Source organism: Clupea harengus, chromosome 17, assembly GCF_900700415.2.
Source record: "Clupea harengus chromosome 17, Ch_v2.0.2, whole genome shotgun sequence".
NCBI classification, from domain to species: Eukaryota; Metazoa; Chordata; class Actinopteri; order Clupeiformes; family Clupeidae; genus Clupea; species Clupea harengus.
This window is the reverse complement of record NC_045168.1, coordinates 1,310,001-1,440,269: the sequence shown is the minus strand read 5'-3', so window position 1 is coordinate 1,440,269 and position 130,269 is coordinate 1,310,001. Positions and strand designations below refer to the sequence as shown.

General features: G+C 43.3%; 8 protein-coding genes across 17 annotated transcripts in view; 1 reads left to right on the top strand and 7 right to left on the bottom strand.

Annotated features, from left to right (window-relative positions):
* Positions 1-226, bottom strand: part of LOC105890203 (glial cells missing transcription factor 2) — a 3,622-nt gene extending 3,396 nt beyond the window's left edge. The window contains exon 1 of the mRNA XM_031584396.1: positions 220-226. Coding sequence (XP_031440256.1) covers positions 220-226 — 7 coding nt within the window. The remainder of the gene's footprint in view (positions 1-219) is intronic.
* A 952-nt stretch (positions 227-1,178) lies between these two features.
* LOC105890238 (vesicle-associated membrane protein-associated protein A-like) lies at positions 1,179-10,533 on the top strand. The gene is made up of 5 exons (XM_031583757.2): positions 1,179-1,369; positions 4,598-4,701; positions 5,280-5,360; positions 7,489-7,668; positions 9,313-10,533. Exons 1-5 carry the CDS (start codon positions 1,210-1,212, stop codon positions 9,472-9,474), a joined length of 687 nt encoding a protein of 228 aa, XP_031439617.1. The 5' UTR covers positions 1,179-1,209; the 3' UTR covers positions 9,475-10,533.
* Positions 10,534-10,654: 121 nt separating this feature from the next.
* LOC105890143 (protein APCDD1-like) lies at positions 10,655-17,940 on the bottom strand. Its single transcript, XM_012816115.2, has 5 exons — positions 17,210-17,940; positions 16,679-16,835; positions 15,940-16,459; positions 13,776-14,100; positions 10,655-11,643 (listed from the first exon to the last, which is right to left on the bottom strand). The coding sequence occupies exons 1-5, from the start codon at positions 17,268-17,270 to the stop codon at positions 11,195-11,197; spliced, it is 1,512 nt and encodes a 503-aa protein (XP_012671569.1). The 5' UTR covers positions 17,271-17,940; the 3' UTR covers positions 10,655-11,194.
* A 5,232-nt stretch (positions 17,941-23,172) lies between these two features.
* top1mt (DNA topoisomerase I mitochondrial) lies at positions 23,173-32,722 on the bottom strand. Of its 3 annotated transcripts, XM_012816295.3 has the most exons (19): positions 32,364-32,722; positions 31,961-32,038; positions 31,784-31,853; positions 31,549-31,634; positions 31,334-31,406; positions 30,584-30,939; positions 29,698-29,816; positions 29,486-29,607; positions 29,245-29,367; positions 28,914-29,101; positions 28,193-28,337; positions 27,372-27,515; positions 26,612-26,794; positions 25,965-26,033; positions 25,661-25,775; positions 25,145-25,272; positions 24,388-24,482; positions 23,791-23,940; positions 23,173-23,481 (listed from the first exon to the last, which is right to left on the bottom strand). In XM_012816295.3, the coding sequence occupies exons 2-19, from the start codon at positions 32,026-32,028 to the stop codon at positions 23,379-23,381; spliced, it is 2,337 nt and encodes a 778-aa protein (XP_012671749.1). In that variant the 5' UTR covers positions 32,029-32,038; positions 32,364-32,722; the 3' UTR covers positions 23,173-23,378. The 3 variants fall into 3 exon arrangements, with proteins under 3 accessions (XP_012671749.1, XP_031439742.1, XP_031439743.1); XM_031583882.2 differs by lacking the exon at positions 32,364-32,722 and having other exon boundaries at positions 31,961-32,048; XM_031583883.2 differs by lacking the exons at positions 30,584-30,939; positions 31,334-31,406; positions 31,549-31,634; ... (1 more) ...; positions 31,961-32,038; positions 32,364-32,722 and adding an exon at positions 29,964-30,202.
* Positions 32,723-32,807: 85 nt separating this feature from the next.
* Positions 32,808-36,290, bottom strand: zbtb14 (zinc finger and BTB domain containing 14). 3 transcript variants are annotated; one of them, XM_012816259.3, is made up of 2 exons: positions 36,129-36,290; positions 32,808-34,772 (listed from the first exon to the last, which is right to left on the bottom strand). In XM_012816259.3, the coding sequence occupies exon 2, from the start codon at positions 34,756-34,758 to the stop codon at positions 33,427-33,429; it is 1,332 nt and encodes a 443-aa protein (XP_012671713.1). In that variant the 5' UTR covers positions 34,759-34,772; positions 36,129-36,290; the 3' UTR covers positions 32,808-33,426. The 3 variants fall into 3 exon arrangements, with proteins under 3 accessions (XP_012671713.1, XP_012671712.1, XP_031439744.1); XM_012816258.3 differs by lacking the exon at positions 36,129-36,290 and adding an exon at positions 35,899-36,049; XM_031583884.2 differs by lacking the exon at positions 36,129-36,290 and adding an exon at positions 34,990-35,885.
* Positions 36,291-37,878: 1,588 nt separating this feature from the next.
* On the bottom strand, positions 37,879-83,812 carry epb41l3a (erythrocyte membrane protein band 4.1-like 3a). 5 transcript variants are annotated; one of them, XM_031583538.2, is made up of 26 exons: positions 83,535-83,811; positions 69,516-69,679; positions 68,589-68,792; positions 62,790-62,894; positions 62,657-62,699; positions 62,131-62,206; positions 61,504-61,722; positions 60,618-60,705; positions 57,291-57,443; positions 56,995-57,092; positions 56,652-56,827; positions 54,801-54,887; positions 53,002-53,282; positions 50,282-50,329; positions 49,815-49,850; positions 49,569-49,634; positions 48,031-48,219; positions 46,843-46,935; positions 45,754-46,449; positions 44,199-44,318; positions 43,298-43,402; positions 41,037-41,168; positions 40,518-40,616; positions 40,306-40,386; positions 40,007-40,123; positions 37,879-39,014 (listed from the first exon to the last, which is right to left on the bottom strand). In XM_031583538.2, exons 2-25 carry the CDS (start codon positions 69,666-69,668, stop codon positions 40,013-40,015), a joined length of 3,459 nt encoding a protein of 1,152 aa, XP_031439398.1. In that variant the 5' UTR covers positions 69,669-69,679; positions 83,535-83,811; the 3' UTR covers positions 37,879-39,014; positions 40,007-40,012. The 5 variants fall into 5 exon arrangements, with proteins under 5 accessions (XP_031439398.1, XP_031439399.1, XP_031439400.1 ...); XM_031583539.1 differs by lacking the exon at positions 49,569-49,634 and adding an exon at positions 59,311-59,355 and having other exon boundaries at positions 83,535-83,810; XM_031583540.2 differs by lacking the exons at positions 49,569-49,634; positions 50,282-50,329 and adding an exon at positions 59,311-59,355 and having other exon boundaries at positions 83,535-83,812.
* Positions 83,813-104,172: 20,360 nt separating this feature from the next.
* Positions 104,173-118,424, bottom strand: tmem200ca (transmembrane protein 200C, genome duplicate a). Its single transcript, XM_012816116.3, has 2 exons — positions 117,870-118,424; positions 104,173-106,951 (listed from the first exon to the last, which is right to left on the bottom strand). Exon 2 carries the CDS (start codon positions 106,910-106,912, stop codon positions 105,287-105,289), a length of 1,626 nt encoding a protein of 541 aa, XP_012671570.1. The 5' UTR covers positions 106,913-106,951; positions 117,870-118,424; the 3' UTR covers positions 104,173-105,286.
* Positions 118,425-125,691: 7,267 nt separating this feature from the next.
* The window catches only part of LOC105890288 (L3MBTL histone methyl-lysine binding protein 4), a 77,242-nt gene continuing 72,664 nt past the window's right edge, over positions 125,692-130,269 (bottom strand). For both annotated transcript variants that reach the window (XM_031584220.2, XM_031584219.1), the window contains exons 20-21: positions 126,657-126,719; positions 125,692-125,941 (exon numbers count right to left, since the gene is read on the bottom strand). In XM_031584220.2, the coding sequence (XP_031440080.1) occupies positions 125,783-125,941; positions 126,657-126,719 (222 nt within the window). In that variant the 3' untranslated portion in view covers positions 125,692-125,782. The remainder of the gene's footprint in view (positions 125,942-126,656; positions 126,720-130,269) is intronic.

Sequence of the window (130,269 nt, the reverse complement as noted above, 5' to 3'; positions counted from 1 at the left end):
TCAGCAGTTGCTTTTCTCCGAATGTGACCAGTTATGAGTGGAATATGATTTAGCTTGTGGAGTTAAGTTGAATCACCTGCCCCATACTTTAGGTAGTTAAGCAAACTGTGAATTTGTGTTAGGCTTTAGCTGTTACTGTAATCCTATGTGGAGAAGTGGTCATATGGTATGCGTGAGACAAAAGGGGGCTTATAAAGTGGCCTTTGCATAACTTCCAACCTCCCATGTTCCTGCTTTTCACCAAAACTATGAGTCAACATGTTTGAGAAGATGTTGGGTGTAGTACTGAATGCTTCATGCTCTCATTGTGTGAATGTAAGGCCTCTTCCCGTGCTATGATTGGACTAACATTGCCAAATACCAACACAGTTCAAAATCATTTGAATGCCTTGTGAGTGTCTCAAGAGAAGTTTCCTCTTTGTCTCATGGATTTCTTAAAATCTGTGAGGAGTAAATGAAGCTTAAGGATGATGGAAGGGGAAGACATGAAACGCATTCTGGATAAAGGTAGCAGAGATTAAATACAAATCACGGCCACATGTATTAGCTGTTACAGAGGTCAAGCACATAATTAAGCTAGTTTCTGAAAAGTAAGGAGAAAATTTCAAACGCACCAGAACTGTTTTTTGTTGAGTGAGTAAATTGAGAAAAATGTGAATTGTTTTTTTTTAGCTGTTTGACAACAAACAGGACCGCTTTCTCTCTCCTGAAACGTTAATTTTATATGAACTTTACAAGCTTTCTTACACTTCTCAAGGCAGTGTCGCAAGCTCGTTCTTATGCAACCGTTTAGTTTTATGCAAGCATAGTCAAAACACTTTGAGCAGACTCTCACACATACATAGTCCACCCACCTCTAGTCTACAGGCTGCAGGGGCTGGTTAGACTACATGTCTAACAAGATACATGACCCTGCATGATACAAGAGCAAAATGGTTGAGAGAAATTTAGTTCTTTTGAACTTACCAACACATTGGAGGCACGAGGCCTACGTGTACACTGATTATCTGTCAGCGCACTTGTTCACAAACTCCATTTTGGACTCTGTAACAGGCATTCTGTATGCTGGTCATGGGCTGATGCACTGTTCTTAGTTCTTACTCACCTGCCAGCGCCGTGGCAAGTCCCAATCCATCTATTCAGTCATGCCCCTGATGTCCTCATAGATGGCGTGTGTAGACCCACCTTATCTTCTTCTATTTCTTCGCGATGGCAGGTCCCTTCACAGATGTCGTGACTACAAACCTCAAGCTGAGGAACCCCTCAGACAGAAAAGTATGCTTCAAAGTGAAGACCACTGCGCCGCGGCGGTACTGTGTACGGCCGAACAGCGGTATCATTGACCCAGGGGCCGCAGTCACTGTCTCAGGTAAGAGTTGCCTGTGTCTGCCTCATGCTACCACAGGTGGAGGAGTCACTTGTCCAAGTCATCAAAATAGAGTGTATTACTTTACAAGGACAGCAATGTTTTAATGTACGACTGTCCAGCTATCATATCTTATAGTCTCATTTGTAACTGACACCATCACTTGGTTCTGTCAGGCAGAATAGTATTGATCTGGTCAGTCTGAATAGGACTGTGCGAAGGTACTGTGTCATTGACTTAATCAGAGTATGATAAACTGAAGCTGCTATAAATATAGTCCTGGCCATTTGTAAGCTGAAAGCTGTCGGGTCCATGAAGATTGGCTCACTAACAATTTCTTGGCACAATACTGCAACAGATATGGGATACTGAGGGGGCAAAATTATTAGTCAATTCTGGATGATGTTACCTGCTGTTGGTATGTGGATTGAGTGATACCATCACCAAACAATGACATTTGTAACTGTGCTGTCATACATTGACAAATGTTATTCTTCCTCTGTTTGACCCTTTTTAGCTGTGGTCATCAGCATATGACCAACAGATATTCATAACATAACAGATGTTACATGACATACATTCATAACAGATATTCTTTTTATTCAGTTCAAATTGCAACATATTTTGCTCATCCTCAGATTCTTTGCATAGGCCTACTGTGTATCTGTTAAAATAGTTAGTTAAAAAGGCAATTTTGCCAACTTGATGATGTATTGATTCATTGTGTGTATACTCATACGGGGCGGCAGTGGTACAGGAGGTAAAGAAGTCGTTTAGTAATCAGAAGGTTGCTAGTTCGATTCCCTGTCGAAGTGTCCTTGAGCAAGGCACTGAACCCCTAATTGCTCCTGATGTGCAGTGTGCCATCAGTGTAAATGTAAAATGTGTATACATTGTAAGTCGCACATATGTAAGTCGCTTTGGATAAAAGCGTCTGCTAAATGACTAAATGTAAATGTAACTCAGTTTAAGATATTTGGTTTAGGCTACGTTCTCATATTTTGACCCTTTACTAAGATTATAAATGGGAAGTGAGTGGCTGGGCCATAGGGTAGTTGAAGTAAAGTGAACCTGCTACTACAAAAGAATTTGTATTGAATGTTGCACTAAATGAAATGGAGCTGTGGCTGAGTTTGAGTGCAATAGGGCAAGCTGTACTTTGAGGAATGACAGATCATGTGAGATGCTAATGTTACAGCTGAAGCAGGAGACACTGATGTGTAGGTTAGCTTTTCAACAAATGGTAGGGAAATGTGTTAATCGGTCTAAACCAGGGGTTCTCAACCTTTTCTACTCCAACGCCCACCTATTCGTATTTGTAACAGGGTGGGGCCCAACAGACACCCCACTTATTTCAGCTAATCTATATTCCATTCTAATTAATAAGCGATTGTTATGTGTCACAAAGAGCAACATCAGCACTTGGTACAGGCAGGAGCCTAGAAATGAATACAAGAAAGTGCAATATCTAGATTTAGATTATCAAAATTGCACCAGAAAACAAAAAGCATTTTCAGTCAAAAGGGATTTATTATCCCAAAAAAGATTTGCAGTAGGCCTAGGTCGATTTGTGAACAGCAAACAAACAAGCAAGTAAATGAAAACAGAATAGACCCAAAAGATAGCATGCACTCAAAACAAGTGAGAACATGCAAACGAGACCACTCAGCTCGGCCTGATTAAAATAGGTGTTGCTTCAGACATGCAAATAAATAGGTCAAAATAATGATTCAAATAATGATTTAAATCTGTTGGTGCAATCTTTTATCAACATAAATAGCACCAAGTATTCCTGGGCAATGGTTCGAGTTGGTAGCTCTCCACAGAAAAGCATGTCCTCTTGTAGAATACCGCTCCAACGATAACGCACAAAAACCAGAAGTAATGCAGCGTTACTGACGTCCGTCGACTCGTCTAACTGTATTGAAAAGAACGGGCTACCTTTCATCCTTTCCAGGACCTGGTTCTGTATGTCCAAGGCCATCTCCAAAATCCGGCGACTTACTGTGTCGTTTGAAAGTGGTACTGTCAAGAGTTTCTTCGCAGAATCTTCCCCAATCATCTCGCGGCACATATCCACGCAGCTGGCAGCAACAGTTCCTCTGCGATCGTAAAGGCCCTCTTGGTCTGTGCCACACGTCTAGCTACCAAGTAATTTGACTTCAAAGCACTTGTCGATTGTCAAGCAATGTCAAAATGGGCTTCTTTTGTGTCTGAAGTCCGTTTTCTTTTAAAATATTCCACCGGCTTTTCAGCGAGTGCTGGATGTCGCAACTCCAAATGTCGCTTCAGATTTGAAGGTTTGAGCGCCTCATTAGACAGCGTTAAAGCGCACTTGACACACTGCGCTCTGGGCTCAACGTCGTCACCTCCATTCACAAACCAAATCTAATATAATCAAGGTCGTATTTACGCTGAATTTCAGTAGTCTTTTGCTTGAGAAACTTCTCAAGTTTTCTGCTAATATCGCCACAGAGTAGAACGTTAAGCTTAACTGAGCGCCTCAACTTGATGATGCTGTAAAGTTCAAACAAGATAGGATATTATTTTCATGTTTTGTCTGTTATGCTAATTTATACATTTTATATTGTGTTTAAAACATTGAATTTCAATCATACATTTTATTAATATTGTTCTCAACTAAAAATCAGTTCTTCGTGGAAAATTAGCTTCAACTTGAAACATTTTCAGGGCCCACTAGAAAGCTCTGCATTTACATTTCTTGCCTGGTGTGCATGCTAAGGTTTCATTATTTTAAGAATGAACACATTCAAACGTATGTTCAACATACAATGTGGTCATCCCGCAGATTTCTTTTCTTTTTCTCGTCTGCTTCTGACTGGTTGCCTTCCCACCATGTCTTTTGTAAATTGTTGCATATAGCCTTCATATCATCACCATAGAAGAGACAGGTTGTAGGCGCAACAAAACAAACCACAGGGAGAGAGGAGGTGGCACTACAGTCTTTCATGTCATTATTTCGGTTAAATATAGAATATTGGTTTAATGGTTCAGGAGTAAAAGTAGATTATTATTATCTATTTGAACTTAGTTTTAATGTATTTATTTTATGGTGCGCCTTGTGGCACTTGGTCAATGTACAGCGTGTGACCTGCGTGTACGTGGCAGCGGCCCTGCAAGAAGAGAGAACAGATCAATCCCATGCAGAAAAGGAGAAGCAACAAAAACAAATCTGATGAGTCATTCATAACTCTTTCTTTTCCTCCATAGTAATGCTGCAGCCGTTTGACTATGATCCAAATGAAAAAAGTAAACACAAATTCATGGTGCAGACCATTTTCGCACCACCCAATGTCCCAGACCTGGAAGGAATGGTAAGACCCTCTGTCAGACTCTTTCTGTTGACCACAGCTTGTATCCCTTGGCCATGTTCCAATGAAAAAGTGAAATGTTTACCTTTGATAGCACAGTGGTGTATTGGGCTCCTCAGTTTCGCAACAGATGATCATTAGTTATGTGTTTTCCTGCAATTCATTACATTTGACAGTAGATGGCAGTATATGCACTTCTCATTGACTTCCTCGATTAAATCGCTGTATAATTTTGAGCGCACAAGAAATAGGTTAATAGATGCTCCTTCACTTGGTGTAATTAATCTTTAACATGCACAAAATTGCTTTTTTTTAAAAAATTTTAAATGAAATGTTAATTACTTGAGTTAATTTCGTCGTTATTGCATGCAGAAAGAACAGTCAGTGACATGATGTGTATGTATAAGTTAAAACCCTACTGACAAAAGGCTACTGCAGAGAAGTAACCATCCATCGTAACGCTTGTCAGTTTTACAGAATGAATGCCCTGTGTCTAATTGGGAAAATGAGTAAATCAGTAAGGTATTGTGGTCTCTGTACCAAATACATGGCACAAAACCTTGCATTTCTGTATCTCCCAGTGGAAAGAGGTGAAACCTGACGACCTGATGGACTCCAAGCTGCGATGCGTGTTTGACATGCCTTCTGAAAACGATAAAGTGGTGAGTGGAGTCCTCAGTAACGGCGGTTGCTGCAAGGCGACTGCAAGTATTTAACCTTTTCGCAGTTCCCTGTTCTGCGTGCTTGGTAGATGCTGCTGTTGCTGCTGCTTGTGGTTGCAGGGCTCTTTTATAATGCAACAGGCTCTGTTTCTCACAGAGACTCTCACGCTGCTCTGGCACATCCTACAAGGCCGGTCTGCACACTCTCTCTCTCTCTCTCTCTCTCTCTCTCTCTCTCCTCTCTTGTCCTGGCTGTAGGTGCCTCTTTTACTCTTCACTCACATAGGTACAATCATTAATGGAGGCTATGCGCACATTGCTTTTACCAGTAATGTCCATTAACAACAACCAAAACATCATCATCATTATTATTGCCATCATCATTTGTCTTCTCACTCCATTAACCCTGCACTAAGAGATCAGCATTCCTAATCAATAGCTTAAAGTTAAAGGCTCTCCTAATTGTGCGTGTCCCACTACACTGTATGTTTTGATGCCCTTCTTATGGTTTTCTCATCTCACACCATAATGAAGGGGTGAGTGATTGGTTTTCACAAGGCCATTTGAGTGCTTTGCCTAAACAATACAGTTTTGTGGGGCCTAGGAGCAGCAGTGTGACCCACTGTTGTCCAACCATGAGAGTCAGGGCCTCCGTGGATGTTTGATCTACCTGTCGACCCTGCTTGTGATTGCATGCTACTTGTACCCTCCCCCCCCCCCCCCCTCTTTACCCTCCTCCCTTGTGCCTTGCTGGCACCGCCCCCAGTACCTCAGGAGCAGGCCCGTAGGGCTCAGCACCCCCCAGTACACCCCCAAGGTTCCCAAGTACCTCGGTGACAAGGGCGCCATGACCCCTGGCGACTTCTTCACCCCGCTAGGCCGCAGGGCCGTGTGTGACCCAGAGGAAGTGGGCGACGTCCCAGACATGTCACAGGCCAGTAAAGTGAGGGGCAGGAAGTGGAAGGTTTGTGGCAGGGAGACAGAGGTAGGGTGATGGGTAAGGCACCAGAAGAAAAACTAGGATTTAAGTGGAGTGAAACCAGATTTCTTCTGCCCTTCACCCAGATCGAGTAGGCTGAAGGTATTGTAGAACTCTGAGATTGTGTACAGAATAGGTCATAGTCATAGCATGTCTGACAAATCCCTGATGTCCATATTAAAATATGTAGATGGATTAAAACAGGAACAATAACACAAAGTTGCTGTTAAGAATTTGCCTTATAGGCAGTTTGAAAATGTCAGTGAAGGGGAAAAATTGAGAGGAAGTTCTAAATCCCTTGGATTTGGCGTGAAACGACCAGCTTATTTACTAGTGTTCCCTTATGAACTTTATAAATTAGTGGTTATTCACTTAGGGATGTGAAAAGCCAAGCAGATGCCAGAATTATTGTGCATTCAGGCAGCTGGGAATTGGGAAAATTCCCACTTCGGAACAAACAGGCAATGGTGTTGACAGTTAAGTAGGCTAGCTAGCCGGAAGGTTAACATTACGTTAGTTACACAAAAGCCATCTGTTAAGTATCGTTTAACGCCACAATCACCTGTGCTAATGAGTACAACCTAAATAAACGATGAAGATGAATGATGTGTGTAGAGCAAGTAAAAAAAATTGTTGTCTTTCGCCACAAACGTTGCAATGTCAATTTACGTCAAACCTACTTCTCAGAGCTCTTAAAAACCTCCCACTTTCCTAGTGGGATCTTCTGAGTTTGACAGGCATTCGGGTGTAATTTCCCACTCGGAGGTTGGAACGTTCCCACTTCCCAGTTGCTCGTGAACGCACAATTAGTGTAGTTTAGCTCTTCATTGGAGTGTAATTAGCTCCTGCTGTACTAACAGAAACATCATAACGCTTCCCATACATCAGTGAAACTGATCTTAATTAATCATGAAGGGAGAAAAGAGGGTTTGTCTGCCATGTTTGCCTGTGAATTAGCAGAGCGGATCTGTTGTGGTGTTCCTCAAATCTGGCCCACACATACCAATGTCCATCATAGTGATGTTAATGGTACTTAAGAAATGCACAAAGCCTTGGGACTGGGGTCTTTGATTTGAGGAACCTCACTAGGAGGGCTTGCACATGACCCATTGCACCCCTCTCAAGATTCTCACCTGCTGTTCCTTGCAGAATGACGTTGACGTAACCAAATCCGCCTCCTCCCTCCACGTCTCCAAGTCGGACAGCACGTCGGCCCCCAAGCCCGTCAGCACGTCCCTGGACGACACGGAGAAGAAGAAGCTCCAGGACGAATGCAAGAGGCTGCAGTCTGATATGGCAAGACTGGCAGACGAGAACAGGCAACTTAAGGTAACCTCCAAAATTTCTCAAGGTTTTATGAATATAAATCTCCTGAGAGTAACTGCAGAATGTTGGGGTAGGTAGAAAGGACGTAGAAGTGGCTCCACTCTTGTGCTCAAGGTTGCTTTTAAAACCAGATTGCCTTGGATTTAAGCCGTCCTTTAGTTGTGAAATTACGTTTCTTTTGAGACTCTATTCATCATCTTTATTATTAATGTTTTCACAAAAAAATTAATTACTTGCAAAACCTGCATGGGTAAATCATTTTAGCAAAGGGTCTTAGCAACAAGCTTCTTGAGATCAAAATGTTCCTGGTTGTCATCACATAGGGCAGATCTCTGTTTCCTTGCACATTCACTTGCACTATGAAACATGTTTTTTTCAGCACATCATCCTACTGATGTTCTATTTCGCTTTCATTGGTTCACAAGGGTTGAGCTGCGTCTTAAAAAAACTGTCCTTTGTTAGCCTTCTCTGGTGCGGTAGTCAGGGAGAGTTTCAGTGCAGCGAGGAAGGACTCGCACACAGAGAACAGAAAAGAAATTCAGACTGGGGTTTCAGTATTTCTATTTGTTACATTAAAGGGCTATACAGACAGTGAAAAACAGTCATTGGGCTTTCCTCGGTGCAAAACATTTCTATTTCTCTTTCATGTCTTGCGCACATGGATGTGCTCAGTATTTATGTGAAGGCAAATATTGATTTGGCCACACCGTCTTGCTGCAAGGATTATTAGGCATAACCTTCATTACAAATTATAATCTGTCATTGTATAGGTGGTCAGTTCCCCTCCTGACTATCCTTATGTAAGGCCTGTTGGGTGTAGTCATCAAGATGGCTGTCCTTCATATCTCATATGAAGTGAATATGTCCTATTGTCCAGCCTTACATGTTTATTTGCTCAGTCATCTTTTGGAGACCGTTACTAGATGATTTGTCAGGTGTTGATGATCGGTTGTCATAAGTGTAATAATGGGACTAGACGTTTAAAACTTTCACTGATTTCTAGTGTGTGTGCGCAAGTTGCATAGTCTGTTTTCTTTGGCATACTATTTGTGAAGACAAAATCCTTAAGTGCTACACAGTAGTAAGCACACATTGCCGTTTCCAGCTCTTCAGTTCTTTGGCAGGTAATGTTCAGAGAGAAGGCAGGGCTGGGAGACGGCTGAGGTGAGCAGCACAGAGGTGGAGGAGCACCAGATTTAAGATTCCTCCACAGCAGTATCCTGCACGTCGAGCTCATGTCAAGATGGGCTTTGATGTCTGGAAGGCGGGCTTCTAAAACATAGTCACGATTTGAGATGAATCATACATTTCCAGGTCCCACTTTATGCACGGCAGCCGTGCTCGTCACTGCGTGAGAGCTGAGGGTTTCTGCCGCTTCTTGCCGCTCAGAAGTTTGCTTTTTTTTTTTGGTGTGACGCAGGTGTACAGAGGCACGGCAATTACTAGCTGTCAGATTTTCTCTCAGAGTTCCTTCCTCTTCGTTTTTTAAAGAGACAAAATGCTACCACTAAAGTCAAAGCTTCAACTTCAACGCTCAGTCATTGTTGTCAAAAGGACCAGCGTTGCAGTACTAGTGTACCTTTTAGACACAGATGCTTAAACACTCCAAGTCCTCACACTATCCTCTCCCCTCCTGTTTCTCTAAAGGATGATGGTGTGAGACAGAGAAAGGCCCTGCGACCTGACAACATGGTATCAAACACAGGAGCCATGATGAGCAAGCAACAGAGCTCCAGTTCCCTGCCGTCGCTACTTGTTGTCATCGCCGCCATCTTCATTGGATTCTTCCTAGGGAAGTTCATCTTGTAGATAACAAGAGGCGATTTACGACAGTCTGTCCACCTCCCGCTCCCCCCCCCCCCTAACTCCCTTTCTCCAGTGTTTTCCAAACCTGAAGGGGGGTTACAAAAAAGAAACAAGAAGAAACGACAAAATGCCACGTGTGTTCTCATTCAACCCAAAGTCATCAGTGGTAAGGTGGCCCCCTGTGGTCCACACACACTTGTGTACAAAATCATCGAATGGGCCTCTTTCTCCTCCTCCACGTTACACGGTTATTAAACAGAAGTGCATATACACACACATGCTCAAAAACACACACACACACACACACACGCACGCACGCACACAGGCACACAGGCAAACAAACACATACATGTGTTCTCACAGATGAGCGGAATGAAGTTTATCCTATTTTTTTTGTTTTGTTGTAATTTACAGTTTGTTTTGTGGTGAGGGATTGGGTTTTTCAAGGGCTGGGTGGGATGAGTGAAAAAAGGAGAAAATCTTCCATCTGTCACAGCATCAGTAGCAGGATAAGGGCGAGGTACTGTGTAGAGACCTTGATGGGGAAATTCACAAAAACAATAAATAATAAATTTGAATTGTTCTCTCTTTCTCTCTCTCACTCACTCTCTCTCTCTCTCTCTCTCTCTCTGTCTCTCTGTGGTTTTAATGAGAGTGGCACGGAATGTTTTAAGTGTCTTGCACATGTTATTTTAATCTGTTAAAGAAATAATAAACCAATACTCTAAAGAAATACATATAAAAGACTGCTTCATGTTGCTGTATGGGGTTTAACATCAAAATACTCCAGTAAGTTCTGAAAATGTTTATTTTTCTCAATGAATGTGAAGACCACCTGGAAAAAGGTGCCTCTTCCCCTGGACATTTTATTTTTCTGATACCACAATGAAGCAAAAACAAGCTTCCAAATATTATTTGTTCTCTTTAAGAGTTATCCTTGCATAAATTGACTATCCTGACCTGTGTGAGGCAAATGTTGACTGAAGAACTCCATGCTTTACAATCCTGTCCTATGGTATTTAACATGAAATAAGATTAAATAAAATATCTAACATTCTTTAACATGTCTTAATTTGTCTTTGTGTTGCCCTTGTGTGTTGGGGGCGCGCATTTCAGAGATCGATGTGCCTCGTTTGTATCTGTCTAGGAACGGTTTATTTGCCATCTTAGTGTAAGCATAGAAGACCATAGAATTTATTTAATATCCTTAGTATATACACAAATAACATCTGACACAATTTACTATTTACAAAGAGCTTTGCTTGTACAATAACTTTCAGAACTGAAGATGTTAGTATATTTGGACAGATTTGATGGTTGGCTAGCTTTAGGCAAATGCACTGTTTCGCATACCATAGCATTCTGTACAACATTTGAATGTTTATTTTAGCTTTCTTTTAATCCCTTTTGTAAACATCTTAGACAAATAACACCAACTGCTGAAATCACATAAACTTGGCGCATGTATTCCCAGTCCTGCTCACAACTGTCTCTTGATCATTGAGAGCTAAATGTTTGTTCTCGTACCATCCGCCTTAGATAGAGGACAAAGTCCCTCGCATCCCTTTATTTTCTGAAAGCGCCACTCGAAACAGAAAGTCCAGAACCTTTACTAGAGCAATCTTTTGCAGGGTGAACTTTCCCTTTTTGTGTCCGTCCAACCAAGGCTGTTCTACCCTCTGAATAGTCATAATAGGCGTCAGACCTTGTGGTTTTGTCTGAACTACATGATCTGTAAAATCACAAGAGCCCAGACGAGAGTAGAAAGACAAAACCGACAGTCACAGTAGCAGCCAATGCAGCCATTTCCCAGTCTGAAGTTCTGGTCCCCCTCCCTCCCGGTGTTAAGGCCCCCCTGGTTGCCAGGGGAACACTGCACCAGTGGAGGCTGGTAGGAGGTGGCTCTCTTGTGCGGCTGGTTGGGGCTTGAACCGTTGGTGGGTCGCTGGCCGTTGTAAAGCAGACGTCTGCCGGAGGGGTCACTCTCAATGCGGAACAGCTCGTGCTCGGTGTGGGGGAGGCGGATGCCGAGGGCGGCACAGCCAGCTGTGGGGGTGACATCCTGCTCCACGCCCAGACGCCAGGAGCCCTCAGTGCCACACTCGTCGCCACTGAAAATGTTGAGGAGGGAAGTGGTGGCCAAGTCCATGGGGGTCACCTTCATCTGAGTCACTGGGAGATTAAACAGAAATATCATTCAACTCACTGTTTCAGAGGTCCAGCATGGTAGTAACTGGCATCCCATGTTCAATTGTGATTTCCTCTTTTTCCAAAGGCACACAACTGTACAGACTGGGAACTGAAGTTGTACTTACCCTGGGAAAGGCCCTAAACAGGGCAGACCTACTAAACTCGATGTTGGCACCACTCTTTCACCCAACAAAATTAACTCAGAGGGTTTGTTGAATTGAAATAGTTTAATTTGGTTGAGATGATTGAATTATTTTCTTCTGTGAATGTGGTTACTTTAAGTAAAACCAAATTAAAATAATCAAGACGCTCAATCAACTTAGTTGTTTCATTTTGGCTCAATGCAAATTGAGGTTGGTGTAACTGCACCTTCAAATGAAATTACACAAATGATAAATGCTAAGGTTCAAATTAATTAATTTTCTAAGTCTAATGAAAGCCTAGAGGATTGTCAAATTTGCTAAACTATATTACATTTGAATTACACAAACTACGTTTGGTTCTCTTGAAAACATGATGATGATATTACGTTGGAATAAATAATTCTGACACTGCATTCAACTTCCATTTGAATCATGTAAGCTAAGTGAAAAGAAATAAAGTACGTATTGAACTGGTTCCCATCAGCCATTGCAGGGACTTTGAAATAATCAAGTTTATTACACTTTAAAAATTAATCCTGTAGGGAAGTAGATTTTATTAGAAAAAAATTCAGCAAAAGCACAAAAATGTACCTAATAAAATCATCACTGTTTTGCTGAAAGGTTTGAGGTGATTTTGGTTTTTAGAAATAAACAGAAAAATTTCACTAAAAATGTTTAAATCTTTTTGCATAATATTTCAGGAAATGGTTTACTCTTTTTAATTAATATGTTAGAACATTTCTCTTTTGGTTGTAATTGTGCATATGGCATAAGGAATGTTTTGTCTGAGGTATGTTCTAAACCTAACATTATCAACCACTTGCTCTGTGAATTTGACCATCTTAGGTGATTTGTCATGCCTTTTTTACACTGTAAAACCTAATACTAACTTCAAATTAGTTCACTTGTGCTTAGATTTTGCAAATCAAGTTATCACTATTTCAGCAGAGAAAAATCTAAATGTACTACTTTGGAGCGGCTGAAATAATCTAGTATGGCCATAAACTGAATATGAGCCAACACCTGACCTAACCAGAAACAAATAAGGATGGACATCATTAGTAGAATTCAGTGTTGAAAAATGAAGTTAACCCTAGGTTGATGTTAATTGTAAGGTTAATGTGAAGTTAAATGACTGCATGTTTATGTTAACTTTACAACATATGCTAAGGAGCAATTAATGCCTGTAAATTGCAGTGGTGAGTACATTGATGAATTCCTGGTTCTAGGGATTATGGGTAAATGTCAGTATCTTGTTGTAAAGTTTAATCATTTTAACTGTTTAGTCTGGTTTCTCATGATGTGGACATGGTAGTTTATGGTATTATGTTATGTTATGTTATAACTATATATGTTTAGAGTAGATTTTTGAAGACAGAATTTGTTTTTCTGTGTGCTTAATGACAATTTACTTTGTATGTCAAGCAGCATTGATGAGCTTCTGTGTGAATTTTATCTGATATGGAAGGTAGTGGTGTGTTGGACTTCTATACATCACTACCCTTTATCCTGTGGAGTGAGTGAATCTTAAGTACAAACATTTGTGTAAAGTTGAGATGAATCTCACTTGAATAAGATTCATGTTAGTCTGCCTTGAGATATATATTTTGACATATATTCACATTCATGAATTACGAGAAGGGCTGAATATGTTTTGCAAGGCCCATATGTGGCATGCAGTCAGAGTTTGGATTGTCACGCCTGCCCACATGAATACTGTTGACCATAGTCATCTGCTGGATGGTGTTGTGGCATCATCATTTCATTCAGTATATAAAGGACACAATACCATGACAGCTTTGTATAGCCTATAACATCACTATGGCTTAAATTCTGTTCATTCAACAAAATGCGTGTGGTCCCAATGTGTGAAGTTTACTTCCAAAAGCTACACATTCAAAGCATATAAAAATCCAATATACTGCAGTATACAGCGATATATATAGCAGTCACAGAGGTGATTTAACATACCTGTGAAGACAAACTCAGTGCCACCCATGACCTTGGCCGAGGGTTGACCTTGGCTGTAGTGGCCAATGGCATGCATGCTGAAGGTGGGCAGCCTGCAGACCGGGTCAGCGTAGTGGTAGTACTGTCCCTCCCAGGTGCGGCCATCTTTGTTGAAGACAAAATGGCGGGTGAGGAAGAGGACGCCAGGGCGGACCTCACAGCGCTGGCTCACCCAGTGTCCTTGGACCCTAACTGGGGAGTCGGCCTGCGGAGGTAGGGAGGGGGGCTGCTGGAGACTCCCCCGCGACATGATCCGGCAAATGATGCAGGAGTGATCGTGACTGTGCTGGAGAGAAGAGGACAACAGACCTTTTTGGTTAGTGTGGTGTACAACATGGTTCTGTGAAATCCAGTTCATGACATCCAAACACTATTATTTTCAACCCCTCACCTCTTACTTTATTGTTGATGGTTAAACTGCAAACAATTATAGTGACCAGTCAATTCATTATGCCATTACAACACCAACCACCAGCAATCAGAACCAGAAACATGGCCAAATTTGGATGAGCACTACTAGAGCCAAAGTTTCAAATGATGACTTCCAAGAAAAACTTAATTGAAGCATAACAATCAGCACTCTCTCATTTTTAACAGTCGACAGCTGCTCTTGAATGCAATGCTTTTGTAAGAGTAGTGTTCTCACATCAGCCTCACTCGAAGGAATGTTTGTGGAGACCAAATCACAAAATACCAGCACATGTGTGTCTTGACTATTGACCAAACTCTTGTTCACATTCAAGTTTCAACACTAACATTTCCAAAGAAGGTTGTGGTGGCAGCCATACAAACAAACAATTTATTTTTCCACACAGAAGAGAAACTTTTGTTTAAATGTTAATCAATCACTTGACCCGCCCTCTAGCCCACAAAATAAAGAGGCTGGCATGGACTCTGTTATTTCATACACTGGGAAAATTCTGGCTTAACTACAGATAGACCTCGGGCATTTGCACCGAAACAATCACTATGGGGGGACTGTGGTAAACCCCGCAACAGCACCCGAGGGAATTTGGTCAGAAGCTTCTTTTTTTTTTTTTTACTAAAACAAAGCATGCGGTTTGGCTTCAGGTTCAAAACAGTAGAGGTTCAGAGGGTTCGCACGACTCTCTGATATCATTATGATAGCCCTCACTTCATTAGTGAGCGCGAGTGTAATTACAAGTTATGTTTAATTCATGCGATATCAATCAAATGTGGAGGGGCCAGAGGACTTCTGAGAGAGATGAGGACAGACAAGGTTTTTAATGGGGGGCAGGCAGACCGTTGACAGCCAATGATTTGCCAAGGCTTACTTGAGTCATCCGTCATAAATAATTAAGATTGTACTAGAAACTCATTACCATGGCATTACATATTTCATATACTAGCGCTTCTTTTTAATTTTTTTCTCCTCTAAAACGGGCATCAAAATGAATGCCAGCAAATGTATGGAAGAGGAGTGTGAGCGCACACACGCGCGGGCACGCACACACACACACACACATGAAAGGCATAAATCCTTCAGAAAGCCCCGTTCCATCTCTCTGGTCTGGCTCCAGATTAGCCAAGCCCCTGTGATGGAGCCGGAGGCACGCACAGAATCCGCGCGGAGCATCAGCGCAGCGCCGCGTGCAGAGGCATTTCCCATTCTCTTTGAAGAGCGCGCGCAGAGGATCACTGCTGTGGGCACGCTCTCGCACTACCAAAATCATTACCTTTACAACGTCGGCCGAGAGTGCGGCAGTGAGGCATGCCGCAAACGTGAGTTGACCTACAGCATTGATCAGGCAAGGCATCTCAGACGCCCTATGATCAATGTCTGCATGAGAACCCCTTCAAGAGGGCTTGTACCCCACAGGCGGAACCACACACGACACTTTGGTTTGTCCATACGCATATATCACGTCATGTAACTTTAATTCTATAGGCCTATCAAATCATCTCATTTATCAATAGTACAAAATCTACCGAGTTCATTTTTTGCTTGCTCATCATCACTAAAACCTTGCTGAGAGGTGAATTTATGAGGTTGAGACTGAGGATGGTGAAGGTTGCCCCTGGTGGTTTATCTTTTCCTAAGCCTCTCTATCTCATTTAAAGCCCGATGCTGGATCAGCACCTGGAGGGCCCCTGAGATGCTGACCTTGATGCTTTGCAGCGGGGGCTGGTAGCTTGAGGGCTTGTGGACCCTCCTCCGGGAGACGTCGGTGTGCAAGTCTCCAAGAAGCAGCTCCTTCGTCTGGCTGTCGGGGTCGCCATGGCGATAGTGCCTCTCCACGCGCAGCAGCAGAAGCTCTTGCATGCTGAAACCCAGCGGCCCCGTGCAGTCACGTCCCGTTGCCCGGTCCCACAGCTCGTAGCTCTCTTCCGGCTTCAAAGCTTCATCAAGCCCGCAGTCCCGGCTCAGTTTCGCGCTGAGGTCTCTTGCCGCCTCAGCAGTGTGGCACATCAGCAAGACGCGATGGAGCTGGTAGTCCGCCTCCGTACCTCCGCGGATGGCCCAGGAGGCCTGTTGCACATGTACACTCCCCTGGATGAGAAGAGAGTATGTGGGCTTGGTGCAGTGATTGTCCCGGTAGTAGAACTGCAAAGCATTGAAGCTGTGGTTGTGGTAGAATCGGTAAGACCTGGTGAGAAATTCGGGCCCCGGCCTCACTTCACAGCTGAAGGAATAAAATATGAATACAGAAGTCATTATAGTCTAGTACATGCATTTTCATAATTTTCATCTCTAAGCACTTAGCTGTCCCTCCCACAAACCTACTCCCTGTAGGCTATGATAATTATCATTAGAACAGGAAAACGCACTATCACTCCCAGTCGTTGTCGCATTTTTAAAACAATTAGGCCTACGTGTGAACATTTCAAAAGTGGTGTCTGACCTGGATGAGACCCACTGTGCGGTGATGTTGGGCGGCATGTGCACTGCGACCTGCGCCCCGCTGTAGAGATGTTTCAGCATATGGTGGCATTCGGTGGAGTGCCTCTCAATGTTCCTCCCCGACGCCAGCGGGCTGAGTGATGACCCTGCGGCATTGCCTGTGGGAGGTAAGGTTTGTCAGAGTGGCTACTGGCATACAACGGAGGATGACGGTGTGCATGTTGCACTCCACGGAACGTGATGCAGTACTTGCTGTCATTTCCTCATACATAGACATTTTCAAGTAAAACTATCGTTGAACTATGAAATGTTCCATAGTTAGGCATAATGTCAAACGAGAAAGGCTTCTCGAATGCTCAATTTTTAAGGCTACTGCACCTTAATGCGTTATTTTCAGAGTGAATTATCAAGTATTTCTGAAACCTACTTTCGGCATTGGCATCATAGCATTATGATTTAATGATAATAATTCTGTGGGAACACAATGTGTCTGGGGTGACAAAGGCGCGACTTCAAGAACAAAGTTACTCACCAACATTCAAGCGCATTGCCAGAGGGAAACTTATTAAACTGAACAGCAGAAGTAACTCCATCTCGGGTAGACGCAGACCCAAAATATGATTTACTTTCGATGCAGGGAAGACTCGACAGTAGAGTGCAATGCAAATCTTCGAAATTGCAATGATCAAGAGGAACGCAAGACTCCAAGGTCAATTGTGGAAAAACCTCCAAACTACACAAGTTACTCCAGGTAGTATGTCGTTCCTTTGGCTTCCCTCATCCTCGAGAGTCCTCCAAATACTTAAAATGTTCTTCGTTTAGTCGTAACAGTTGCCATCTGTGCTTAAAGAATCATTCCATGATGTTGAGAGTCGCCGTTGTTGCATTTCTTGAGACGTGTCTAGTAGTCCGGGTTAAAAAGAAAAAATTGGAACTTTTTTGATCGGATATTCGCGTTCTTCCAGAGAGGCAAGAGAGGCGAGCGAAGCCCACTGGAATGCGGCGCGGGAGAAATATCTGATATGTTGTGCGAGACAACTATCTCAGCTTTTATCTCAGTTTCATCATCCACTTATCCCTTTTGAACGCGTCATAACCACCCACTGCCCGCCTTTAAAACACGGAGATCTTAGGGGAGGGCACTGTCACGATATGAACTCTGCGCCTCCCGTCAAACCGTGGAGTCATCCCCGTGTGATCGGTATGAGGACACATTTGCCTCTTTGGACTCTAATCACAAAATGTATCGTTAAAGGTTTTTTTCCTCCCGCTTTGACAAATGTCTCCAAATATCACGAGAAATATGATCGGTTGTCTCAGACTGACGACTGTCAAACATGAATGAGTCATGGCTTTTGAGAATAGCACAAGGCACGTGCGTAATTGTGTGGTCATTCTTATTTTCAAAGACACTTCCATGTTGAACGATACTAACGTAAAGTTTCTTCAGTTTCTTCCTAAATGCCAATTAACTGTGCCAATATATAGTATTTCACCATGTGGCATACAGTCAATTTCAGGAAATGCATAATTCAAATGCTTACTTGCATATTTAATATGATATTTCTTTTCATTATTCATGTGCAATGAATCTACAGAGCATGTGATAGTTCTATAGCTGCGAAATTCCATATTGTGCCTCAATTCATCTTTCCTTCTTATTTTCTTCTCAGCAAACCCCATAGGAATAGAGAGTTATTTGCTCAAGTATAAATGTGAGTCACATTCAGGTGTGGGAAGAATATCTATCAACATGTGGCCAAAAAACCCATCCAACTCGATTCATTCTACAACATTCTGGGGAGAAAACGGTATCTGAAAAAGCTGTAGCATTCATAACTTTTGAATTCTATCCTGGAGGGAGATTAAATATGAACTCATACATATAAAATGAGAAATGCTTCCTTCAGCATGTGGAGTCCAGTTTTTAATCTATGAAATGAAACTATTTAAAGTTTAGTCCCTCTCTGTTTTAAATTCTCCTTCACTCCTAATTCACAAAAATGTGTCTAAAAGTCTGCACAGGGTGACCATACCCCTGTACTTCTAAGAAAAGGAGAGTATTTTTTTTGTCCTGTTCCCTTACATGGTACCTAAGGTGCACTATGTATTTTTTTATTGTCAAAAATGAAAATACTTTGCAATGTACTTCTAGAGTCACAATTCATCCTATTCATTCCCTTCCTTTTTGTCAGGTGTTTTGTTTCCATGGTTCTGGGATAGAAAAGGTGAACAAATGTATTCAAGTTCAGAAGTGAGTAAAAGAAAAAAGCTTTTATAGCCTGAAGCACTGAGAAACATAACCTTTTCATCAAACCTTGACAGATGATGTCATTACTCTAAGTCTATAAGAAACAAAAACGGCATATCACACTTTCGAGAATGCATGTTTTGTATTACTATTATGAGCATGTCAGGCAGCGATTTGACCACCTACACTTTCTTGAATGTCAAGGCGTAATTGAGGGGCAGTGAAAAATGGCTCATGACTTGAGACACTCATATCAGCTCAGGGCTCTCCTAAATAGCCCTTTAGTCGCAGGCTAGCTGTCTCACCTTGCTGTGCTTGTTCGTGGTGAGCAGAGAGTCCTCCTTGTGCTCTCGCTGGCTGTCCGCCAGGCTGCTAGCAAAGCATAGCGTTCGCCCGCTAAACCATCTGGGAGCCTAAGCATATTTAACAAGACCAAAATATACTTGCTGAGGGCATTTGTGTTTCTTAATGAAAACATGCTTGCATTGCATGGGCCTTTGATGCTCAAAGGTGAAAACGTTACTTGCGAAGAGAGCAAAAATAAATATTGGAGCGTGTGAGTAAACATAGCCGCCTATAAGATGGCTTTGGAAGTGCTGTAGATAAGGGAATTGAAATTTCACTTCAGCTTCACCAGGCCAAGAAGTTGCCCAATTTTTATGGCTGGGGAGTAATAAAGTAGACCATTTTTGCTCCAGTATTTCCCTCGACATCACTGAGGGTCCACAAACAGAGCCAAACAGATCTGTCAAGTCACTAAGTGCCAGGGCGGCTATTCCATTAAAAAAAGCCTCTCACATCCCAATTCGGAACTTGCATTATACCTCCAATCTACACATTTTAATAGCCAACGGACGGATAAGTCAGCGATGATGGGATTTAAATTCCCAGTTTCACTAAGTAAGGGCACCATGTGTGAGCGAGGGGGCAAGGAAGGTACCAGTGAAAGAAGTGGAGGAGGAAGAAAGAGAGATAAAAAGAGCAGTCAAAGGTCCACCCATGAATAGAATCTCTCTGTTGCTCACGAGGGTGCCGGCCACTGATTAGGGATGGATTCCTCAAGACCTTTGTCATCAGTAGTGATGGCAACGAAGAGGTCAGAGGTCACTTTGACACACAGCGAGGGCTTAGCTGACCTCCTCTTCACACAGGGCCTTCAGAAGAAAAGGGACAAATGGAATTTTATTACTGGGACTTAAAAAACTGGCACCCCATACTAGCTGACTTAGGAGATAAACTTAAAAAAATCGCCTACTTGATATTGGAGGGGGAAAAAAGAGATGTGGATATGTTTATAATCCTGGCACTTCAAAGACATCCTGTCCAGTGTTATCATCATATATCGAAGTAAGCACCACAGAGTCACGTCATTAGTGTCATGAAACATACAGATGGTAAAATTATGAGCAAAGCCAGTCTTAAAAAAGAGAGCGGTGCTCAGACCAAGTGTGACCGGCCAATGGGAATTCACCGAGAGGGGCCCTTGGGATTTCAGTGCCTCTCTCACATCATCCCTCAAAACTCACCCCATTTACATGAAACAATGCAAACGAATACTGAACCTCCAAAAGGAACAAAAACTGTACAATGTTTACTCGGTTAACTGGCAACGAGAAAGGGTGCCAAAGTTGGATGGTCCTCATTGTGGTGAGCTGTAGGCCAGAGCTTGAATTGGGAGGGCTGATGAGAATGACTCGTGTGTTGTTCAAACACCAAAAATGTGGCAGACATATGTTACGCCGGCGAGGGACTGGATGACATAAACAGCCTCAGACTTTAGTGGTGAAATGTCATTCTCTGGCTACGGTCCTTTGAAAAAGTTCCACATGCAAGCATGTTGGTGCCGCGTCCCAAGGCATTTCAAAGAACTAATGATACCAGTTTTTCATTATGTACTGCTTTCAGAGGAGGCACAGAATGGCCCAGTTGAGGTTTGAGTTGAGCCAAACTCTATGAAACGGCACAATGCCATAAAATGCACGTCTGTCTGTGTGTGTGTGTGTGCGTGCGTGTGTTTGTGTATGCGTGCGCGTCTGTGTGTTTGTGTGTATGCGTTTGAGTGAGTGAGTGTGTATTTCTGTGTGGTGAATTGAGGCTTCCATCCTTCCTGCAGCTCCCAACTTCAATCACAGCTGCAGAACAATGGACATCCAGCCCAGGTTTCCTCTTAGCAGAGGCAAAGAGAAAAGCACTGGCAACAACTGGGATCAAAGTCTGATAGTTGGCTACCTCCTTCGCAACTCGATGTGAGGAATGCCCTCCGAAACAATGCTGCAGGGTTGCAGCACGCTTTGATCAAAAGCCTTTTTATACGGGAAATCCAACCTACAGTCTTCCTCCTGTCTTTGACAAACACACTTCTTTTCTCTCAGAAAGAAAAAAAAACTGAGTAATTGTGAGATGTTTTTTTTTCTTTTTTTAGATTTTAAATCTGTTTTATTTTCCTTCTATACATAAGCCTGTTGTAACAGCCTAACCCTAGTTGCTAATCCCCTGAGCAAACACAAGGGGGAAAAAATTCTTGAAAAAGACCGCCGAACTCCTAAGACTACAGATTAGGATAAAACAGTCCTAGCGGGCAACAGAAACACAAAGTAGGGATGAAGGGCTTACTGGGATGGAGAAGAATTAACATGGTGGAGATCTTGGATAGCGATGCAAGGTGCAAACTGACTACTGAAAAGGTCAGGCTGATCTACCTGCCTCACATATCTGCTGCATCGACACAGTCTGTGATATTTACCATTGCCCTTCAGACAACAAAGAGAGTCAACAGTCCCCCCCTACACACACACACACACTCGCACATACATACACCCCCCCCCCCGTGCTTCCACATTTCATGCAAAACAAGACAGTGAAACTAGATTTTCCATCACCCCATTTGTCTAGTAACCCATTTCTATTGAGGAAAAAAAAGGGGACACATCAAAATGGCTGACAAGTCAGCATTCAAGGATCGGGGACAGCAGAGGCGCTGCTGCTGCAGCAGTCGTTGTCTTTCATAGGCTTCCACTGCTGAGACGCCTGAGCTTGTGTCGCTAAATAACAAAGTGCTGCACTCCTCGCCACATGTGTGGTTGGATTGCAAGGAAGGAGACTTTGTCCCAGATTTCCTCTTTTTCCTTCGCGAGGGGCGGCGGGGCGCTTTGATGTGGCGTCGCTGAGTGCACCAACCACAGCCCGGTGCAGATGGGCCCAGGCCTCACTTGTGGCGGGGGAATATTTATGAATTGAAGGGAAGTCGATGGGAATTCGCAGACACACAACTTTCCGGAGTCAGAGTTCTTCTCCAGTTTACTAACAAAAATAGGGCCTCCCTTCTTTTTTTTCTTCTTGCCCCCATTTAAAGCCTTCAGGGTTGAAGAAGCCTGAAAATATTCACCATCCTGTTTATTTACCATCAACATGACTGAATTCTGGCATATACTAAAACAGTACACGCTACTGTATTCTGGCTCCAACATGTTCTCCAACTCGATATACCCAGTTTCACCTTTAACATTCATTCAAGTGGGTGAAGTGGATTAGTAACGTCACTGTCGCCGCCTCAGCCAATCAACTGATTCGGCAGGGAAAATAAGGTTTCTTGATGACGGAGGAGCCGATGTTGATGTTTGCACTGCGCTAGAACTCACCACGCATGGAAACCCAGGCAGCGCCATGGTAACAACATGTGAAAGGAGAGTTCACAGCAGAGACAAGAGATATGGTGTGCAGAGAACCTAACCAAGTCTACACCTAACTTGCCTTCAAGGAACAGAAATGACCACACAAACTGAATGTTGTGAACATGAATATTGACTAACAAAGACAGGGTCGTCGAGGCAGACATGATCTGAGCCACGGCAGAACCAGACAGAGAGAGGGAGAGAAGAAGAACAAGAGAAAGAGAGAGAGAGACCAGACAAGAAGTTGTGGCAGTGCAGAATTCCTGCAGGACTGCATCCAAAACAACATTATCATTCCCAGATGTTCCTTTCCCATTGCTCCTCGGATACCCAAGTTCCTAACCTCTCCTCAGGGAGCCTAATCCCAGTGAAATCCTGCTGCATTCCTGCTGCCTGCAGCTTGGATCTCTGCACCCGCCGGAGCAACAGAAATATTTCAGATATTTGTTGAGAGCGCCGAGGATGATGTCACATCGCGCAAAAGCCTGGGTGCTTCACTATGGTGTGTGGCGTACTTCCCTTTGTATTACACTGTGCGGTTATCAACAGAATGGGCTTGACAAGACTGACGGGTTTCATTTCATAGACTTCATTTCCATACAGAAAAAGACAATACTTTACAGAAGCATAGCACTGCAGAAATACGTATTAGGATACATTACATTTTGATTTATTTCAAAAATTAGATCTATTCCATAAAGAAAAACAAAACGACACAACACTCCTGATGTAGAACAGAAACAAAGTGCAGTAACAGAAAATCACTTTTGCAATGCTGTCTAGAACTGGAAATCCGCATCAGTCATGTCAATGGCCCAGGCAAACTTCTCCCTCTGGGTTTTGTTATATATCTTCTCAATGGGGACATTGTATTTTTTGCACCTGCAAATGGAAAAGACAAAACACATAAGAATGGTCTGGACATTTTAGCCTGCCTTACGAAAGTACATCAAATCTCTCCCTCCTAGCCATCCTTTCCAATATGTTTCTTAAAGAACAGGCTGCAAATACCACGGCTCTGGCTATTCAATCTGAATTTAGAGGGGCTGAACTCGTTATGAAACATGAAATACCGCCGTACCAACAAAACCTTTTTTCATTTCTAAGACACCCTCAAATCCCCATTCCTACTGGGTCTACCTCCAGCAGAGTCTATGAAAAGAGAAACTTTGTGCGCAGAGCGGTGGTTACCAGGCGACGGAGATCCTGGGGTCAAGGTAGTTGAGCTTGGACGTGCCTAAGGCAATGACCTTGTTCTCCTCTCGGTCCGTCACCTGAAGCTCCAGCTTCTTCAACTGTTCCTCCAGCCTCCGCACAGCATTCTCCTTCTGTTCTACCAGTCTGGAAGGATAGAGAGAGAGAGGGAGGAGGAGGAGGAGGAGGAGGTGGTGCGAACATTAGAAGGGAGCACAAGAAAAGGAGAGAGAGTGAGTGAAATAAAGATCGAAAGAAGAAGAGAGAGAGAGAGAGAGAGAGAGAGAGAGAGAGAGAGAGAGAGAGAGAGAGAGAGAGAGAGAGAGAGAGAGAGAGAAAGTGAAGAGGGAGAGAGGGCACAACAGACAGCCCGAGATAGACAGACAGTGAAAGGAAAGAGAACCAAGACACGCAGGGAGAGAGAAAGAGCCAAGTGAGCAAAAGAGATATATATCGAGAGAGTGAGCGCAAGAGAAAATAAAAGAGAAGGGAAAGAAAAAAAAACACGACTGTCAAGATAAAGCCTTCTCTGAGTCTTTTGGGAGACATTTTGAAGTATTAAAGATGCTGAGAGGCGAGGTAAGGGGTTGTTACTTTTTGGATCTGTCAGAGGGGTGCTCTTTGTGGGCCTTCTTGGCTTTCTTCAACTCCTTCTTGGCTTGCTCTATCTGCTCCTTCTTCTTCTGAATCTAGAGCACAACACCGAAATCGTATTCTGGTAAACACTCGTGTTTAGTTTACTTTGTTTTAAATAATTTTTGTAATACAATTCCACTATGTACTGACTGAGGTTATTGTTGTGTGATACCAGCAACAAATCACAATACTAAACATTTCTATAATGCCAGGTCATCAGCTAATTCACATGAACATGGTCTAATACCCCGCGGGTTAACAATTGTCAATTTGCCAACAATTCAGTCAGTGAAATAGTTGCTGATGAGACCACAAGACACAGCATATTTCACAAATAGAGTGCAATCTGCTCTATTCTATTCTGTACTTCAGCTCATATTTAAATAGTCTTTCTGCTCTCACTATATACAGTATTTGTGATGTTTACAATTGATCAGGCATTATTATGTTATATATATATGTGCATGTATATCATGGGGTTTATGTTCAGCTTTTCCTGTGTTTTTGTAAATGATAAAAGCTCCTTATCCTACATACTTAGAATATATGGACTAACACTGAATGGAAGTTAGAACCAATCTGAAAAAGTGAAGACTGAAGTGATTCACATCACAAGTCATCCTCAACATCACAAACCCTTTAACATTCGCCTGAGCTCTTCGATGCGCAGCATGTGCCCTGTGACTGTCCATCACAGCTTCGTGCTAGTGCCTACCTTCTCTTGTAAGAGCTGCATGGATTTCTCAAAGGTCTTGGGTGCTGCCCTCTGGTGGTTGCACAGGATAGCTACGGCTCTGTTAGCCCTGTTGTAGGACAGGATTTTCTCCTCCACAGTCATGTCCTCTGAGAACATACCAAGAAAAAGAGAGTCGGAGTAAACAAGCGCTGTTCTCCTCCATGGGAGCACAGGTGGTAGAGTATGACACTAGACAACAGCAAGGTGGGGGTTTCGCATGTTTAGCTCTCAAGAGACATGTCAAGTATACAATGGCACGGTCCCTCCACTGCATACACTACCTTCACTTCCAGCTTCTCCCAAAACACAAAAATAGGTTGTCTGGTGTTTTCCCCAAAGGAAAGGGGTGTTATGCAAGAAGTGTCATGAATTATTAGTTCAGTCCTGACCAAAAGATGCAAGTTGTTTTGTTTGTTTGTTTGTTTTTGCTTTGTTGTTCAGCTTGCACTTGGTATTGCTCCAAGTGAACAGTGCAAAGTTGAACTCCGACTTCACCTTTGGTCAGCTTGCTGAGTTGGTCCTGTAGAGTGGTGGAGGCGTTGAAAGTTCGGAAGACTTTGGCCGACAGACCTGTCATGTACTCGTTCAGCTTCTTGTTGAGGTAGGTCGTCTTGGGATAAGAAGTGCCAGCAGACAGCAAGTAGAGGCATGAGTAACAAAATAGAAAGTTTCACAGTAAGATTTTATGCAAACAATGTTTTCAACACATATATGTCTTCAATGTGTGTGTGTGTGTGTGTGTGTGTGTGTGTGTATATTTTTCATAAGGAGCACAGCAGAGAATCGAAGTTACGCTTACAGAGATTCTGTCAAAAAGGTCATCCTCAGGGTCCTTGTTTTCCATAAATATTTTCAAGCTTTTGAAAACCTGTAAAAAAACAAAAAGTCACAATTTGAGTAAAACTATTTTCCACATCCCAAATGCTTATGGAAGTTTACTCATGGTGGTTAAAAAGCAGACTTTGGGAAGGAATTTGTATTCTAAAGACCACACCAGTATAAAGCCTGCTTATGATGTTCCACTCCCAGCAAAATCCATTAAAGCCAGACGCCTACGGTCAAAATGAAATCAGTCCAGAGATGATGCTTTAGGGTTCCCATGATACAGATGCATAGAAAGCCAATAAACCATCAGGCTGTTGAGGCTACACTCTTTAAGAAATGTAAGCTAAAAGTTTAAATCTAAAAAAAATCGAAACTCTCAAAAAGGTCACACACACACACACACACACACACACACACACACACACACACACACACACACACACACACACACACACACACACACACACACACACACACACACACACACACACACACACACACACACACACACACAGCAAGTTTCAGCTACGAAACCCCAACAAAAAACAAGGATTTCAAATGAGGAAAAGGTGATGTACAGAACCCATTAGGAACCCTTTTATTTTTTAAACATGCACGCACTCTCTTCTCCACGGGCACTTTGTTGTAATAGCGGATGGAGTCCTTGCCCAGGAAGTCAAACTCCACCACCCACTCCTGGCCATCCAGGCTCTCGTGCAGGCTGATGTGCTCCACACGCAGGGAGCAGCAGCCCACCGTGTCAGCCGTATCGTCCTCCTTCTCATTCCCAGCTCGCAGGGCCAGCTGAAAGACACAAACACACACACACACACACGCACACACACGCACACACCTAATGAAATATATCTGCACACTCACAAGATGCTCATGGGGTATACACAATCACATGCCTTAAATATATACACATAAAAGAAAATGATAATTCACATGGTGATCACATATTTCCAAGTAGCAGAAATGTACGACAAATCACACAGATGTTTATGCTCACGTGTGGTAGCACACACACTACTCAATATAAACGTGTGCATTGATTTTGTTTTTTCATTCTGATCAGCACACTGAATGCTCAGCAATGCGGAAGAACCTTCATGTGAGGAGATCAGTATTCAGCTCTCCTCAACATCAGTATTCACTCCCAACCCCCTCGCCCAATGGGAGCGCAGCGGAGGCAGCCACAGCCCAGAGGTTAATCGCTCAAACACGGCTCAGAGGTCACCAGGGTGGCAAGCTAATGAGACGACCCGCTGGAGAGCACCAGCACGGGAGCTTTTTTTTTCCAAATCTGATTTTATTTAAAAAAAAAATTCTTCTTCTTCTTCTTCTTCTTCTTCTTCTTCTTCTTCTTCTTGTGCATTACCTTATCTATGAAGTAGAGTGCAACGCCCCTCTGGCGGGTCTTCATCTCTCGAGAGCTCCAGTCCTGCTGGTACTGGTGCCGGATGGAGTCCACCTCCAGCTTCAGGCTCCGGGCCACCTCGTACTTCTGCCAGTCCTTCTCCCCCTGGGTGAGGAACACAGAAGACACACCAGAGAGCAGCGGTGAGCAGGGCCGGGTCATGACACCGTTCATCTCCGCAGAGAAACTATATAAAGTCTAGCTCTCTTTCAAGAGCACTAATTTAGGACTGTAATTTAGGTCCAGCAGGGGTTGGGGGGGGGGGGGACAACAGGCTGGAACTAGTGGGTTTGGTACGAAGGTTAGGAAAAATAAACATTTCTGATGGAAAGGGTCAGAGAAGATAACTGAGACATAAGGCTACATTTTTTTGCATTTAATATACATGTTGTCATTTCATTAGGCATAGAAACTTTACCAAGGGGCGTTGGGGTTTGTTTAAGGCATTATTGTGGAAAAATATTCATTGGTGCAGAAGAAACTACACATTTGGGTACTGCAGGAATACAAGCAGCTCAATGCTTTAGTGAGGCGGAGGAGCTGCCTTTTCCAAAACATAGACAAAAGGTACCATCTACACGTACAAACATGTTCTTCACACTGCACACTTGTTTCTCTCACAGAATAAACAGAACCACTGTATTTTATGTTCTCACTCAGAAACTTCACCCAGACTTCAAAAGGTCCATCATTAATTTAAGGTACACTTCTGCAAAAAAAAACAAAAAAAACAACCAAAGCAGTTTCATTATATTTCATCAGGGTAAGATAAGCCTTCTGACCTTGAGTTTGGAGCTGGGATTCAGCATGATGTACTTGGTGTGCTTCTGAACATTCTCCACCCAGGAGGCCAGCCAGGTGACGGTGTTGTCATGCTGCACTCTCTTCCACTTCTTCCCTGAAGGAGGGGCAGGGATCTTGGAGTCCCTATGAGATGGGTAGGGGTTGAGTGGTGATGGTGGTGGTGGTGGTGGTGGTGGGGGGAGGCGGGGGGCACAATGAAATGCACTTCATCTCTGCCGCTGCAGCTGAAGATTTTCTAAGAACCTCCCTCTGCAGTGGGGCGCTTTGATTTATGCAAACACCAGGCTTGAAAGTCCATTCTTTGCCTGGGGCCTTTTTCCATTTCTTGAACTGCACTAGAACTGATATGACAGCCAAATTTACTCTCGAAATATGAAAAGTGAATTAAGTTGACAGAATGAAAAGTTCTTCTCAATCAGCCTTGGGTGCACTATGCATTTGTATAACAGCTTGGAGAAGTGCTCTTCCTCGTTAATCCCAAATATTAGATTTACTTGGAGCGAAAACGCTGCTATATTCTCCATCTATGCATGTGGTTTGAACATATTCATGCATTCAAATGATGCACTTCATTATCCTGCATGCATTATCCTCTATGCTCTGCTCCTTCTGCTGAGCATGATGTACTCCCTCCGTGTGTGTGTGTGTGTGTGTGTGTGTGTGTGTGTGTGTGTGTGTGTTGTGCTGAATTATGCTCACTTGCTGCAATTGATGATAACGTCTACAGAATGGATCCTCTTTTTCAGCTTGCCCATTTTGGGATGTTCCCCGCGGCCACGGAACAACCCAGGCGGCTCCACGCGGAAGTTCCCAATTTTTTCACGGTGACCATCCAAGAGACAGTACCCATATTCCTCCGTTAGCCTGCTACCTTCCTCTTTCAGTGCCTGGTGTGAGTAGAACAAGCAGTATTGAAGAGACCACAACATAACACATCCTATGGCGCATAAGACAATTTCGATAATTCTAAGAAGCAGTACTTTTTGCAGATCTAGCCATCTTGATTTATTTTTCAAATCCAATACTTCACTTGTTTTTCCTGCTTGCTCATATTCTTTTTCTCCTCTGATTTGTTGACGAAGTATTTGTGGAGCTCACTGAAGTCACACTTGGATAGTTTTTTGATGGTCTTCCTGTCGTCATCTGACATCACCTGTTACAAAAACAAAGAAAACCAAAATGTGGTCTTTGATGTTGCAATACCATTCAAGCTTTATTTTTGACAAGTGGATTTAAAGCTAGAGACATAGCACATATCAATTGAAATAAACCTCTTTCCAGTCAGTAAAGAAGTTCTTCTGAAAAGCTTCCTTTGAAGTATACTCATGTTCCAGCATCTTGGCATAGAAAGTTGCTACCTCCTCTGCAGCCAAACTAAGCTTCATTGGTTCTCCTAAAACAGCCGACATGGAAACACACAGCAGTTTACGATCAACAACCCTGGGTCATACATGAAAACACCACACACTATTTGTACACTTACCTCCATAATAGAAGGACACGTTATTAGGCAATGGCTCATATTCTGGTGGAAATAAAGGTCCTCTATGCTCCAGGGTTTGCCACTTTTGGCCATCATTGGAGTTATTGCCTTCTTCCCACCTGTTCATATGACAAAGTGATGATCACAAGTCTGTGTAGTCTGACTAAGGGGTGTTATTAAACTTAAGACATTTAAAGTTCCAGCATTCAACTGACGCTTTATTGTTGTACTTCTTTATTTGACGTGCGTTTCGCTTCGTGACTAACCTTAGATTTCTGAAGGGACTGTTAGCCACGCGAGCATTGCTTAAATGTGAATCGAGAGAAATGCCTCGACTAAACCTCAGTGACCCGTATACAAATTGGCAGACGGCATAACCAAATCTATTCATTCCACTTTAAACGATCTAATGATAACAATAACTTGCGCTGACTAAATACAGCGGTCATGATCAAGGACCACTGCTATTATTCGCCCGCTACATTGACATGGACTGTGTTACAATCAATTTCTTCCCTCTAGAAACAAATGCCTTTCTAAGGAAAGCAACGTCTAATCTATGCAAAGGCTGACAACTTCAGGCATTTATGTGTCCATGCTTGCAAAGTTTCAGGAGTTTAATTTAATCTAAACATTTTAAGGGTCACTTTTTATGAAAGGATATATCTTGGTGAGCGACAATTTGATCTTAAATCAAAATTATTAAATTTATCAGGCACTCCACAAACACTTAGCTTCTTTTACGGCCTTTGTGAAAGCCATCATGGCATCATTTCTTCCAAAAACACTTCACAGCTTCTTACAAAACCAAAAAGAAGGCAAATTAGGCCAATGCTTGGTGAAAGAATACAGCATCACCAAGTACCCTTACAATACACACACTCACCATTTCCACTTGCTGTTCTCATCTTTCTTTTTCTCCTCCTCCGAATTCTTTCCTGTTCTCCCCTTATCTTCTCTCCCTCCTTTGCTCACCTTCTTCTTTTTTGGTTCCTCATCATCAACCTTATGATGCTTCCTTTTCTCATTGCGAGAAGATTTTTCTTGCAGAGTGCCATTGAGAAGTTTCTCCTTTTTCTTGTCTTTTTTGTCTTTTCCTCTCTCACTTTTGTGATCTTTGTGCCGTTTCTTGTCAGGGTGGCTTGTGTGATGGTGGTCTTTATCCAAGATCTTGTTCCCAACCTCATTCTCTTCTTTCATGGGAATATTCTTCTCTGCACCACTTGAATCCTTAGCCCACTCCTGTAATTACAGATAAGGCAAAAGTTCACATCACTAAATAACAATCATTTGGCACAGTTGAAAGAATACGTTTTTTAAAAAAAAAAAATTTTTTTAGCTTGGCCATCAAGCACAATCTTAATTAAGACTGGCTGTGATGATCTGGTTTTCTGGTGAAGAGACTCTCATAAACTATTGCTAATTCATTCTCTCAGACTCCAACTGAGCCCACAACAAATCAGTCTAAAAAGGATGTTAGGTTTGTACTTAAGGGGTTACCCATTGGCCAAACCACAGCTAAGAACAGTCATTTCAAACAATTAAGTACTGCAGTGGTTTTGCCTTGTGGGTTCACAGCCCCCTTGTTTAACATCATATACACAGTAGTTACAGAGAATGAGTGGTCAAAGTTTACCTCTTTGATACAGTTTTTAACAGATGAGTCAGATAAGCCTTTGATGCTTTTCTTGTAGGATCCATCTTTCTCTCTGTAGGGATAAAATACATTGTTTTAACCAGTTATTTGCAAATTGCTTTGAATGAAAAAAGAGAGAAAACGTGCACCCAATATATTGATTTACTTTAATCTACATTATGTCGAGATGCAAAAATATGGAACAGCATTTTTACTTCTTGATTGTGAACTCCTGCCCTGAGTTGATGCCTTTCTTTTCATTTTTCTTCCAGCCATTGTCTTCTTTATTATTTTTTGATTTCTGTGATTGAAGCATCTGGTTAAACATACATAAGACTGAAAAACATAGGGCCTAAATAAATGCCCCGACTGCAAAAAGATGTCTTTTCATTTTGAATTATGTTGAAAGGAACATGCTCTAGCACCAAAAAGCTCCCCTACAGTGCTTACAGATTCCATGTCATTAGAGCCCCCATTTAATTCAGTAGTTCCATTCAAATGGGATTTCTTTGTCTTCTTCCTGCCAATAAAGCAGCAGTATTACTAGATAGGTAGCATAGAGGCATCAATGCACTGATCTGCCAGTTAGGCCAATTCTGATATGGACCAGATAAGTAGGAATTGCACCTGTCGGTATCCCTCTCTGGATCCGAAGTAGTCCTCTTCAGTCCGTTTCCACTGTCCTCCAGTCGCATCACGCCTAATCTGTATGATAATGCAGAGCTGAAATCCTTTTTACTGAAAAATGGATGTCACCATGAGGTGCTGTTACATTTTAGCAAATCGGTCATTGAAATCTTTATAGGAGATATATTCACGTTTAATTAAGCCACATCTGTTTGCTTTTGAAGTGTGCAGCCGATACAGATCACAGAATTGATGGACAGCAGTGTATGTTATCGACAATGGACACTAGACGGATTTGTATGTTCATTTTGTTCCACTATACGTGCCTCACAATAAACGTACATCAGCAATGGTTTTAAAGAAATGTTTCACTTTATAACGAGGACTTAAGTAGATAACTTACCTCTACAAAAGCTCAACCTGCAAACAGCTTGAGTGGGAGCCACTCGCACTTCTCAAGCGTTTAAAGTAGCTTTCTCCGCACCTGAAAGTTTTAAGTGCCACATGCGTTCAACTGCGCATGATCAACTTGATTGACTCGTGGATAATAGGTGAGTCGCATTACTCCTTCATGTCAGGAAAATTGCTTGAGATTGAGAGCGCGGACACGCACGGGCCTTGGTAAAATCCAATGGTTCAAGGACAATATATCTATTACAACCACACAAACTGGTATCTACGATTTAAAACATTGTTCAATCTCGCCAGCGCTACAAAGAACTGTTCTTAATTGAATCTGAGCACGCTGAAAGTAATCGTCTTCCTCTAACTAGTCTTATCTCTCTAACCTAACGTATAGCCAAGAGATCTGACCAAAGCTGTATAAATAATCATCAAAGACACTGAGTATAGGTTACCCAAAAGGTAATACATTTATTACAGCAAAATATTTTGAGCTGTTATCATACATAATTTATTTGAGGTTTGTACAGCCTGATGGAATAATTACCATCAAAACCTTGTTCATCAGCATATCTCTCATTTAATTTTACTTTATACAAATCATGTATTTAATTTTCAATTATGGCATGAAACTGGCATTGTAGAACAGCAGGTTTATTGACAATTGGGATAAGGCAGAGCAGTAATGTCCATTGGGCTGCCATATATACATCACAACACCTTTCATTTTCACCTGTACAGTGAAGAGAAAAAACAATTCATGTTCATATTACACAATATACATTGTCTTTAAGAAAATCTGAACAATTAGACATTATGTGAATAAACCTATACTCTTTTCGTAAAATTATCACCACAGTCAATAAAGTATAACAATTTTTTGTTAGTTCTGAAACTTCATGACATGACATCTGAAAAAAATTAACTAAATCTCCAAAAACAAAATTATAACACTACATGCCTACATCCCCCCCCAAAAAATAAGACGTAGAAAAAGCTCGATTGTTAGACTCGACTGGTGCCCAGACCATGGGTTGGCGGTACTTGGGAGAGCACGCTGTGTGCTATGAACATGCGATGGATTCCAGTTGTTGCTCGGCCTCTGCAGCCATAGCGGCTGCCTGCAGCTGTTCAGTCTCGCTCTGTAGTGGGTTGGGTGCAAGCTGCTTGCGCTCGCTGTGCATGTTGTTCTCATGCCTCTTCAGGTCCGAGGCCTTGGCGAAGGCCTTGGTGCACGAGCCACAGACGAACGGCTTCTCACCGCGGTGCCGCCGCTCGTGGTCCTTCAGGTGCGACTTGTGCTTGAAGGCCTTCTCGCACATCTGGCAGCCGAAGGGCCGCTCGTTGCTGTGCACGCGCTCGTGCTTCTTCAGGTCTGGTGCCCGGATAAAGGACTTGCCACACACCTCGCAGCGGTACGGCTTGAAGCCGGTGTGGATCTTCAAGTGCTCCTTGAGGTGGGCCTGGGTGGTGAAGGCCTTGGTGCAGATGTCGCAGATGAACGGCCGGTCAGCCGAGTGCAGCTTCTCGTGCTTCCTCAGCCTGTTCTCGTCCATGAAGGTCTTTCCACACACCTGGCAGCCCAGGTGCTCCCTGTGGCCGTACAGCAGGTACTCGAATTTCATGTCGGCGGCTGCCGTGGTCCAGCCCGGTGCTTGTTCGTCTTTCACCTCTCCCATGCTGTCAGCAAAGCCGAGAGTCTGGGCAGCATGGCCTGCCAAGTCTTTGGGTTCCGTGTCCATGGCTTCAACGTCTTGGTCGTAGCAGCTCACTTTGTGGACCTCCTCGTTGGCTAGCTCTTTGAGGATGGCTTCCTGCACTCTCAGAGCGCTGTTGGGTGATTTGTCGAGGTCGTGATTGGCGTGGGTATCGTCGACTATGTCGTCAGCGGCAGCGTCGTCGTGGTCACCTAGCACCTGCACACCACTGTTTGTTGGCAGGTGAGAATCGTCAGTGGGCATTCCAATTTTGACAATGTCATATGGGTATTTGGCATTTCTTTGGTCTGTCTTTTCCTCTGTGGACAAGTCCCGTTTCTGCGAGCAAAGCTTATCCAAAAAGCGGATTCCAAGAATCTGACCTGATGACATCATTAAGTTAACATCTTTCTTTTTCACAGATATCTTCGCAGTGTACATATAATTCAGCACCTCTTCAAAGATGTCAGAGCGGATGAAGTCTATCTCTATTACAGAGGAGTTGTCTACTTCATGCTTCTTGAACAGCTTTTTAAAGTAATTGCTGCAGGCTGCTAAAACACAGCGGTGTGCCCTGAATTTAACATCCTCAACAACCACAGCAATGTCACAATGCTCTCCCTCTAATCTCTGCTCATTTAGTATCTTCAGGAAGATGGTCTTATGTTCATCGTCAATATACTTCACAGTTTCCGACATATTGATGAGAATCCCTGTAGGGTTAAAAAAGAAAGAGAGAAGAGAGAGAGAGAGAGAGAGAGAGGGACATTTCCATATTAGATACACATACAGACGACTGGCTAAACACAAAGTATGAATTATTTTGAATCCTCATGATTCACATTTCTCTGAAGACAACATAAGTTATTCCATAGTGCAGCATGAACCAACTGTACTTTTTCTGTACAGAGCAGGCTGAATATGCATCACCTCATAAGAACACTCAGGACGGCTAACGTTGAAGTGTTCAGCCCTGGTGTGTCCAAATCAAGTTGCGTCAAATATTACAACATTAAAATGGATAGTTGCACGACACTAGTCCAATGTTAACAGAGTCAGGGCATCTTAATCACACAATTAATTTTGTTATGACTGTCAATTCGTACTACTGGCTCATAATTTACTAACAGGGAGCCACCATATTGTTCAAACATGGCTAAAGGCTATGTCAGCTAACCAATCAGTATGCTCAAGCTCAGTAAACTCGCCACTCAAAATAATTTGTACACAGCGTATGGTCACGTTATTAAATGTCGGTGCAGATATTGAAGTATATAGCAAACGAAAGGGGACAGTTGTTGATTATATGCTAATGTGGACCTAACCAAACAACCACCATTTAATGTTAATCTGGGAATCTTGTGGAGAAGTTTACGTCACTTAGCGAGCAAGCTAACGTTCTCAGCTAACAACATAATCGACTTAGCTCGTTAGCCAGCCAGATAGGTTGCTCGTTAACCAACATCCATTTTAATTTCCTATTACAATGCCAAGTCGATGACCTGGTTATATTGAAACATGGCATCTAATAATTCAGTAATCTATTTAGCTGTAATGCATCCCTGTCAACCACTACATTATCTAAAAGGCCTTTCTGATACATTATGTTAGCTAATGTGCTAACAAACTAGCTAGGCTACAACGACATTTCGGATACCATAGTGGATTACTAGCGGTCGTATATGGTAGTTACTAGCTAGGTAGCTAGCTTTCCCCATATCTGCATTGTTAGCGTCAACAAACACGGAAATCCGCCATCTCTGCTATTTCTCATCATGGTCCACGCGAGCAGATTAACAGTCTCGATGCATAAAACAATAATTTTAAGACGAAAATTACATTTTCGCAGCACAGTCTTTCTCCATGCTGGGAGAAATGGACGTTTCCGATTGACGACAGGCGTGCCGAGGGAGCGCCCGTCACCGCTTGGAAAATGCCCGAGCAGCCATGAACACTCCTGAAATGACGAACTCGAGCTTTCACCACGGCCGTGAGCGCGCAGGCATCTTGGCCAAACATTATGCAATAATTCGGGAGATGTTGCAATTGTCTAAAAATGCATGTCTTACCTATTTTGTGCTATTTTGTTCCACTGAGAAAGTCCCCGTTGACTGTCACACAGCCAGTAAAGAATAATATACTTTGTGTTTGTTAGCTTGAGGACGAGCACAGACGGAAGGACGCGCTGCGCCAGCACGGAACTGCAGAGAGCGAGTGACTAAGCGCGTACGTACGTACATCACAAATGGATGTTGTTACGCAAAATGCGCACAAGCCCACACAAAGAACTGCGGCCTGACGAAGGCTGCCATTCTTACGCAAATCACAGAGTAGAAATCTCTGGAGCGCGAACCCTGAAGGTAAACGGGCGCACACTGGGGGCGCGAAAGCCACTGTTACGAGCGGGAAACGAGCACGCTAATACAAATTTAAAATGACACTTGAAGATGCAATTGGGGCAATGTTGTTGTCCTGTCAACAACAGACCATTTGTTGTCCTGTCAACAACAGACAACAATGCCTTTACATTTTTTGCCCTATCCGTGATGATCCACTACTGATGACCTTACACCCAAATGCAAGAAATCAACATTTCCTTTATTTCATCCCAAAGCCTACCTGAATAATATAGGTTTGTGTCTAATAGGGTATTGGTGTGCGTTGTAATAGTTTGTATGAACATTGAATTATGTGGAAAACCATGATGTGGTGATTTTAATAGTATATATATAAAAACAAACACCCCAAAATGCGACAGCCTTGGCCCTACCCATAACCCTTTAATTAAAAGGCTTAGCCATAGGCTAGTAATAAATGTGATGACAAAAACAAAAGCCTGCATACATTCAACAGGAAGCATTGTAATAATTACATTGCCTGAAGAACAGGCAACAAATAATAGTAATAATAGAAAAAGTGTAGGCTACTACAACCACACATGGTTTCCAATTTTGTTTTAATTGCAGTTTCTATAATATCTTGGTTGCTTTTCAAGTTGAATGGCACAGCACTGGCTGCATCAAAGCATTAATGGAAATTCAATAATGATAGGCCTGTAAGCCTACCATACATTCATTTGATATCCAGTAGTGGTGTGGAAAATCTCTGCTCAATAACGGTCCAGCTTAGTATTGGCACTTCATATGCTGTGGCTGTGAGCTAGAAAGACACTGACTACCTAACGCGGGCAATGTACTGACAGCGAGAGACACAAAAGCATGCAGCGACAAACTTGATTCACTGGAGATGTCACTGAGAATATTTCATTTTGAGCTATCATGACACTCTCTCTCACACACACACACACACACACACACACACACACACACACTCACACAAACACGCACCCAGATGATGTGAGCACTGTGCGCAGCTTTCATCGCTCATAAAATATCAAATCTCTTCCTTATATTAGATTTAAACGCTGACCTTGTGGAGTGGGAAGAGTCGCACCTTGTAGTCACACATCTGTGATGTTATTTGAAATAAATCTGCCCTCATATCCTCCCCAGCTTGAAAAAGAAGACCCACACAGCCATCTTGGATACTCATGAGGTTACCAACTCAGCAGTGGCAAGTAAAAACTCATGATCTGAATTCTTTGATCACATGTATTATTATTATTATTTTTAAATAAGACAGCCTTACATTTGTGTAGTAAAGTGAAATTGCAACACAGTGTCTCACTGTGTGTCCTGTATTGCCTGTGTGTAATATTACCTCCTGAGGAAGACATGTGACTTCCTCTTTCTGTTCTTCCTTCCCAAATACTAATTGTCATAACAATCTGCTTGAAGTAAACACACAAAAACATCACGAAAAGTGAATTTATGGTTTTATTTCAGCTTTTGTGGGAAACTCATTCAACGTGGATGGTTTTCAGCTGACACAGAAGGTTTCAGAATGACCAACACATGAAGCTGTTGAAAAAAAAGAAACAAGGACCACATACACACACACACACATGGTTTGAGCTATCTTGGGCAGGATGGGGTTCTATCCACTCTGTACAGTTTAAGGCTTAATGTGCCATCACAGGCTGGGACAATTCTAGGATGGATTTCAGAGCAGGGCAGAGGGGCACAGAGTAGACCATTTCACAGTAAATACACTCTCTCTGCAGCAGTTCAATTCAGCAGCAGCAGCAGCAGCAGCAGCTATCAAACTCACTCGTTTACAGAAATAAAAGTCAAAAGATGCTGCCTCCCTTCAATTTCCACCTCAGTATTTGGGGGAGGGGGTAAATTAACAAAGAAACAAAAAAGAAAAGAAAAAGTAAATTCAAGTAAAAACAAAATAACATTCAAAATAACAAAATAACGTTCTAAGTTAAATGACCTACAAAAGTAGTTCTATGCATTTTACCCCCCACTATCTCTCTGTTTTATAACATTCAGCAGTAAAGAAATCCATAAGACAGAAGAGTTGTAGATGTGGGTGAGGGACGCAGAGCTTGGCAATATGAATGGCACATCTATTGCATGGTTAAATATTGTGCGCTCGTATAGGTACAGCCTATTTGTATCACTTGTGGAGTGAGCTTTACTTTAATAAATAAAATGTAGTCATCTATATCAGTAATATTTTCAAAACACCTCTAACATACATTCTTGTCCCTTTAGACTGAGTGCGCAGGTTGAGTAAAATGTACACAGATTCATTTCTGCTAAAATGTTTCTTTTTTTTTATCACTATTTTTTTCCTCTTTACAAAAATGCTGAATTGTTCCCTTTTCATGCAGAATACATGATCCGATAGTGGACTGGACTGGACTGCCATGTGGGTTTGTAAGCCTGGGTGGGTGACAGTGGGAGAGTGTGATGCTACTCCAGAAGTGCTTAGATGAAGTAGTATCCAATCGTTTATGGTGCTGTTAGCGTGATCGACGTTTCCCCAAGCGCCCGTTTCCGCCGTACAGTGTGAAACACAAGATCCATAAGCATGAGGTGTTAGTCCTGCAAAACACAAGCGAACAGTACAATTACGTTTTTGGATAGTTATGTAACACAACATGAGTAATTAGGTTAGTCACAAACCTAGTACTGGGTATAGTATTGATGCAACCTTACATGTACATTCATTAGGCCAGTACAAAGTAAAGTAATCAAATATAACTCTTAATATGGAACATAATTGACAGCAACAAACAGAACAGCAATTTCTTTACCTACTAACATGGAAAATAGTTCTTAGCAAAGCATAAGACATTGTATAAATGTCATTGCTTTACAATAAAGCAGAAATGAACTAGAGTTAGGACACCAAACATTACGGATTAAGAATACATATATCTATGTATACATGTATGTCACATGCAAAACCAGTCCATATAGAAAACCAAGCAGCCAAGCACAGGTTAGAGAAACATGCTTAACTGATGGCAAAAACAGTGGTTGACAATAAGAAATATGTTCAGATAATGTCACATATAGGCCTGTTCTGAATGGTGGATATTTAGTTTGATAGCTTATGTCAAGACAGTTAAAGTGAAAATATTAGTGTCCTGCAACTAACAAGGATGAAGTACTCAAATTCACCAGCAGAGTGCACTGTATCTATTCACTACAATACCAGAGGCCTTGACTGTATTACTTTTGTTAGCTGACACAAAAAGCAATATATATATTAAGACAAATAAGCGTCCATTATTGCTTATTGTCAATGAATGATGAAGCTGCAAAAAAGGAAAAGAAAGAAAACAAAAGTTAAGTTAGCATCAGATCTGAAAGGCAGCCACCATCCGATGGAAGTAAGTCCTCGAGGCTTAAGCAGTTATGTTGCACAGAAAACAGATGCAAAAGGGGTGTAAGGAGGGGAAGCCCGAAGCAGATCCAGGTTAAGAGGTCGGCCATGGCGCGCGGCGGTCTGGCAGGGCAAGGAGCTCAAAGGCAGCTAGCGGGCTGATGTAAGCGTGAAGCTGCCGCTAGCACCTCTGCCTTCCCCTTACCTGCTGTCATTCTTCACCCTCCTCTGGCGTGATCTCAGTCTCTTTATGGACCACTACTTTGGTCACTGACATGTCGGGATGCTGCTCTTTGGCCTCTTTGATAGCCTGAGCCAGGGCCTAGCTCGAGGGAGTCAAAGGAAAATAGTTGGACACCTTATTTGGCCTCATTTGAGAAGTAGTCTGTTTAACTTAGTCATTATCACTTCAACAGCATACATGCTTGGAGGCGCATTAAGGTAAACAGAAGAAGTACAACAGGTGACAGCAGACACAGTGCTGCAGGGGACTTTTGGTCTCACCTCGTCATGGTCGATGTCTGCATCTCCTGAGATGACGATCCTCTTCTCGATCCTCGTTTCTGAGATGCCGCCCTTCACAGTCTTTTAAGGACAACAAGAACAATAAATAAATAAACAAGACAAACAGGAGATCGAGGTCCATTAAAAATTCCTCTTCAGCACTCTGCCCTCGCCGGCACAGACACATCGATTAATGTCGGTGGAGGCCTGACCTTGGTGATATGCGTGGTGGTGGTGGTGCTTGTTGTTTCCGAGGTGATGGTCTGGGCGCTCAGGAGCACTCCGGGCTCAGCCTCGCTGTCTGTGTCACCCTGAGAGACAGAAACACACTCCCCAGTGTCACTGCAAGGTCACCAGGGCACGGAGGACAAGTCTTCACGTTGACGGCAGATCCAACATTTAATGCAGACTAGTGACGGATCTTTTTACAAGGTATACATACGCTGCTAGCAGTTTACGTTTTACATTTTACATTTAGCAGACGCTTTTATCCAAAGTGACGTACAAAACTATAACATTTTAAAATATGAGCAACGCCAATAGACTACAGTATATTTTGTTTTACTTCTGTACCAGATGTTTTCATCAAACTGTCGGGTAGGATTGTAAATACTACTTTGTAGGGGTAGGATTGTAAATACTTCTGATAACCTTCAAATGAGATATGTTACACAGCTCCAACCGCGCGTGGCAGTATGGAGTATGGGGTTGGTGCAGTCTGAGCTCCATACCTGCAGTGACTCATATGTAATGGTCTTCATTTCGGTTTGTATTACAGGGACTTCCTGGGTCACCAGCTCTTCCGTTTCCCCAGCCATGGAGCTGCTGAAGGTCATGACCTCTGTCTGGAGCACTGAGGAGAGCTGGAGACATAGCAGCAGGAAAAGAAGAGGGTCAGACCACCATGGTAGGGGTTCACACCATTTCTACCTGTATTACATTTATCTCTTCAATGTACTGCCACAAAACAGACACTGAAAACAACTGAAACAGTAACAGACACAAAGAACACAATACAAAGATGTATGCACACTCAACACTCACACACAATATGGGTGCTCTTCGACAGACACAAAGCCACAAAAACCAGGAAGCAACACAGAGGTCATGTTCACAGTCACGGGAATAGCTGGGGAAGATGTGAGACAAAGACCCTGCTGGCTACACTCCACTGGTCACAAGAGCAGTCTCTCCCGGCTCACAATTATTTTGTTTAAACACAGAGGAGCTTAATTTGCGGGTGCTTATGACAATTTATGCACTCATTTACATACAAATGATCTGCAATATCATTGTATGACTCTTCTGTCGAAAAATGCAAATTAAGCTATTCTCCAACTTGTTCACTTGGAAGGTGCTCATTCTGCTAATTCAGTCGCATTGCAGATCACAGAAATGAATACCTAGTCACAAACGTTAGTTCTAGAATTCAACTAAGCCAACGACACAGCAATCTGAACATCATTATATGCAACGGCAGGAAAATAAGAGACTGCAATTACCAGAGACCACCAGACAAAGAAAGTAATTAATGTAAAATTTCAGGTTACGTCAGGTGGGCTAGTAAATTATATGCAGCAGAAATGCCCAAAAGCCATATCATGACATTACTGATGCTGATGTAGACTTTGATCTGCAAGACTTTGTACTGAGGACAACCTTTTCCAAGCCTGATGAATTTTTGAGCCGTAATGTACTATTTAATATACTGCAGGCAACAGCAGGGGATTATCGAAGACACGTCTTTTATGCGTTTCTTCTTTTTTTTGTGGTGAGTTTATTTCTGTTCTTCCTTTTGTTACTTGGGGCAGAGCAGGAATGCAGAGGGATCTGTTCAGGAAGGCAAGGGCAAGACAGTGAGGGGGAAGAAGAGGGGACTGTGTGGATCAGCAGGCAGGTTCTTAGTGTTTACGTTATAGTGCACCAACTGTTGAAGCTCATGCATTCATAGACATACAACACACACACACACACACACACACACACACACACACACACACACACACACACACACACACACACACACACACACACACACACACACACACACACACACACACACACACACACACACGCGTCTCATGCAATTTTAAGGTTTTTGTCCTTTCTACTTGGGAACTGTGTATCAAGCAATTACTTATGAATTTGCCATAACAGGTTCAGTGACCATTCTGTACCAAATTCTAAAATAGGCACACACACACACACACACACACACACACACACACACACACACACACACACACACACACACACACACACACACACACACACACACACACACCCACACACACACACACACACACACACACACACACACAATGCTCATGAATACTCTTTCAGGAAGTGATGTATAGCAATTGTCTGTCGCTTGTAATACCTGCCCTGAATATAAATACACTATTGTGCATGAATGAAGAATACATTCTGCTGAACCTGCTCACTGAACACACACACACACATTCACAGAAGATTCTGGAAACTGGGTGGGGGGAACTACTCGCAGAAGGGAGTATGTTGGATCCCACTTGGAAGGATTTATGGGGGGCTGGACTGGGAATTGTTTGGAGTTTACCTCATAGAGAGGCCTATCTGCTTCTGCCTCCATACTGACACCCATGGCGTGCTCTGCTACCCGCAAAGGGGAAGAAGGGCCCATGTTGGGAGACTGGTCCCCAGAGCGGGGCTCATCGTCACTGGACATTGAGAAACTCTCGCCCCCTGACTCGCTGTCGGTGGATGGCCCTGGACCCAGGCTGGGGCCTGAATCTGGGGCCGGTGTGGGGGGCGGTGGGAACGCGGTGTCGTCGGTCGTGGGGGACAGAGGCCCGTCAAAGTTGCCCGATTCCAGACTCTCGGAATCGCTAGTGGCGCTTTCAGACTCGGGTTCGGACTCGTCTGTGTCATCATGCAAAGGCCCCTGTGGTTCCTGCTCGGGCGGGCCGGCCGTGTCGAGCTCCGCGCCCTCCTCCGGCTCAGATTCAGTGTCTACCTGTGTGGCAGTCTGGTCCAAGTCCGACAGCTGATCCAGAACCTGGGCTCCATCCTCGGAATGACCCTCCTTCGTCACCTGCAGCTTCTCCGGGCTGTCCAAGGGCTGCAAGAGACAACACACTCAAAGAATCAGAAACCCTGCAGTCCGTATCTTCAGCATCTTCAGACCCTCAGAGATACAAGACATGACAGCACTTATATCCGTTCGCTTGCAAGACAAGAATATACTCGTAACATAAAGGACATAAAGAAAAAAGCGTGGGTGAAGGAACACAAATGAAGGTACACAAAGCTTCTATTCACATACTGACTTGAAGCTCTTGATGGTACACGAATCTTTTATTCACATACTGACTTGATGCTCTTGAAGGTACACAAATCTTATATTCAGATACTGACTTGATGCTCTTGAAGGTACACAAATATTATATTCGTGTACTGACTTGATGCTCTTGAAGGTACACAAATATTATATTCACATACTGACTTGATGCTCTTGAAGGTACACAAATATTATATTCACATACTGACTTGATGCTCTTGAAGGTTTACAAAAAAAAAAGGCACAAAGAGACCTTGCACTTCCTCTGTCTATCCATAAACGATTCCTCTCCGTAAATCTGTCGCTTGTTAACGGGCAGAGGAAGGGCATAAGCATGACTGGCTTGGCAGGGCGATGACAAGAGATGCCAGACAGGGGAGGAAGCGCACACACACACACACACACACACACACACACACACACACACACACACACACATGTGCGCCTGTGGTAGACTACTACAACAACAAGGACACAGTGACCTAGGAGAATCAGCATGCACACTGACTGCAGATCAGTAGGCACTGGCCCACAGACTAGCGTCGGAGGGCTAGCACCGAGTGGAATGAGTGGCCACCTTGGTGAAGGCCTGACTATGGGGAGAAGTGGGGGCCCATCCGGGGGTGGTTGGCTGCTCGCGGGCCGACTGCAAGAGAGCCATGAGCTCCGGAGACATCTCCTCAAAGGTGGGCTTAGGCTGAGCAGGACAAGAGAGATGAAGAGTCAACACAAACACACACACACACATACACACACACACACACAGACACATACACACATCCGCACACACAGAAAACACACACTCCTCACACACACATAAGAGTAAAGAGATTTGAAGCTTGAGCACACAAAGAAAGACACAGAAAAACACAGTAAGGAGGAAAGGGGCGTGACAGAGAGACAGTGAGGACAGGACAGACAAACTCAGTGAGCTGGGAGAATGGGGCGGCCAGGGGTTTATTCATAAGAGCATCATTCTCTTAGGAGAATCCAAATTGATGAAGTGGTGCTAGCACGTGCTAGTGTATGTCGGACATGAAAGTCAAGACATTGCACCCAAATGTCCTCCCAAATACCTGAAATGAAGACACAAACCCTAAGTAACTGGAGCTACTGTCGGCTATATTATATGCAAGAATTCTGAAGTGCTTAGAGCAATTACCAGCACATGCTCCTGAATGATGCCTTCAAAAAGCTTCAATATGCTCATCAGATCTCGAGTCTCGCAATCTTCTTTTGAGAATAAAATGATTGTAGAAGGTAAAATGATGTATAATTGCCTTTTTTTTACCCATGCAACAGCTGTCCATGACAAAGAAAATCTGATGCAGTCCGGGTAAGCACCATGACGGCCATCATGCTATTATGATCAGAAAGTACACAACAGGACAACTACTTTGGTGTATTTTACGCATCCACATACCACCAGCATTTGAGGACATCTTCAAGTCAAGGTTTTAGACAGAGATAGGCTCACAGCTAGCTGTTTCAAAGCAACTGCCAATCCAGTAAAACAAGAATATCTAATCCCCAATGGCTACACCTGCTTCTGCTTTCATATCACAGCTTTTGATTTCAAGTTAAAAAAAGGCGGAAGACAACAGAGCCAGAGCGAAAACCTTAGGAGGAGAGTTTCTCTTATGAATAGGGCCCACGTCATTCCACATCAAGCAACATTGACACCAAAGAGCAAAGCATAGAGTCAAAACAGAAGCCATTTTTTTTTTCTAAAATAAAATAAAATAATACTGAAGCCAAAGTGACACATTCCTTTTGCTTATCTTGCAGCTTGGGATGGGAAAACATAAAAGCTGCCCATTTTGCATGTGTTTTTTTAAAGTGACAAAAAAGAAGTTTGTGCCCATGAAGCCAAACAGCAAAACAAAAGGTGTGGGTGACACCAAATACCATGGTAAGGGATTTGGGTCAAACTGAGCAAACCAAAGAGGGAAGTGGCATACCGACAGCATTCATAAACATTTCATCTCAAAAGCAAAAAGCACTGGCTTTAGTTCGGCAGCCATATCTATTTTTTAAAAGCCAGGCTGGGGATAGCGGGGGGAAACTCGAAGGGAAGTGGCTTAGGGGAACCATAGTGAGGAATTGTGGGTAATTTAGTGCTGGCATCATACTACCACTCTGGCGGTGGGGGAGGTTTTGGCTAAATAGGACACAGGGCCGGGACTCAGGTGGGGCATGTCCGGCGCGGGGGACTTGGCCGGGGACTTCAGCGGCGTTCGGATCGGCGATCTCATCATAGGGGACGTCCTGTCTCCAAGGGAAGGGTCCGCCCGCGGCCTCAGCTCCGACTCCTCAGAGTCACCGATCTCCTCGCCGGAGCCGATGACCACTGCCGCCGCTGCCACCGCTGCCACCCTCACTGCTCCGACACCCTGCCCAGGGCTCCAAGATGGTTTGACGGAAACCGGCGGTGGTGCCGCCTTTGCAGGCTTCGTCAGCACCGGGTCAGAGAGCTCGTCCTCCGTGTCCACTGGGATAAATTTCACGGCGGTGGCAGTTTGGTCAGGGATGCTCCTCAGCGGGTAGGAGGGCGACGGCAGGTCCCCGTCTTTGCCCCGGCTCGTCATGGTGACAATCTTCCCCGACGTGGTGTCATAGGACTTGCCCAGGGTGTAGGCCTTCTCACGGACCTCTTCGGTCTTGGCCGTGGCCTCGCCGTGGAGGCTCTCTAAGGTTTTGAACTCGGAGCTGTCACGCTCCCCGTCCTCCACCGTGTTAGTCACTGCCGCTATTTTGTAGTTGAAAACGCTTTTCTTTTCTGCTACCTTAGGGGGGACTTTGCTTACTACTACCCACCCTTCAGAATCCTACATACAAGATACAAAGACTGTCGTTAGCCAGCACTGCATGAAGGCACATGGGTTATTCTCAAAGCCACTAGATCTGCATCTCACATACTCAATGCACTTAGTGAGATGAAAGGACAACAACAGTCATTTCAGTCAATTGGGTTACTGACTTCTGTAGCATATTCTGTTTTATGGAACTGTATCTGAGCTTCGCTACGGGATTATCTCTTAGGCATTTCCATTCTTTATCAGTCCCCACGGCATTTCATGCAGACAAGTGACAAACTGTGTATTGCTGCGACCAAGTAATCTGTTTTATGGTTGACCTGAATGTCGAAAAGTGTTTTTGTTAAAAACTTTGACGACTAGCAACAGAGTTGAGTCGAGTTGATTGATTTATCAAACACCTACCACAGCAGTGCTGGTTTCAAGAAGAGTGTCCTTTGTTTCGGAAGCCCCTTCAGCCATGTCTTTCATGTCCTCGTCTTTCCCGTCTTCTTTAGTCTTTGTGAATGGAAGCGGGACAGGGGGGGGAGAAAATGTGAAATGTGAAAAGCTAATCTCAGTGCGAATCACAAACAATCGAGACCAGTTAGTAGGCAGCAGCACCATGTGGGCTGCGTCAAATTACATATTCCATTTGATATTTCACAGAGAAATGTCATAACTCGCCTAATGAGCAACTTCTGAGACTGCTTTTCAATCCCGCCGCAATCATCCCCACCCAACACATCCCGCATAACCATACCAAACATTTCATATTCACTCCAATATTCATCAACACGCAGCGAGCACCAGTTTCCCCTTCAGGGGAATCAATTCGGTGAGGCTCAGACTTTGATTTATGTGTTGAGTTAGAATAAAATCATAACAGATTAAGCAGTGCTGGTGAAATGTGCTTTTTTGAAAATATATATGGCCTGCTCCTATGTTAGTACAATATAGCATGTTTGCCTGTTTGATCATCACAGCTAGTGTCGCTACAAACGAGAAGGACCCCCCCCCCCCCACACACACACTTGTGTTCCTCTTTTGAAGTAGTTACATTCATATATAATTTATATAACTGGGAGATTTTTTTCCTGTGCTGATGATATGCTTTGCAAAGGCAAATGTTTGTTCCCATCTGACATTTCCACATTTCTATTTCTTCTTGGAGCAGCAGAGGGAAAAATGAGTTATTATGGGCGTTTGCTTGCCATCCTATCCACAGATGAGAGGCAGGAAATCAATGTGGCACTTCCACACCTGCTCCTAATCTGCTCTTTTCACAGTGTCCCATGTGTTACCAAGAACAAGTGACATTCACTGCACGTGTCAAAAGCTCCTCTGTCGATGTACAGAAATGAGTGTTTTAAACACCATATGATCACCATTCTGTGCTGCTCTGGGCCCTCAGAGATGTACAGAGCCTAGAGAAGGCCGGCGCAACGACAGGAAAGGAGAGGTTTTATATTTGTCCTCCTCACCATGAAAACCAAAGAGCAGGGCTTTCTCACGCAAGGACATTTAGATAAAAGATCTGAGAGGGGGAAAAGCTATGTGTTGTTTGTGAAGGTACAAATCAATAAGGACGCCATGCATGCATCAATTGCTTACCTCGTCAGGAAGGAGGGGCTCGATCATGGGCGCGTCGTCCAGCCGCGGTGAGCGCAGAGGGGAGGACGAGAGGCGCTTTTCCCACTCGGTGAGGCCTGGCTTGTCCCCTCCCTGCTCCAGGAAGGTCCTCTTCAGCTCGCTGATGTTGGTCTGGTGTTTCACCAGCACGTCCGGCCCGTCGTCCGTGTCCTGATTGAGACAACAGAGAGAGCTGATGTTGTAAAACCAACACTGGGTTAGGAAAACACTGTGACACAAAGCCAGGTTGCGCATACAAGGCAATTGTAGGACAAACATCTTTTTCACCATTATGACAACATCGGCACACCCCTTAGCACAGTCTCCATGCATATAAATCCGTCATTCTACATGCCCTCTATTGAAAATCAATGGCTTAAAGCAGGTTATCTGCATTCAATGTTATCCCCCTTGACAGCGGTTATACAGCTACAGTACATGTCTTTGAGAACAATATCATTAGGCGGTTTTCCACTGCAGGAACTTGTGGGCCATTGTTGGGGGCCATCACCTTTAGACAGTTTTCCTCTGAGGGAACCGTCCCTGTAGGACCCCTTTCAGGGACGTTTTCGGGGGGCGAAATAGGTACCTACTCTGGGGTAGGTACTTCTGGCACTTATTGGTTAAACACAACGTGAATGGAAGACAACAAGTGCCAGTTTTACCAGAAGTTACGCATGAATACAGCTAAATAAATGATAGTTTACAGAGTTACGTTGTTGAGGTTACAGTCACTGAACGAACACGAGAAACATATAGGCTTTAATTAATCATAGTGGTGCTGGCATATTAATTTATCAAGTTATTAAGCCATTTAATTGAGTGATAGAAACTTTATAGCAAAATCCAACTGTTGACGGTTACCTAACTGTTGAGGTTATCCTAATGTTATCTAGAAAACGGTCTAATGTTGGTGCTGCCGCCGGAGAAATATATCATTATTTTGTCTTACTGGTAATTGATGTCACGATCGAAGAGCAAAGAAAAACGTCACTTATAGGTCTATAGTTCCTGCACTGCAATGGAAACAGAGAGGCTGAAAGGGCCGAATAGGGGGCCGTTCCAGTAAACGTTTGTACCGCCTGGTAAGATACGAGAGCTCCTGCAGTGAAAAAGTCAGGGATTGAAAGAAAAAGAAGACAAGCTTTCCTTCCAATTTTGTGAAAAGAGTGTACATTTGGTGAAAGAAAAAAAATTAAAAGAATCCAGCTCTCTCCACTTCTTTATCTGTGCTATTAAATTGTCACGTTTAATGCATCTCCAGTGACAGATCTGTAGTTATTGCTCCAAAATCACAAATTACAAAATCTCCAAATTACGACTTTCACTCTCCTCTCCCCAAATCAACACAAACTATTTTGCATCCACATCATGCAGGCAACAGCTTGCTGGAGGCATTCAAGTTGACAATTATACCAGTAAGGGGGGCACAAAGCACACACACACAGAGACATTTCAAATTTGTCTTTTCACAGTTGGCTAAAGCCACTCAATGCACTTCTGGGTCATTCCGTACCAACCTCCAGCATCAGATTGCTATGTCTGATAAACACATTCTCTCCTTTTATTCTCCTTATGAAACTGGGCTGAAATCAAAATAAAGAAAAAAATCTGTTTCTCAGGAGCCTTGGACTCTAGACCTAAGGCACGGTCTTCCAACATTCACTTCCACACGACAAGGAATGTGCATCATTCTGCCGAGAATTCTCATCAGATTGTGAAGTAATACGTGGATTTGTGTAAACTCTCAGGTGTGCATAGAATACCTGTGTCCTCATTTCTGACTCGTCCTCCTGTTCCGACTGCAGCCACAGAGAATAAGGAGAGAAAGATTATTACACAAATTCACTGATGTGTAATGGTGAATACAACCAGGGGAAAACCATGCTACAAGTTTTTGCTACCTAATTAACACAAATGGTAAAGAGAGAAGGTGTACATGAGGCCAATGAATGTGCATCGTATGAAAACGCTAACTCTTAATCTACTAATGAAATCTCAAAATGATCTATTTATTCTCCAGTGCTTAAAGCCTACTACTTTAAGATCAATGCCTCCAATTATGTCCCTAATAATTATTAGATAAGCTAAAACTACATCAGCTATATCACAAGTATGGATGGTGTAAAACGCAATGGAAAGGAGATTTCCGTGCTGTGATAAAGGATGAAGAGTTTTGGGATGATGAAGACGTAATCTAGGCACGATAGAAAACCTGCCCGCTGGTACAAACCTCTGTGGCTGTCAGATCACCATCGACAGCGGTGTCTGTAAAATCAGTCTGTTGTGGATCACAAACCCACACATCCAAATTGAAGGCATGAACAGAGAGAAAACCACAACTGTCAGTCAACCACTTCCTGATAGTAAAACTACATCTGAATGAAAGTGAAAGGAGTTCAACAGATTTCTAATTTATAATAATTAATCATTTATAATATTACGGAGGACAACATTATTGTTCTATCTATTTATTTGGTTTTAAATTAAACATGTGCACAATGACAGTGGTTTTCAAACGGATTCAATCATCTACGAGTAGCTGAACGTATGATGCACATTGTGAATCACCCTGAACTATTTTTACCTTGACCCTCAACAATGTCTGAGATCACACCAAGGTGCACGTGAACCACTCCACACTGAAGAAAGCGTGCTGTTCGAATGCAGCGAAAATTGGGAAACTGAATCGCAGCACGGCCTTGCATAAAATTGAAAAACCTCCATTTTTGTCTAGTGCTTCGACCTCAGCATTGACCTTGAGCGTTCTTTTAAGAAGCATCTCGGCTCCGCCTGTGCCAAACAGTGTTCTTATAAGTGGCTTGCGCTCGGCTACTGCCTGCCTGCACACACACACACACACACACACACACACCGCACAAGGAACAGAGGGTACTAGAGCCTTTTTTTCATACGAATGGTGCTGATTGGCGCAGGTTCGTTCATCTTAGCCTGTCGACCAAGCACAGCCTGAATTTACATTTCCATACATCAGGGTGTACTCGCTTAAGGGTGTTTTAATGATCATCCAATATGAATTGGATGGTAAGTAAATATCCATACCCATTGTGTTAATTTTGACCAGCTGTGTTTTGAATTAAAATATGTTGAGATTAGATCTATGAGCATTGTTGATCATGACATTAGGCTAAGATAAGGTTACATGGCCATAGCAACAACTATGCATAGGCCAGTCGTTCTCAAAGTGTGGTCCGCGGACCACTGGTGGTCCGCCAGTGCCCCGTAAGGGTCCGCGACGGCCAAAAGTAAATTATTGCGGCATTTCTAACATACAACTCAGAACGAAGAGAACACAGTCAGTAGTAGCTTAATCTATTAAAGAGTAGCCTAATCTATTAACAAGGTCATAGATTGGTGGCTTAAGACAGGGACAGTGAAAAGAAAATTAAATGAGAAAGCCTCTGACACAGACAAGGAGAAGGTGCAAAGGCGAGATGGTTCAGCCGCATTGGGCATCATCCGCCACGGAGCTGCAATTCAAACAGCGTTTTTTTCTCCCGCTGTGGAGACAGCAAGATGATAACTATATTCTGTGTTGTGTGACGTTGGATAATGACAACTCTTAATTAGGTAAAGTTGACTACTAGGATGGCTATATTAATGCCAGTCGGCGAGCCTACTGTTGGCAGTGAATTACTGCGGTCGCGTGGTCGGTATGCGCATCGTTGTGTTTATTGGTTGTGTTGTGTGATACATTTGCGTGTCTGAGTGTGTGATGGGAGTATGAGGCTGTGAGCGAACTATAGTTTGTAACATAACCAAGTCACGCATGGAGCAGGGTTCCAGATGCTTTTCATTGTCATAAAAAAGGAAAGCCCACCCGCGAAAATAATGTGCCGCTAACAATTGTCTGGCGCCAGGTCTGGGTTGGAGGCCTGTTGTTCCGGGGATATACTATTTCGTTAGATGGTCCGCGAGTTTTTTTTTATTGGCTAAGTGGTCCTTGGTCTGAAAAAGTTTGAGAAACACTGGCATAGGCTTAACTTTAAATGCATAGTGAAATTTATTGGTGGAGTTTCCCTGAGTTGCAACAACACGACTCAAAGTTGAGTTCCTATCCATATCCAGCTCGTCAACCATTATTCCTTAATCACCAAATCAACAGGAACACCACAAATAAACAACTTCGTTTTTTATAAAATAAGCATAATGTCTCCCGACATCAGCGAATTAGTAACACCGGTCAACACATCAAGACATCAACAAACATGGCGTACCAAACATGGAAGGCCATACTTGTCTCCTCACACTTCACGGAAGAGGAGAATGTTTGTTCCCATGAAGCTGAGGTGAGCAGTGGCTCATTATCATAAAGGAACAGGCGCTCAAACTGGTCAAGCTTGCGTGTACCCCAGATAACGATGTAATTTCACCATGGAATCGAGTTCATACCACTTCAAACTGGGCAGTGTAGCATTTACTGTTGTTATAGTTACTATTGAAACTTTCCAGATTCAACTTTTTGACCAGATCTGCCTCATGTGTGTCTTGATATACAAAATACAGACACACTATGGCACTATGACTATTGAACGATGACTGAGCCAATCACAAACGAGTATCTTCAATGTCATTCGTCACATTTCGAGGTGGACCTGGCGCAATTTGGCCCAGCTCGGGAGAGGGTCCAAAATGAGAGTGGTGTGGCGCAATTTGGCGCCGTTACATTTTTTATGGAAATGCAAATTAGCTTGGCACGGCCATAAGTGCCAATGGAAATCCCAAAAGTCGCCCCTTAAACCAGACAAAATCCTTTTGTTGTGCTCCAGTGCATCACTACCTCAAAAAACAGAGCATCTGGCCTGTCTCCGACGTAAGCATTGAGGCAATTATACCTCGAAAAGGTCTGCGCTTGCTTTGATTTGTGTTTTGGCAAAGCTGCCTGGTTAATGAAGCCTTTGGAAAGATTTGTCAGAGACTGGTGCGGCATACCTTAGTGTCCTGGCGTATGGGTGTTAGCGGGCTGGCTTGGGAGAATTCTGTGCCTCTCGTTGTCTCGTCTTCTTCCTCCAGGACATCCACCACTCCGATAGCTGCGTGGAGTGGGACAGGGGTGATGGGGGTGATGGGGGTGACGGGGGAAGGAGTGGGGAAGGAAGCTGCTGCCGCCTCCTCTGCTGTCTTCTCCTCTGCCTTCTTCTCTGGCGTCACCGTGGTGATGAGGTCACTCACAGCGAAGCCCTTTGCAGTCCCGTACAAGGCCGTGCCCATCTCTGCACGCACACGTACACACAGACACACACACACACACACAAACAAAGATACACACATAAGCACGCACATACACGTACACACGAGCACACACAAATGCGCGCACACACAAATGCGCGCTCACACACAGATGTTCTTTCATCACGGTGAGGTTTTCCTTCATTGCGCCAAGATTGCAGTAGACCTCAGGAAACTGACGCTACTGTGTTGCAATCTTTATTAGCACACTGTTCCCACATTCATTACGAACCCACAGGGGACTCAGGCAACACCATCAAAGCAGAGGTCGATTAACACACGGAGAGACACACAACTATAACAGCCCCACTTCCATGTGTTAGCCATCATAAAATAGGTAAAAACGAAAATAATACTGTGCAGTCATTGTGCAGTCAAAATGGCCAAACTCTGCCAAGTGTCTTAAATGCTATAAGCATTTTAAAAGCATAGCAGAAATATCTTCATGGATTATCATTGCATTTACACAGGCAATTAATCTGAAACAAAATAGATCCAGATTAATAGACATGAAAGATATTTCACCTGTAATTTAACTACTTTTTTCAATTAAAAATACTTATTCGAAATGTACATCTTCAATGAAGCAAGTCCTCAATATTAGGAATGTTTAAACTTTAAACACTTATTATTTTTAATCAGTGTCCTTATATTCTGTATTCATATCAAATACTGGCTCAGAGAGCATTTTTAAAGATCCGCAGGAAATCAAATTAAAAGTAGCCCATGAAAGGTTTGAAGCCGGTGGTGCAGAAAAGTCATTAATACAATGACTAAAAGGTTACCAACACCTACCAACACTACATTAGAGAGTATCTTGCACAGACCGGGTCTAAACATATTGTAGTCTTGCATTAAATTACTCCCTTGAAGGTTATAGCATCAATTATTCCTACAGCCCTGTCCGTCAAATAAAGTGACAAACGGCATGAGGACATGACCCAGAAGAACTAGGCAGTAGTATTTTATTCCCTGAGGACCTCAATTTACAGGAAAGCTTTACTCTACATTTAATTCCTTCGACCCAAAAGGCAAAAAGCCCCCCGGTCCAATCCATTTATTGGACCGGCATACAAAGGACATGATTGCTCTATGGATCTAGGCCACGCAGAGGGTGGGGGGGGGGGGTGATTGGGGCCTTGGGTTTCACACCAGCTAGCCGACAGCATGTGCAAAAATGAATTACAACCTCGAGAGCTGAGCGTGGAAAAGTACCGGCGGAGCAAATCACATGCTATGCTAGCAGCGCAATCAGTCTGAACGCATGCAGAGCAACCAGTGGAGACAGGCCGCCGTCAGGAAGTAGGCATGAACAGGAAGTAAAGTAAAAACCACTCTGATGGAGAACGAAAAAAAGAGTGTGTGCAGAAAAAGAGAAGCGAACGAGAAAAGAAAAGCCAAATGATGGTTTAAGCAGCTGAGACTACAGCCCTTTTGCTTTCCCACAAGCACACACGCGCGCGTGGTTACTTGCACAGCGTAAGAGCACTGCATGTATCTACCTGTTGGTTTAGTGCCGTTTAAGGTGGCAGGTGGCTTAACTCCGGGGACTAGAGGTGCTGTGTGTTTGGGGGTACTCTGCTGAGGAGCTGAGGAGATCGATAGGAGTTAAGCGCTCTGGTAAAGATCAGACAGAAACACACTGCCAACTGTGAAGAGGAAGGATTAGCCATTACAGTAGCCTTTCGTATATGACATAACACAGTATGTACTGCATGAAAGCTACTTGTGGCACTTCACATACAGCTTGGACCAACAACTTTTCAGTGTCAATGGCACACATTTAAAAATAAGTGTTTGATTTACAGACAGAAAAAAATTTGACTTTATGTAGAGTGTTATATTTTTCACTTTCACTACGTTGTGTAGTCAGCACTCCAAGGACAAACCCAAATTCTGTAAGCAGTAAGCAGAACCTTGGCTACACATATGCGTGGACATTACAAATGGAGGCGAACATATGAAGGCATGAGGCGACCATGGAGCTCTCTTGTACCCCAAACTAGTGCTAATGATGGCAGATAAATCATTCAAGGAGGCTACCTTCTCCCATCGAGTCGGCACAAAACGCCACTCTTCTGCATGGCATCACATCAGCCTGCTGTGAGCCTCTGGGCTTTTCTCCTCTCTGTCCTGCACCCCCCCACCCCCCCATCCACCCGCCCCCGCACACCGCACACGAGGAGGCAGGAGACATGAGCCAGGAGTCAGCCGGGAACCACAGCAGCAACAACATCATTTGCATTCAGACCGTCGCACGTGTGGAAGAGCACCCGAGCTGGTAATCTTCCGAAAGGACCGGCACATTCTACCGTTTTCATGAGGACCCAGTAAAAACAAAAAATATGAAATTCCTCAATTAATCGGGTAAAGAAGGAGGACACCAAGGCCCAGATGTGCATCCTTGTGCAAAGATTACCCACTGGGGGATTTTTTTTTTTTTTGAAAGAATACAAAAAGAATAACACTAGTAAGCTGTAAATCCTCGCGCCAAATGGTTCTGCACCCTTTAACAAGGCATGACGAAATAAAAAGAAACCAAAAAAGAGAAACAATGAAAAGAAAATGCCCGTTTTAAAAAAAAACACCCTGGCCTAGTCACGACAAGCCTTTGACACTGTGCTCCTTGCTAAGCTGGCAGTGATTGTAAGGACATTAGCGGCGGTCTGGGAATGGAAGATAAAGCGCCGTGGCTAGAGTCCCAGCATAGCCGGCATGGGGAGGGCAACGAGAACAACATGGATAAAACAATGACTGGAGCCACAGTGAGGAAGTGACTGAGTGAGAGTAGCATGCGCCGATACCGACGGAGAAGCACAGTTTATACCCAGCTAAGCTGAGAAAGAGAGGGGTGGCGGGGGATATATATATATATATAGAGAGAGAGAGAGAGAGAGAGAGAGACAGAGAGAGAATGGGAGACAAAAAGGGAGAGAGAGAGAGAGAAAGAGAGAGAGGGCACTTTTCTAATACATTTTGGCTCGAGCCTAATAAGATTGACAGCAGAAAGCAGGGAAATATGGCTTCATCAAGTCCAGCAGCCAAGACCTTTTATGAGAGAATTTATGCCGTTATGACCTCGGCGGGCGAATCGTTCACAGAGCCTGAAGGATGTGTATAAAAGTGCAAAGTGTGTTTATAGGCGACAGCTTGCAACAATATAAGAAACAATGGAGAGATGAACATGGTGGCAGGGCTTCTTGGACACGGGTTTTCTCTTCATGGAGTGGAACCTCACTAGACTTATTCAAAAGCTGTCAACGCAGCACAAAACTACCAACATAAAACAAACGTCTTCAAACAGTGGCCTTCAACAATAAGATGGGGGAACATGTTTTCAGAATGGCTCCTACCTCCATCCAGGCTGCGAGACATTCTGCAGCGCTTGCTGGTGGAGCGCTCAAACATTGGTGCCGGTCGGACTATCTGCGAGCTGGCTCTCCTGGTTTGGGCTTGGGTTCTACCACTGTAGCGGAACTTAGAACCCAGTGTCAGGAACTTCTTTGGTGGCGTTTCTGGCGATACCAACCTAAGAGATATAAAAACCCAACATAGGTCCACTATACAACATGAGATTAGCCTCCGATAAGAGTGACTATACATTAAGGTCGCTGATCAGTTTCTAATATGACAGACACCTAGAACCAAACACTCCAGTTATTTCATGATGACAGGTTATGGCAACAAAAGTCTCACCTGAAAAATGTGTGATGTTCCACACACACCTTCCACAGTCTCTTGGCAGCTCTATGGTTTGGTAGCTTAAAGCCGATGGTACTTTCAAACTGCTCAAACTGCACCAAGACACACCAAGACAAAACACATACGAATTCACATCACAACACTTACAATTCAATCAAAACTATTTTAATAAAATAATAATAATAATAATAATAATAATAATAAATGATCAAAAAATCAAGTGCATGGTCACCAAAGAGTCAGTCAGAGGTCTACGGAGTCCATCTCAGGTATTCCGTAAAGTGGCTCACCTCTCCAGGCCGGATCTTGATGTAGAAGTTGTTCCTCTTGTAGGAGATCTTGAGGATCTTGGGCCAGGCGAAGCGGTTGATGCGCAGTCTGTCACGGTAGATGAGGAGACCGGAGGAGCACACGCCCAACATAATCTCCACTCCCTCCGAATCCTGAGGAGAGAAACCAGACACAGTCAAACTCTCATCAGATCAATGCACACGCACACTCACACACTGACACACACACACAGACACACACACACACACACACTCTCACACACACACAGACTCACACACACACACACACACACAGACAGACACACACACACACTCTCACACACACACACACTCACACACCCACACACACACACACAGACAGACACACACACACACACACACACGCACACTCACACACTGACACACACACACAGACACACACACTCACACACACACACACACACACACTGACACACACACACACACTCTCACACTCACACACTGACACGCACACTCACACACTGACACACACACACAGACACACACACTCATACACACACACACACACACACACACACACACACACTGACACACACACACACACACACATGCACACACTCTCTCTCTCCCTCTTTCTCACACACACATACACACACTCTATCTCTCCCTCTTTTTCACTCACACACACGCACACGCACACACACACTCTCTCCCCCTCTCCCTCTTTCTCATACACACATACACACACTCTATCTCTCCTTCTTTTTCACTCACACACACACACACTCTCACACACACAGACACACACCACTCTGATGCCCCAAGGATACTGAGATTGTGGAATGACTGTTTAAAAAAAAAAAAGTTTTTTTTAAATGTTATGCCTTCATTAAACTCCACAGAAGTGAGATGTAACACTTCACTGACGGAGGTAAAGGCAAGAACAATTGGCAAAACTGACAGGAAAGCAATTTTGGAATAAAATGAAAATGAAGGTTTCTACCTTTGACACAACTGCCATTGTTAAAGGAATTGTTCTGTCGCAAACACATTTTCCACCAACCTTTTATATTTTGTCCTCCAATATGTGTCTGGTATAAAAAAATGCTGCTTCAATCTGCTGTTTTGTTTGTTATCAGCTGAAGTCGCTAACTAGCAGTAAAAGTGTATTCCTGCTGAATATTGGCATAGGCATTATGGTAAATGACTGTGTAGAAAATCAGTGTGACTTGACTGAACAATCCCTCTATATTGCTGTGTGACTCCCTGGGAAGGTAGAAAAATAGACTGTGTTTTCAGAGGCAAACGGGCTGCCGGACTCCAAGGGTACTCTCACCGTTCCACTCTGTTGTGTTTACACAGTCATTTTCCACCTTACTTTCGGCCCCAGACTCCCAAGGGCCTCACGCTGTTCCGGCCCATTCTATGTTGGGCTAACAGGTACAGCAGTGACAGGCTATGTAGATGTTCTACATTAGCTCATCACTAACCAGCTCTATCAAAACACTTGATCAACAGATGACTGTTGTTGGCATAAAGCTAAGGCTATCAATTCAAGGTTATCAACTCCATACTTCTTGGAATAGAGCGATTACAGCAATTTATACTAATGCATGCTACAAAATATCTACAACCTTTAATTTAAAACATGAACTCCACAGGGCGAGAATGAAATAATTTCCTGTGATGGGTCTTTCACTGATGGGGTTGACATTTCACAAGGCAGACATGGGATTGGGATGATTCTACACACCTTTCTATGGTACGGGAATGGGCTTCTTCACACAGTGGGGCGGGGGGGTGATACTAAGCTACTATACACGGGACTGAACTAACCAGAGACTATGCTCCTGCGGCTGATAACATTTACACTGACAGACTACAGTCAGTCACCACCATGCCAGAGGTGGAGGGGAAACCAACTGTAGCCTGGGCAATGAGGTTGTCACTACAGGTCATGATCATGCACAAGGACTCGGTGTCAGACATAGAGAGAGAGGACACAGACAGGACAAACTGGGACACACAAATGCAGCCTTACCTCCCCCTTAGCCGGTGACAAGCACTCAAAGCGGCTTCCTACCAACTAGGGTCAATCAAATAAGAAAAAGGAATAGAAAAAGAACAAAACAGAACAGAAGATAGGCTGATCTACCTGAACTGAAGGAAACAACTCTGCTTGGTGTCCTCTGTGTTGTCACATGACACTGTCTCCTAACCATCATGGAACAGCGACAATTGTTGAAAAGTTTTTACAGGACGTACAGAACACATCTAGAACCACTTCCTGTGTTTTACCCTACAGCTCTTGTGTTTCATGTGTAAAACCCAAGGCAGCATCACACACAGAGACTGTGCCCCTATTGCAACTCATACATTACTGACACTGCGGCCACAATAATTGCAACAATTCTAGTAGTACATACTCACAACTGCTGAAATAAATCCCATTGATAGTAAGATAGAATCATTTGGGCCCAGTTTAATGTTGGGTGTGCAAACTGAAGAACTGCATACACTGCAACATCAATGAAAAATCTTTTCAAGATAGCTGACAATAATTTGATGAGGCCATGCACTAATTTTCATTAATAGCTGGCCAATCTACAACTCTGTAATGTCTAGACGATACCTTGCTTGACTTTACTGTATAAAAGTTTAAAAGCACACTAGAGTCTGCCCTTGTGTCCAGATACTAATTAATGTTTTGGCTCGATCAGTGCTTTCTCCTTCTGGCCCAATGCTGTTTGTTTCATTCCAGCATAAATCTATGTCATGGACGTTGGCCAATGCCTCTCTTTGACTGTGACTTAGAATTACAGTCGATGGGGGCCAACATCTAAAATGCCTCTTGGCGCTTAAATGACAGTGATCTACTGTGCAACACAGCTGACATTGCAACCGACAACAGAAGCAATCGACTCAGAAAAAACAACAACAAACAAAACAGTAAACAAACACTGAACACAAAACATAAATTAGCCATTGGTCAGTGGACCATGTCACATTTAAAGCAAAACACTAATTAGATCCATTGCCACCACTAGGTGGTCAAGAGTACATACAAGAGATATCAACCCTAAGTTTTACATTGGTTTAATCTGTTTTTTTTTTTTTTTAAAGATTTTAACATCTCTAGACAGTGTTCATCTCATTGTGAATGTGGACAATGCAACCAGCTGCCTTCCCACTTCCAAAGACCAATATGGCTGCTCAGGATTCAGGGAACAACAGACAAGGGTCACACAACACCGTCATGCAGGCTAGACTGCTACGAAAGTTTGTTCATTAAGGTTTAAGAAACCCTTTTTAGGATGCATCCAAGGGCCTTAAATGTTTTTTTTTTACCTTGGCATGATGGAGGTCCACTCCGTACATCGACAGCTTTTTCACATTCTCCAGGAAATGCATTTCAGCCTCAGCTGGCGTCATCCCTCTGAAGGAAAAGAAAAACAAACAAACAAATAAATAAATAAATAAATAAATAATAATACCTTTATGTATATAGTACGTCTCTGGCAGGAGCCCAAGGTGCTATCCAAAAGCATTAAATCATGCAAAGACCCTAAAAATTATTAAAATTTAAAAATGGAAAATGTTGACATACAATAATAAGATTAAAGCAGTGTTAAAAATCAGTAAGAAAGCAGTGTAAGAAAAAAAACACACCAAAGTAATGTGGGACACAGATAAATACAAAAAATATAAATAGATAAACAAACAAACAAACAAAAACACAACATCCGCTAATAAGACAGAATAGGCGAAAGTGGGTCTTTGTGTGTTGAGGTCTGCTATAGAGAAGGAGTTCTTAAAAGCCATGAAATATTGCAAGTCATCCATAGCAATGTCCTCTGGGGCATCCAGCAGTGGGAGTTAGAGCCACTCAGTGAGAGCCACTGAGCTGCCTAAGAAATGAAATCTTGTTTGGTTAAAAGGTTTGCTGAGCAGGAGCGAACACTGGCACCCGTATGTGGAACAGAAAAAAGTTTGCCTGATGATCTGAAATATAGCTACAGTGCATTTGGCTCCTCAGGTTAAAGTTGATTTAGTTTTGTTTTGGTTGAGTTAACGTTAGTCAACAGCAATACGAAATGAGAACAGACAATAAGGTTTGAGGTAATTACCTCCTTAATAAGTTCTTCTGGAAAACAAACATGTAGAGTTTGATTACCACATCCAGTAGCTCTAAAGAAAACATTCACTGAGGTCTGAGGCTTGAGCAACCACATACTTATAGTTCTTGTGAAGATCCATGACTTTCTCCTCCATCTCCTTGGTTTGATTTGGCGCGAAGCGGAACTCGCTGACGTACTCGCTGCCAAACTCGTCTGGGTCGTAATCCCCAAGCTCTGATTGTACAGAGTAGGACCCAAGCACAGTGTGTGTGGCAAAGGAGCAAGGCAAGCGTCCAGACACCACATCATCTCTCAGCTGTAAACAGAGATAGTACCTACAGAGGAGACAGAGAAAAGGGGAAATATATTATATGAAATATACTCAATATGTTGCAAATATGTATTTGGAGAATGAAAGATGTGTACGGACATAGAGAGAAAAGGCAAGAAAGGGAGAGAAGATATGAGGCATGGTGGCAGAAAGGATTAGAAGGGAGCTGATGGAGGGATGGAGGAAGAGGTGGGGAGGAAAAAAAGACACCGAGAGTAGGGACGGAGGTAGAGAGACCCAGAGAAACAGAGAGAGTCAGACAAATAGACAGAGAGGTTAGATGTGGAGCTTTGCGGGAATTCAGGACAAAGCTTCGGTTTGCTGAGCGACCTTTTCTCGCTGATCTGACTTGACTCTGAGTCTGTTCACTCAGTCGAGAGTCGCCAGGAGTTTAGAGGGACTTTGAACTGACCTTGTGATGTCCTCAGAGAGCTGGACTGGGTCTGGGGGGTAGAACTTCACATTAAAGGAGAAGTTCCAGGGGACTCCTAAGTGGCAGAGAGAAGGAAAGATTTTAGAGCCCCTTCTCAGAGTTGAGTAAAGACATGTATGGTCTACTGGGCTTCTTCATCTGGCTCCTGGGACAACCATACCCTGCATATGTCCTTGCTTTACATACCTGACCGACCTCATCATTGGCACTCTTAATTGGCTGTACCCACCTCATTTAGCTGCACAGACTTTAATCAGGTGTGCTTGGAGCAAAGCTAGATGAATGACATTACATTTACATTTTAGTCATTTAGCAGAAGCTTTTATCCAAAGCGGCGTACAAGGAAGAGAACAATCAAGCTACGGGCAATAGAGACCTAGTGAGGATATACAGTGAGGACAGGACTGAGAGCCTTCAGACTTCAACATTGGAGACAAAATTAGAAATATCCACAGCTAAAGCTAAACTTGTTTTTTTTTCTTCAGTTTACCGTTCATGGTCTCACCTCGAATCTGTTTCTTCATGTCTTTGGAAGGGTCCAACCAATTCTGTGAAGGACATCAAAGTCTTTGAGTTGTTCTTAATTTTTGAAGATAATTGAAAAATTCCTGATGCGATAAATGGTCATCTGGTTTTACCTTTTGATTTTCAATGTCGCGGTATGAGATGCCATAGTAGTCTCTCTCTAGAAGGTTGAGCTGCTCACATACTTTGTCAAAGAGCACCTGACCCTTGTCCCGTTTCTGCAAAGAGGAAAACACAAAAGAAACCTTATCATTTCAAGTTAAAGAGGTACTGCACACTTAAATGTGTTTTTTCAGCTGTAAACTAACTTATATGACTTCACTAGATGAAACACATACATTCTGGTTATCATTTTTATAAACATCTGCATTTTATGGGTTTATCTATTGTTTAAAATGATCCTGAACCTTACAAAGACAATGCTGAAGTGTGGGACCGTTTAGAGTGGTGAGTGGAGTCTTATTTTCATTTTCTAATCCAGACTCATCATAGGAGTTTAGTACTTTTCACAGTTAGCATTTTAGCATTTTTCACAGTTTGCAGTGGATGGAGTTAGAGGTGAAGCTCGGGGTGAAGTTACACTTTAATATCCAGAATGCTGTCACTGCTGCTCAACAAAGAAGAGGAGAACAGAGAAAAAAACAAGGAATTCAAAAGAACAGAGTGCCAAATATAGCAGTCCAGAGCGGAAGCCATTTGGCTTTTCAGTCCGCCTTCTGAACTTTCATCTTAGTGTCTCGCTGAGGAGATTAAAACCCATCAGCAGTCCCCCCTCCTGACCACTGCCCCCATTCATTACTCAGAAGAACGCCAGGAACAGGAAGCTTCCACAAACCACACCAGCTAAACCCGGCTCAGCCCAGCCCTCCAGAACTGCTCCACCACCTGCAGTACCACCACCACAACCTCCACCAGCACTACCAGCAGCAGCAGTAATATAGGGTGACCAGATTTGAGTTTGTGAAAGAGGACACTTCGTCGCGGGACCCCGCCCACTCCCCCAAGACTGAGTTTTTGGACATCTTTTTCATATGCAGATGACCCCGCCCCCGCCCCCAATCCCCGCGACGAAGTTTTGACATATTTTTCACATGCAGATGTCATGTACTATTGTAAGCAATGCAACTAGTGGGGGCGGCAAGGTGCTCAGTGTTGCCAGATTGTAAATGGCGTATCATATCAAAGGCTCAAAATGATCGTATTTGGAGGATAATTATCAAATCTGGCAACACTGGGAAGGCGGTCGACCAATGACAGTTCTCTCTACAATCAGAGCTCGCGCAAGAAGGTGGAATGTAAGCGAGATACCCTTTCCAAAACTTGTAAGGACGTAATAACTAGATTGTGAAAGAGACCAGAGAAACGGAAAATATCCGACAAGGCAAAATCCCGGACAATTTTGGAATCCCTGCCGGACGCATTTTTTAGTTCTCGAAAAGAGGACATGTCCAGGTAAAAGAGGACGTCTGGTCACCCTAAGTAATAGCAGTAGCAGCAGCACCAGCAACAGTAGCAGTAGCAGCAGCAGCAGCAGCAGTAGTAGCAGCACCAGGAGCAGTAGTAGCAGTAGCAGCAGCAGCAGCAGTAGTAGCAGCAGTAGTAGCAGCACCAGCAACAGTAGCACTAGCAGTAGCAGTAGCAGCAGCAGTAGTGTGCCAATGTGAAAAGCTGAAGCAGCAGAAGACAGGAGTGGGAGGTTGGCTCCACTGCCCCAGTGAGGGTGACTTATGGGGCGTCCACATGCTGGGAGGGGCTGACACTGCTGCAGAGAAGGCCTGGCTCACACCCCGGGAGAGACACTACTCACTGCAGGCTGACTGAAATCAAGAGGCTATGGGGGAAGGACGTGTGTGTAGTGTGTGTGTGTGTGAGTGTAGAGGACGAGATAGACAAGGTGTGTGTGTGTGTGTGTGTGTGTGTGTAGAGGATATGTGTGTGTGTGTGAGTGAGCATGTGAGTAGAGGATGTGTATGTGAGTGTGTGTGTGTATGTGAGTGTGTGTGTGTGTGTGTGAGTGTGTGTGTGTGTGTGAAGAGGATGTGTGTGTGTGTGTGCACGTGTGTAAGAGTGTGTGTGGGGGAGGGGATGAGATGAAGTGTGTGTGTGAGTGGGGTGGGGTGGGGTGGGGTGGGGTGGGGCTGCACTCATCTCTCATCATTTTCACCAAATGAGAGCCACTCAGTGCCTGGTCACTGCCTTTAGTCACACAACACACTTATCATGAAATATATTCTGAGCCATATCGAAGATAACTGCCACATTTATTCTGCATCTTTTTTTTTGCCTGAATGTAGTTTATTAATGTGGTCAACAACATCAAAACGAAATTTCCATACATAGTAAACAGTAATCTAGCAGTAACCATATGTAATAGAACGGTGTATAATATATTTTTGTATAAATAAATGAAAAGCCAGTAGTCCTTTGAAGGACTCACTACAGAGCCTCAACACAGTAGCAGGACTGTACGGGCTTTACCTCCAATGGAACAATAATTCACCCACCCGGCGCTAGTAATGGGAGCCTGTAGGGCCACTTAAATCTCCTGTAATACTCTGCATCGCACAGAGGGCTCTCTGTAGAGGACCTCCGTAAAAAAGACTCACCATGTCTGAAATCCATGATACTCTGGATTTCCCCTGCTCTCTCTTACTGTGTTATGTGCGCTGTAAGCCACGTCCTTAAAACATGCATTCATCACTTTTTGCTATATGGCTATCCAGAGTGTTAAAAATATATGACTTTCAGGCCACATTGCCTACTGAAAAACAACATCCTGAACGGTTGGAAGCGTTGCTCTTCTTTGTCTAGTTCAGAGCTTCATCTTTTCCTCTGCTGGAGTCATACTGTTGCCCGTAACTCGGCCCAGCGCTGTAGTGATTTCTCAGAGCAAAGGGATGAAAACGTAATCTTGCGATTACCGTGGCACTCACCCAGGGTAAAATATAACAAAACATGGCCTAGGGCTGGTGTAAAAACAGCCTGAGCCACCTAACCTAATTTAAGGGCTAATTATAACCGTTTCCACAAGACATTTTTGCAGCACTTCTGAAGCCTGCAATGGCAATGGCACCTGAAGACACCTCGAAAGCATACATACACCTACTGCTCATAAAATAAAACACAACAGATCTTAAAAACACGCTGCATGTGCCCTTGAAACAAAGGATGGCCCAATTCTCTGTCCCCTCCCTCACCCCCAACAGAAAGAAAATCTAGGTATTTCTAACGAAGTCAGATTATCCAAAACAAAACAGTCTGTCTCGTCTCTGAACACAGTCATCCCCAAACACCTAATGGCCCTGTGTGCCGGTGTCTACCCTGTGGCACTGCAGCCTCTCCCATCAGTGTTGGTATGGGCTGGTTAATTGGGATTCGGATATTGACCCCTTGGTCACTGCAGTGGTGATGAGAGTGAGTGGCCTACGTGTCCGCTGTGATTGTGAGGGCCCTGTGAGACGTGTCACAAGCCACGGATGCATAGGACGCACACACACACACACACACACACACACAAACATATACACACCCAATAATATCCACACACACACACATACACACAAACATATACACACCCAATAATATCCACACACACACACATACACACAAACATATACACACACACACATAATAATATCCACACACACACACACACACGCGCAATAATATCCATACAAGCACATAAAAAGCCATGCACGCACACACATGTGAAATTGTATCTGCAAACACACATACAGACACTCACACACACACTCCATCACCATTACTACCACTGAAATCTGTGCCAATATCTCAGTGATGCCCAATAGCCAGGACAGCCATCTCAATAATCACTGCAGCACACTAAGACAGGGACTCGCACTCTCTCTCACTCACACACACACACACACACACACACACACACACACACACACACACACACACACACACACACTCACACACACACACTCATGCTCACCGTCTGCCGCATCTACAACTCCACTGATACACACTCACAAAAACACACTCATTATGGCATATTGGCATACTCATGTGGATATTGACACACACACCTTCATCCAAAGGTCAATGCCAGTCAAATGCTCCTTCACATACCAAAGATGCCCATACACTCATACACACACACAAAAACACCCACACATCCAACACCCCAATGCCTCCCCCACCCCACCCCCACCCACTCCAGACAGCCCTCCCACACGACTTTATTATCTCTCCATTAGATGTAAACACTAATCTGGCCAAATCCTGGCCAGCAGATCCAACAGCACTAAGTAGATTGGTTGCCAGTTCTTGGCTGATGTGAATTTTGAACTCAGCATTGTCCTGCTCTGTCAGCCTGGCCAGTAAATAGGAGCGACTGGGCGGATTTATACAGCATGATGGATAGCCTCTGAGTCTAAGACAAGCTGACAGGGAGGGCAGGAGGGCTTGGTGACCCTTTCCAGGGATGTTTTTGTCGCTTTTTTGGGGGGATGAAAGAATAATAAAATGGGATAGACAGAGATTGAGAGACCAGTGGATATGGATTAAAGGGCAAAATAAAGACTGGTCCTCTCGAAGAGAAAAACATGGCAGTGCCTGCCTCTTACATTCTGATTGGAACAGAGATGACAGTATGGCACAAAAACAAACAATCAAAGAGTTGGAAGAAATGCTGATGAGTACCCAGAACAAACAGGGTTTCCCAAAGAGATGTTATCTGCCCAGAATGAATCAACTCATCTCTGCTTTTTGAAGAGATTTGAAGACAAACCACACAGCTGCACAGATTAGCTCAATCCTATAATTTCACAAAGATGCTTGTATCTGCACAATTTTCTCTCTAAAACTAAAGCCATTTCCAAACATCACACAGTAAGCTTTACTGAAACAGTCCACAATTGCAGCTCAACACCCTGGCAGAGTTCAGAAATGCTATTTTTGACAGAGAACCCAGACAAAATCATGACACTATATTTTGATCCGAGTGTAGACTGTAGCATTATTTATGCCTTTCTAAGATTCCAGCTAGCACAGAAAGCCATGAAGCTAACATCAGAATGCTAGCATTAGCTTGAAAGACATTAACATGTTCTATTTTCAGTGTTGAAATCATAGTGAACACTGCACCTTGGACTTGAGCCCAGGTAAAGGCAGCATGCTTGTGTTGATGACGAACATATCAACAGGGTCATAGCAACAGAATAGCCTGTGAAGAGCAGCCCTATTGAGCATGATAACACACATTATGAACCGGCAGGGTATGTCCTACAGAGTAAATGACTTGTATTGTTCCACTGTATTACAGCGGATTTGTTTGTTTCTGAAGCGTTTTCTCATCGCATCCTCCTCTCGTTCACTGCAGGGTAGACAAAGAGAAGTCGGGTGTATGAAACAGAGGCGAGCAGAGAGAGCGAGACAAAGTGTGAGATAATGACGATCTATCAGAGGCCCAGCCTGAGAGGAGGCTCATACTGACAAACCCACTCTGGCTGAGGGGAAGCAGCTCAGCACGCACAGCGTAACAGCTTTTCATTCTTCTCTATCATTAGGACCTGATCAGCATGCCGTTAAGGCGTCACTGTTCATTTATCTTTTGAATTGCCCTGGCCTAAGGAGACCAGTTCCTTCATCTGTTTCTATTCTGAAAAATGACACCAACTGAACTGAATAAAAGGATATCATAAAATGGTACGGCCCATAAAGAAATAAAAATCCCCATAAACATACTGCAGCATGCTTAAAAACTGTACGTCATTTCCTTCCATGTTTCATTTCATTGAATGAAACTCAGACACACATGTGTATCTACTGTACGCTGTCTACCCTCCTCCCCCCTCCCCCTTCTCCCTTTCTGGCTTCCTCGCTCTCTCCTTCCCTCCTCTCCTTCTTCTTCCCTTCCTCCTTCCCCTCCCCTCCCTGGCTCTCACCTCCACTACGCAGGTGTAGTCGGAACCGTCCAGGAGGGTGACTTTGCACTGCATGTTCTTGGGCCTCTTGGCCGTCTTCCCCGGGGACCTTGAGAGCCTGCTGGTGGACGAGCGCTGAGAGGCGAGGTCCTCCTCGCCCAGCTGGTAATCGCCCTTCCCCTGTGGGACGCCGCCGCCTCCTCCTCCGAACTCTCTCTCTCCGTTCTGGCTCCCGAGGAGGGGAGAGGAAGAGAGAGAGAAAGGGAGGGGGGAGAGGGAGAGAGAGAGAGAGAGAAAGAGAAAGAGAAAGAGAAAGAGAAGAGAAATGAGGGTTAGTTGTAGACATGCTTCAATGGCTCTCGTTGTGGCATAACGTTAAGGCTCCCTCGAGGGACCAGGAGGATTGTGCTGAACATATATTTTTGCACGGGGTGTTGCAGTAGGGCTCCACACACGGGGAGAGTGGAACACAGGGACTCAGTGCAGGGATCAATTCTGTGTGCGTACGTATCATCTAAAAACAGCAAATGTTAAATAATGTCAACCCTTCATCTGTAGTAGTAGAGGAGCCCTCTCATAATAATTATAAAAGCCCAGTTATACAACAGTCATTGAACCAGGAGAGGAGAGACACAGAGAGAGAGATGGATACAGACAGACAGACAGAGGGAGGGAGAGAAATAGTGTTTATGTTATTTTTATGTTTTTTTATGTTGTCATAATTTTTACAAACAATGCTGTCTTTCTCTTAATGAACACAATGATAGTTTTACCACTGTAATAACAATAATGATTTCAGTGCCACTGTGGAAGATTGCAGAAAGTGAATGCATGACTGGGAAGAAACGGATGAGTGAGTGAGTAACAGAGAATGAATGCATGAATAAGAGAGTGACTGGGTGAGGTAATGTAGAAGAGAATGATTGAATGAATGACTGAGCGCATTACCTGCTCTTTCCTGAGGGGGGTGCTGTGGGCGGCGGCTGGGGGAAACTGCTCGGGGAGACACGGTTGGCTGGCCTGGGCGGGCGGGGTTGTTTGGGCGGGTGCAGCACTGGCCTCCGGATTAGCCTCCAACTCTAAACCTGGCTCTGTTGTCATGACGATTCAGACTGCAACAGGAAGAACAACACAACAAAAATGGTGAAACTTTTTAAACCTTAATAAAATCCCATTCTATTACTATCTACTAATTTCTCCAGGCTGTCCACTTCCAATTGTCTGTATAGCAATTACAGGCCGCCACCTTTAAAACAATGCCTGTGTCAACCTGACCAAGAGTGTTAGTACATGACTCAGTACTAGCACTCATGTCACAATATTTCCCTGAGGCTGGGAAATTACTTCTCTACGCTGTTGTAAATGGTTGTTTAGCACATTTTACTTCACAACCCACATTGCATATTGATGGCATGGAATGTTTTTACTGTGAATTATTGCAATAAACATCTCAGGCTCACACACTAATAAATCACCGTGACACACTCCATCTTGGACAACAGAGGTGCCCATCGAAAGGCAGCTCTCCATGATTTCTGAGGGCAACTGAACGCTGAACTGAATTTATGATCAATTATGAATATACATGCACTTGTGCAATCAGGAGACGAACAGCCATTTGTCACCTGTCACACACACGGTCGCTAGGCTAGAAAAACTCCAGCTAATGGATTCAACCTTGATAAGAATTTTAATATATAACCATAACCCATGCCTTATTCGATTCTCTCCAACAGAGGGCTTTCATCGTGAGGGCAAAGATCATATCCATGTCTTACACGACAATTTACTGAGCTAATGAGTCCCATCAACACGCATTTGTTAAAGTGATTATTGGGCGTTGTGCTAATTGTTATTTGTCTGAAATGTACTATCATTCATTGACTTTGAGCAATTGATCTAAATTACAGATAACTGTGATCCAAATTAACTTGGGGACACAGAGCCTAAAGGCCTACATAGCATCTTTGTATTACATGGAAAATGAAATTCTTCACGCAAATAACAAAAGTCTCTTTACGTCACACTATTTTGCAAACAAAATAAGACCAAATGAATGCTTCAAAGACCATTCAAGTGAGTGGCAGTGGCATATTTCATCTTTGCTTTTTTGTTTATTTCAGTCACAACAAAACAGCATCCACAAATCCTCCCCATACCCCTATGATTAGGCTTGACAAGTTATTAGCATTGACAAATGAACAGCAATCTAAAACAGAAACATGAGAAGGCTAGCGCTGCGGTGCTACTGTGAGTCTGACAGCACACCCAATACCCAAATGTCTGAGAGGGGCCGGGATTGGGGGGGGCGGGTGTGCATTGGGGTGAAGGCCTGTCAGTCAAATGCGGCTATTTTCAGAGTGGTGTTTACACTGCTGTCTTGGTTTCAGGGGTGAGGGGTGGAGAGTGTGTGTGTGTGTGTGTGTGTGTGTGTGTGTGTGTGTGTGTGGTGAGTGGTCAGCTTTCTTGCACAAATGCTGAGGGGCTTCCAGTATTACACCCCCCCCCCCCCCCCCCCCCACACATACACACACACACACACACACCAGAGGCAGCCCAGGAACGAGGTGGGCAGCAGGAACACCATGCCACACCACGCCCTGCAGAGCCTTTCACTGGCTTTCGTTTCCTTGGCACCCTGCCAACCCACTGCACTGTCCTCCTTCACACACACACACCCACACATTGCCAGGGGATTTGGCTTGTTTGTTTTCTTATATACTGTATGGGTGTCGTGTGTTTCTTCTTAGCCACAAAAAATGCCCTCTGATGTCCTTATGGGCTGGACACCCTGATGTAGCTGGGACATATTTTAGCATGGCATCTGTGTTACGCAACCAAATGGCCACAGAAAATATTTCCAGAACATAAATGAAAAATAGACCCCCAGAGGCAACACTGGGTAAGTTAACACAGCCAGAACAGGGTGTTGTAACTATACTAATCCCAAGGGACACAAGTACATGAACAGAAACCACTCTAATTTAACAGACTTTTCCTTCAGACTAGTGTATATGGAGCCCAGGGCAATTCTCTTGCTTTAATGTTATATAATGTCGGTCAGGCTCCTGTTTTGCAGACTTAAAACAACAAGCTACTACAGTCCCCTGGCATTCAGGTACTGTGGGGTGGGGGGCAGTTTATGTGTCCTGGTTACCATGGAAACCATATTGTCGGAGGGTAATAAAACTGACAATGCCCATCCATCTACAATTAGACTACAGCATTTACGATCTGTGCAACCTGGACGAGCTGAAGGAAAAACAAACACCTGACTTTTAAGAACAACCAGACATGCGGTTATTATTAGTGAGAATCCATCAAGTGACAAGTGAATTATTCATGTGAAATTAAACATAGAATTTGTTAGAAGCGTGGTAGCCTAAATTTATGGGTGCATACTTAGTACTTAGCCACAAAAATATCCAAACATAAACGTATGTAAATAGTCCAGACAAATCATTTTGTTTATTTGAGACGGTATTTCTACTGCATCACCTGGACAATTTTATGGGTTTTTGGTGGCTACCTTGTGATTAGAAAAGACTTTGTATAAATAAAGACTATTTTAAAATTATTATTTTTGGAGTGTGAGCAGGCTTTGTTCTCTCTGAGTTATCTGAATCAGAGGTTTTCTAAATCGGGTCTTGACTACTTCTGAGTCTTCATCCTCTATTTTCCCTTTCAATCAATCACCACAAAGTAACCATAAGAAGAAACTCATTTTTATACAGAATGAAAAAGAGACAATTGATTATAGTCTTCAACTCAATTCCATCATGAAAAAAAATAGCAATGCCTAATGAATACCAATGGGGAAAAAAAGAAAATGTCACCAAATCTCAGGTAAGTTTAAGGTAACAAAATGGTTACTGGGAAACGTAACGTGTTTATTTGGTTCCTACGTAACAGCCAAGCTAAGGATGGAGACAAAAGGCAGAAGCTGTTCACGAAGTGTGACATATAGCATACCACTCCAGCCCAGTGCTGACCAATAACCATACAGTATACCACTCCAGCCCAGTGCTGACCAATAACCATGCAGCATACCACTCCAGCATGCTGAACAATAATGTATGGGACATAAAAGGGACATAAAAGAGATAAAAAATAAAGATCACACCTTGAATGGAGTTCTCAGAACACCACCAAAGTTTGCCAAAACGTATATTATCTATATCATCGGTTCCCAAACTGGGGTACGCGTACCGCCAGAGGTACGCAAAGTGGTTCAGGGGGTACGCGGGGAGAAAATTTCCGCGATAACAGAAAACGGACGGAATTCGCAGAATGTACCGTTTGAAACAGAATTGCAACTTTCAGACGGAAACATCATTTTGTGCATCAAAATCGCCCAAATGTCCCTGTATTTTGTCCTGCAAGGCTGTATTTCTTTCTTATAAACACAACAACGATCGCAACAATGAACAATCATTAATTAGAAAACAAAACCACTGAGAAAATGTCACGTCTGTGCTGAACTCCGCTCCGGCCACGCCCCCCTATTCAACACAGACCTCCGTAGCCTGTCAAATGAATTCGCTCATCTTCCCAATCGCCTGAAAATAATGTTTTTTTAGTCTTCTGTTCTGTTGATGGCTGGCAAACAACAACCTTAGAAGGTTTGGGTCACTTGTGGCACATATTATTCACTCATTTTAAGCCATCAATCTACCTCTGGGTGAACAAAATGAGCCGAAACGGATTAAAACGGAATTAAAGTAATAGGTGAAAAGGAAAACTTTTTTTTTTCAACGGGGGGGTACGCAGCTGGAGATTAAATGTCTGAAGGGGTACGGGACTGTAAAAAGTTTGGGAACCACTGATCTATATCATACTATACTATGTTCACTATGAAACATGTCTGAAAATGAAACCTAAGAATCACAGCACCCTCTCCCCCAAAATACAGCCTCCCTGAACCCAGCCCATTAGTGTGAATGAGTTTACAGCATATGAGCTATGGTGTGGCATTCAGAGAGCATTTAAATGTGCCCTGGGGCTAGCTGTAAATTATTACGCCATAATTACTGGATTATTCCTAATGACAGTGCTACCAAGACCATAATCAACCAATTTGAGTGTTGTGCTTGCTACAATTTGAATGCCTTTTTAAATATCTTCGTTCTGACACTGCACGACCGCAGAACATTTACCCAGTTACGGAGAGAACAGTAGAGAAAGACTAGCCAGCCAAATGAGTGAAGGCTACACTGTACAGGCTACTTAAAAAGCTCTAATCTGCAATGTATTTTTTTTCCTTGTCAGTTAGGAATCCCACACTCTTCTCTTTAAAGCTAGAGGCTATTCCTAATCCCATCCTATCTCATCCATGCGTGCAGACCATGAAAGGCTCAGCACTGACACTATCAAAGCAGAGACACACATACATACGCACACACAGACACACACAGACACACACACACACCTACGCACACACATTATGAGCTTGGTTAAACGCTGCCTTCGAGGATGAAACGACTGAGGTGATTACGGACGACAGCCGCATACGTGATGGCGGTCGACTCCCAGTGCCATAGAGATCACGGGCATAGAGATTAAACGAGACTGGGAACATATGTGTTGAGCTTTCATAGCCCTTACTCACACTAATGGGTCATTGGCTTTTTTCATCAAGCCTAGCTGTGGGGAAAATCCAGTGGCCGTCGCCTTAAGAGGTAATTTTATAGATGGTTTATCCCAATGAGTGTGAGGTCAATGTTGAAAGCTTCTTTTCAGAAGAGCAATGCCATTTGAGAAAAAAAGCGACAGGCATTTACACTCGTTCAGAGATTGTATCCCCAAAATCACCTGTCAATACAACAAAAGTGCCCTCAAACCCTCACAAAATGTAACCTGATAAACATCTATTTTAACTTTCTTATATTCAGCGTTTCTTCTGCCAAATGGCAGTAACTTCACAGGAGAAGTGACAGCACAACAAAAGACAAATCAAAGCAGAGGCATTCGCCCAAGGCACCTCGACGTCCTGTCAAACAAGGTCATGCTAACTCTAGCCAGGATGCGTTTGATGCCTGCTGGCTGTCTTGCCTGATGGCAGTATTTCTTCACAGATGTGCATTGTGTGTGTGCGGCGAAGGGCTGCCCGTATGCCAGATACGGACGTCAGATGAAGTGATTCTTTGTCGCCAGAGACAGAGGGGATGTTCTTGCCCGCGAGTGCGGGTCCATTGGCCATAATGCAACAGGAACGTTTTAGGATGCTGTGACATCCAATACTACTAATCCCTGTCCAAAAACCTCAGCCATGACCCTGGTCAGAGCAGACTCAGCAGAGTGGTCCCGCAGATTTGGTGTAATAAGATCAAATGTGAGAGTGAGGGGGGGGGGGGGTAGAGAGGACACAGGAAGGAAGAAAGACAGAAAGAGAGAGAGAGAGAGAGAGAGAGGGAAAGAGAATGGAATAAATGGAGGAGAAGATATGGGTCTTCCAAGCGACAGGGGAAAGATTAAAGCTTGAGAGTGCTGAAGACAATCTCTCTATTGCATTTTTTTTTCCGAACACCACATCAAAAACGCAAACAGGAAGGCAGCAGCTGTGCTTCCCCTTCCCTTATTAGCATTCCCTCTCTTTCATTTCTGCTGGAGCGCTAAAAATAGCCAGCGACGTGCCTCTCGTCCCTGGTCCCGACGGGCCAGGAGCGGGGAGCCTTCTCTCTCCCCCCGCTGAGTCGATGCAGGGGTTGCGACATGTCGAGGGTAGAACAGACTTAAACTCCTCAGATGAACAGAGAAAGAGTGACAGAGAGAGAGAGAGAGAAAGAGATAGATAGTTAAAGAGAAGGAGAGTAATCAGGCTTCTGATCACACAGAGCCCTCAATCAAGGCAACGCCTGAGAGTGTTGGCGTGCACGGCGCGGTTAATATTGCGACATGCAGGCTCTCACCCATACATCAATGGGAAACAAATTAAAGGTAAACGCTTGACTTATCCATCCATCCACCATGCTGTCGAAGCCATTACATTTACAGGGGGGGAGCGAAAGACAGAGATAGATATGGAGAGAAGAAGACAGAGAGACAGAGAGAGAGAGAGAGAGAGACAAACAGACATACAGTCAGACTTGCTTTTTACACAGACTCAATCATATTATCCTAGGGACTAGGATTCATCTGCAAAGTTGAGCATTCTGGGACCTCAGTAATTTCCTGAGCGGGGGAAAGGTTCTTATGAGTTTGCTGCAGTGCCCACTGGCATTCTCACAGCGGCACCCTGGCACAATAAGAATTGCGTCATGACTGCATCAGGATTTTTACAATGAGATACAGCTATGGTCTGGAGCTACAGTTTAGCAAATTACCACCATTCCAGATCATTAGCGACATCTTTCTTTATTACTGCTTCAACCGTGGAGACAACTGTAACTAACACTGACAAAATAAAGAAACAGTCCCTCTGCAAAACAAGAATAATTGAACCATGAGAAACCAAGCTGAGGCTGCGGACTTAAAGAGCCTTGATCTCTGGCAAAGCAGCACCTCCAGCTATGTTCCACTTTTCACTGAACAGGAAAGGAGATGTACTGGCAGTATTTTAGAGCATGGGCCTCTATTTGCTGGCTTTTGTCAGAGCAATATTCTTTCAGAAGCAACCTCTCTGTTGATGGTACAAAATATCCATTGACAAAAAAGAAATTCAAGTCTTCGATCAGCATATTATTTTCAGAGCGATGCAACGACACCCACCCAAAGGTCTATAATTGATAAGAAACAGGAAGCCAGTAAATTGGATAACAAAACTGTGTTTAGTCCTTGTTTCCATAGCAGCCCACGAGCTTTGTTAGACACAACAGCAAGAGCACCCGTCAATGACTCACAACAGAGCTTCTCTGCAGGGAGAGCGGCATTAATATTGCATTAGCGAAGAATGGCCACTTCCCGGAAAATCATATTCACATTTGTTTCACAAGCAAAACACAGGGCCGTAATTGGCCTATGGATGGGCCTGTCTTTCATATTTCAGTCACAGCGAAGGACTGCCATCCAACGTCCCCAAGTAGTCGATAGTATAGTGGTAATTTAGTTGGATGTCGAAGAAGACAGGGTAGGGTGAATTATTTATGGTATCATTTTCTGTCAAGCTAAACGATTGAGGTTAGCATATCACAGACAAAGCTCTGTAGATTATGTTGGAATGTGACCAGAAGAGCCCAAGTTTAATGGCCAATGTGTCACGAATACAACAGAAGCCAGATGCCGTGTAAAAGTGAGGTATTTAGTATGAGGTAACTGATAAACCAGTACGACAGCAGTGTTTGGAACTGGTTCAAAGAACAAATCGCTTACAACAACACCACCACAAGCAATCCACCCAGTGAGACTAAAGGGTGAGGAGCACGCTGTGATGACAGAGTGGAGTACTCCACTGTGCTAAAGATGGCGCTTTTCCAAACCAACTACCCACCTCCGCACAAAACACATAAACACATTCAGAGGGAGAGAGAGAGAGAGAGAGAGAGAGAGAGAGTAAGAGAGAAAAGATGCTGGTCTGTAGAGGACAGAAAATCCACCACTCATACATCACTCTCCAGACTCTGGACTTGGACAGAGGGCTTCACCCAAAAAATGCAGTACGTGATGAATGTGTAGCTGGTGTCCCTCACGGTCACAGACCTTAATATGATATACGGCTTCTCCGCAGCAGGCGGGAGCCAAGCTGGCACAGAGAGCTGCCAGCCCCATGCATTGTGATGCACACATTTAGACCCAGGCCTATAATTAGATAGTCTGCCAGTGGAGGCTTACGAGGGGAGCTTAGCACAGCTGCACAGAGAGAGAGAGAGGGAGGGAGGGAAAGAGAGAAGTCCGTGTTGCACATCGATTTGGACTCTGCCCCGTGAGAGCCATCAGAGCATGGCTACCATGTCACAGCTGGATGTGCAGAACCAACCTCAGAAACATAACTGCTGTGACCTCTCATCACCACGTTCACCTTCACCCAAACATTCCCTGGAGAATGACAGAGTTATATGACATTTTATAAAATTCAACAGTTTCTTCACATTTTTTCAGGGAATGTCCACCCTTAAGTCTTTCTTCTTCATAAAGCTGAATAAGGCTCATGAATTTCACTAAACCGCAATGTGTTCCTATGTCAATGTTTCCATGGAACCTAATCATGCCCGTATCTACCATTAAGGACACCGCAGTTATGACAATTTGTTCTACAGGTTTTGCATATTTCATTAAAATACAATAATGAGAATAGAGCTGACGACGACTAAGATCAATGAATTTACGCAGCATTACATAAGTTGGTTTTTCTACAATATGGGGTGCGTTCCTAGAAACCTTGTCATAAACATGACCTAATATAGCCTATTGTCAAATAATACCAACTCATGGACTACTTATGTAGACTTTTGTTATCATTTAAAAATTTCAACAGGGGAGACAGGGGAGAGCAAGAAACAGGCAGTTTGTCCTGAAGAGAGAGTCAGGAGGAGAGGCGAGGGAGAGAACAGGGGAAGGTCCTTCCAAAGAGAAGGAAGGAAAAGAAGAGGAAAGAGAGAGCAAAAGAGAGAGCGAAAGAGAGAGAGAGAGAGAGAGAGAGAGAGAGAGAGAGAGAGATAGAGAGAGAGAGAGAGAGAAGGTGAGCCAGTCAGCAGATCCTGATAAATGCTCTGCAGCCGACTCTGTACATTTATTTATCATTAATCCATAATTCCTTTATGCTAACATATGTTATACTTCCTTGCTAGTCTTCCTCTTAAATCCTCTCACTCTCACACACACAAACACACACACACACACACACACACACACACCGACACACACACAGATACTCCTGTTAGATAGCAAACTCACTTATCAAATGCCTTTGTTGTGGCTCTATGTATCTCAAACTGCCCAATGTGTGTATATATACAAAACAATGCAAAACAAGTAGGCAGAAGTGGCATCTATTTGACCAATTTTTGCTCATTAATGCAAAATGTATAATGTGCCAAAATACGTTAGAATGCATTTCAGTATTAGTCTCCTACCAGTTTAAAAATCCTGCCTATGGCCCTGAACCTAATAATGATGTTCCTGATGATCAGTGTAAAGATGTGCGCTTCCTGGTAGCTAGTTCAGCTTTTCATGGATGGAAGAAAACCTGATTTAGCCAAACCACAGCGGCGATGTAATCAATCAGATGTGGTGTAGCTGGAAGAGGCCGAAGACACGAACTATGAGCATCACTAACGGTTTGAATCGAAAAAAACTGACCAGGTGTTTCATCCTCATGGTTTATTTCTGTCTGACTTGTGTGTTTTCAACATCCGATCAGCGTTCGCTTCCTCAGCAAGAATCCTGCTGCAGAACTGCAATGCCTGGCAAAGTTGTCTCCTTCAACAACGGCGTGCCTTCATCACTCCTCCTCTCACACCTCTGTATGTTTGAGTCTAACACAGGCCATCTTAAGACTAGCCATGCATGCTGTCTCCTTCAGCTTGGCTGCGTCTTCTTCATTCATTCCCTCCACGGCAGTTTGCCTCAGATCACCCCCAACAATGGCGACGACTCCCGCTCGCGTTTCATCTGATTTAATCTCTGCTCGCTTCTCCCGGCTCTCCAGACGACTATCAGAGGGACTGGGGGAGACAGACAGCATCCAGAATGCGCCGCACTCAGGCCAATTACCCCCGTGCACGGCTGCAGCTGGGCCTTTTAAAAGGATGGGCTCGTAAAAGATACAGCCAGCGCACAAATGACCCCACAGCACTCAAGGGGACGGCGAGACATGACACACGGATGTCCACCTGAACTCGCTCAACTTTTCCTTCTTCCTTCATGGGGGGGGGAATCTTGGAGGACCTGACCCAGATATTGTACTGGTGATCTGTCAAATATACACCAAGCAAGATTGAAGTGGGACAGTGTTTTGATGGCTTGCCATAGGATAACACCGACCTATCAATCACACAGTGCAGGACTCAGGGAACAGGGAGAGTTCTCGAGTCAACACCGTAGGGGGAGTCAGTGTGGCTGTCACAGATTGCGCAAGTATGGAATATTTTACACAACCTAAACCCCCCACCCCCTCCCCCTCACACACACACACACACACACACATCCTCAAGGCTCCCCAAATGTCCAGTGCATAATGGATGAATCCCTAAGAGCGAGATCATGAATTAAGCATTAACTCAGTATGTCCGCTCCTGTCATTAATCACTTTTCTCCTCTAACCTTGGTTTAAAGCAAAAACAGTGGAAATAGCCTACAGTCAACCTGAGACTGAGGTAATATTACCAATACAGTACAATAGAGGTAATCAAGACATCATTGCTACAGACCAGGATTAATATATGGATTTGTGTAACATTAATGATATTATTGTTGATTTAATGCATAGGACCATGTAAAATGTGGAGGTGTACTGTGTGGCAAGAGATTACTTATGATTTAACCATAATGCTTGGCCATCATTTTTTTCATGGAAAATAGGAAACACACACAATTATCCACGCATACACACATATCCATCAATACCACTGCCATTAAGAAGTATAAGATACAGCTGCCATAAAGTAGTACAAGATCAAACATGGGTTAATACTGATTCACTTTCAGATTTGAAAACTTCAATCCAGAAATCTGGGTCTAAGTAAGATAGCCTTCACATCACAAAACCATGTATGGGACAGTCTCATCTACTGAAGTAAGTCCCTGAATCCCAACGTATGTGAGCATTCGATCAGCCAAGTCCACTCTTACCCAATGCTCCCTTTAGGCTGATCAAAAAAGGTGGAAAATGTTTTTTTTTTTCTTTCGATTTCCATATTGAGTGAGAGTGTGGCTGTCTGCCGACTGGCGCTGATTTAAGTATCCCAAGGTCTGCCCTTGTGTCTAGGGAGTGACCTCCAAAAACAAACCCCCAGCAAAAACACCCTTGAACTAAGGTCTTCTCTGTATAAGTTAAATGAAAGCTTGTTATGCACCGGTACAGTCTATTAATGATGTTCAAAGAATCTTATTATCTCCCAAAGGCACTATTTACATCAAAAGTGTCTAGCCAATGTCACATGCTAGCTATGTTTGCTGGTTGCAACTGATCATAATGCGTGTTACAATTGTCCCCAGCCGACCTCTCCAAATATTTGATAAGATAATTGGAATGTAACACATTTTACGCAGCTAATAATTATCTTAACATCTAGTTCAGAAATCACAGATCACAACCACCTGTTACTTGGGTTCCTGTCAAATCGCATCAATTGTACAGTCAAAATCTTGCGTAAAACTTAAAAGTTACAAATGACAAAAAATGACTTCTGTCAATAACTTTTGATTGGGACACAAGCTGAAATTGTGAGCGTAGCATACTGATGCCATCACACATGTTGTCTGTGAGTTTCATCGCATTACACATTAATTAAGCAAGTTACAACTGTCACCTGTACCTGGTCTCCCCTAGAAGCAATGCTAGCGGATGAAGAATTGAAACCGGAGCAAGACGAATGTGCAAATGTATTCACCAAAGGGCAAAGGCATTGTTTCCTTCCTGCCAGCTGGGTTTGGGAATAGGCTAATATATCAGTTTGCACCATTAGTGGCTAAGTAGGAAGTATATCAATCCCATCTCAATGGCGATTGATTAAATGCCGATCCAATGGCTTCAAAATTACCCTGAAGTCCACGCCCATTAGGATGCTACAACTGGAATCAATCCCCAATTGGGCGTGGCCAGCGTGGTTATTAATTTGTCCTTCCAGAAAGGTGGTGAGTGGTGCGAGGGCATCGTTCTGACCTGCTTTTAGGTTCCACTATCACTAAATCACCTTTTTATAATGTATGGTCTGATCCTTTCCCTTGGACAGGGTCACTCGGGGGCATGGTGCCAATAAATCCCACAAATAGAGACCACTTGACACTTGGGCCCAAAGCCATTGACCCATATTCAGTGAGGCAACATGACAGATTACTTATGATTTACCCAAAGCTTTCCAAGGATGTGTAACAATCAAGAGAAAAAAATGATGGAGGACGTCTCAAGGCTATGGAAGTGAAGAGAGAGAAAATCTGCTGAAACCTTGTGCCGTCTTTTACACAGTATTCCAAATCTACAACAGATGAAGAATACAGCACCACAATCACCAAATGCTTGGCAAAGCTATACATGTGTGGTGTTGCATTAGGAAATGGATTGATGAAAATGTGGTCGCTAATGCTAAGACTAAAGTAATATGTTGACCATTGGTCTGCCCTAGATTTCATAGAAGGGAGAAAATGAGATTCACGCTCAAAGAACTGATTAACTAAGGATTTGAACTGTATCTTAGAGCTAAATCTAAAAGCCTTTAACTTCACAGATCTACAATTTCAATTTCAATACGTGCATTCACCGGTCATGACTGGTCATGGTCACTGATAAGATAGATTTGAGTCTCTTAGGACCATATGTTTCTGATTATGAGTCAGGTATCCAGCAAATCCAGTACAATGTCTACTGCCACACCTAAACTAGACAATACAACAATATCCCAGCAATAAAGCGGTTGATGTAAACACATGTTCCAACCTACCTACATTCACACATTATCTCGTGGCTGCTATTCAGACTGTGGGGGACAGGGTTTGTGGCGTTGTGAGGGTGTGGTCAGTGAGGCAGCAGCCAGACTAGTGTCCCGAGGGTGATGTGCTTGGATGTGACCTGCACTGCATTACTAATAAGACCCAAATGGCAGCAACACAATCGAATCACTAAGAACCATGCTGCCATGTTACCGACATGCACAGTCCACTTAAACAACTGTGTCATAAATTACTGGCAATCAATGACCATACAAATGGTTCATACAGTGTACATTTTCAGAACATACTTAAGTGAGCGTATAAGACAGTAGGTCTTACAATGAATAATTTGTAAACATGGGCTGTAACTGAGAAATACAAAATAAAAACGATAAAATAATATATTAAGATTATATACAAGAGTTTAGAAATAAAGAGTCTAACAGTCTAATGCAGAATGAAGGAAGGTACAGACTGCTTAGGAAGAATTGTACAGTCATCATGCTTCATTCAGTTAGGCTATTTGAAGTGCAGGCCAGAAGCCTTCTGTTGTACTACAGACATGACACAGAGCACAGTTCTTTACGTGAATAAAAACACACTGAATGCGTTTAGGGGCACCAGGGGGAAATACACACGCTCCGAAACAGATTTCACACTCAATATTTTATCATTATGCTTCCTCCCTCCCTCCATTCGGCAGCTTTTGAGCAGGCCCCACCGACAACCGTAGGACGAAAGCAGCGGTGCATCCTGACCTAGTATTGCTACTGTTGATAATGTACTGCAAGTTGCGAACCGGCGTGTGTTCTCAAGACCCAACATGACGTGATCGGATGAAAATCGCACCATCAGTCGGGTAATTGAGGGCACGGTGGCCGCATAGAGAATCCCGTAGTAGAGAGAGTGGCCAGGCCACACCCACCGCATTGCAGAACCACATCTCGCTGAAACCGGTGAACTTCAGGATAGCAAGTCATAACTGTCATACCCGCGATAGGCACCTTTAAGTTATCAGAGGGTTGCAGAGGAGAGACATCATCTTCAAGCACATCTTCTATTTCAGCTGAATACACAGAGGAAGTAACCTGTAACTTCTCACTTGAACTTAACCGTCAATGACTGTTATGACAAAGGTAGTCCATAAATCTATTATGCTACCAACTGGTTCAGAATACCAAACATTGTGCAAGGGAAGCACAACATCGACATACGAATTGTCTTTAAGTAATGAGATATTCTCCCTGCAGATGTGTTATCCCCTTTACAGTAACCAAACACCTAGGCAGTATTTTAAGGACAGTCGCTCCGTCATCTATGCGACTCCAACTGATGCAATACCGGCTTTTAGCTTATTAGAACCAAACGCCACCAATAATCTTTGCGCATCTGACATTTCAATGACCCGGCATTATGAAAATCCTGCCATAGAATAATTGCATTTACCGCTTGTGCCGTATTCTCTCCGCTGGGTGATGTGCTGCAGTTTCCCGGTGCGGTTGATGCTGACTCCGGTAAAAGTGTCCCCGTATTGCGCTCGTGCAGCTGCAGCAGCTCGCAAGCTAAACTACACGGGGCAGCGCAGCATTCTGGGAAACCCACGATTAACGTATAGCTCACAGACACACGTAAATAACCGATGGTGGTTAGAGACAGCCCCAAAAACCAGCCCTGAGGCCATACTGTAATGCTGCACTGAGATAAAGGAGTAAAACACAGACTCTAAGAAAATGACAAACCAGTTCATTTCAAAAGGTGAATGAAACAGTGTTGTAATACACTACGAATAGTATAGTAACCGTCATATTCAATTTCAACACCACTGCTGCTAATAACTTCACTGGTAAGCTTAAGCATCTTATTACACCATATTGACCTTCAATGGCAAGTATTTTTGTCAAGGCCATAATTATAAATGTACAGTGACAAATTGTTGCATTACAGGGACATAACAGTACACTGCCTTCCATCCGATTCAACTACTCAGTCAGACACAGCAGGCTATCTGATACGTATACCAACCACTACACACACTCAGACTGGCAGACCCATATAGCTGAGCCGCCCACGCTCCATCCCCTGTGCATGCACCGCAGACCCGTATTATTATGACCTTCAGTTCAGGACCCTCTGCAGCTGAACCATTAGCATCCAGGCGAGCCTGGCTGACTCGATTCCATTTCGCGATCCCCATTTCTCTAAAAATGCCAGGGAAACACAATTAGACCATTTAAGACTGCGCCCCTGCTCTCATTCCATCTGCTAGGGCCCGATGTAGAACCATTACCACCAGGCATATAATTGCAAATCAGTCCTGACATTAGTGTTTCAGAAATGTATAATTTTTATTCCAAACAAAACTGTGGTTCAGTCAGTCGCCTTTGCCGAATGGTGTGGAATCATCCGAGCTGTTTTGTTGCATAAATGGAGAGCGCAGTCTAATCAATTTGAGTAAATGTTCCAATTCAACAAAAAGTGGATGTTAATCCATGTTCTGTAGTTTTTGTTAGAATCACTGACAGACTCAGATAGTCTTGTTTTTGATATGGAACAGTGTGTACACATTCCTGTGTAAACTGAAGTAACCTGAGATAGAAATGGACAGATGCTCCATATTCAAGAACTGGGATTTCCCCCAACATTGACACTCCAGGCAGAAATCCATAAGGCAAATACATCCAAGACATGCTGACTACTTTCCACTGTGACATGAAACTCATTGTTTACACTCTCAAAGCCTCAGAGGAGTTGACCAGCTTTCCCAAAGTAAGACAAAATATGATCGATTAAGTTTCTAAAGGTACAAATCCCCATAAATAGCTTATTCCCACAACAAATGTGCATGGCAGTTGATACACAGCTGTGACACTGCAATAACATGCAGGCCAAACGCAGATCAAGTCATGTTCAAAAGAATTTGAAGACATCAAGATGTCATAAATGCACAATCAGATCTATCTTTAATTTAAAACGGCACACATTTGATCCAGACCTCTACATGCAAATCACTGTGAAATTTCATGTGTTCAAAAGAAGCCTTGTAGCTGGCGATGTCTCCCGGACCCCCTAAGGAGAGAATGATGTGCGTTACAGATCCAATCGGGATTGAGAAGAAAATGGCTTGGATGCGTCCCAAGCGTAATCAGGCTAGGTTCTGCCACATCTGTTTCAGATGGTGGCAATATCGCTCCAGCCATTAGGCAAAGAGCAGTAGCAGCCCTGTTCAAAGGAGTGGGGGGGGGGGGGGGGGTGTCTGGTGGCACTAATGTCCATAATTATGGGTACAACTGATAAATCAAGATGTTGGTTGTGTGTCATAATTCACTGGTTTTTTGGGGGGTATATAATTGCATTGGCTACCAAAATTGTTCCTGAAAAGTTGAGATTTTGAGAGGACAGCAAATGAATTGATTGCCACCAGCTCAAACAAACAAAACAACAATTTGTGAAGTTGATCTTTTTTTTCAACAGCAGACCACATTAATTTACAACACACAACAACACCCACATCTTTCACAGCCAAGACTCTTTTTCATGTTCCTTCATTTAAACCCAGAGCCCTGGCACTGCAGATCCCCAGCCATTTTGTTAATAGTCTATATGTCTGCATGGAGGAGTGTGAGCTTCGCATGCAGATGAGCTCTGTAGTCAGACACAGGTCTCCAGGATACTGCGGCAGTTAAGTGCTCAACGAGACCAGTCGAGCACAACACAAAGCTGCAGAGTGACAAACAAAAAATAAACAGCCACCCCCAAAACGCAAGTGGAAGACGAAAGCGCCTGAAGACCTAAAAATGGGGCGAGTGGAGTCAATCAATGCTCAAGTCAGTCAGCGCCTCCCGCTCCTCACTCTTCAGATAGCGCTCATTAACATAGGGGCTGTAATTATCTCGGGTGGAGGAAGAAAAAAACAAGGCGTCAGATTGAGCAAATTCATTTAATGCTCCGCTAGTCTCTGTGCGCCAAGCAGGTCAATCACGCTTTAATCAGCAAGTTAATGAATTTAAGTGCACTTCAGAAAGTACTGTCAAAACAGCGCGGGAGATGGAATGGAAAGACCAGTGCAGGGCCACTGATGATGAAAGCGCCCTTTGTCGTCTTTTAGCCCACTCCAAAGTCAAACCCAGAATTCAGCCTTTTACAGACGCCACTGAAATCCTGCCGCCATGAAGGCAAAGTTGACCCTGCTTGACATCTCAACAACACAACCTTTTTGTTAGCACACACACTCTACAAGACTTTTGGCAATGCATTCAATGCCAAATACCCGTCCAGCTATCTTAAAAGTCTCCACATTTAAAAAGCATCTGAGCCAGGGACTGTAATTTGTTGAAATACAGGCCCTTAAAATCCTCCTAAGAGTGGTAGTGACAAAAAGCATGCTTAAGTGCACAATTTTCCTTCAATGAAATAACGGCTCATTGTATGAGACATTCTGACTCCCCTCCTTAATGGCTTTCTCTGAGTGGCTGTTTTCAAACTGTAAAGAGCTGCCAGGCACCTATTAATTCTTTCAGGCTAATAGACTACTCCAACTAGAGGGTCTGTGAAACAATTCTTCACAAACTCTAACTCCTGGCTTGACCTCGCACTCATTATGGCATTATTTGACACATTATGTTAAACAGTCGAAGCTGAAGGTCAGATCGAGCAGAGCGTAACCGTGTAAATATTTGTGAAAACTGCAGAGTGGGGATATCTTTTAGAAATTGCGTTTGCATTTTTGATCATTTTGGCAAAAGAGCGTATGATGTAAGTTTCCCCTGCCAGGCCAAATATATTGATTCAGTGAGAACATTGCTTGGCTACAGCTCACAACTGCTGCAGTTTTGGTTGAATTATCCATACCCAAGATGAGAAAATATCTCCAGTATTAATGTACTTTCAGATTACTCTACGCAGCATATAATACTAATTATCGAATGAAAAATGAATGAGCCTTTTTTTTATACAAAATATATATTTTAATATATTTATTTTATATCTCAGTTTACGAGAGCTTTTTATAGATTACAGTGCATTGGCTTGGGCTGCACGGACAGTTTGTTGGTAAATCTCAGAAGTGATAGCTGGCTGCCCAGGGGAGAGGAGGGGGGGGGGGGGGGATGGCCATGGTTATGATGAACAGAGCACTGAATCATGTTATCAGCATCCATTCTGACAGCCAATTTAACTGCACTGCGAGAGCCCAAGTGATAAAGGATCTGGCCGGAATGGATGGCCGCCTCCCATATCCTTGTATAAACACTGCATGCTTGTCTTATCACTGGAGGGCTGGATGCTGTGTGAGCGAGGTATCAATGATATGTCAAATACTCTCAACCATAATCACCACCCTGCTGGCTCTCTGAAGAGACAGTACAGAAAACAGAAGGAGGCGTCAGGCTGCTTATGAAAATGTGTTAACCCAGGTAGGTAAGTGTTACACGCAGACATTACGTGTCAGAATTTAACCATCTATCAGTGCATCACCATTCCTTCCGCTAAAAGCCAGATTATAGATAGAAAGTCAGCAAATACACTTTTACGGCACCTTACTGATTTACCGTGATTACGCCCATATTCATATTTACGCCCATATTCATATTTATGCCCATATTCAAGAGAAACAGATACATGATGGACAAAAGGGTCAGGGCAAACACAGGCAGACACAAATCTGAATATGTACATTTGAAAAATGTAAAATTAGCAAAAATTTGAAATAAATGTGAATATATAAATCATATTATCAATAACGCCATGACTTGTATCCCACCAGGTGGTGTTTGCTGGTTTATGTGATAAATCCAGTATGACAGGACAGGAAATGAAACACGTCTGATTGAAGTGCCTTTTTTCACTCTGTACACGTTTGACTTTTCATTCATCGCAGTGCGAATGATCAGAACTCCACTGCAGTCCACACAGAATTACACATTGTCTAAATGCGTGATTTATCTTGGATTACGCACAGAAAATATGAAATCCGTGTATTAAGCTGTGACTCTTTCCACAAGCTTACCAGCCCATTACGTCAGAGCCTTTCAAACTCTAGTCAATAGGGACCAAAGGCAGTCACCACTCTCCAAATAACAAAGCCTTAATCGATAAGATTACGCCATGCCCTGGGTATCTATTAACTAGATATGCATTCTGTTCAAATGAGACTTGAGAGAGTGCACTCCTGATGCATAGCAATGAAATGACTACTGGATACATTAGAGCTCACTGATATGATCCTAAAGTCGACGCCAGGAAGGACGCCATGTTTTATTCACTTGGCTGAATGTCCCATTGATTGTCATGTATGTTGTATAATGGCACAGTCTGTGGCTTACATCCATTGGCACTCACTTTTGAGGAAATGCTCACAAAGTGTGAAGGAGCTGGGTAGAGCGTCCTAACACACTTTTCAAACGCCTAACAGACCACGGTCGAGATCTCAAGAAGCTAGGCTATCATATGAGGCCATCTGGAGGATCCACCAGCTTCTGGTTGCCATGTTGGACCAAATCACTCAAGTCCACTGGGGTCAAAGGTCCCTAGAACCTGGAAACAGTCAAAGGCTTCTGGGGGTTGCCAGGCTGAGCCGCCAACCTGGATCTCAAAATGGGTTTCGGTTGCCAGATTGTCCTGATAAGCCCCGCTGCACTACATTGCACATCACACAGGCCAGAAAGTGAGAATGGGGGGGCCTAGTTTTAAAGCTGGCATTTCTCATCTCTTTTAAGCTGCTGAGACATTCCCAGACAGGCTATATGCTTATTCAATTATTCACAGCCTGTGACTTCAGACACATCAACAGGCTCTCAGTGGGCGCCGTGTCCTCATGTAAACCAGTATAATTACATAATGAATTCACATGAATAGCTGTGGATGACTGTAAGGACCAAGGTAAGTTAATATAGATGGTGGTAGGTAAGCGGCAGATTGGGAAATGTAGTTTACCTCATGCTGTTGCTGATGAGGGTAAAAATAACCTCCAGAGATGTTGAGACTCCTCAATGAGAACTCCCACTGAGTCTTAGTCTGAGTGTGGGAGAGACTCACACAATCATACACACACTTGAAATTTCTAAACAACCACAGAGACGCACACACTCCCACACAAACGTTCAATACATGCTCACACACACACACTCACACATAGAGTGTACAAGTACACACACACACACACCACATCTCTTCTGATGACAGTGCTCCAACTGAGAACTTAGTCAAATGATTAAATCTCATGAAGACTGTAAAAGCAATATTCCATTCTACAGAATCGACAATAGCAGCCCCTAGTTCCTATTGTGCACTTCAATAATAAGCTCCTTATGGGAGCTGAGAACGAATATTGAATCTGGAGGGGAGTAACAGTTATTGCTAACAGCTAACTGACAGAAATGAGCATCGAAAAGTAGCATGACGGAACACAGAAACTCAGAAGGGAATGTTTCGTTCCATTCCACACATATCTTCTTGTGCCACGTTCAATTTTCTTTCCCTTTCATAAGCAGAGCATTACGCATTTTAATTATGACAGCCCTCAAAGGCCTACTAACATAGAAAAAAGAGGCTTCAATAATTTTTCTTGTTGAAAGCCAGAAGAGCAATACATTAGCCATCCAAAGGAGTCTGTGTGTGGACAGGTGTAACGTAAAATGCAGCTGAATTTTAAACACAAGCTGTAAACACAGTGTGAGAGTGACATGAATAGAATCAGCAATGGAATCCTACCTATCCTGCTCACACACAAGCATTTGAAGGCCCCATCATTTATGACTTAACTAAGCAGGCCACAGTTTCACCAAACACAGGATATAATGTTCAAACACAAGCTGCTGACACTAATTTATTGTCTTGTGTCCAAATCACATTAACACATAGAATGGAGAGTATTAAGAATTTTAATTATGACAGCCCACAAAGGCCTACTGACATAGGAAAATTGAGTTTCAATCATTTTTTTCTGATTTAAGGGAGTGGCGTTGCAGTAGTTAACATCACCGCTCTGCAAGCAGTTTTTGATCAGGTTTGATTCCCGATCGCTGCCACTTGTCTGTACATCACATTGGATAAAATCGTCTGCTAAATACCAGTGCTTTACTTTTAGAATGGAACACATATATAGTTTATCCTAAACAAATTTAGATTATGCAGTGGTAAATGATATCCAATAACAATGCCCTCTGTATAAAACACTTGACTAAAACGTCCAGTCTCAGTACCCTTGTGAACAAGCAACTGTGCAGTAGTAAGAAAACGATGAACAATGCAGGTACAGTGCTTGCTCTGGACGTGTGTCAGTACCACTTTGGCTGTGATCTATTTTTGTACCACCCAATCCCACAATATCACCTGTGTGTGTGTCTGAGCACTCTCTCCTCTACCTGCCTTAAGAATGTCATCAAGCCTGGCAGATCTGCTGGGTCTTGACTATGGGGTGTTTGTACACCTAACTGCTTGCACTTCTGTTTACTCTGTAAGGTTGTGTCAAATATTAATTTAACATGGTGGTGTAAAGTCAGTCATGGTGAAAGTTCACAAAATATCTTCTTTTGCATACATAATAAGATAGCTAACACATCTTTTATCACTTTACAAAGGTCATCGATAGATGGCATTTATCATCTTAAAGGCCATGGAGAGATGGCCTTTGTAAAAGATCTGAATAAACATGACTCTTAGCACTGTGGGGTGCAGAATCCTACCAATCACAAAATGAAAAATTGAAAACCTGTACAATTTGGTTCACATATTGCATTGGTAAACCGAACTCTGCAGAGGACACAGATCCTGATGAAGATCATGGTAAACAACTGAGTTAGAGTGAGCTACAGTTTTGGACAGATCACAAGTCACAGCACGTGGACGCCGTGTCCCCCCATATCACATCACAGATCGTAATGCAATATTCCCACTCATCAACACCCCGCGGGACAGCTCCTCAAATAGCACGGCAAGGATGACTGACATGCGGCAGAGTCCATTAGACCAATCAGAGAGTGATGTGCCCACATGCGAGGCATGCGGTCTTCTCAGGAATCAGACCTACCGAAGATGCTCTGAATGCCACAACCGCCATTCTCACTTGCACATATGTCCCTATCAGCTCCCCCCCCCCCCCCCCCCCAAAAAAAATAGCTCCAACGAATATGGATGCATCCAGTGCAAATCCCATACTGCAGGAGACAAAAGGCACTTTCTACCCTGGCACTTTCACTCTCAGGTGGAGCTCCTTTGAAATGCTAATTCAGCCGTGTGATTGTCAGTTGGTATCTGAAGAATGCTGGCACGGGACCAAGAGAACATCATGTTTCAGTAGTCTTCAGTTTTCAAACAGACTCGTCGCCACGTGGGGCTGTCTATGAGCAAAGACTCAGGCACCAGACTATCACAACAGCTCCTGAGCCAAAAGCAGGTGATGGTTTCTGGAGAATACCTTTATTCTTTTTTTGAAAAAAAGTCACATTACTGCTACCCAATTGACCCATCGATTGACAGCAAGAACAAAACAAAATGTATTGTTTTCAGATGAATGCTCGGGTGTGCACCTTAATGTGTTCTGTAAAATAAATTGCGTCTGCTACTATAAGACAGATTGCTTTTCAATTCATCTGCGTTCATCTGACAAAGACACGAACACAGGATTCAATCTGCACAACTTAATGCGTAACTGCACAGCTACATCTTAATGTGTATCTCATCCATGAAAAAGAATGTGTGGGGAATAGGAGGCCTCAAACAGTTGATTATGTTCATGCCTCGTCAAGTATGACCTCCTCTTCAGTGAGTCGGGACTCTGAAACTTCAACCATTTATCAATTTTCAATGTAATATTTCCCATGATGCATTGGTAGACTCACATCTGTTGCTGGTCCCTCATAATGGACACACACTGTTTTTTTTCAGTGACCTTTGACCCTACGTTGCAGTTTTAATCAGCAATCCCCAAACTGACACCTGACATTAACTGAGTCCTCGCGTATCAGTGCCGATCATGACTGCCAGCTATCCGTATCTGCCTCCTAAAGGGTATATGCATCTTGGTCTTTAGGCTTATGTAATCTCATTGCTTAAGATACTCCAAACAATGCCACGTTAATCACTGCTATCAAAAGATAAACTCATTAACTCCAAAGCAGTATAGAGGTGAATAGAGGCCGAAAGCCACACTCGAAAAACGGTGGTTAAATAAAGTCAGTAATGAGCACAAATACTACAGCCTTTAATGAAGCTCACCACCCATTGTCATCTGAAACACAAAGAGAAATACACAGAACCTCCAGTGTGCTCCCCTGACAGAAGTAGGTTTAGGAAGGCATACGGGTCTGTACATGTGTGCCGTCGCTTTGGCTAAGCCCGCTGTTAAATGACACCATTATTGAATTGGGCTCCCATTGGAAACAGGAGAATGTTAACATAAATGCGTTGACCTTCAGTTGTAATACATCCTGGGGCAGACTACAACAGGGGTAAATTAGATTGGAGCACTGTATGATGGACCTCACTGATTTCCATGTCCGTCATATGGCTATTTTGTAATTACAGAGGCTGCCATTTTGTATTGGATATTCTGTTTGGATCAGATGTTGTGTGAAGAGGAGCTGCCCCTTGGCATTAGTCTTAGCATTGTACTGTTTTCTAATCTCACAGCAGTTTGACTGAGATTCAGTGTCTACATGACAGATCGTGGATCAGGTTTAGAAGCACAGTTGTCATAGCCTCTAAAATTAGATTATGTCCTCTAGGGTCAATGGAGTTCATTTTCAAACTCCACCAGGGGGTTTCACCTAATTCTCACAATCCACCATTGAACACTGCTCTTTCTTACATCATAACCTACATGTGAAATACTGTCACTGCAGGGAGAGCGGTTGTACTTTCACATGGAGACTACACCTACTACTGCTACAAAAATAAACAAAAAACAAACAGTGAAGGGTATTTAAGCGATGAAATAAGAAGGACTCCTAGATGAGTTGGCAGTAAAATCTCTTCCATCAATGCACTTAAGAATTCATAATCCTTTCATTATTTATGCAATGTAGAAAATGCACCTTCTGATGAGTCATTCTTGTAAATGGACCACTTTATGACTTGCTGGGAAAAAAGGGGGCAGTCTGATTTATTCCCCGCAAAATCAATAACGACTCTCTATTTCACTGAGCTCGGGTTGCAAGCAAATGTTTCCCATCCTCAATGGGAGAAAGCTGGAAATAAATAGAGGTACACTCAGTCTGACTTGCCTTGTGTTATTCCACGTGTTGAGCTTTGAGCAGTTCAAGGGTTCCCATCAAGGTGGGGGTGGGGGGGGGGGGGTAGCTGGGCAATGAAACCACTCCAAACACGCTAACACATCTGTGGCGGCCGTTCGTGCGGCATGGTAATCGCTCAGCGTTCACAGTGGCACTGACATTTGCTGCAGTTAATCCAGAGCTGTGGGGGTTCAGGAGATTAAATACCAGGCAAATAGGTTAAAGCCCAAGCCGAACAGCCTGTCCCAAGCGCAACCTCACTGACTTCCAGCTGTTTGCCGCTCTGAGGATGCAGACCCTTCAAGCTAGACCCTCTCCCTCAAGGAAGGGACATGCTGAGTGCAAGACCAGGGTTCTGTGGCCAGAAATGCCCCCATGTTAGTGATCTTAGTAGAGCTTACTGGATCACAGATCCACTGCACAGATTTGCTGTAGTGGAAAGAGTCCCACCACTCCAAAGCCCTTGGCTGCTGGTATCGCCGCTGTTACTTTATTTCCATTTGGGCTGCGTCCATGGTCCCGGGAAGCAACACTTTTATTGCCCATATATTTCGGTGTGGGGACCTGATTGATTTTGTTGCTTCAAAGCATAGCAGTGGCATTCTATCACAACACACAACAACATCACAGGAAAGGGGGATTGTACTCACCAATGCAGGTCATGAGCGACATCCAAGTGGGTTCCATTTGCAAAGATGATGATGTCCCAGGATCCAGACCCAGAGGGAGAAAGATAAATCAGACAGTACATAGACAAGAAGCACATTGAGCAGTGGGTAGAAAATGCATTGACCTAAGCATGTATCTACTGCTATGTATACTGAATGGAAAATATTTTCCATGCTTCCCAAATTGATTGAGTCAAACCATGACTAAACAGGACATGCAAATCAAATGCATTCACTGAACTGATCACAAAAGGTTCCCCCATTCGAGACTGCAGGTTCCACACGCCAGGTCAGCCCCAGACCGTAGTCGACCACATATAAACAAAATATCTTGCTTTAAGACATTGGACCCGGCAAATCATTACTCACCCGGCAGCAATCAACTATGAATACTAAAGGGATTTAAAATACGAGACCACAATTTGCATTATCAAATGATGACTGAACCAAACTGCAACCCCCTGTCGCTGTCTCTGCTGTTTTTGACAAAAGTGATAAGAAGACGAGCGCAACCACACTGCGCGACTGAATCCCGACGGAACGTGCATATGTTATCAAATAAATACTTTCGTAGGTCCAACAGAAGAGCAGCGCTTGTTACAAAAAACAACAATTACGCCGAGAACAGTCCTGCGGGTGATAAGAAAGGGACAACGACTGACGAGAAAAAAAGGGTAACAGTTAAACGAAGAATAAATCTTAAACTGTTCATGGACAAAGTATCACTAAGCAATGTCATTCTTAAAACACACAGTTATGTAAATAGCTCGATCTTACATTTTCCTTGTTAAAACATTCAGTAGCCTACCACTCAGTATAAAGACACCAGTAGTGGTACTCATATACTTGCATTTACGCTGCAGGCGGTAAAAGTAAAAAAAAACATTTGTCGCAAATGACCCTTTCATTTGTTCAACATTTGTTGTATTTGCCCTTTCCTTAGAATAGCGTACTTCACACAAATGCTTCACCACTACAATTGTAACCTATTGAACAGATGTTGCGCTCTGTCAAGCCAATAGTACTCAGGACAAACACACCGCGTTCTAGCTAGTAAACAGCGAAGTGTGCGTTTTACCTTAGTTTTGTAGGTTTTGTTTCTTAGTCCTGGGTAATTTCACCGACAAATAGTTTCATAGAAAATCCAACAAGAAGGGAACGAGTGGGAATATACTTAAAAGAAAGAGGCGTAGGAACTTCACACCTGCATTGCTGGCCACTCATGAGACAGTGGTTGCTTTGCGCCACAACCGAACCCTGCGCTCTTATGGCCACGCCTACTCTCGGTGCAATTGGCGAGCCTCCATGACGGGCGTTTCTAGCACGAGAAGACACGCCCACCGAAGCGACAAGGTCTCATCCACCACTGCATTGTTAAACCATCATTGGTTAATGTAGCTGTCATTCATGTAATGTGGGATGACACCTGAAATGTTATAACTAACTGAAATTATCCTGACGGGCCAGATCGAGAACGACCTGCTGACTGTAAAAGTCAGGTCCTTACTGCTGTAGGATATGTGGACACACAACAGGTTGAATGAGTAAAACCCTGACAGGACTCTGCAGTCAAATTGCTGTTTTTTTGTGGAAAGTAGGCAAAACTTCCATTATAAGCATGACATAAGCATGTCATAAACATGTCATTACAGATGGCATAGCTCGTCCCACTATGTCATTTCAGGCAGTGTATAATGATATAGTGACATGTTACCATCATCGGTGAAAGCTCTCGAAATGTGTGATGGAACAACATGTGACGCCACTCAAAAGTCCGAGAGCTGTTTTCACAGGTACCTTAATGTTATCATGACATTGTCATTCCACGGACATTGCACGGACATTCCACGGACAACGCAGTCCTTGCAGTTGCAGAGTTGTTGCCTGCACAAAATACACGCAAAACATATAAAATCGATAGCACCTTACACCTAACACCTTACCCAATGTTAGATGCTGTCTAGGCTGATATTCTATGAACAAAGCATTTAATCTAGCCTCTGAGTAATAATAGTACTAGTAATGGTAATAGTATAGTCTACACACAGTAGTTTATGCAGTAATATGTAGATGATCCTATGTGTTGTCTTCCATTAAAATCCTAATTGGTATTCAGAGCGATGGATCTCCAAACTACATCCATAGATGAAGACTTTGCATCTCGGAGATTAACAGATTGCACACGAATTCACACTCGGCCACAGGGCTGTTCTTTTGATGTGGCTGACGGAGTCCTACACACTTTTAAATTATGCAGGCAGAATCTGTCACCTGGAATAAATGAAAACGGCCTCTTTCTCACACAGCGAGAGACTACACAGTGTAAGATAAGATGCTTATCTCTCTGACTCTAAAACTCTGGGTTGGAACCCCTGCTGTTGCTGATGATTTGAAAATGAAACTTGTGATTAATGACTGTGGATATTGGGCTTGCTACAGGGGATTTTCAAGGTCATTGCATTAGGGGGAGATATTGTGACCGTCGATAACATCAAACACTATTAATTATTAATAAACTTAAAGTAGCATTGCGATATTACTGGAAAATTATTTCAGAGTATAATCACTCAAATCGCATGCAAATATAGCACAACAATTCCGACTGCTTACACAGCTGTGCAATTTAAGATGAGCGATCGGTGAAGCCTGTCCAGACGTTACACCGTTGATCATCACACATTGTCTTTTAATTTCCCACAGGGTCACCGACCGGAGACCTGCCATTCTCAAACAGATAAAAGAACAACATTTTTTTTCTCATCGAGATTCGGATAAAGAGGAATTATGAGACCAGCTGTCTTCATGGGTCAGTTCAAGAAGCTGATGGACTGCAAGACAAGATGATCATCCCCTCTGGAGAATCATTCATATGGGCGTACAGGGCACTCTGATAAAGGGGCTTTCTTCTCGGCGCTATTTTTAGACTCTCGCCAGATGTAATCTCAGTCGTTTCCCTGGAATTTCTCATTGCACATAAAGCGTCTTATTTCTCACCGGCTTTGGAACGCTTACAGCCGCTTCTCTTTCCAATCGCTCCCGAGGGACAGTAAGATAGCACATCCTAGACCATTGCGCTGTCTGACTTGAGAAATAGGCCGAATAACCATGAGAATGCAAAACTTTCTTCCGATTGAAGAAATACAAAATCTGTCCAAAACTCCCTCTCTGAAGTAGCAGCTGTTTTATAGATGGTCACCGTTTGCTCTTGTCGTGAATAGGCTCAAAACTATTTGTTAAGTTTCATTCCCTGTTTCTAGTAGGAATATCCAGCCACAGCCTGAGCTCTATCCTAAATGGCAATCCTCACTAATTCAAATGATTTTGACACCTTTTAACAGCAGACTTACTATTCTTGTTATAAAATGGAGACAGACAGCAGACAGCACACAGCAGGCAGTCATTTTGTGGCTGTGATGTAAACCAGAATCGACAGGCTAAGAGGTATGTCAAGTTTGCAGATATTTCTTCCATCTGCCCTTTTCCCTCAGACTGGAGCTCCGGAAGGATCCAGAAAAGATAGGGGTGAGACCAGGGCAAAATATGTCTGCTGACATTTGCCAAGAAATGTCAATAAACAAGCGTGAAAAGGAAGAGCAAGAGCAAGCCCCTCCTGCCGGACTGTCGGTAACGTTAGCTTAACTTGACATGTTAGAATCCCGAGAATGTCAAAGAGACGCTGGGCATCATTTAGTCCCTTCACTCTTGAGGAAAAATAAATATCCACTCTGAAGGCCAGAACCTGTGCAGAGACCTATGGTGTCCATCTTTGGACAAAAGACATTGTATGATGAACTGCACTGATACCATGTCTTCTCCACAGGGCTGAATACTGACACAGACAGTCATTTCATTTCTTTAACTCTATGTCTTGTAATAGGGGGCTTAGATGAGGCAAGATAGCCCTTCTACGAGTAAAAAATCAGCCGAAAACATGAATCTCAGAAGGACACCTGTGTCTAAACAGATTATTTAGAAAGGAATATCACAAGGACATTGAATCCAGGCAGTTGGTAACTGCTCTCTCTCTATATATATTTATGTATTTATTGTATATATGTAGAAAAATGATTTGGTAATGTAACTTCAATAAAAAACAACATACATAATGTATGATGTATAATATCTTGGGTTGGATACTTAATCCTAAATTAAGTATTTATACCTCCCAGCCTAGCAAGGTTCAGAGGTTTTCATCATGGAGTAGTTTTCCGCCCTGAGTCAGAGAACCTTGATATAATATGAGTGGGAATATGAGTGGCAGGAGAAGGTTTTCATAGAATAACCACTCCATCTTGAGTGAAAATAGCACAAGCAATCAGTGTCCCTGAGGTAGGCCTACGTCATGGCATGTGTCTTTGTTAAACAGGTAGTACTCAAATGTGTTTTTTGAGCTGTGAATGAAATGATGTAGGCTGTAGTGTGATGACACACATCAATGCTGGTGTTAATATTAACACAAATACCATTTCTATTTTGTTTTTTAAATTGCATTTTCTGGGTTGAAAATGGCTCAACACGCCATCTGCTGTGAGTGAACTTACACTTCAAATTGAAGAGTGATAGGACTGTTGTCTTGAGGTGCAGAGGTTTTCCCTTTATGAAAGTATTCCAACCCTGCCCCCTAGTGGTCAAATAAGCCTCACACAGCCGATGCAATGTCATGATGGAAGGCAGAAAGAAAGGTTTAAGAAATGGCATTCTGTGGCATTCAGACATAAATACGTATTTGGATCAATTATACTACTTTTACTGTTTCTGGCTATTATTTCTACTACTACTAATACTATTGATAATTATAATAATAAATATATGGCAGTTTGGGAACATTCTGCAGAAACTGAGCTGAAGGGAGAGATCAGTAAAAATCAGTAATTTGGTGGGCAAGGCAATGATTTGCCAATGATTCATTATAAAGCGGTGTGAGATAAGACCATCCAGTAGTTACCTGTGCTGATATTATACATACTGTACATACATACATACACACATACACACATACATACATACATACATACATACATACATACATACATACAAACATACACCCATACGCACATACGCACATACGCACATACGTACATACAAACATACACACATACACACATACACACACACATGTACATACATACATACATGCACGCACGCACGCACGCACGCACGCACACACACACACACACACACACACACACACACACACACACACACACACACACACACACACACACACACACACACACACACACACACACACACACACACACACATACATACATACATACATACATACCGGTACATACATACCGGTACATACATACCGGTACATACATACATACATACATACATACATACATACATACATACATACATACATACATACATACATACATACATACATGCTTAACATGAAATAGTATCCCATGCTCTCCCAATCCGCAGATTGTTTAAATCAGTGTTGGGCTAGGATGCTTATAGCAGATGAATGTTGTGTGCGCAGTACATTTTTACATTTACATTAAATTTTTTACATTTACATTTTTACAGCATAGACTAATATTTGCATAGGTTGGTAGATTATTAACAATGGTAAATCAGTAAGAATAGTTAATCATTAATATCAGATCATAATATCAGTAACAATAACAATATTTGCAGATAAAAATGCATTGTTTTGGAATACTCACAGATTGTGCCTTTACATCACTGCAGTGTATATCCCTTTCAACACATTTAAATTGGTGTGAGAAGTTACCGTGACAACCTCTCCAGTCTGGCTTAGAACAGAATGGCTAACCATCAGGATGTAAACAGGAAGTGAAAACTGCAGAGTTCTCTCTGAGACTCTTCCTTAGTGTGGGAGTCATGACAAGGCAGCCTTCACAGGTTGAGGTGCAGGTCACGCAATATCAGCTCTCACACTGATGATCCAGCTTCTGTGTGTCCAGAAGGCCAACGTAAGCATTTTAAACTCTCAAATGCAGGATAAGCATAAAAAATGCTGGGTGGTAGAAGTGACTGTTTGAAATATGGTATAGCTACGAAGTAATGTTTTATTTTCAGAGATCATGTTTGACAAGCAGCTGGTGAGAGCCATCAGCCTGAAATATCCCTGAGCCACATCAAATTAGATTTGTGCTGTTACTCTGGTAGCTGCTTGGGTAGTACAGTGATGTCATAGCATGTCTCATAAACATTTGAGTGAGAAACAGAATCCTATTTTAATATGAATTTAAACAGTTGTAAAATAAGAGTGTTTTAGAGATTAAAACACAGAAATTAGATCAGAAATTCGGCTGCACCAGGGGTTTCAACTGAAAGTACACTGGTTAATATCAAGGGTATAGTCAAAGCTCACGTCGTGAATTCATCTGATGTTAGACTTGTTTCTTGATTTGATTAGAATATGATAACATCAAATTCACCCATTTTGCCGATTGATCTCGAATGTTGTCGGAGCTGCAAACCCCACTGTGAAGATGCCCGCTACCACTAGATGGCGCTCAGGGCCGAGACGATCCCGCAGTGTATTTATAGAATGCAGCCATTTAGGAACATCTAACGCACTGTTTCAGATGTGATCTGAATTGGCCACGATTATTCCATGTGACACACTGCCAGTTCACTACACGCAGTGGAACATCGCGTGAACGGGATCATATCGGCATACATTATGAATAGCCCAGACATTTATCGCCATACAATTTTCTTGTCCATTTAAGGGTCTTAAATGAAAGGTAGAAGACCCCCTCGTGACTGTAAGGAGATATTGCGTGTATTTGTATGTTGCCTGTGCCATAGGACCCTTGTGAATATGATATCCAAAGGATGATGGGAAAATAAAGAAGTAGGCCTCCGTATGGATGTCATTATGTAAACTGCTTCTTTCTCCCTCTCTGTCATTACATAACATGGGCAAAATCCTGGAGACACTGTTTTATGCTGTCAGGCAAGGAGGGAGGGATTTTGCTGCATTCATTCTATTTCCCTCCTGTCTGTGTGTCTAAGCTGAATATTCCAGTTGGATGTCACCATTAAATGGGCTTCAGTGATGAAATGCTGCATTAGACACGTGGACACGAGGTATTCGTAATATTGTGTATATTTCATATACACGTGCCAGAATAATGATATAGTTATGTTTGTTTCCTTGGCTAAAATGCTACTACATACAGAGGTAGAATTTGGGGAAAACAATGGCGTCTGGGTCTCTCTTCCTCCAAACGATGACTCACCAAGGCCCTTCTTTGTAGCTGTTATTTATTGTTGCACAATCACACACATGATAACCTCTCAACACAACGAGACAGCAGAAGAGCAAGTGTTGCTTCACCATGGCACTTACACTGATGGTGGGCAGATAACACTAGACTAACATTGGAAACTAACACACAAACACAATAATAAACAGTCACTCACACTAACATCAGACACAGAAAATGGAGACATGAACCACATTATTGTAGAACAGACACTACAAATTAACAGGACCATTCTTTCGTTCGCATGGCATGCTGGGAACTAGTCTCTGAATCCGCAGTACGCTGGAAGCTTCGCCACCCCAGCACGCTGCAATGTAATTATATGTGATTATGATTCAGTTCTACTCATAGAATACAATAAGACCATAAAAGCACATCAAGTGGAGAGGGCTGTTTTAATGAATGAATTGGAAAGCGTGACAGGTAAACTTTTCTTGTTTTCCTGTGAAAGCAGGGACTTCAATTAAAAAAAAAAATGACCTAATTTGCTATGTCATGGTTGACCATTCCAGCTGACACCATTTAGATTTCAGATGATAAAGCAGTGGAAGACAAAGTTAGTGGTCTGTTTATAGGGACAGACATTTATGGAACATTTGGAATCATGCCATCCATCCATTCATCCAGAAGAAAAAGTCCACAAAAACGAACCCTTGCCTTTGTCAACCGCAAGTCCCATTTTCCCAAGAAGAAATTTTTTTGCTGTAGCTCAACTGATGGAGAAAAGAAATTACAACTCCAAGGTCATAAGTTTAATACCCATGGAGCACACAAACAAACTGAAAAAGCCCCTGCACCCTCCCTTTGAATAAAAGTAATAGAAAATAAATATATCTTGGCTGAGCGTTGCAGGAATCTTCTGGGTCAATCTGAATTTTTCTATCAGCTGAGACACTGTGGTAAAGAAACAGAAATGATGGTACTGATCGTTAAACTCTTTTAATGTATTATTCAAATACAACCTCCAGCCTCTTTCAATTTGGGTTTCACGCTCTCTCGCACTCTCTCTATCTCTCTCTCTCTCCCACCCTGTTTCAAACAGCTCCCTGTTATATAACAGATATGATGTATAACGGCAGGCCTCAAAAGGCAACATGTAATTAAAACAGCATGAGAATTGCAGCATGTTCAACTGCAAATATATAAGAGACCTTTTAGAAAAAAGGCCCACTGTGCAATAGACATTCAGCATATGAACAGAACAATGTAATGGACTTGGCTCAGCTCAGAGCACTCAGAAACCAATCGTAAAGTGTGAAGACACTTGGTTGCTATAGTTAAAATACACAGTGTTTTGTAGCAGTGGCAACATGACATATGATTCCAGCACAGTCTACATACAGTATGATGTAATACTTTGTAATAATTCAGTAAGGTAAACTTGGATGCATAAAATGAAAGAGAAGTTGAGCACTACAGAAAGAGAAAGAAAAATGAGGCACATGCCATGCAACCAGGTGGTGCATCTCAGAGAGACGACAACCCAAAATGGGTAATCTCCCTCTCATTACATGAAAACTGTGTCATATTTTTGGCTGGGATAATTAATCTCCCCCTAATTACAATCATCGGGAGAACCTAAGGCTTGTTATCTTAATGAGCCCGAAATCTGCAACGTCAACCAAAGTCTGGGGGGGGGGAAACCAAACCACCAACCTCAAATGTTGGGGAAAGGCTCCTAGTCCAGAGAGAAGTAGACCCTGGCGAACACAGAGTGGGTTCAGATCCATTCTTAGAGTCAGCTGTTCTTCAGGACGGCTCTTACCATTGGGGATTTGTAGTATTTTAGGAGAAAACTGCATACTTGGAGAGCCTGCATTTGTGCATGTTTCTGGTGTGTGTTAATCAGAGGTATAAAACTTTCATAGAATACATTCCGTAGCCTCCAAACATATGGCTTGAAACCTATACAAAGTGCAGCCTTTATGATTTGTTGTGTTTGGAAGAGATCTTCAAAGGTTCAGAGCTCTTCTTTGGGGAGTGAAAAACTTTCACACATAGTCTTTGGAGTTTAGAAAAGGTCAACTGGGCAAGACTGAGAGACATAAAGACTCACTTTCCACTCAAGAGCTGTGCTGTTGCAGAATATATCACCTGGTGGGGCAGGCAAGGGGGTGGAGGTTGGGGGTGGAGGGAGAGGGGGAGGGGGGTGGATTGAGAGAGGCTGCGACGGTTTCAAAGCCACAAACCCGAAGGCTGTCAATCCAAAATAAACTTGTAACACCGTTAATCCCTGGCATAACCAGGGAAAGACTGTAGACCTAAAACCTGACTCACTGAGAGCTTGTGAATTTATATTTCGGTCATGTACTTCAGTGAGAGACGAATCTTAAAAAGTCCACACTACCTTCTGATGGGGGTTGAGGGTAATGTAGGATAATGTGGGTGTAGCTATTCTGAGGGATTCGTGGAAAGACTGGACAGTGTGTGAAAGGGTGGAGATGCGGTTTCACAAATACACTTCCTTAAGGACTACTCTGTTATTAGGGCAACATCAGTAACCCACAACATGTTTGCAATATCAGAATTTCACAATCCAGACAAGACATAACCAGGAACATCCTTTATTATTTTCCGTTCTGCCATAGTTCATGCTGCTATAAAAAGCTGCTTCTCCTTCCTCGCCAGATGGAAATCGCCCTCTCTCTCTCGCTCTCTCTCTCTCCCGCTTTTCCTCTCTTTCTCTCTCTCTCTCTCTTTTCCTTTCTCTCCCTCTTCCTCTCTCTCTCTCTCGCTCTTCTCTCCGATGCCACTCCAGGATTCCATTCCAAGACCTATTTTTGTAAGGTGAAAAGGAAACTATGTCTCCTAGTCTGTAGTTTTGGCTTTATTTACATTCCCATCTGTCCTTACACACATCACACGCACGGCGGCGTTAGTCCCTGCATTCACTCTCTTTCATTTCACCGCGTGAACAAAAAGACATTTCCAATGCAAAGCAGTCGTGCCATTTCTTTAATGTGAGAGTCAATTCCCTTTGAATGCAATGCCGTATAGCGCCTCCTAACGGAAGCGCAAAGACAGAGTGATGGCTGAAAGACATATAAGTACTGTAAATGATATGAATGTACAAACACAGGATGAGTGTTCATTTTGCATCGTGAGTTGGATTGGATTAGCAGTGTGACTGACTGGTCCTGGAAGAGAGAGTGGAGACCATGTACTATAAGCATGTGTCCTTAAACCGTACAGCATTTAGTTGGTTACAAAAACACAGACCCTAAACAGAGGGATGGTTTGTGAACACTGACTGTGTCAAGGGTCAAGGACGCCTGACAGTTGGATTTCATTTAAGAGAAAGAGGGTATTGTGCTTACATTTTCAGATTTACCAACGATCTCTAAACAAGCAAGACTAATCTAAAAAAAATAAGCAAGTCACATACAAGTGTAATAAAAAAAATACTTTGTCAACAAGTCAATGCAAACTTATTTCCTTTACGAGCAATCAGACAAGTCAAATTAAATATTGCTAGGGTTGAATTGACACCTTTACCAAAACATCATCTGGTATCCAAAAAGTGCAATGACACTACACTATAACACACATGCTGCTGAGACAGCAACTCTCATTCACAAGAGAAACACTGGCACACAGGTGGGACAACCACACAGAAAATTGCACATGATTCTATAGACTTGTAGATCTAGTGGAGATACACCTGTGCTATGTAACCGTCTATTTCCTTCTTTAATTTTTTTTTGCTTTATATCACCTGCTAGAAATGGAATTCTCCAACTGCAACATCAAGGAGTCTTTGGGTTTCTGCACTGTACAATTCAATGAACACATCATGAACACATCACGCATGATGGGATATTGCAAACTTAATTTTGGAAGGCATTACAAAATTGGATACATACAGTATTAATGGTATGCTAGCGGCCAGCCAGAGATCCATATTTCGGTGGTGACACCGTAATTGCAAAGGCGCTGTTGCTCTCTGAAGGGTCCAGAAAGCCTCCAACAGCTTTGCCGATCATTTAAAACATTCTACCTCTAGCCTGACCAGCCACTCAGCCACTGATTCAGCCACTCTTCTCTCTCTATTCTCTGCTCTCGATCTCTTCATTCTCCACAGTAGTGTCTGTCTGGGATATCATTAAGAGTTTTTCTCTGTTGGAGTACTGCCTCGTCAAGCCGTCTTGGACTTCTCCCATAGTGCCGTTCCCCTCTTGTTCATCTGAGGGTTTTTCAGTCTGTTCTTTGTCCAGCACTTTCATGGACGTCACCTGACTGAGTGGCACAGCCTCGTATGACTCGAAGGACTCCCCTCCCAGGTTCCCAAGTTTAACGTAACCCCCGCTGCCGTACCCCTCGAGACGAGGGCAACTGAGGCGGCGTGGTCTCTCCACCTGCCACTCCCTGGGGCTGGAGGGGCAGACTCCCAAGTCGATGGACCTGGAGTAGTCCGAGAGGGCGCTCAGAGACAGGTGGGATCCGGTCACCTTGGGGCCTGGCGAGGCGGGGAGCAGCTGCACCTGTGAGCCCTGTGGGGAGATCTGGGAGGCCCCCAGGAGGCTGCCGTTGCTCTTGTACACCTCCACCGAATCCTGGGAGAGGACTGTGTGCGTGCGCCCTGTTTCCACTTTGGCCTCCGTGGTGCACCCGACGTGGCAAACGTTGGGGTGGTCCGGACTGTCACAGGAAGTGTCGGTGCCCTCTCTCCCTCTGTTGGCTTTGACGGAAGCCCTCCTGTCCTCGATCATCAGATTGTTGAGCTTAATCATGGGCAGCGTGAAGGCGTTTACGGAGGACGTGACTAAGGTCCTCGTTTCCCACTGTTTGGGAGTCGGGGTCGGCTTGTCCGTCCTGTTCTGCTCCCTGTAGATGCTGTACACTGTGTCTGTGAAAGTCTGCTTGTCGAGTGAAGCGCTCTCAAATTTGCTGAACGAGTGGCGTCTTGACGGGCAAAGATCCTCTGAATCTGGCTTTCCGGCACCTGTAGGCCACGAGCTCTTTGCCAAGAGTGCAGCTGTATACATGGCACTGGGCTTACACTCCACTCCTTTGGACTGCACATAGTTCACAAAGCCATTGAGCGGCACATTCTCCTTAGCCCGCAAACTGTGAATGTCAATGACGGTGGAATAGATGTCTCTGAGATTGATTATTTTGGTCTTTTTGTCCCTGTTCTCATGCAAAACAGCATTGGCACAAATGAAGAGGAATATCCCAATACCCATTATAAGGGGTCCAAAAACCTTAAGCCTGTCTGAGTACAGGTGCTTTTTCAAAAAAGCTGCGAAAAATCCCAACTTGGGCGATTCCTCATTTGTTCCGTTGGAGCTGTTACTAACAGCCAAATCTCTGTCCAAGTGGTACATGAGCTTCCCGCTGGCCGTCCAGTTCACCGACTCGGCCAGCCTCTTTTCATAGATCCTCTCGGGCACCGGAGGCTGCTTGGGCAGCGGCAAACCCGGGTACAGCCGGCTCTCCCTGGGCCAGTAGCCCAGCACGGCCAGCGCGATCCCCACTAGGAGGATGAGGACGCCCACGGCTGCCACCAGGCCTGAGATGGAGAACAGATTCAGCTTGCCCTTCACCACCACCACCTCGTTCTTCCTCTTCTTCTTGGCTTTCCGCTTGCGCTTGTTCTCGGCGCGGTTCTTGGAGCGGAGCGAGTCCTGCCGCCGGGCGTTGATGCGCAGGAGCCCGCCAGTGGCAATCATGGCAGAGGCAGAGAGGGGGAGACCAGTCAGTTAATCATCCTGAGAGAGAAGCAGAGAGGGGAGACAGATGGTCAGTTTGACATTGATATTACCATGAAACACAATCTGTCCACACATATCACTGGAAGGTATGCTCTTTTACTACTTTTACAAATTCCATGCTGTTGAACAGCCACATTAATATTATTTTAAGATTTATTATCATCATCATCATCATCAATATTATTATTGTTATTATTATTATTATTATTATTATTATTGTCACCTATCAAGGGTTGGAACTTAATTATAAATGATAGTATCAGAAGGCCTATCAGCAGATTCCTGTCACGTCTCTACTTCTACATGATGTCTACAGGCAAACCACAACTGGGATTCCGCATTAACTTGATGAACACATTTGCTTGATGAGACTAATCTGTCAAAACACATCCTGGAGAAATTGAATAAAGTGTCTCACTTGTCATCACAGTGTATTTGAGCACCTAAGATGTCTTCAGTACCAATAATGTGTTTAATGAGGGTGTCTTTTCTATTTATTTCTATTCACATTTAAAATATAGGCAGACACATTAGGTATTCCTTCCTTCAGTCATCAGCCCACAGTGCTCTATTTCCTATGCTCTCCATGATTTCTGTGCAAATGCAGAGAGTTGTTGTTTGGCCTGGATCAGTATAGCCCCTCTCACAGTGAATGAGATATTAATCCGAATAAGGTTCAAGTCGTTTAAAACGAAAAGACAAAATGGACACGTCACCCAGAAAATAAACATCAGCAGGAGAAACTCCGTGTGTGTAAAGCCAAGCGGCAAACTGGAGATAGATGAGACATGACACATGACAGCAGTGGTCTGACATCACTGTCAAAATGCGTATAATCTATGAAATCTGAGGACGCGGACGCTTGAGAAGAGACGCGTCAAGAATATAATGATCCATAAGGGAGGAAAAGGAAAAATATGGAGTCATGCCATAGCTGGAGAGCGGCTCTCCCTGCTCACTTGGTGACTTGTTGACATGAGTGGGAGTGTGGCAGCGCTCGGCTGGGCCGGATCGGCACATGGCTGAGAGTAACACCGGGGGTGATCCGGGTGACTGCACCAGAACTGACAGTCGGAGGCTGGCAGCCCAGGCTTGATAATCAAGTATGCGCGTGGGATGGAGAGACATGACTGCACACAACACACACTCTCACACACACAAACACTCACACACACACTCTCACACACACACACACACACACACACACACACTCTCACACACACACACACACACACACACACACACACACACACACACACACACACACACACACACACACACACACACACACACACATATATACACACGTGCAAGGGAAAACACAGCCTCAGAAAAGCCCACAGCAGCTCTCCACGCCAGAGTGCATGCTAGTCTTGGCACAATTACAAGACAATGAGACAGTCTGTAGATTAGTATAGCTGAAAAGTACAGGCCACTCTTCATCGACCATCTCACTATCATATTCCAAATATACCACATTTCTCGATGTCCAGCTTGTTCTTGCTGCTGGGCTCATTACTGTTCTTCCCGAACACTGCAAAAGCTTGAACATAGCATCTACATAACTCCATCAGTACTTATTTCTCGACCCTTGAAGTAAGCAGATGATTGTGTAAAGGAGTTTGTTTTTAGTAGAGTGCAGAATGTGCTGCAGTGGCCTCCATTACTCTGCAGAGGATTTGGGCAAAAACAACAGGCTGGCTCTGGCAAAGAGCCTGGTCATGCCTTGACACATTTAAATGAAGGTTTCCTCAGGCCACTGCTGTTTTCAGCATGACTGCACCTCCACCCACAGAAGTGCCAAAAGCAACTTAGATTATGGTCTGAAAGGAATATGCATTCGTGACAAGGATGATCTGCCACTGCACCTCTGCAAATACAGTGCTGAGAAATGGGGGGGACATTCACATACAAGGAACTGCTTACGAGAAAAAGCTGATTATATAATGGCCAAATAAATGCTGTTGTGTGTATACACGCTATGCGTATTTTTCACATGTGCACTGTATCTTCATTGCTACACTGACAACTGTGTGTGTCAACCCTTTTTAAAAAGTAATTTCATTTTCAAATGAGAAAACTCCAATAACACTAGCACAATACAAATTAGAAAAGGAAAATACATCTCTTACACCTCAGACCAATTACCATGAGATTAGAAAATGTAACCATTTCAACCCCAATTATTCATGAAAAGGAAAAACATTATTAGACACGTGTGGACTACAACACTCATGTCAGAGTGACATACCCTGGCAGGCAAACCACTCTACTGTTTCAGGACAAAACAAAGATGAAGAAGCACAGTGAGATCTCCATGCTCACCATAACATAAACAGCATGTTCATCACACCGGGCTTACACAAGCAATTGCTTTCCTTTGAAATTTCAGATATCTCTCTTTTGTGAGGAAAGTCTGTATGAATGTGCTGATTCACAGGAGCAATATAAACACAGATCACCAGCTCTCATCCCCCCCCCCTCCAAGAAAGGCTTAGTGCAGGAGGAGAGGTTTGTGGAGGTCTTACATCTTATAGGTCTCTGGTGGGAAGCTGCGGAGGGTCGATGATGGTATACACACACGCTCTGGCATACTCGCACGATTCTGAAGATTCAACCTCAAGTGAGAGGGATAGAATTTACATTGAATATATAAATGGGTATAACATAAACAATCTCTGTGAGGATTCTTCAGGTTATTTGGTTTATCCAGTCTTTGAAATAAACACTGGAAACTGAAGCTCTATGCAGGCAGAACTCTACGCAACCGCTGCTCGCTGCATTGGTATGAGAGCATCTGCATCACAGATGCCGAAACGAGGCCAAGTATCGTTGGAAACATAACAGGAATGCCTTTGTCCGCTCCTAATGAAGAGCTCTCCTCTGTTGAGGCAGTGCTTCCCCACCTGGGGGATCCCTAGTTGCTCTCAGGGCCAACATAAAGCAGAAATCCTCTCTTTTATCTTCACGATCTCTGCTCTATACCCCTTCCTATATTACATTCTCTGATCCATCATATCGTATCTATCTACCTACCTATCTATCTATCTATCTATCTATCTATCTATCTATCTATCTATCTATCTATCTATCTATCTATCTATCTATCTATCTATTTATGCATGTATGTATGTATCTATCCATTCTGTCTATTTGTGGACAGTGCTTTGCAAATGCGTTAATAACGGCATACAGAGACATTGAGAATGCAGCCTGTGTTCAGAAATACCTAGCAGCGTTCCACAGGTATGGGAGTCATGTTTTGATGTGAACATCTGAAGCCAACTTGTGTTTTTTATGCACTCACTTTCCAACGCACAAGAGACTGAGGAAGAAATTCCACTGAGAACCACAGAGGTATCTATACATCAGGCAGGAGAGGTGTGCTCGTCAGCCATAGTAAAATTCCTACCACTGATAAGTTGCTAGATGCTGGTTGTCTAGATTTTCATGTGATTTCATGTTATTTTCATTTACATCTTAATAAGAGTAGATATGTCTTTTCATCTGATGAGGATAAGTTCAAACAAAGCTCCAAGCTACTGACTAACTGAGGCTTGTACTGACGGACACAAGGCACACAGAAGCGGACGCTGACTCAGATTCGGCGTTATTCTGCCACATCTGGACTGGATGCAGTTCTTAAAGATCAGTTGTTTTTAAGGGGGTGACAGCCCCGTAGTGTTACATTTAGAACTGACGCAATACATGATTTATTCATGACTTGTACCACAGGTGCATGTTGTTAATGCTGGCTCAGGATGCATTATATGGGGAGTTTTATTTGAATTATTGGATCATCAATATTTTATTGTCTGAGTCAACCTAATCCCATTTCTCTTTATAATCCAGCGGAAAAACACTCAGCCCATGGTAGGTTATTAAAACATAAATCATCATAGCATCATAAATATTTTTAAACCCTGCAAATTGCTAATGTTGATGTTTTTAATGATAATTTGCAGAGCAATGCAGGGGAATTGAATGTGATATTTATTGGGCAAATGTGAAAAGCAGCCGGTTGCTAAACTGGTTTGGCATCTGGCTGACTAACAGACGCCACTTGAAACACCTGGTGCCTCAGCTAATGACAACAGACAAGTCAAATCCCTCAACAGCCCCAACGGATTCACTGGCACACACACACTTTCTACCTCATGTTATTTCCCCAGGAAAAACTTCCACCACGCACACACAACGTAATTGAGGAAAAAATGCTTCCGTCTGCTGCAGCGTGACTTTGCTGTGAAACAAAGACTCTATGTACACATCTGGGAAAAATACTGACAGGTTCTACAGTGCATTCAGACCCCTTAACTTTTGTTAATTTTGTTATGTTGCAGCCTTATGCTAGAGTCATTTAAAGTAATTTTCCCCCAATCAGTCTACACTCAATAACCAATAACAAAGTGAAAACAGGATTTTAGATTTTTTTGCAAGTTTATTAAAAAAGGAAAAACTGAAAGATCACATTGATGTAAGTATTCAGACCCTTTGCTCAGTACTTAGCTGAAGCACCTACGGCAGCGATTGCAGCCGTGAATGTTCTGGGGTGACATGATGTGACAGGCTTTGCACACCTGGATTTGGGGATTTTCTGCCATTCTTCTCTGCAGATCCCCTCAAGCTCTGTCAGATTGGATGGGGACTGCATGGGGGTGCACAGCCATTTTCAGATCTCTGCAGAAATGTGAACTAGGGTTTAGGTCAGGCCTCTGGCTTGGCCACTCAACGACATTAACAGTTGTCCCTAAGCTACTCCTGCGTTGTCTTGACTGTGTGCTTAGGGCCATGTGAGAAGGTGAACCTTTGGTCCAGTCTAAGTTCCTAAGTGCTCTGGACCAGTTTTTCCTCAAGGATATCTCTGTACTTCACTCTGTTAATATTTCCCTCAACCCTAACCAGTAGCCTAGCCCCTGCAGCTGCCAAACACCCCTCAGCATGATTCCACCAAGCATCCCCATTGGGGTAGGATTGGGCAGGTGATGAGCAGTGTCTGGTCTCCTCCAGACATGATGCTTAGAATGTAAGCCTAACAGTTCAGTTTCCTCATACCAGAGAATCTTGTTTCTCACAGAAGTCCTTTAGGTGCTTTTTTTTTTGCAAACTCCAAGCAGGCTTTTCTGTGCCTTTTACTGAGGAGAGGCTTCTGTCTGGCCACGCTGCCGTAAAGCCCAGATTGGTGGAGTGCTGCGGTGATGGGTGTCCTTCTCTCACACACAGGATGCCTGGAGGTCAGCCAGAGTGACCATCAGGTTACTGGTCACCTCTCCTCCCAAGGCAGCTCTCCCCCGGCTGTTCCGTTTGGCCAGACGGCCAGCTCTAGGGAAAGAGTCCCGGTTGTTCCAAACTTCTCCCACTAAAGAGTTATAAAGGCTACTGTGCTCTTGGGAACCTTCAATACAGCAAAATGTTTTTGTAGCCTTCCCCAGATCTGTGCCTCGACACAATCTTGTCTCTGAGCCCTCCAGGTACTTCCTTCAACCTCATAGCTTGTTTTGGGCTCTGATATGCATTGTCAGCTGTGAGACCTTATCTAGACAGTTGTGTGCCTTTCCAAATCATGTCCAATGAATTGAATTCACCACAGGTGGACTCCAATCAAGGTGAAGAACCATCTCAAAGATGAGCTCAATTTCAAGTGTCATAGCAAAGGGTCTGAACATGTCAATATGATGTTATAGTTTTTCCTTTTGAATACATTTGCAAAACAAATCTAAAATCCTCTTTTCACTTTGTCGTTATGGGGTGATTAAATGGTTTTAAATGATTTTAGTGGGAAGGCTGCAACATAGCAAATTATGTGAAAAGAGTGAAGGGGTCTGAATACTTTCTCACTGTACAAACACCACCAATGGCACCCAGTGGCAAGTTCTTAAAACATACCAACATAACATTAGGTTCTACATAGATAGAACATTAGATATAATAGAATAGATAGAATATTTATGACTCTTTACTTTACAGCAAAGAACCTTTAACGGCTCTCATAGGGGTACAAGCAGATGAATGGAGTGAGTGTAGCACACAGTTATAACGAGGACGTCAATCCTAGCAGCACTGCCATCAATAGGCCAATTCATCTTTTCTATTGCTGCCCTATGAGCAGCTCTGAGGGGCGAGTATATATTTGAGTTTCTGCATCCTGAGCCCATCAATCGTGTCGTTGTGGGGAGACAGGGCAGATGGGAGGTGGTCTCTGCTTCACTGCTGCCCGGCGTCCATGAAAAATGTACTGTCGTGCAGAAGCACCCATTAGGGGCCGAGGCCCACAAGTGCTTCAGCGTTTGTTCCAATTTAGAAGATGAGCAGGGAACTTAAATTAACAATCAACCAGAAAAAAGGTTTTTTTTTAGGAAGAAAGGGCATCCACAGATTTAAATACATTATAGCGTATCTGTTGGCTTTGTTTGGTCAAAGCAGTGCTAGGCTGCAAAGCTTTATTAGGAAAGGAATCATATTCCATAGAGTAAGCTTTCTGTGATGGTTTTGGCCAGTGCATCTATGAGAGCCTAGGGAAGAGAGAGCCATCTATGAGAGCCTTGATGGAGTCACCATCCTGAAGGAGGTTATCCAAGGCTTAATGGTGGGTAAAAAAAAGCCACTGAGAGGAGAGAGGGAGGAACGTCGAGGAGCACAACTACACCCCTATCCTTACGGCGTTAATCACAGATTCTAATGAGGCAGCTGCAATATTTCATCAGAGCCCTCGCTCTGTTCTAGGCTGCAAAGTTTTATTAGGAAAGGAATCATATTCCATAGAGTAAGCTTTCTGTGATGGTTTTGGCCAGTGCATCTCTGAGAGCCTAGGGAATTTGGCATTTGGAGAAAAAAAAATGACCAGAATTGGAAAAGCTCACATGACAAAGATATAAGTGTGGATGAACTTCGCACCACAGGGAGCTTCTTCTTCAACATCTGAAATCATTTGACACCATCACAAGAAAATGGCATGTTTGGTTCCAGCCATCTCTTCTAAACTTGTTTGAGCAGCACTCATTGGTTGCTGATGGATCGCCCCGTCAGGAGAATTATGGCGCAGTTTTACAGCTTTTCACAATTTATTGTTCCCTGCATCCCACTGGATTGCAGTCCTGAAAAATATGACAAGAATGCCTCCCCCCCCCCCCCCCCCTCGCATTGTATTGAAGATTTGTGAGATGGGAGGGAAAAAGCTCCCTGTCTTTCACCAAAAATAAACAGCCTCAACCAGCCAGGCTTCTTGTTTTTAATGCTCACTCAGGGCCATTTTAAAGTCTCACTTTTGATCATCAAACTGCATTGAACACAATCACACCAGAGCATTAGAACCTAGCATTTACTCTCCTGGAAGAAGACATTATCCACTGTTTTATGGCAGGTGTTCATCTTACAGTTAAGATCTAGTTTTTATGATGCTCCAACTGGATAGTCACTCACGCCCTGTTTCATGTTCCATGTTTAGGAACATGCTAAACTCAACTACCAAAAAAGCCTTGTCAGTCTCAACTCTGGATTCCTGTGAAACAGTTCAAAGGTTTGAGCTCGATCACATCAAAGCAAGTGAATCAAACAAAACAAGGCTGAATCCCCGTAAACAGGAAAATGGCTGTCGCACTCATGAAATGACGCTGGGCGGGCAAAATTAGTTTGACATCTCAGGTAGTCAGGTAGCAGAGCTTTGCTGATCAAAGAGTGACCTTCTAATGCGTTCACTGGGGCTTGTGTGATAAGGGAGGTGGGGAAAAATAAAAAGGATATATCATCCGAAGATGACCTGTCAGAGTTCTGGTGGAAAAGTTCAACACAAGGACGAGAATGAGTTCAGCTCACCAGTTTCTCTGCCAATACAGCCTTTCAATTCACATTCAACAAAAGGACAGTATCGGTCCACCATCTAAGCTTTATAAACTCACGGGCAAGATTCTGTCTGAAATGGCCTGCCAATCCCTTAACAATGGCGTATAAATGACATATGAGGATTTCTATCACATGCAAGACATCCAGAGCTGTCAAAGACAGGAGGCGAACCGAACAGAGGAAAGGATGACAAACGTCCACTAAATCAAATGATTCTATTGTGTAAAAAAAAATACCTCGAGTCACCATCCTGAAGGAGGTTATCCAAGGCTTAATGGTGGGTAAAACAAGCCACTGAGAGGAGAGAGGGAGGAACGTCGAGGAGCACAACTACACCCCTATCCTTATGGCGTTAATCACAGAATCTAATGAGGCAGCTGCAATATTTCATCAGAACCCTCGCCGCCCAATTTCACACTGGTGATACAATTGATCTCAATTACATCTGTGTGAGTGTGAGTGTGCGTGTGTGTGCCACCACTGGGAGAGGAGAAGGGGGCCCTTCCGTATGGGTTTTGATGGAGACGGTTCCTGATGTCTCCTGACTGTGGCTGTAGAAGGAACCCCAGATGACTCAACGCTAAACAAAGCTGATCTGACATATGGCAGCACGCGTTTCTGTATCACTGTGGTCATAATTGTGACTGCTCGCCTCCATTCAGGAAGAAAATACGCTTTCAAAACATTCTCCAGCTGCTTCCTGAAAAAGGCCCAATAGAATCAAATTATGTGCAATTGTTTCTGTTTCATGCTAGTTGCTGGAATGTGACCCATTTAAGCAAATGTCTCCTTGGCAATATCATGTGAAAGATATTTATTAAGACAAATAATGAGGTTACGCAAGGGCTTGTTGCATAATGAAGGTTCTAGCATCTAATGCATTTAATGATGTATGCAATAGTTGCAGTGTGCCCGTGGCATAAACATACTCTTTTCAGCAGTGCGCCCAGTACCCCTCAGTAGAGTATCATGACTGTATTGCTTGGAACACTTGGGAACTCACAAAGAATTTGATATGTCCAATAAGGTTTATCGTACAACAGGTTGAACTACATTTTTATAGGATGAATGTTTTCTATAGATTGTTAGAGTTTTTGACACATCCCAATGAACTACAGCCTTTACAGCCATTTCCTGTCTTGATTCATCTGTACATGTCAGATGTTCAGGCTATTTATAGTTTCAACACTGTGCACTGAAATGCAAAGGGGTTTCCTAACAAGCACCGGTTTGATGAAGGATGCAGTGAGATCTGTTTCATGACAGAGGAAGACGAAGATCTCTGCTGCTGATTGCTCTGTCTGACACAATGCTGGGGGGAATGATACTGAGCTTTCTAGACCACATCAAGCAAAACATCTGCCTTGAATGCCATTCAGTGACAGAATTGATTTTCACATGGAGGTCATTGTCACAGTTTTACACGGACATACTAACATGCCTGACATGAGCACTGTCAATACTGGTCAGTCAACTTGTCATTTCATTCCAACAAAGACAATCGAAATGTCTAATTAAGTAATCTTACATTCTTGGCTGTGCCTTATCCCGCATATGGCAACATAACAATAGAGGATAGATCAGACATACTACTCACACAACAACATCATACAACTCCATCAAGACATTGATTACCTCTGCATCAAAACAACGATGCAACATTCACATACGGTTACTTCAAGTTTCTATATGGATCGTTACAGAGTTTAACACCTGTAACTTTGATCCTACTGGCCACTGACTCTCTCAGAGTGACTGTTTTTGTTCTGGTGCCTGTGTGTGCAGTAAAGCGTACCGTAGGTAAGTCACAGTACTGTTCATGACTGCGGTCACGTTTACTCTCTTGCGTCAAGGGGGGGGGGGATGATCACACAGCCGAGTGTGTTGGAAAGGTTTCACGTCAGGATCATGACCGAACACCACTGTGTGCCACAAACACAACGCAGCTCCTGCACCTCTCATGCTAACCACAAAAAGGTAGCAGTGATGATGTTTGAAGTGTGAGTATGTTGTCTGAGTACTCATCTGAAGTCAGTAATATTCATTAGCACATCTATCAAAGCCACAGAATTTCATTCATGTGTTTATCGTTTCCTTTAATAGCTTTGCTCCCGGTGTTCAAGCAATCCCCACTGCCCCCGTCTCTTTACTTGGCTGCATAATAAATACAAGCCCTGCTGCCAATACGCATCCATAGCCACAGCATCTAGTCACCCCTAGGCAACAGAGACATTACAGCTCAGTGGCTTTTATTACAGCTGATGTTGCTGTCGTCCTGGTGCCATCAGCTTGACGTGTTGTGCACTGCCTCACCAAGTTCCACCGTACAGAGCCAGCTGTGCACACACCAACCTTCTTCCTGGGGTTAAGGCTATGGTTTCAGATGAACTGTTCACCCACATCACCACAACCCATTTCAACGTATTTGGACTGAATGGGGTGTGTATAGCAGGGGAAAGTAACAGGGTGATTTGGCTTAGTCAAACAGAGGGCTGAGAATGCATGTCAGGTAAAAACTCAGCCCTCAATGATCTCAATACAGAAGAGCCTTTGTTCTATTAAATCAAACCACCAACCATCTCATTTCAAAGAGAAAAAGATGCTGGCATCTACTCAGAAAATAGAGGTGCAAATTCATTTGAACACACTGCCAACTCAGTGTATGATGAATAATTTCTTTTGTGTTTTACAATAATAGCATATCGTATCGTGCAGCAGTTGGTGCGTTGAAGGTGGGCACAAATATTCTGGCTGGCACGCGTTGTTGTACTTTACTGGATGCATATCACATCTGGAAATTGACATTTTATCCAGCGTGGTAAACACATTTTAGGGGGATTACAATTAAAAATGGCAGACAAGACTTTAAGAACACCTGCGGCCGAATAGATACATATACTATAGATACTACATAAAATAAATATCTTTGTATTTAAGAAATATGTGGAGTACTGTGAGAAGAAACACCAAATCAATACAATCATTTCATATAAACGAAGTAACCGAACAACAGAAAAACGGTTCCATATACATTTTATCCGGGAGTATGCCGAAAACAATGACAGAAACTACTTACCATGAGGAGTACAATTCAGATCCCATAATTAGGGTGTCTAAAACGAAAGTTTCTATCCTCGAGTGTGAAAATATCACGTTGTTATACAAATTCCAGGCACTCCACGTAATTCCATGTTTAGGAGACGGTTTGACAGGCACCGTTCAGCGCTGCGTTTTTGTGCGCTCCCGTCGTTTCATGTGGACGTGTCTTTCCGCGCAAGAGCCTTCCCCTTATATTCGGCGCGCTCGCGCTGATTCTCCTGGGAGTGTCTGTCAGGATGCCGTGCGCCGGAGTTTGAAACGGGGAGTTTTGTGCTGGCTGAATGGGGGTGTTGCTGATGTTACAGTGATTCTTGGGTGTTGTTGCTATGATACCAGAGCAGTCATCGATTGAAATTGCTGCAGGATTTGAATAATTGGCTTCTTAACTCTTTTCCACTGTAACCACCCCTGGCCGTGAGCAGATGCGCAGCAGCTCTTTATCACTAAAATTCACGGTGATGGTCGGAGCGCGTGATATGAAACGTTTCGTACATCATCTGCAGTGGGCATGACAGACAGACGAGCGCAAAAACACGGAAGAATCAACTGTGCAGGACACCTGGTGCCTTCTGCAACATCAGGCTTCGGCTCATCACATCTTCAGTGTTGTGAGCGAGTCGCTTTCAATCCATGCGTCGCCGAGTACATGCGTGAGTGTACATTACTCAACGTACAACATTTACTGATGACCGTAAGTTGATTAAGTTGGCACTTCGTGAGCGGGCATCATCATGGACCCTATCAACTCTCACGTAACGGATGCGCATTAAACCCCAAATCAGTTACATAGTTACACGATAGAGCCAACTCATTTATAACCACATTAACCTCAATTGAAACGCGACATGAAAAGCCTCGCCATCTGCGTTCAATAGAGCTATAGTTCCCTGCAGGTGGGGAATGCATGCAACATTCTGGCGGACAGCTGTGTGGAATTCTGTGCTGGCCAGAACTTGGTTATTTTTCCATGACTCAATCCGTCACTATAAACGCATCACCAAAATCCTTTCAGCAAGTGTACATGAGGGATTACACCAGAGGGAACTCAGGTAATACTATAATAGCAACACCATTTGAGGGGGAATTGGATTTCAAAATGCACAGCACATGTGCTGAATATTTACTTTATTGCTCAGGTATCACATGGCAAATGTGAATACAGGCAAAACCAGAGCTCTAGGTTACAGTGCGAAAAGATAGCCTACGTTTTGTCATTAGAAAATTACAAATTATAAAATAAAATTAATAGTAATTGGTGGGGTCCAGAAGGGGGAAGGGAAAAAGCCTCTCGCTGCTGACCTCCGTTGCAAGGAGGCCTTAAATCAGAATCAGAATCAGAATGGGATTTATTGCCAAGTAGGTTTACACCTACTTGGAATTTTTTCTGGTGTGAAAGTGCATACAGTAAACATAAAAACATAGAAACACAATAAGTACTACACATAACATAAAAACATAAAAACACAAATAAGTACTACACATAAGAAAAGTACTACACATAAGAACCAAAAAACACAATATATACGATACAAATATATAAACAATGAATATAAAAAAAGTTAAGTGGAAAGTAGAGTGCAAAATGCAAAACAGGAGTGCAATGTGAATGTGCAATGTAATGTGTGTTAATGTAACACAGACTTAGGGTGTGGGGGTGGGATAAGAGTCCAGGTCAGGTGGGGGTCTCGGGCCTTGTTAATAAGGCCAACTGCAGCCGGGAAGAAGCTGGTTTTGTGGCGTGAGGTTTTGGTCCTGATGGACCGCATCCTCCTGCCGGAGGGAAGAACCTCAAAGAGTTTGTGACCCGGGTGGGAGGGATCGGCCACAATCTTACCTGCCCGCCTCAGGGTCCTAGAGGCGAACAGGTCCTGAAGAGATGGAAGATTGCAGCCAATCACCTTCTCAGCAGAACGGATGATACGCTGCTGTCTGCCTTTGTCATTGGCAGTGGCAGCAGCGTACCAGACGGTGATGATGCAGGTGTAGAAGTGCACCATCATTGCCTTTGGCAGGTTGAACTTCTTCAGCTGCTGCAGGAAGTACATCCTCTGTTGAGCTCTTTTGGTGAGGGAGCTGATGTTCAGCTCCCACTTGAGGTCCTGGGAGATGATGGTGCCCAGAAAGTGGAAGGACTCCACAGCGTCGACTGTCTCCACCTGTAAGCGGACTCATCCCCACCAGAGATGAGCCCAATGAGGGTGGTGTCATCCGCGAACTTGAGGAGTTTGACGGACTGGTGACTGGAGGTGCAGCTGTTTGTATACAGGGAGAAGAGTAGAGGGGAAAGAACGCAGCCTTGAGGGGAGCCGGTGCTTATGGTTCTGGAATCAGAGACATACTTCCCCAGCCTCACGTTGGAGAGGAATATTCCTGGTAGCGGTGTGCGAAGTCCCCGCCGGCGGAGACGCACAAGCGCACCAGCGCGTTTACCTCTCCTCCGTCGCTTCACTGTATGTACGAGGGTGAGGGCACCTTTGACCACAATGTCCAAAATGTCGACAGATGAGGCGATGAAATCGGAAATAAGTTCTTAGGAGTTATGACCCTGATGTTCATGAGCATTTCTCTGGTGAAAAAGCTCCCGGTTTTTAGGCAGAATACTGAATTAACTAACAAAACAAGACAAAACATCGCGCACCAACACTCCGAGGCAGCCGTCCGTGGCGCCATCGGGAAGTTGCAGGAAGGTGATATATGTAAGAATTTTAGTTTAAAACATTCAAAAATTATCTAAAAATAGCTAAAGAATGTGAAGAAGTACCCAGTTTGACATAATGTCAAAAACACCTATGCGTAATGTCAAAAACACAACTGTGTTGCCCAGATATCCACTAAAGTAAGCATGCTAACCAGCTAGCTCCGGTTCAGCCTCTCTCATGTACTTTGTACCCCATGAAGCGCTGATCTTTGTACCCCAAGAGTCATCCCATAGTGAACAAGTAGCTCAGTAACAAGCCCATTGGTTAATGTTAATGGTTAGCCTATCAGCTAGTTCAAAAGCTTTAAGAAAGTAAGAGTGCTTAAATGAAGAACTGCAGGGGTCTGTTTACCTCAATTAAGTTAAAGGTACAGCGTGTAGGATTTAGGGGCATCTATGGAATATAGTATTCATAATTATGTTTTCATTAGTGTATAAATCCTAATGTTGCACTGCCATGTTTTTTACAGTGGCCCAGAATGGACAAACTATAACATTGGCTCTAGAGAGGGCATTTCACGGTTTTTTTTATGGCAGTTGAATGTACTCATTTTTCAGCAAATGTGAACGTATCCGTTTGCAACTAAAGAACGTGATATTGAGTTTCGTTCATGTTGTTGCGAGATTCAGAATCTTCGGGTGCCGTAAAACACAGTGCATGCGCACATGGAGCACAGTAAACAACATTGTGCGAAGTCCGAAACATCAGCCACGTCGTCATCAAATTTGAAACAACACATTGAATTGAAGCATCTGTCCAGGCTCATGAAATATCTGTGAGAGATTGATAATCAAAAGACATCATTAACAAAGGCTGACCAACAGATACAAAGTTCCTCCACCAAAGTGAAATACACAGCAGCATTTCGTAACAAACCGGTTACTTTGTTTCCCAACAAGTAGACAGACTTGTACTAGACTACATTGTAGGAGATTGCAGCCTTTGAACAAGGCCAAAAAGCCATCGTTCATCAGATTAGTTACTGGTTTGCAGCCATCCAGGTGTGTGCCTTCAAGAAACTTTTACAGGCACTGTTGAACAAGGAATTCAAGGAAATTATTTGTGACCTAAAGACTGAACTCTCTGAAATTGATACTGTTTGCACAACAGCCAGATTGCTGGTCTGCTGTGAACAAGGCGTTTATGGGCCTCATGTTTCGCCGGCTTAACAAAAATACTGTGTCTCAGATGGGGCTGGAGATGGATGGGCAGGGGGAGGTGCTGCTGAAAAAGAAGTTAACCTCAGGAAGAAACTGGGGCTGTGAACTTGTTCAAAAATTCAAAATTGTGAGCTATGAACGTAAACGTGTTCATTTTAATCTGTGAGACAAGCTAGCTCGTGTGCTGTGCACGGCTGAAAGCCGCTTGAGGCTAACAAGGCTCAGGTTGCTGGGGCAGCCACGATGCACAAACCAAGGAGCTCCTCTGTGCTTGAGAGGAGGCTCTTATTAAGGGGAACAAACCCTCTGGATCTTTTGAAGTGAGATCCTGCATCTGCCTTAGCTCCCAGTCTTGGCCGCCAGATACAGTGAACGCTACTCGTCCCCCCCCCCCCCCCCCCCCCAAATACATCCTTCCCCACTTCCTCCCAGACCTCACTTACAGCATACTGCTTTTAAGAGAGTCTCCCTAGTGCTCCTCTGCGGATCCCGGTGGAGCCATGTTTAACATACCTCTTTGCCTAAGCGGCAGGCTCCCGTCCAACTAAAATGCCTTCGTGTTTGTTCTTGGGGGCCTGCGCACACAATACTAAGTGCATGTTAAAATGGCCTGTGACCGCGAGTATTCCCACAGCTCTCTACAGAAAGGCCTGCGATCACTGAACCTGCTAATGACATCAGCAAATGTGCAAAAAGGGTTTAGTGTTACCCTCGGTGTGATTGCCTCTCTTTTTTCTCCACAATAGGATCAGCTACAACTGTAATGTCAGAGTGGATGGAGTTATTCGTATCGGAGAAATGTGCAAGTGAAAGAGATAACTCACAAAACAGCATGAAGGCTAATGGCGATTGGCCAACACTGAAAACTCACCAAACATTCTGTTTTAGTTTAGCGCCCAGGTAACGGCTGGTGATTCTAAATGGAAAATGTTTCAGAAACTTTAGAAACCCAGCTGTGTCCAGAATGGTGCGTCATTTGGGATGGTGTGTGTGTGTGTGTGTGTGTGTGTGTGTGCCTGCATATAGAACTATAATAAAATGCTTACCATTAAAAATCTATAACTTAATTTCCAGCCGTGTATTAATCAAATGAATACTGTAGTAGCCATGGATCCGGCTCCCTCGGACTGCCATCACTGGATGAGCCCAGGTTTCAAAATGAGCCCCTCGGAGGAAACGTCTAATTAGAAAGCGTGGAGGAGGGGGTAAGATGTTAAAGCCTCAAGAATCCCATCTCCTCCTGTGCAGCTGGCTCCAACCGCCCCATTTAGAGGTCTGTAGGAATACAAACTACAGTGTCTCAGAACTCTGGGTCCATTCTAGAATACATTCGAGTTCTCCTAGGAAAGCCCAGAGCGGTTAAGGTTAAGGATTTTGACGTAATTTTTCAGCTTTTTGCAAACAAAGTGTTCTTTGTGTGAAAACCTGCACATCAAGTCTTAAGGGTTTTAAACAACCACAGAATAAGCCCTCTCTCACTGCTGGTCTTATTGGTTAAATACTCACTTTTTTTTTTTTTCAAGGGCAGGGCAGAGTTTGCCAGTTAAAACCATGACCACACACCACATACAACATTCCACAAACAAATGATTCTTCCATGAAAACTTTCACCCATATCATAACTCACCAGGCAAGCATTCAAAATGGATATCACATTCTCCGCCCTATGAATCACAGAGGCTATTTCTGGGAACACCTCTACAGGCATAGACGAGCATATCCAATCTATTTATAATGTATGGAAAAGGTACTTCAAAAGGTAATCCTTTTCCACGGTCACTTTAATTTAAAGACAGCTATATGTTAACTTACCATGGAGGGTGCTTTCCACAGGAGATGATTAAAAACATGACTGTGTACATCCCATTTCCTACAGCCATCTTCACGTGTGCTAAAAAAAAGTGAGAGGATGGCCTCACACTTCCAGAGATTCTGAGAGATACTGTCAGCTCGGCCTGTCAACACAGCAGATGCTAGCACACTACCGGGTGCCTTGTCCATGTGTCAGTCTGGTTTCCTCTGCATCGGGACACCAGGAGAGTGTGGACATTAATATAGTTATTCAGCAGGCACCTACATAAAGCTAATATGAACTCAATAAGAACTAAGTGAACTCAATAACAACACTAAATAACGGTCATTATCTGCATTGCAAAGAACTCATGAAAACTAATCATCCCCCAGGAATCTTGGCTAAATTGTTACTTGCCGTTATACAACATAGTTGTATGCTGAATTTGATCTGAATTCTGATGAGGTTGATGTTAGGTGTGTGAAAAATAAAACAGAGGCAACAGAACCTTTGAGTGGATAACCACAAGCAGGACAAGGACACAAAGGAGAGAGATTCTACGCTTTATTTGGGTTGTGAAATCGTGATCTGAATTCATTTGGTTTTACAAAGTGTAAATTCAGTGTAAGAAACAGGGTTTACAAATATGTACAGAACAGTTTTGTTTGACTCAAGTTGTTGCTGTTTTTAACAGAGCTGAGAGGTTGCTTTGTGTTGTTCCTGTAGGTTTTTCCATGCACTAAACAGCAGTCTTGCACGGCACAGCAGTGAAAAATATATATAGGCATCAGAATAGAACGCTCAGATGCTCTTCATTTTGGGATTAAGATGGCCCCAGGAAGGTAAGTAAAGTAAAAAGGAAAACGAAAAAACATCAAACAAAAATAAAGGACAGTTTCTGTTTCACATTCCTGATCATTTCATTGGTGTTTGGCTGACTTTCAGTGACCACATTTACATGAAAAGCTAAAGCAAACAAAATAAGATTGTTAGCAAATATATACTTATATATTTTTATATGTTTTATTCATTGTGCATTATAACAAGTTTCTTAAATAAATCATTACGAAAGTTGCTCTGAAACAGAACAAATACTTCGAGTGAGGGGAACCTCGCCTATTGAAATGGAGGCTACAATGAGCGCTGAACTCGCAGTCGAACCTTGTTGAATTTCATGTTTGTCCTGATCTACAGCAACAGATACAAAGGCTAAATAGAGAATAAAGTGTACAGTCAGAGAGGCTAAAGTCACCACAAAACAGACTACAAAGAGTCTTGAAGCTACCTTAAATTACCATGACCTGTCAAACAAAAACTGGGATTTATTCGGACAAAGACTGAATGTTTTTTTTTTTTTTTTGTAGATTCTAACACTTTTCTAGATTTCTCTAATGTGCAATATATTATAAAATAAATTCTTTCAATTTTAAAAGAAATTTTGGCATTTCAAAATTCATAGACATATATTATTATTTTCCTTCAACTGTGCAAAACACCAATGGGCTTGCACAATAAATAAAGGTGAATCAGTAGGTACAGTGAAATTATACAACATTTATACAAAATAGAATAGAGTCAAATAAGAATAGATGACATAGCGGGCACCTCCAAGATTTTAAGTCAGTAGATCAAAATAAGTACCATTTGTGAAAGTCCTGCCGGTTAGGGTTTGTAGACTGCTTCAGTTTGGAATAGAAATAGCACCTTGTTGACCCCCAAAAGAAGAACACCCAGCCGATTGCTATAGTATATCTGTCTGTACTGTGAGCCTATGCTTGATTGTCACATGTCCGAACCTCTGAGTTATAACACAAGTACACGACATGGGTTAGGTACAGTGTAAAAAGGATGTATAAAACTGTGCTGTGTGGTGGGTTGACCTATGCACCTTAATAGTCTATTTGGACGTTTTAAAAAGGCAGATTTTTGGAGACAAAGTCCAAAAAGAAAAAAAAACGAGGAGAGAAGACACTGGGACCTACGAGTCGAGACTGGTCTTCTGGACAGAGCCTCTCGCTGCAAAGTCCTTTTTGACTTAAAGTACCTGTACACACTAAGGTTAAGAGGGTCTCGGAATGAAACAATATAGTTGATCTATGTGTGTTTTCACATACATGTTTAGAGAGGGGGGGCTGGTACTGGGGGGGGGGGGGGGGGGGGGCGGGTACTATAACTAGCTAGGCTTTTTTTGTATGTTTTTGCAGGGGATGGTTTTTTCTCCTATCCTTGGGGGGGAACTTCATGTGATGTTGGGGTCGCTGCTGGTTGACTGGTCGTCCTCGACGTGCTTAAACATCAGGATGGAGTTGTAGATCTTGAGGGCCGGGCCAAGCTTCACGCTCATGATCTTCACGATGTCCCTCTGGGTCAGGAGCAGGAAGGCTCTGCCATCGATTTGCTGGCAGAAAGGGATTGTGGTGGGGGTGGGGTGGGGTGATGAGTTAGAATGAGTTACCATGCATTACCATTTGAAGCACTGGGGCAGAAAAATCAACCCTGCCGTACTCGCCCTCAGCCTAACCTTCTTTTTACGTCGATGAGCTTTGATTTCGGTAGAGGTGAATTGTCCATATCAATACAACAAACTCGTATTTTAGTAGCAATTTGTCTTTTGTTGTTTACAACTGTTTAATTACAGGCCCATTCTTCTTCAATAAGACAAATGTGTCTGAAAGAGCCACATGAACTCCGATCAATCCATTTGTGGGAAAGAGAATCCCAGCCTTTGGGATTCCAATGAAAATGTTCCAATGAAGTGAGGCGTTATGCTCTGAATACTGATTATGCCTAGTTACTGTGTTATAACAGTCTTTGATGGGATTTCTTCACTCACTTCCCCACCTAATACCAACAAATGCCAACCGTTGCTATTCTTTTAAAGTAGGAATCCTCATCTTAGATTCCCAAAGGCTGTGGATCCTAATGGTGTAAAGAAGCTAGCAAACATGTCCAACTCACGTCCATCTCTATCTCATGACAATATTTTACACCGTGATTACTAATCAAATAAAAACACTAAACTCTTTACAATTAGTATTCATTTAAAGTAGCAGTTGATTTGACCTGAAGTTTTAAACCTAAAGACCAGTGGCCATTATTTCTCCAGTGCTTACCTCTTCTCTGAACTGCTTGGCCTGTTCGACGCAGCCTGGTAGAGAGTGGATGAAGTCGGCCACCTGCGGAGAGGCGGAGAGGGGGAGAGAGCAGGTCAGAGTAAGTTCGAACCCCTGGGCTCCAACATGCATAAAGACCCCCATGTCTGAAAACCAAAGCTGCATTGACGTTACGTCATTCGTTGATATACCTTAAGCTGTACCTGCAAGGTGTTTCCCAGAACGTCCCTAACTAAGTATACCTTCTGTAAGAGATACTTTCGTAAGGTTGGTCTAGAGACCACTCTTGGCTATACCTTAACACAGTTTTCAGATAAAACAAACGTTCTACAGTCTGAAGATGTTGAGCTGGTGTCTGGACAAATGCACTGACTGCGGTGTAATACCAAGATATGTGTTGCATTACATTTTGTTCTTCATTAAATAAAAATAAAAACGTTGGTATGTTTAGCCGTTCATTTTTAATCCCTTGCGAGTACAAATCTGTGAGTAACGTCTAGGCTACAGCCGTCCATATTTGGGAACTTTTTTTTATCTTGAATTTGGTGTCCATTATTTCAGGTTGTTGTTCTACTAATCACCTGCACTCCAATCTGAATCATCCCCATCGCACTCCTTTTAGGCATGCTCAAACCTACGTGAATGACACTAATAGATTCCAGAAACATGGATTCAAGGTAGCCCACGCATAGGAAGGTTAGGGGAACTCTTAAGTAAACGACTTTATTAAGAACCTTTAAACGTTATCAGGAAACCCAGCCGAGGTAATTACTGTGAGGAAAGTTACATCATGGCATATACCGTCTTCAACCATTTCTTTACTTTTTGTACCAGTGACCAGTATTAGCATAGATCTAACATATAGGCATGTTCCCTTATGTAAAAGTAAAACACTAAAGGGATACTTGTCTACAGTACCAGTAAATACTGTTAGGACTACTTAGGGTACTTGTTATCAATATGACAATGTAATAAAGAAGGGTAGTATGACTGGTATGGGTAGTTCTTTCAGTGTTCAAGCTGGCAAGGCAGAAAAAAACCCAACAGAGTGGGAGTTGTGCGTCACCCGTCTGTCCTAAATCTGCCCTGCTAGGCTGCGCACACTGCCCCATGTTGCACAACTTCCAGGAAGAGGTGAGGCAAAGAAAAAGGGGGGTGATTGTTCTTAGAAAACAGCAGCTTTTAGAAACGTCCATTAATAGAACACGGGAGTGGGCTTTTCTAAGGAAGCACACAAAAGTCGGAACAGCACCTTTGGTGAAGGTAGAGCGGGAGGCAAATGGGTTCAGGTAAAAATGGTTCAGGAGAGTTACAGCTTGGCAACGCACTGCGTCTGAATCTGGGATAGCGGAGTGCAGTGTTTGCCAAGAAATCTTTGCCTTTATAGCTTGGTTTCATAAGTTGTCACAGAATTATGCAACCATTCCAGGTCTTGCCTGATTAAGTGCAAAATACCAGACTGAAAATGAGGAGTACAAATTATATTTGGTGAAATACGTCAATCAGAGCTCAAAAGTCTTCGCCACAAACACTATGTGTGTCTTTTTTTTCTCTCAGCACTTCTGAATATAATACTGACATTCTGCCTGCTTTCAGATTATTGTTGCCGAGTTAGTGCTAAATAAGAGCATATGTAGCACTTTGGGATCATTGCTTTTAGATGGGGGAAAAAAAGAAAAATGTCAAGGCATGTCAAACTACCTCAAAGGCACCGAGTCCTCAGAGGGTTAAACAGAATTAGTTAAAATCACAGTACATAAGCATTATAATATTCTCTGGTTGTATAAGGTGGTTCTTAAACCGTTTGCAAATAGTCATTAATTAGAAATAAATGCCTCTAAATTGTCTTGGAATCGTACTAAAAGCATACAAATAACCTCCTCTCTCTGATGCTCTAGGGCATCTTCATGAATAACATTCAATTCTAGTCCAACATCACTAAGGTCAAAGACCTTGATTGCGAAAGGTAATTCCAAAGCATTGACTTACACACTACCACCATGCACTCTACATGAAGGTACCCTGGATCAATGAATCAATGCAATCGGTCACGACAAAGGGGTTCTGTTTTTTTGGCCTGTGTACTCACTGTGAATAGTGTGAATAGTATGAATAATGGGCCTCTACTGATCCTAGAGGTTAGTGTGAGGAGGCCGGGTGGGCGGGGGAGAGGGAATGAAACATTGGCTTTGGGATTGCATGTGAAGTCATTTACAATGATTTGCCATTCCTGGTTTTTGGATGTCTGTATTTATAGCTATGCTTGCATAATGTAGTCATTTAGTGGCAATATGGAAATTGAGTCCTGAACACAAATTGAGTCCTTTTAGCCAAACTCTCCGTGCTCCAAGACGCCCATTAAAAACAGATACAGATAATTACACAGGCCTTCCTTAATCAGGTGAGACTGAGGCGCTCAGCTTATACAGAGCAGAGGCAGAGCTACGACAGGCACTACTGTGGGGGGATGGGAGAAAGACATGCGAAACTCTGAGCTGTAGGACCAGCAGCATACGGTATGTCAATAATGCAGGGGTAGGCTGCCGCGATAGGTAACAATCCCCAACAGAGATCATACAATTACAAAGCCTTACATAACTGGATTCAGATATGCTCTGCTGATAAAAAGAGGCAGTCCTTGAACATACATCACTGGGGTTGGTTGGTTGGAGATGGGAGGCAGATATGCGAAACTAGGCTGAATTAAATACAATAATGTAGGGTTGGACTCAAGCCAAAAGCATTTGCCCCCAAAAGAGATCAGGTAATTGCAAAATCCCACATCAGTGGTTCCAGAGATGTACAAGATAATTACAAAAGGGGGAGGCGTGTGCATTATTGTAGGTTGGGGATGAGAGGCAGATATGAGAAACTCTGAGCTGTGCGACCACCAGCATATATTATGTCAATAATGCAGGAGTACATGCTGCAGTTCAGATCCATACTGAATAGACCTGGAGAGAGGGAAGAGGGAAGGGTGCAGGAGACTGGGCAGGCATGCTGGGAAGATGGAAGGGTGCAGGAGACTGGGAATGCAGGGAAGCAGGAAGGGTGCAGGGGACTGGGCAGGCTGGGAAGATGGAAGTGTGCAGGGGACTGGGCAGGCTGGGAAGCAGGAAGGGTGCAGGGGACTGGGCAGGCTGGGAAGATGGAAGGGTGCAGGGGACTGGGCAGGCTGGGAGGGAGGATGGCTCACCCAACACCCCTGGCAGGGGGCCAGCAGTTCTCTAAGCAATGTGCTATAATTTAGGCTGCACTCACTTTATCTGCATGGACCACATGCTGCCTACAACCTTACAAGACATGTAGAGCTGGTAGGGGCAAAGACATGAATATGCAAATGTGATTCTACCTAGCTTAATTAGTGTAGGAGTGTGGTATTCTGCTAGTGGCTTTCTATCTTTGGCGGAGGGGAAAGTCTTAAAACTATGCTGCTGGGTTGAGTAGGATTTCAGCCTGTACAAATTAGATTTCATCTAGCAGTAAGCCTTTATAAAAATGTCATCTGCATCATGGAAGTCAGAGTTTAAACTTCAAACAAAGAGCCTGATGACTCGGGCAATGAAGCAATCTATAATCTGAATAACTAAAATGACTGTAGATTTCACATTAT

What these genes read in the sequence shown, in the direction of transcription:
- LOC105890143 (XM_012816115.2), bottom strand. Translation starts at nt 17,270, where the DNA reads ATGGAGTTACTTCTGCTGTTCAGTTTAATAAGTTTCCCTCTGGCAATG. An exon ending in CCCCGCTGCAAAGCATCAAG is followed by an intron (nt 14,101 to 15,939) that starts GTCAGCATCTCA and finishes TCTTCTCTCCAG; the next exon opens with CACAGTCACGATCACTCCTG. An exon ending in CACTGAGTTTGTCTTCACAG is followed by an intron (nt 11,644 to 13,775) that starts GTATGTTAAATC and finishes TTAATCTCCCAG; the next exon opens with TGACTCAGATGAAGGTGACC.
- epb41l3a (XM_031583538.2), bottom strand. Translation starts at nt 69,668, where the DNA reads ATGACAACAGAGCCAGGTTTAGAGTTGGAGGCTAATCCGGAGGCCAGT. An exon ending in ACTACACCTGCGTAGTGGAG is followed by an intron (nt 62,895 to 68,588) that starts GTGAGAGCCAGG and finishes TCCTCTTTGCAG; the next exon opens with AAACGGGACAAGGGTCAGGT. An exon ending in CCACCACGCATATCACCAAG is followed by an intron (nt 40,387 to 40,517) that starts GTCAGGCCTCCA and finishes TGTCCTTAAAAG; the next exon opens with ACTGTGAAGGGCGGCATCTC.
- top1mt (XM_012816295.3), bottom strand. Translation starts at nt 32,028, where the DNA reads ATGCGACTGGAGGACAGTGGAAACGGACTGAAGAGGACTACTTCGGAT. An exon ending in GCTCTAATGACATGGAATCT is followed by an intron (nt 31,635 to 31,783) that starts GTAAGCACTGTA and finishes CTTCAATCACAG; the next exon opens with AAATCAAAAAATAATAAAGA. An exon ending in GAGAACAGCAAGTGGAAATG is followed by an intron (nt 29,817 to 30,583) that starts GTGAGTGTGTGT and finishes TCATATGAACAG; the next exon opens with GTGGGAAGAAGGCAATAACT.
- zbtb14 (XM_012816259.3), bottom strand. Translation starts at nt 34,758, where the DNA reads ATGTCGGAAACTGTGAAGTATATTGACGATGAACATAAGACCATCTTC.
- LOC105890238 (XM_031583757.2), top strand. Translation starts at nt 1,210, where the DNA reads ATGGCAGGTCCCTTCACAGATGTCGTGACTACAAACCTCAAGCTGAGG. An exon ending in GGCCGCAGTCACTGTCTCAG is followed by an intron (nt 1,370 to 4,597) that starts GTAAGAGTTGCC and finishes TTTCCTCCATAG; the next exon opens with TAATGCTGCAGCCGTTTGAC. An exon ending in TCCCAGACCTGGAAGGAATG is followed by an intron (nt 4,702 to 5,279) that starts GTAAGACCCTCT and finishes TGTATCTCCCAG; the next exon opens with TGGAAAGAGGTGAAACCTGA.
- tmem200ca (XM_012816116.3), bottom strand. Translation starts at nt 106,912, where the DNA reads ATGATTGCCACTGGCGGGCTCCTGCGCATCAACGCCCGGCGGCAGGAC.